Raw genomic sequence first — 140,490 nt, 5'->3', positions numbered from 1 at the left:
GGTTCATGCTTATAATCCCAGAACATGGGAGGTAGATGCAGGATAATTGGCAATTCAAGGCTAGCCTAGAACTAAGTTTGAGGCTAGCCTGGGCTACATGAGACTTTAGCTTTTTTTTTTTTTTCTTGCTCCATCTGGCCCATGTGAAATCTTCAGACTTGTTATAATGGAGTAAATATAACCTCTGACCTTGAAGTTAGATTTCCCAGCTTCTAGAAATTATCAGCCAAATAAATTTAACTATAGGGTATTCTGCCTGTGGTACAAACAGACTAAGACAGCCCTTCATCTGCCAACTGCTTGCTGTATGCGCTCCATCCCCGAGCCCCTCTCACCATGCCTACCTCTCTCAGAGCCCCCACTCAGTTCCAAGGAGCCTCTCCCTTCCGACCTCCACTATGATCTGCTGAGTAACTGAAGGGTCAGACCAGAGTGTGCCTACATCTGTCCTGGGCTCTGTCTTCCCAGTCTGCCCCTAGCCAGTGCTCCAGCTTCCTCTTTGAAGAAGCCAGTCCTTCCCTGTCTCCCCCACCCCTGAAGAGGCCCTCCAGATTCCTAGCTACACCATAGCTTCTCCTACTCCAAGCCTGGGTCTGTTGGCACACAGATTCACTGCTGTCTTCCCTCTTATCTCCTTTCTCCAGGGGAACCTGAGGGAGTCACGGGAGAGGAAGGATCTGGCAGTGTACCCAGTCTGAGGGCCCCCTTCTCTTCCCTCTCCACTTGTTTTTCTTTTTCCCATTAGGGGGAAGTCCCTGCTGTTACCTGCTCTGAAATGAGTGCTAGGCTCTCCCTCAGGCAGTATAAGCTGATGACAGGCAACGTATGATGAATTCTGGGGAATAGAAAAGAACCTGCTTCAGTGTCATGGCAGGGACTGGACCAGGAGCCGATTGTCCCACTCTGACAGCTCAGTCTCTGTTGCAGGAGCCAACCATTTCCCAGGAACACATCCTGCTTCAGAGTCACAGAGCCAGGAATGCCAGGAAAGGAAGGCCCGCACAAGGCTTGGCAACACATAGGGAAGGAAAAAAGAAGAACACAGTTGACTGCCATCTTCCCACGAGGAGCCCATGTTCTTGTGAAGCCAGCACTGGACACTTTCTCCCCAATAGTCTATAGCATCATTCCGATACCCTGTCTTGGTTTTGTACAAGACCTCTCACAATTATGACTGAGGTGGCCTATGGAACCTCTGGTTAAGCTTCCAAGAGAGGTAAACTGAGGCCTGGAGTGGGAAGATAGTGTCAGGTACAAAAAAAATGGAGGATAAGGATTATGGAAATGGTAGTGGGGTGTTTTTTTAGGTCAGCCTCTGGGCCAGATGACAAGTGAGGCCTGAATTTAGTGGCTAGCTAGCACAAGAGTCCTCAATTAGAGCACAGGGGCTCAAAGGCCTGGAATACAGAACTTGACATGCATGGTTGATAAGAGGCCAGGTTAGGGATGGATAGTCACCCCACCACCCTCATACCTGGGCTGCCCAATACTCACACTCTGGTCTTGCCCTCACAGCCCCACAACTTGGACAAATAAGTGATGTCTGTGTAGAAGGAGACTGGCTTTGTCTTCCGGGAGTAGACTTTGGATCTGGATAAGAGAAGCCAGTGTGAGTTGAGTACCTGCCTTTGGCTTTTGGGCTCTCCTGTGTCACAGATGTGGGGTATAGAGGCAGATAGCCTATTATGGAACCTTGTGAGTTCATGGGACCTTGTGAGTCTAGGAGGGACCTGAGCTCCTCAGACTGTCTGACCCTCTGAGGTCCCCATGACTGTGACTGTCGAGTGGGTACTTAGAACCAGTATTCCACCACTCTTGGTCTCTTCGTTTCTCCCACCTCCAGCCACAGATCTGTCCTGCCTCCTCTGTCAGGGAAACTGCTTTCCCAGGTGAGGTTCTCCAACCCTTCATCCCACCCTTGATCGCCTTCCCCTCTTCCTATACAGCCCTCAGCCCTGTCTGACATGGCAGCCAGGAAGAGTTCCTGACCATACCAAAATCGACCCGCTTGGGTCGGGACTCAAAAGCTGGTGTCAGGCTGCCGGTCATTACCCACTGAGGTCTCTCTTTCATGACTTTGTCTCTCCCTCCAATCCCCATTCTCTAGGCTCAGGATCTAGATACCAGGATCCCCAGTTGATGGTGGGACTAGAGTGGGGGGTGGCTTGTGCCTGTCTCTGGCAGCTCCCATGCCAACTCCAGGAAGCCGAGTCGAGGTTGAAGGGTGGGAACTGGGCTCCAAGCATCCAGACGCATTGGATCACCCCTTAGAGTGACCTCCAGAACCTCCAGAGTGCTAGCCTCTGATCGTCTCCACAGCCCAGGCCCTGGCATGCGTCCTCCCCATTATCCTGTGAAACATCTGCAGAGCATATCTTGACTTTTAGGACATCCCAGCAGAGAGAGCAGGGAAGAGTTTCGACATAAAGACTTTGCCTCCCTCCCTCTCAGGTCCAGCCATGCCCCCATTGGAATCCCTTATCCCAAAGTGAGGTGCAGACCCCTTACTTGGCCTTGTCGTTGAAGGAGATGAGGGAGATCCCTGGTGGGGCATTCAGGACCTTCTGAGAGCCAGAGTACAAGATGTCGATGCCTAGGGTGGAGATGGGAAAGGGGTGTCTGAGATCCCACAGAAGAATTCGACAAATAGGTATGTTTGTCCGGTCTGTACCATGCTCTGCGACTGGTGGACCAAGATTTCACTGGTATGTGGAAACCAGGAGGGGTACAGGAGAAACCTGGCTTCCGATAACAGCCCTGTTTTGTCATACTTATGACCTTAGCATGGCCTGTCTAATCTCTGTGAACAGTCAAACAGCATGGTATCTGCGGGGTGTCCCTGACGTCTGCAGCACTGGACTCACTGCATCTGATGCACAAGCCCAGCCCTTCCTGTACTGTCTGCTCCTACTGCAGCAGGAGAGCCTCCTAACCCCCCATACCTGCAGTAGCAGCTGCCGCCTGATGCACCCCGACGCCCTGTCTCACGGTCTGGCCGAACTCAGGCTGTTGTCCCAGTGATATGGTATGTGAGTGATGTGTCCCCAAGGGGTGATGCATTGAAAAGTTGGTCCTTAGTGTGGAATGGGAGGGTTGGGACCTCTGAGAGGCAGGGCCTATCGGGATGTTATTGGGTCACTGACTATCCGCAGGAATTGACCCTGCCTAGTTCTCAGAAAGGCTGTTAGGAAAGAGCGTGCCTTTCCCTCCCTGGTCTCTGACTCCTCACCCTGTGATTTCTTCCTCTTGCCTTACTCCCACTATGTTGCTAACCTCTATGAGGCGATGCAGCCAGGACCTGTGCCAGAGACCCTGCCATGCTGTTCAGACTTTCTGGCTAGCACACTACAAGCTACATAACCTCTTTTGCCAGAGCCTGTGGAGACAGGGCCATAAACCTAGTTATGGTCTGGTGGTGGGACTGCAAGAACTGAGTCTTCTGTAGCCTTGGAGTTTGCCAGTGTGTGTGAGACTGGAATATGGGGTGTCTAAGGCATGCTCTTACCTTGTTGGTCCATGTAGATAGGGACTCCGCCCAATGATGCCACCGAGTCCACCAGGAGTAGGCACTGATACCTAGAGGAATCATGAGTATGGGGGCAGCACAGTGGAGCAGAAGGGATCATGGGAGTTCAGATTTCAGCGTGAACTGAGCGTCTGGTGGGGAGCAGGGTGGGGGAAGGGTTTGAAAGTCTTTGAAAGGGCAGCCCAGAAGCAGGGAAGCAGGGAAGGGTCCCTTTCATTTCATGTGTGGGGTTCCCTCCCTGAAGCAGCTCCTTAAAGCCAGAAGCAGCTGCAGCGCTGGCCAGGTCCAGGGGCCTGGCTGGGTGGGTCATGACCCAGATGGCTCTGCTGCTGGACCTCTCAGAGAAAAACGAGGGTCAGCCTAGGCAACCAGGGTTCTGAGTGCCAAGAGCTAGCGTGGGTCCCTACAACCTGGCAGCGCAAAGGCCCGGGCTTCCCTCTTCCCTCTACCAATAGCTACACACTTGGCCACCTGCCACAGACACACAGCCTTCAGAGGCCAGAGTCCAGCTCAAGCAACATCGCGTATGTATGGTCATCCCCTTCTGCCCGGGTTTCCTCCTAGAACCATGTAAGCGCAGTGATAGACAAGGCTTGAGCCAATCCAATTAGGCTTCAAGCACGAACAGGACTCTATTCCGGAGCTCTTTCAGTGGGAGGGGGTGTCCTGCGCATATGGGCTCCACATCGCTGAGGATGCTGTCCCACCATGATAACCCTCTATAGCACTGGCAAGGTCCTCTGCCTGTGGTCAGCTTTACAGACAGTTCTGCTCTCTTACAGAGGGCCTCCCATGTCCTGGAACAGTTCTTGTAAACCCCTGTGTGGGGTTGGGGAAGAAGTAGAGGCAAGGGGACAGGGCACTCTGGATGAGGTGGGAGCAGGCTTTGATATGCACAGGCTGGGCAGCACCAGCCTTTGCCAGTCATGGGACGCCCCCTGGGTCAGTACCACTGTAGTGATATCAGGCTACAGGGTACTGGTCCTATCCCAGCTTCTGGGTCCCCATCAAATAAAATGATGATAATACACACATTCAGCCTGCAGCAAACTCACCCATACCACGTGACAGTGGCAGCTGGGACAGTGCCAGTTGTCACCAGCAGCCCTGCAGCTTCCTGACAACACTGTCCAGACAGGCCGTGTTCTTTGCTCTGCCCTGGTCCTGCCAGGCCAGGCCAGCCTTACCTGTGGCAGAGCTCCCCGAAACCATCCAGGGGCTGCAGCACACCAGTGGATGACTCCCCGTGGGTCAGGAACAGCAACACTGGTTTATGCTGAGCCAGGCCCTGAGAGAACAGAGGTGACAGCTCTGAGCAGGGCTGATGGAGACCTCCCCCTGGGTCAGCCTGCTCCTTACAGAGGGACATCAGTTTGTGGGGGCAGGGCCAGGATCATCCACATGTACCCAGCTCCCTCCATAATTGAGTTGGCCAACTTAGAGATAGGTAGGTGATATGCTCCACCCCTTTTCTGTCAAAGCACGCTGATGGAGGGAACTGAGGGGAAGGCACGGTAAGCAAAGTGGCCAGCATCCTCCCTGCCTTGAAGTCTATAGGTTGGGTCTGGCTTGACCCCATATTGAGGGGCTGGCACCCTAGAGATCATGCTTCGCTGGCCACACACAGCCTGAGGCCTCGCTGGCCCTGCCTGCAGGACTGCATCCCAGACTCCATTTTGTTTTCAGACAGAGGAAGACTTCTTAACTGATCCTGGGTCCAGGAGCCCCTCCCACGGCAGTCCTAGACACCAAGAAGTCAAACCACGGGCCTCAGAATCCCAGCCCAACCCCTCCAGTGATGACCCCGTGTCTCAGCACCTCCTCCACCTCCTGCAGTGTGTAATGTTCTCCAGGCTTCTTGATCATCTGGTGCACACGGGCTCCTGAGGACAGGGACAGAATGGGTCATGAGTTAGACATGGTGTGGGGGAGGGGAAGGACCGAAGGAGCTGAAGGGGATTGCAACCCCATAGGAAGAACAATATCAACTAACCAGACCACCCCATTCTGAACTCCCAGGGACTAAATCACCAGCCAAAGAGTACACATGGAGGGACCCATGGCTCCAGATACATATGTAGCAGAGGATGGCATTGTCGGGCATCAGTGGGAGGGGAGGCACTTGGTTCTGTGTAGGCTTGATGTCCCAGTGTAAGGGGATGCTAGATCCGTGAGGCAGGAGTGGGTGGTGGATAGGGGAGCACCCTCATAGAGGCAAAGGGGAGGGGTGATGGGATGGAGAGGTTGAGGAGGGACATTTGAAATGTAAATAAATAATATAGCCAATAAAATACGTAACATGCATGCACACACACACACATGCACAGACACGCGCGCGTGCACACACATACACGCTCACACACACACATACACACACACACACACACACACACAGTGTAGGGGACCCCACTCATGCTGGCTCCCACATGGCTATACCATAGGTGAAGTGGGGCATGCTCTGTGAGGCCTGCTTTTCCCACAGATACAGCACTGTCCAGGCCTCCAGGGCTTTGAGTCCAGAGCTTCGAGGGCAATGGGGGGTGGGGGGGTGTCCCTCCTCAGGCTGAGGAGGCTCTTGGTGGCCTTATCACACAAATAGTATCTATGCGAGGTGACTTTGAGCACCGCAGGCCATATGGGATCCTACCTAACCCTAGTGCCGTTCACAGATATCCCATGTCACCTGAAGGTTGGATAAAGGGGGAGAAGATGAGCAGGCCTTGACCTGTGGATCTAGGAACACCAGGACCCAAGTGCCTGCCCATCCTGACTCTTGTCTCCGAGTCCCATGCTACATGAACCTGCTCACAATCAGAGTCCTAGCAGGGGACAAACCTGAACCACCAAGTCTCAGTGAAGGGCAAAGAGTAGCTTTCCTAGATCTCAGGGCCTGGGTGACTGGTGTCCATCAACCGTGTGGCCATGAGCTTGTGAGCCTTGTGGGCCATTCGCAAATGCCAGAGTCTCCCAGAAGTCTAGGCGTGTGCCTACCCTCTTCCTTCTCAGACTATGGAGAAAGGACTGTTTCTAGGTCCACAATCTACAGATGGCCAGATTTGGGGAGAGAATGAACTTCTGAAATTCCAATCTTCCTGAAGACCCCAGAGAGCTGCTGGGGCTCAGATCAGGGTCTTCCCCGTAACACCTCTTCTATACATTCCAGAAATCATCTTGTCTAACTGGACAAAGCCAGTCTGCTAAGGCTGGGAGAATGCCTCGGTGCCTGCCTGGAGGAGGCAGCATCTGAGGGAGGCGGAGGAACAGGCAGGCCAGGACCTCATCTGGTGGAGATACCTTCAGGATTCCCCCGGGAGGCCTCTGGAGGAATAACCGAGGTCACAGACCACTCTCCCTTACCAATCCGCTCAGCGATCTCTGCAGCCCGTATCCCCCAGATGCCATTGGTTCCCACAAGAAAGGAGTCCCCAGGCTCCAGGAGGTTGAACAGGGCAGTCTCCATGGCACAATGTCCTGAGCCGCTGACAACCAGTGTGAGGGGGTTCCTGGTCTGGAACACATACTGGATGCCCTGCTTGATCTCATCCATGATCTAGACAGTGAGCACACAGGTCAGATCCTCTCCTCTGCCTGCTACCCAGTGATCACCACCCCTCCTGCCACCAAGGCCTACCTGAAACATCTCTTTTTGCATGTGGCCAATCATCCTCAGACTTCCAGCTGCTAGCACACGAGGAGCCAGGTTGGAGGGTCCCGGACCCAACAGGAGCCTCTTAGGAATTGACAGGGGCTTGCTCAGGGCCTCTGGGGGTGGCACCAGCAGCTGGTGCGAGCCCATGTTCCGTACCCAACTTGCTGCCCTGGAGCCCAGCGTCACACTGGCCTTGGCCAACATCCGGAACATTTCCCAGCTAGCTCTGGGCTGAACTCAGAGGCGAGGCCTGGTTGGTGAGTCCCTGTTGCTTGCTCCAGCCCTTTTATTGTCAATTTGACCCTGATCGATGTTTGTCCTTCTGTGAGGGTGGACAGGACAGTTGGAGGTGTGAACCTTCCACAGGGGGAGGGGAGCCTCTGGTGTCCTGTCAAAGAACAGCAGTATGAAGAGCATCACACCCCTCTTCCTGGCTCCCCTCCCAGCCCAGCTGGGGGTCTGAAAGTTTCAAGAGTCAGAGAGCAAGTGCCTGAGGGTTGTAGGACTGATGTACTGCAATCACCCACCTGAGCCCCGGGGTTCCATAGCAGGCAGGATGGGTGTGGCTGTGTTCCAACACAGCTTCATTTATTTGGTGCTGCCTGTACATACAAGGTGTAGGACTACCCTCTGCCTCGTGGGCTAGCCTCTCAGGGGCCTGAAGAGAACTGACCGTCTCTCCCTATCATCCCCAGTCACCAGTAGCTCCTCACATGGGTGGGATTCTCGAGCTCCTGCCCCATTCATGCTGGATATCTGGCTGGCTAGGAAGAAAAACAAAAAAGAGCACATGAAGTTGGGAATGGAAAAGTGGAGAGGGGATAATGAAGAAATTGAAAAGGAGAGGTGAGAGAGAAGTGGGTTTGAGCAAAGCACATTGCATGCATATATGAAATTCCCTGGTAATAAAAAAAAAAGTCATGCCTGAAGTCAGAAAAATCAGTACATAAATCCTCTAAAAAGATTTCAAAGACAAAATGTGACATTTTTTATATGTTGGTTAATTGCAGATATGCCTTTATACTGGTGGACAAGTCTGTCCATTCAATTTCAGCAGTTGGAGAGGAAGAGAAAAGAAAGCAGCTACTTGGAGAATATTTTAACACTCTAACTGCAATCTTTTGTTCCAGTAAAGGTATATCTTTATCAAGAATATGTATGTTGCGTGCACACACACACACCCATATACATGCATGCTTGTGTGTGTATGTGTTCACGCATATGTGCATGCATACTTGTGTGTGTGCATTTTATTTACATTAAAAAAAAAGAGTATGGGGTCCACTATGGCCCAGAGACTGCATTTGCTGTCCCTGGCTTGGCTGATGAACAGGGTCATTTCAGCAAATGGATATGTGTGTGTGGAGACTCCGCCACATCCTCCCTCTCACGCTCACGCTCACACACAGGTCACACTCACAGAACTCACATTCACACACACATCTTACAGAACTCATAAACTCTCACACTCTTACACATGTGCCAACTCACACACCCTGACTCTCACACTCAAGCTTTCACACAGCTCACACCAGCTCGTACACACACACACCAAGTCTAACTTATTCTTACACTCACAGGCTCATGGACTACAGACAATTTGGGCACAAGGATTTCTCATGTCACTCACTGTCAGAAGTCTCTGGAGTCAAGTTCACACTCATAACTATCTTTCTCTTGTGTGTGTGTGTGTGTGTGTGTGTGTGTGTGTGTGTGTGTGTGCGCGTGCGCACTGCGTCACCATTCAGGAAGAATGAATGAAACTCAGGCGTCTAAAGAGGAAAAGCCATCCTAAACTGGGGGCTCTGGGAAGTAAAGAGGCTACAGAACCACCTTCCCTGCTTTAGTGAGGCCCCGCCCCCATATCCCATCATGCAAGTGGGCAGAGTGTGGATGCTAACCTCTGAAGACTAGGTTTGCTGACAGCAGTGGTAATTTCTTCATGGTGCTCAGAAGTCAGGCTGTAGCCTCATAGGACCCGAGGCCCATCTGAAGGCACAACCCTGGACTTTGACAGCTGGGGACCGTGAGGTCACATGCACACAAACACAGCCAGCCAGAAAGCAGTGGTGCCCCAGGGACTCAATCCTAAGCTGGACAGAGCACAGGGTAGAAGGCTGACTGGTCGTCACTTGGGCTGTGGGATTCCAGGTTCACCCTGTGATAGGCCCTTGGGAAAGGCCCAAGCCTTTGCCCAAACTTTCAAGGCCCAGGTCATCTCCTTCCTTCATTCCAAGTGTATTTAAGCCATCACTGCCAAGTCCCACCTGCCTTCTGAGCAGTCCCTACTTCCCCAGGGGCAGCCCCCTCACTGGGCCCGCTTCTGAGTCTCCTCTTTGCTCCAGGACCCCTACCCAGCTCCACCGAGCCCTAATGCCAGGGATTTTCTGGACAATCATCTCTTGCTGGCTCTTTTGGGTTTTGGAAGGCTTTGTCTCTTTCATGTCCTTACGTCTCCCTTTTAGAATGCTTTCCCCTTTCTTGGCTCTGCTCCTGCTTGGAGTCCTGGGAACTGTCCATTACTGCCCATGCACGCATATCTACATGCTTTTGGAAGTCCTCCTTCAGGCCAAAAGCACCTCCCTCCGAGCACATGTGTATGTGTAACACGACACGTTTGCCATCTGTCCCTTCCCTGCAGGACCTCCTCACAAACACTGTGCAGCTCTGCGTGCCCAGGATGGCTCCTGGGAGGTGAAGAAAGTGAAGGGCCACTGTGAGAGGTATGGGTGCAGCCCATCTTGAGCCAGGGAGGTATGCACTTTGCTCAGGGCTGAAGCAGGCTCACCTGTGCGACAGAGCCAGGAGCCAGAGGAGCTGTTGCAACTCCAGGAGGGTGTTGCATAGGCCCTGCACTGATTGGGAGCTGGGGCAATGACAACAGCAAACATCAACTCAGGTAACGACCTTGGTTTCCATGGAGATGAAGATCACCTGGGTCTGGCAGCGCCAACCTCCACGTCAAGCTGGAAGAAGCATCCTGGAGTCGATGTGTCAAATGGGAACCAAAGTGTGTCACAGATGGGCCAAGGCCAGCCATGTGTTCAAGGGTGGGTATGTCAGATCCAGGACAACCTGGTGACTGAGGGGTCCCAGTAGGGTTCTAGCTCTCCAAACAGAGTCCCAAAGGGGGCTCAGCACTTAACACTCCATACCATGATCTGACACAGTAAAGGCAGCTGCTCTGGCCTGTGGGTCCAGAACTCATATGCTAAGGTAGTGTGTTCCCTGACCCTAGAGTGTGCCACATAAGCTCTCACGTCTTCTGCTTCTGTTGTAGGGCCCCTTACTTCTCCTACAGGCTGCCTATTTCTGCCTATGCCTCCAAGAGACACTGTTCTGTGACTTCCAGGCTGGAGTGGCCATTGAGACCAAAGAGTTCATCTCTCTGACAGACAGTATAAATATATATTTGCGATGAACAATATTTAGTTATCAACATACAAAAGAAACCAAAATCCATAATATTCTGTCTTTAGAGTCTTTATTAAGAGATGTATTAGTTTTTCTGATTTAAAGGGAGTGACTTCCACTATTTGAGGATTTTATACACTCGTGAAATGTGTTTTGATCAAACCCACCTCCTTCTCTTCCCTTCGATTTGTCTTTAGCTGGAGGGGAGAACTCCCAGTGTCCACCAGCCATCTGGCCACTGTGCAGCTCCTATGGGGATGGCGGACCGAGTCCAAGCCTCCCTCTTCAGGTCAGGATCTATGTGGCAGAAGTTGGTCTTTGCCAGGTGTCTGTCCCTCAATGCCACCAAGTGGCTCCTAACCAGACCCAATGGCTCCGGGTGCCTATTTTGGTGGGTGGTGACAAGTACCACAGGCCAACGTCCTGACCACCTGTCAAATGTGACAAAGTTTCCTCACCTGTGCCTAGGACTCAGGACACAAGGCACTCAGACATGAAATGCAGATACACATGCCAGTCTCGGGATGGGGGAGATACCAGTGGAAGGCCTAGAATCCAGCTAGAAAAAGGAAACACAGAGCTGGACTTCTCTGAACAGAGGTGTCACATCTTAGGGTATATGTCAGGGGCCCTCGGGTGTGAGACATGGGATGAGTAGGGAGGAGGAGAGGGAGGGGGAAATGATATAAAAACGCTATCATATGTAAAGTTCTGAAAAGATAAGTAAAACAATTTAAAGACGGCTTAAGCCTTTGAAAAAGACTTGAGGTCTATCCTAACCAGTCTCTCATTCTCTTACCCTCCTGTGCTGACTTATACAAGACACATCTGCATCTTCCAGATCCTCATCTGTGTCTCTAGGCAGGGGCGTAGATGCTCTGTCTCAAAGGGTAACTTGGGTCTTGTGGCCCAACAAGTTTGGGGTAGGAACCAAGTCTCCCTCCTGGGCCCCAGCACCCTGAAACAATGCTCACTCCTCATGCCACCCCTGTCAGCTTGATGGGCAAGGAGTAGGGGTCCTCCTTGGGAATTTGGGTACAACCCTAAAACTCAGAAAGCTCGGGATCTGGAATATCAGGGGTTTTCCAGGAGCCCATCAGTGTTCCTCTCCCTGCCCTGTTGGTCCAGGCATGTTTTCATGGGCGTGACATAACCTACCTGGGTCTCTAGAACAGGAATCCTCAACTCTATCCTCAAAACCCTCCCAAATCCCCCACCCCAGGGACTGCAGAAGGAGGCTCCTTGCGAGCTTGGAGAGACTGAGGCCTGGCCTCCTGGAGGTGGCGGTGATAACTCAGAAATCTGTTGAGGCAGCCACAGCCTAGGACAGTTACAGGCACGAAAGTGAATGAAGCAGGTAAGACACAGGCCTAGAGGCTCTGGAGATAGGCCTGCAGACACCTTGATCTCGGACAGCTTGGGCATTTGTCATCACAGTCATGGCAGGAGAGGGGACATTAGTCATCTCTAAAGCCTGGCTCACCTAAGGTTCTGTCACCAATACCTGTAGGCACCAAACTCCAAAGTGCACGGCTGCTCACGTCCTAAGTGTCCATACCAGCCTCCGCCCCACCCGGGCCCTCAGGCCTCAATGGCTGCTCTCTCTATGGCTTCACTACCTCATTTTGACTCCACTACTCCTCTGAGGGGCATCACCGTCTCTTTCCCAGCCTCGCACTGTTCTTTTCCTTGGTAAACCCCCAAAGACTTTCGAAACTTTGGAGTAGGGAACACACAGGGGAAGGGACAATTCCTTATTCAAACCCTCATTAAACCACAGACTCCTGAGTGCTCTGTCAATATCAAACCACGGCAAGAATTTACAATGCCTTATGGCTGCCTGCCAGTCAAGGGCAGGCTGAGTAAGCAGGCAGGTGCTCTGCCACGCCCAGGCTTGCCTCAGGAGCAGTTCCCTCCTCCCCCGGTTTCTACAGAAAGGTCTCGAAACTTTCTGAGGCTGTGGAGGCTTCTAATTCTGAGAACCAGGCCCTACAGTCTTCCTATGCCTCACCATTTGGAGCATTTAGAGACATTGTCCAACAGGCAGAGAATCAGGTCCACTGTCTTAACTTGCACTGGGATCTACATGGTGTGTGTGTGTGTGTGTGTGTGTGCGCGCGCGCGAGTGCGCGCGAGTGTGTGGTGGGGGATCAGGAAGTGGGTGCTGTCCACCAGTATCTGAAGGATTCTGGAAGATTGACAGATAAACTCAAAAGAAGATGCTGGGAACCCATTGCCATCTGGGTTCTCTGGCCTCTCCTGGGATCTCCTGACATTTCTTTGGGTCTTCTGGCCTTCCATACATTCTCCTGACCTTCCCTGGACTCTGCAAACTTCTCTAAGATCCTGTGGTCTCCTAGGAGATTTCTCTGACCCTCCCTTACTCTCACTGGCCTTTCCTGGGATCCCCTCAGATTCTGTTGAAACTTCCTTACCCCCTGTTCTCCCTTGGTCTTCCTCGGGACTCTCTGACTTTCCTTGGGTTCTCCTGGGATGCTTTTGACCCTCCCTGATTCTCCTGGTCTCTCCCAACCTTTCCTGGAATCTTCTGACTGCCCACAGGCTCTTCTGGGCTCTCTTGGGTTTCTCTTATGATTCCTTACCCCTCTTTTGAGTTCCACTAATCCTCCAAGGCTCCCTTGGTCTTAATGTCTCTTGCCTCTTCGACTTGAACTTTGTACCTTTCCTTGTAATAAGCCACAGCTGTGAGTGAATCGTTCTAGTAAATTAAAAAGGCGTGTGCATCCTGTTCTTACAGCCAAGAAAGCCCCTGAAAGATGCTATGATTCTGTGTCAGAAGACAATGGCCTCAACATAGCAGGCACCTGCCTGGCACCCAAGTCAGTGGTGGCCCTGAGAAGCCCAGAGTGCCCAGTGAAGCGGCACAAGATAGGAGATCTCAGAGGGATTCTCTGGGGTAGGGGATCCTGAGGTTCAGAAAGCTTGTACCGGAACACAACATCCACAAGACGTTATCAACCAGGATGATTACTGTGTGCGCCCATGGAAACAGCGACACCCAGTGGCTCAGCTTTTCCAGGCTTGTGGTGAAGCTGAGGGACAGACAGAGAGGGATCCAGGACAAGTTAAAGTCCCGTAGAAACATGGTCTGTCATCCATCAATGGTTTAATTCATAGGTTATGTCAGAACCTCTCAAGGACTGGGTCTACTAGTGAAGGCAATTCCTTAACCCTCAGGCGTTAGTGGGGTTGGGGTACTTTCAACCCATAACATGGGGGGGGGGTGCACAGAAAGGTCTAAAGAGGACCTGCATCGGGGTTGGGGATTTAGCTCAGTGGTAGAGCGCTTGCCTAGCAAGCGCAAGGCCCTGGGTTCGGTCCCCAGCTCCGGAAAAAAAAAAAAGAGGACCTGCATCTAAACAGGGCCTTGGCTATGACATATGGGCATAGACCCTGCAATCGGCTTGTGAGACTGCAACTTAGGAAGCTGGACACGGACCTTCTGCGTAAGGAATTCCGAGCCTAGCAGCAGTGGCCTCTGGCAGGCATAGTCTGTGAGCATACAGATGTGTGAGACTGTGACGTGGCTCCCACAGGACAGAGCAGGGAGTCTCACCTCACATTGACCCAGCTGGACCAGGGCTTGGCAAACAAAGCATCCAGAGCAGAGTAAGTGGGGCAGAGGGGCAGTTCCATGGACTTCACCGCTGGTGGGTGGAGCAGCCTCTGCAGAGGCACAGAGAAGGTTGACACATGGGCAGCAGGCCGTGCTGTAAGCCAGGAGTACACCCTGATACTGAGGATTGTCAAGAGCAATGGGCAGAGTGGAAAGAGTCTGCAAGGGCTTGTGCCTCCAGCAGAGTCACTCAGAGGAGTCCAGGTGGCTTTGGTGACTTCAAAGCCCTGGTGGTGGTCATGTCTGTGGGGTCCAGATGTTTCCTGCCCCTTGATGACAAGGCTATGCTGCAGGCCTATTTGTCCAGTCAACCCAACTCTCTCAGAGCCCTCTGACTCTGTGGTCCTCAGAGAATCCAGAAGGAACTTTCTACAATGAGAGTCATCCCCCAGGCCTACCTGGCTATTGGTCTAGTGCCCACAGAGCAGGCAGACCCTATGGGTGCGGCTCCTATGGCCCCAGATACACCCTTCCGGCTAACCCTGCAGCATGACTGAAGCCCAGCCCTTCACTGGCACTCTAGGTAGACTCCGGGCACCACATAGGGTGCCCACTCACCCTTCCTAATGCTGTGACCCTTTAATACAGTTCCTCATGTTGTGGTGACCCCCAACCATGAAATTATGTTATGGCTACTTCATAACTATGGTTTTGATACTGTTTTGAGTCACAGTGTAAATATATGACATATAGGGTATCTGATATGCAACCCCTGTTGACACGCAGGTTGAGAATCACTGATTAGACAATGTTTGGGTGTCTCCTTATTCCACAGTTGGGAAAAGGAGGGCTCTCTCCCCTATATCAGGACTTGGGTTGGCCCTGTGGGAAGTGGATCAAGTCTCTAAGAGAGACATTAGGTGGGACCTCCCTCAGACCAGCCCACCTGGCACACACACACACACACACACACACACACACACACACACACACCGTGCCTTCTGTCAGACCATTGTCAGCCTTTGATCTGAGACACCAATCATCCACTGTTACAAACACCACTTAGTTGGTCTACCATCTACCCTGTCAGCAGCCTCACAACCCCTTGCTGTCTTGCCATCTTTGTTTTTCTCCTCATGACACCTCTTCTAGGTTTTATTTAACTTTCTTTGCTGGGGAGTTTGTGATAAACCCTAAACATTATTTCAGGGTGCATCCCAAAACAAGGAAAGTTCTTACAGGCCCTTTCTGGGGTCATCATCAGTTTCATAAACCTGAACATAATTACTTTAGGTCATCAAAATGTCTATCCACAGACATATTTTTCTAACTATCTACAAAGTACCTTTTGAAACCTGGGCTGATAGAATCAGAATTCAAATAAGGGTGGGCTGTGTTACTAGGTTATCTCTTCAGCTGTGCAACATAGGGAAGCTTCTCTGTTCTAATGGGGGTTCAGGTCAGCAAGTGTCTTGAGAGCTCAGGGTGGGACTGGCCTTTGCATTTATAGATGTGCTAGGGGGTCAGAGCTCTGGTCAGCAGGCTCCCACTGTAATGCTTGCTTTCCCTTAAGTCAGCAGTTCTCAACTTGTGGGTTGAGACCCCTTTGGTGGGCATGGGGGGGGGAGTGTCTAACGACCTTTTCACAGGGTTAGGGTTATCACCTATGGCCGCCAGCAAACACAGATATTTACATTACAATTCATAACAATAGAAACATGGCAGTCATGAAGTAGCAGTGAAAATAACTTTATGGTTGGGGATCACCACAACATGAGGAACTGTATTAAAGGGTCAAAGCATTAGGAAGATTGAGAACCACTGCCTTAAGTCTTTGTTCTTTTCCTATTGCTGTTTGAAAATATTCTGACAAGAGTCATTTAAGGGCAAAGGGGCTTATTTCAGTTCTTAATTCAAGTACAGTCCATAGTTGTGGGAAAATCACAGTAGTTAGAACTTGAGGCATCGAGTCAGATGGTGCGGTCAGGAAGCAGAGACCAATGGATAGAGTCACACTGCTGCTCAGCTCCTCACTCTACTTACACTGCTAGGTCTATTCAGGAAATGGCTTGTCTTTCTACCCCAACCAATGCAGTCAAGATATATCTTGGGGGAGGGGCATATCTTGATTAGGTTGAGATGCTAAGATCTGCCCACTGAGGGTGGCATCATTCCCTGAGCTAATTCCTAGACTGAAAATAAAGAAGAAAGAGAACTGTACTCCTGAATTCTTCTCTCTTGGCTCTTTGACTGCGATTGTGCTATGACCAGCTGCATCAGGTTCCTGACTCTGTCTTTTTCTCTCATGATGGACTGTAACCTTAAACTGTAAGTTAAATGAACCCACTCTCAAAAGTAAGAAACGGGGATTGGGGATTTAGCTCAGTGGTAGTGCGCTTGCCTAGCAAGCGCAAGGCCCTGGGTTCGGTCCCCAGCTCCAAAAAAAAAAAAGAAAAAAAAAAGTAAGAAACATCTTTTCACCATGGACCTCTTGAAGAAACTGGATCAAAGTGCTATGACTGCCCCTCAATTTGGTCTTACCGTTCACAGTGGGTTCTATAATATTCCTCACCAAAGTTTGCTTGATGTCTCCTGGCTCCCCTCAGCTCAAATGCTTTGTTTGTTTGTTTGTTTGTTTGTTTGAACCATCTCCACATAGCCTGCTTCAGGAAGGCTGACTCTTCCTTTTGCATGTCATCTGCTTCATTGGTGACAAGTGGGGGGTCAGGGGGTGGGATTTCTTTTATCCCTACTTTGCAGTCACAACTAGCTCTTGTGAACTGTGAACAAGATTTCCTGAGGGTGGGGAGTCCTAAGACAAGTTGTCAGATGGTCCCAAGAGTGATGCCTTCCTGGGACAGGGGCCAAGAGTGCCAGTATAAACAGGAGAGAAGACGTGGGCCTGAGGGTTTGGCAGAACTTTTTTTTTTTTTTTTTTTTTTTAGTTCTTTTTTTTTTCGGAGCTGGGGACTGAACCCAGGGCCTTGCGCTTCCTAGGTAAGCACTCTACCACTGAGCTAAATCCCCAGCCCCCAGAACTTTTATAATATGTCTCTTTCTAAACTATGCTTCAGTTCCCCACCAGGGAGAGACACTGAGACATGAGGACTCTGCTTAGGTCAAAGCCTGAGATTTATAAAGTCCTCTGGCCCTGGGGAGGAAGCAGCCCCACTAGGAAGCAATTTACCACAGTGCTTGGGCAACAGCCAGCTCCAGGAAGGGGGCAAGTGTGTGGGAAAGGCTGAGATAATGCTGTTTGTACTCTATCATGCTGCCCTTGGCCCTTGCCTCCAGAGCCAGTCTCCTCTCCCAGAGCCCCTCTCACAACCAGACCCAAACCTCCTGTCTCAGAGATAAAAACCAGAGATGCATCATCATCAAGAGGTTGGGCTTCAAGGCCATAACCCATGCTCTGAGGTCTCAGGACCCAGCAAACCTTTATCTGAGAAGATATCCCTGCATGACTGATAGAAGAACCTCAGGCAAAACATGTTGCCTGCCACAGAGCAGAAACCCAGGAACATTAAGAGGAACCTTGGCTTGGTCCATTTAGAAAGGAATGACCATAAAACCACCATGGGAAGCAGAGTTTTGGCATACTCTAGAACAATCCATGAGTGTACTGTACCCAAGTAGGACCTACTCAACTACACCTCATAGCTTCCAGAGAGAGACCAGGAAACCCAGCACAGGACAGTGACCTTCCCATAGGTATTCTGTGAATGGGTTGGAGGTCAGATAGGGTAGTGGATAATGCTGGCCTGCAGAAGGGACCTCTCCACTAGAGACTTGAGGTTCTGTGTGTGCTATGCCATGGCTTTGACATTGAGTTGGGGTTTCTGATCTTCAAGAGATCAGTTTCCAGTTGAGGTACCCTCCCCCGGAGGACATTTGGACAGTGGGTGGGTGACTGGCCCAACAGGTATTACACAGTGGGATGTATTGCCTGCAGTCTTGATTCTCTTTCCTATCAGATCTCCATATACTCACTTTCACCTCTTTACCCTGGTGTGAAACTGGACAGGCTGCTTGGAGCCCCTCCTATGTACTGGGCTCACATCATGCTGGCCTGAGTCTCTTTCTGTCATCATTCTCACTACAGGCCATGCCTTGGTCTCCAGTGTGTCCCCGACAGACCCTCCCCTGCCTTTCTCCCCTTCACACCTTTGTGATTGCACCTGGGGAGGAGGTAGGAGGCAGAATTGGCCCTGGAAAGCAGGGATCAATGTAACTCGGAGAATGCTTTGTGAACCACAGTCCGCTGCTGCCATGGGCTGGCTGCCCTCAGACATCCTCCTGGGGGAACAAAACAAACAGGAATCGATCCCTCAACTCCTTCCCCCAAGGTCAACTTTTCTTCTGCCAAGAGCTAAGAAAAGACTTGTTCCCAGAGTCTTCTGCAGCTGGTTTGGTTTTTGCAATGTCATCTTCCAACCTGTGAGGTTGGATGGAATCCTTGTGCGGTGTGCACTGGTGGAAGCGGCACCCAGTCCCTCTGATGGAGCTCCAGGGGCTTCCTGGTTTACACATGGACAGACGACCAGGGCTGGAGAGACAGTTCTTCCCAAAGTCAAGAAATATCACCTGGAAATGGGTGGTCTGGGGCTCAGGTATGCCCTTCCTGGCTAGGAGAGGGTGTTCCAGTGTGGGGCTCTAAGGAAAGCCACGTCCTGGCTCTGGTTAGAGTGAGCAGGGACCATAGAAAAGGAGCTTAAATAAGGTGGGGTCAGCAGCTCAGGACCAGCACAACCTTCTACCCGGCAGGTGCTACAAACCAGTCTGACCCGGTGACTGCAAGAAAACCTTATGTGCAATTAGTTTCATGACAGCTGGGCCTGAGGCCCCTCTGACGGAGTCTACAGAGAGACACCAAGCCTGTGGGGCAGGGGCTGCACCCGGCTTGTCCCCCAGCAGCTTTCTTTTCCTGATATAAGGTGAAACAACATGTGTGTATGAGAGAGACCCATTTATTTGTAGTTAGATTTACTCTGTGACTTATTGAATCCCACTGTGGACGTATCTGATCTGCCTTCCACACGTTTATGTTTCAAAACACTTTAAAGGTTTCAAACTCATGAAGCCATTCCCACATTTAGGAAATGTTAAGAATTTCCTCCCCACCCCCACCTCCCATTTTACAGAAACAGCTGTGGGTTGCTGCAGTCACCAGCCAGTGCAGCACTGGCAAGAGGAAAGACAAACGGATCAATGGATAGAGCAAAGTTTCACAAACAGACGCAGCCTGACGGGCGGGCCCTACGAGAGAGTGACGCTGTAAGGGGGAGAGAGGCGTCTTCAGTGAGGGGATCAAGCTTCGTCATGCCGTGTCTGTGGGCCTGTCAGTGTCTGTGTGTCTGACACTGAAGGTGACAGATGAGTTGCCAGAAGATGACACTGAAGGACGTCTTTGCGTCCTCGGAGACCAACGATCTTTTTCAGACACACAAAAGCACTGGTACTAACCATAAAAGGAAAAAGCTGGGCTTCTACCAAAACCATCAGGAGGAGAGAAGAGCCCCAGGCTGGGCTGGCAAGAGGCTTGGCCAAGGTACCTGCCACCAAGCTCCAGGCCTGAGTTCCATCCTCAGGACCCTCATGGTGGAAGAACTGTCTTCTGCGAGTCGTCCTCTGACCTTCACGTGAGTGCTGTAGTGTGCACACACGCAGACACACAGACAGACGTACCAAATAAGTACATAAAATGTAACAAAAATTATTTAGAAACCTCAAGCTGGAAGAAATATTAATAGCCCAAATAATTGGTGAATGCATTCTTTCTAGAATTCCAGTCTTGCAATTCAGTCATTAAAAACAAAAACAACAAAAACAAAAACACAACCACCACCACCACCACCAAATGCCCAGGTGAGGTGGCATGTGTCCTAGTCCTAGCACTCTGAAGGTGGACATGCAAATTTCTGTGAGTTCCAGGTCAGCTATAGTTGCATAGTGAGACCCTGACTCAACAAAACAGAGAGTGGAGGAAGGAAAGAAGGGAAGGGAAGGGAGGGGGAGGGGAGGGGAGGGAATGGAAGAGAAGGGGAGGGAAGGGAAGGGAAGGGGAGGGAATGGAAGAGAAGGGGAGGGAAGGGAAGGGAAGGGAAGGGGAGAGGAAGGAAGGAAAGGGAAGAGAAGGGGAGGGGAGGGAAGGAAAGGGAAGAGAAGGGGAGGGAATGGAAGAGAAGGGGAGGGAAGGGAAGGGAAGGGGAGAGGAAGGAAGGAAAGAGAAGAGAAGGGGAGGGAAGGGAAGAGAAGGGGAGGGAAGGGAGGAAGGACAGGACAAGTGTTCAACCTTCTGTTTGTAATAGGCCAAATCTTGAACATGCCCTTCACAAAAAGAATATTCATGCACAAATGAAAAGATGTTCACGAACAGGTTCTCAGTATTGTTGGTCACAAAAAGTCTTGGTCTTATTAGGAAACACACCTTCTAGAATGGTTTAAGTAACACATACTGGCAAAACCAAATATCAGTGAGAATGTGGGGTGACTGGAACCCTCTAGTGAGGGTGAAACTGCCACAAACACTTGGACCACCCATTGCAGCTCCCTCAGGTCAACTGTGACTGCTACGTCTGTCTACTGCCTGGCATTGTTCACAGCCACCAAAGACTGGAAAAACCCTACAGATCCAATAGAGGAGTGGACCAGCCAGAACTGGCTACCCAGCACGGGGAAGCGGGAAACTGTAGGTACAGCAGCAGGTCTGGGTGAGTCTTAGATGCATGTAGAGAGAAAAATCCAGGCATGCACAGGACTGCCAACAGCATGATCCCATATGAGATTCCACAGCAGGAAGCAGATCACCTCTGGGCCTTGAAGACACTGACTGGGGCCAGGAAAGAGACCTCCTCTTGCTGGGTATTTCAGAGTTGATTAAACTGTACATATTTGAGCTTTCTATATAAAGCCAGAAATAGGCCATAGAATGAGCACTCAACCTCTCTAGGGATGATGTTGAAGGCCATTCAAATTTGAGCATTCAAGACTTTACATTGTTATAGATATGTAAGCAACAGGCTGCAGCATCTGCAGTGAACCATGAAGAAAATGGCTAGTTGATTGTCTCTTCCCCCTACCTTTGCATGGGGTGAACTTATCTGTGAACTGTGTCCGTCTTACTGCAAGCACGTTGTCCATCACCTCACCTGCCTTGCCTTCTGCTGAGGGGCTCGTCAGTGCTGGTTTATCTGGGGACATTCAGTAACACTGCAATGAGTGTCCTGTAGCACACCTCCTCTGTTCTTCCTCTGAAACAGGATCGCTGGGGCTTTGGAAAGCACTAGTGCTAGGACTAGGTCCTTGGTCTTTAGGTGTGTGGGATTCAACCTTGGCCAGAAGCTTGCCAACTGGGCATGGTCAGCTACATAGGGTTTCCATTCCTGCACAAACATCATGATCAAGAAACAAGTTGGGAAAGAGAGGGTTTATTCAGCTTACACTTCCACACTGCTGTTCATCACCAAGAAGTCGGGACTGGAACTCACACAGGAGCTCATCAGCAGGAGCTGATGCAGAGGCCATGGAGGGATGTTACTTACTGGCTTGTTTGCTTTCTCTGGCTTCCTCATTTTGCTTTCTTATAGAACCCATGACTACGAGCCCAGGGATGGCACCACTCACAATGGGCCCAGTAATTGAGAAAATGCCTTACAATTGGATCTCATGAAGGCATTTCCTCAAGGGAGGCTCCTTTCTCTGTGATAACTCCAGCTTGTGTCGAGTTGACACAACCAGTACAATAGGCCATGAGATTGCAGCCCACCACTTTAAAGTTTGCTTAAAATTCTTTTTATTCTTCTTATTATTAGTGTGTATATGTGTGTGTGAGCGCACACGTGCATTTGTGCACTCACGAATGCACATTACACACAGGACGTGTGGAGCTCAGAGGACAACTTGAAGGAGTTGGTTCTCTCCTCCCATTGAGTGTGTGCTGGGCATCAAACTCAGGTCATCAGGCTTGGTGACAAGCACAAAGGTAAGGGCTCACCAGCACAAAACTGGCTCACTTTCTGAGCCATCTTGCCAGCACCTAATTTTTCTTTTGGTTGAGCATCTTTGTGTGCATTTCCTGTTTACTGTGTTTACTGTTCGCTTCCCTGCCTGTCATTCTCCTCCTCACTGCTGCAGCTGCCGATGGTTTTTTCTGGTTCATCTGGTGTCTGGTTACTTACTAATGTCTCCTATTTATTCTCTTGCATTTCCTAAGTGGCAACAATATTCCTCTGAAAATAGTCATCGTGTTTCCTCCCTTCTGGCATTCGGAGCTGGCACCTTCCTGTCTTCACACAGAAAGCAGACACTACAGAAGCACTGAGTGTGGATGGGGGCAGTGGTTAGGATAGCTTAGCTTTGATTTACTCGAAGTCCACCATCAGTCATTTCAGTTCTGTCTGTCCATCCATCACTGCCATATATCTATTGCCTCATACTCATAACAGGCATCTCAGTATTAGAAACTGGCATGCAGTTGATATAGTATGATAATCTGATGTATTCAGGATGTAGCAGTCAAATCAGGGCAATTAGCACTTGTACCTCCTTAAATATTTATTTATGTGAATATATATACATATATATACAGTGTATACATATATACAGTGTATACATATATATATATATACAGTGTATATATACCCACAATATATATACAGAATATATTACATATATTACATATCTCTAGATATCAATATATACACATAACATCAATATATATTAATATCTATATCTATCTAATCTATATGTCTATATCAATATCTATATCTATACATATCTATATATCTATATCTATATCTATACTGGGACTCTGGTCTTCTGGCTCTTTATAAACTATACAACAAATCCTTGTTACCTCTAGCCCCACACTGTGCTGCAGAGCAGAGCAGTAGACCTTACCCTCCCGTCTGTGTTTTGACATCACTCCCAGCCTCTCCTCTCCCCCTCCTCTGGACCTTCACAGCCTCGAGTGGCCACTGCGCTGTGATTTCTATCAAACCTATTTGTTAAGCTTCCACCTGTGAGTGCGAACATGGAGCATTTGATTTTCAGAGACTGACTTGTTGACCAAATACAGCTTCATTTTCAAGCAGTCAGTGCTCTTAACCGCTGAGCCATCTCTCCAGCCCCCCATTTTCTCTTTTAAGTCATACATAGTTAAGGATGACTTTAAACTCCTGACCACCATGCCTGCTTTATGCAGTTCTAGGGTTTGAGCTCAGGACTTGGTGTAGGCCAGACAGACACTCTACCAATGGAGCTTCATGAGTTTCACCTCTGACGCCCCTCCCTTCCCCTTCCCTCCTTCTCTCCCATCCTCTCTTCCTGCCTCCACTGTGTCAAGCTTGGTTGCTATTACCTAGATTGAAATGTGTTCGCCATTCCCAGCCCTCCCTAACTTCTCTGACTGCTTCTGTGTGCTTCCCCTTGCTGCAGGGGCTCTGTCCCTCTAGAATGTGAAGAAGAGCCTCACTTCTATCTATTTCTGAAGGCCTTTCTTGGTTCCTTAAACCCAGTACATTTTTCAACTTCCAAGATGTTGGACTTTGTTTCCCCCTGGCTGTGCTTTTGTTATTACCATGATCTCAGAAAACAGTTACCTACATGGTTTCTTTGTTGACATTTTTGGGGGAGCAGGATTTTAACAGGATTAGTTAAAATGATGTCAGTGCTCTTTGGTTCTAGAGCCGGCCTGTGTCAGAGAATGGCAGCGGGGTGGGGGTGGGGCATGGGGGGGGACTCAGTCACGAGGAGGATAATGCAGAGGTCAGCAGGACTGAGGGGCTCAGTGAGAACGGAAGCCCAGTCACAAGTGCCAGCCCGAAGGGTGAGGAACAAACCCACTGCTGCAGAAGGGGGCTTAGTGTGAGCATTTCCTCTAGGCTCCGCCCCACAGTTACCTAGCAACAGCCAGGTAGAGTCTGGCTTGCTATAAAAGGACTATTTGGTCTCTCTCCTTCTCTCTGACCTCCTCTCTCCCTCTGCCCTTTCTTTCTCTGTCTCTACTCCCTTCTCATCCCCTTATCATGCTCCCAAATAAACTTCATTTTATACTAGACCTGGCGTATGGTTGGTACCTCAAGGGTGGGATACTTCAGCATGGGTCCCCTAGAGGACCCGCTTCCACCACATCATGCCCCCACATTACACAATGTGGGGTCCAAAGCTCTCAGCAAGAGCTGCAGCTATCTGAGGAGGAGACACTGTCTGGCAGAGGTGGGTGGATGGAAGATGTGGAAGGGAGCTGGGCCACCACACTCTGGCACCTCTGGAACACCCTATTCCCTCCGCAGAGTACCCAGCACACCCCAGCCCCTCCACAGAGTACCCAGCCCCTCTACAGAGTACCTAGCATACCCTAGCCCTGCCCCAGAGTACCTAGCATACCCTAGCCCTGCCCCAGAGTACCCAGCATACCCTAGCCCTGTCCCAGAGTACCTAGCATACCCTAGCCCTGTCCCAGAGTACCCAGCATACCCTAGCCCTGCCCCAGAGTACCCAGCATACCCTAGCCCTGCCCCAGAGTACCCAGCATACCCTAACCCCCCCAGTACCCAACATCCCCTGCCCCAGAGTACCCAGCATACCCTAGCCCTGCTCCAGAGTACCCAGCACACCCCAGCCATGCCCCAGAGTACCCAGCATACCCTAGCCCCGCCCCAGAGTACCCAGCATACCCTAGCCCCGCCCCAGAGTACCCAGCATACCCTGGCACCTCACAGTAGCACCTCTCTAGCTTCAGTCTCTGAGCCTATGTATCTGCCTTCAGCAAGACTGGAGTTTCCTGTGTAGGTGCCAACCCATGGTATTGCACTGAATTCCTCACAGACACTTGTTAGTCCTCATTCCCTCCCTGTGTACAGGGAGACTACAGAATCTGTGCTACGTCATTGGGTATGTCCAACAGCTCACCCTTGGCCAGCCGTGGTGGTTTAAGTAGATATGGCTCCAGACTTGTGTGTTTGAATGCTTGGTCCATAGGAAGTCACACAATTAGGAAGTGTGGCCTTGTTGGAGAAGATGTAGCCTTGTTGGAGGAAATGTGTAACTTTAGGGGTGGACTTTGAGGTCTCCTGTGTTCAAGCTATGCCCAGTGTGGCACATGGTCTCCCTCTGCTGCCTGCAGATCCACATGTAGAACCCTCAGCCCCTTCTCCAGCCACGTCTGGCTGCACTCTGCCATGTTTCCTACCATGATGATCATGGACTAAACCTCTGAAACTGTAAGCCAGCCCCGATTAAATGCTTTTCTTTGTAAGAGTTGTCTCACTGTTTGTTCTTCTCTTCTCTGCTCTTGCCCTCCTCCCTGTCCCTTCTCTCCTCATCTGCCCCCTTCCCTCCACGTGCCCATGGTTGGCCTTTCTTCCCTTCTTCCACACTTCTCTCATTAAACCTCTCCACTTGGAAAAAAACAAGAGTTGTCTCATCACAGCAATAAAACCTAAACTAAGACACCACCTCAGGGTAGTCAGCGAGGCTTCCACCTAACAAACTTCACTTAAGTCCTACACAGAGGGACAGACTTCCTATACCCAAACCCTCAGCCCAGAGCAAACTTGTGTTGTAATAATTTAGACATCAATCCTTCCTAAGAATCAGAGCTGGTCACTTTATATAAGATTATAGCTATAAGATAAAATTGTTCAAACAAAAAAAAGAGTCCCCTTTAAAAGATTAGTTTAGGGGTTGGGGATTTAGCTCAGTGGTAGAGCGCTTGCCTCGCAAGCACAAGGCCCTGGGTTCAGTCCCCAGCTCCGAAAAAAAGAAAAGAAGAAAAAAAAAAGATTAGTTTAAATATGCCGAGTACAAAATAGCTCAAAGAGTACAAAACATTGTAAATACATGGGGAACACGGCTTAGGAAAAGCTGAAGAAAAAGTATGGTAGGTTACAGGAAAGGCCTGTCTTATTGGTCCAGCAGCCAGACAGGTCCTGGAGCAGAACAAGGAAGCTGAGGCCATCAGGGAGCTAGCTAGTTCTTGGCAAACCCAGACCAGTCACAGAGGCAGCATTAATGCCTTTCAGTCACCCTAGGGAACTATCCAAGCAAAGTTGGGGTGACTTGGTCCTGTAAGACCTAGAAAGAGATGAAGCTTTGCCTGGGTTCAGGGTGGGGATGGGGGTGGGGTGAGGAAGTCCCTCCTCTTGTCTTCCTATCTTGGTGTGTTTTCCTATCTAAACCACGAAGCTTTGCATCCCTAAAGGCTTCCATCTATGAGGCTGCATCCCGACCCCACAGTGAGCAAATGCGAATCTTCAGAGGCCCCCAGACTCGCGGCCACTTCAGAAACCTGCTGGACCCAGTAGTCCTCCCTCAGCAGCCAGGCAAGCCGAAGCTGGAGATCTCTCGCGCCCCACAGTCTGCCTCACAGTTGCCAAGGCGACACGCTCTAGTGAAGGGCGGGGCAGGGAGTCTAGCAACTACCAAAGAGGTTACCACGGTAACCGGGCCTCCTGTGGGGCGTGGCTCGAGGGGCTTGGCTCAAGGCAGAGCCAAGTGTTATCAGCTTGAATTATCAGCATCCTCTCAAACTCCGGATCGATCTGGCTATAAACCTTCAAGGTTCACCCTTCAATGAAAGGATTCCAAGGCTGGGCTCTGCTTCTTTTGTCCTTGATCTCTAGATTTGATTCTTTGCATCTATAAGACAGGACAACTTCAAATATTGTTTCAGAGTCTTTCAGGGATCTTTTTTAGCCTTTCCCTTCTCCCCAGGGTGTAGGACAGCCTCCTGACCCGCCCCGTGCCTTGCAGGATGCTCCGCAGGTCTTTCCGGGGGGGGGGGGGTCCTGGTGAGATGGTTATTTTGCTGCCTTCCCATTTCAATCTCTACCAAATCCCGTCTACCCTAGACCTTCTCAATAGCTGTCTGGATGCCTCAGCTCTCTTCCCCTGGGCTCAGCTTGGTCAGATCCGCTATATGCCTCTGAAAGGTTGGTTGTCCCTTTTGTCTGAGAACTTGAGTTCTTCTGATGTGTTGACTTGTTTTTCTATGACTTTTTATGTGGTTGGACCTTACATTTTTTTCTTTGAGATCATAACACCATTACAGTATTTCTCCTTCCCTTTATTCCCTCCAAAACCTCCTGTATACCCCGTTTTGCTCTCTTTCAAATGTATGGCCTCTTATTTCATTAACTGTTTCACACACCACACACACACACACACACACACACACACACACACACACTCCTAAATGCATAAAGACAACCTGTTCAGTCTGTATGTTCCGTGTATGTATGTATGTATGTATGTATGTATATATGTATGTATGTTTACAGAACTGACCATTTGGTATTGGGTAAACAATTGCTGTATTCTTTCCTGGGGAAGATTACTGCTCCAGTTTGTGGCAATCTTTAGTTGCCCGCAGTAGTTCCTTATGTAGGGTAATGGCTCTTGGCGGAGAACATACAACCACCACTTTCCAAAAAAAAAGAAGCATACTCAATAACTACATTCTAAATGTTTGTCCTTACACCCAGCTCTCGTGAAGGAAGCTTCTCTTACAGCAGATGGAGACCATTACAGAAACCCACAACCAATCAAAATGCAGAGCTGTGGATCCCGGCATCTACAATGTCTGCACTTAAGGCTCAGGGATCGTTACAGAAGGGGAAAGCTTGTAAAAGCCAGAGGATCAGGAAGTTTTCTGTGAGTTTGCTGTCTCCTCCGGATTTCAGATGCTGCAACCAGAGTCTCACCAGCATGACTGTCCAAACAGCCGAACTAGGACAACAGAGATGGTTAAGTGGACAGGGAGAGTCCTCAAAGTCTCATCTACACAAAGAACCACAGACAGCGAAGGGATCCTGAGAGTGGCTGAACCTTTCCCGATACGGTCATAGGCCTGAGACAACAGGAACGTCACATGATTTAACCTGCTGTTTGCTTGGTATGACCTGGCATGACACTTGAGATGTCTAGATCTCTAGTAAGGTGTTTCAAACATTTTCTGTTCTTATTGGAAGACTTTTTAGCAGAACAGCTTCAGAACGTTACTGAAAAACTTAAAATGAAAGAAAGTGAAAATTTTCCTTTTCATCAGGAATTCTAGACTTTACCAGTGAGAGAGCGTTATAACTGAACAAAAATTAAAAGTTCAAACTTATTTAAAAGTGAAACAGAGAGGTAAGGCCACCCCCCCACTCCCAGCAGGCTCAAAACAAGAAGCAAGGTTGCCTATTCACACCTGTCTCTAAATTATTTATCGAAACATCCCAGGGTACCGGTTAGCTTTTGTCAACTTAATACAAACTACAGACATCTGGGGAGAGGAAGCCTCAACTGAGAAATTGCCTCCATCAGATTGGCTGATAGGCACATCTGTGAGACATTTGCTTGATTAATGACTGACATGGGAAGGCCCAGCTCCCTGTTCGTCCCCCTCACCCCTGGGCAGGTGGTTCCAGGTTGTGAGAAAAGCTGAGCTGAGCAAGCCTGGGGGAGCAAGACATTAAACAACAGCCCCCATAGCCTCTGCTTCAGTTCCTACATGCAGGTTTCTGCCTCCAGTTCCTGCCTTGATTTCTCTTCATGGTGCATTGCAACCGTAAACTGAAAACCCCCTTTTCTCTCCTTGTTGCTTTGGGTCATGTTTATCACAGCAACAGGGAGAAAACTAGAACATCTCACATCTTCCTCTATCGTCATACACTTGCAATTTAAAGAAAGAAAGATGTGGATAAGAGCCATCTGGCTGCGATATCTGTCATCTCATTGTCCATGGTGCTTAATTCATGGCTAGGCGGCTGTCTTAGTAAGGGTTTTGCTGCTATGAAACACCTTGACTAAAATGCAAGTTGAAGCGGAAAGGGTTTACTTGGCTTGTTCATCATCAAAGGAAGTCAGGACAGGAACTCAAAACAGGGCAGGATCCTGGAGGCAGGAGCTGATGCAGAGGCCATGGAGGGTGCTGCTTACTGACTTGCTCCTCATGGCCTGCTCAACCTGCTTTCTTATTGAACTCGGGACCACCAGCCCCAGGGATGGCACCACCTACAATGGACTGGGCCCTTCCTCACTGATCACTACTTGAGAAAAATGCCTTACAGCTGGATCTCATGGAGGCGTTTCCTCAACTGAGGCTCCTTCCTCTCTGATGACTTTAGCTTGTGTCAAGTTGACACACAAAACCAGCCAGGACAGGGCCCTCCTTCATACTCTTTGTCCCTCTAGAAGCATTGTATTCAGCTGAGTAGGGTCTTCTTTAGACTGGAATGTATTTTAAGCTGTGATCTGCCAGAACTCCCAATAATTTCAGGAGAATGAATGTGTTATTTTGGCTTCCTGTTTGTCAATCAGGAAAGGCATTTGAACAAGTGGCTTCTTGAAGTATGTACCCGGGTCTCAGTGGAAGAAGAAACTGAACACAGACAAAGAGCAAGGCAGGTTACATATCTCGAGGCACACCCCAGTAGCCCACTTTCTTCAGAAAGGCCCTCTTCCCAAACATTCCACGACCCCCAAAACCAGTGCCACCCATCTGGAACAAAACTTCAAACATAAAGCCTGCAGGAACAGTTCATGCTAGATGGTATCAAGCAGGAATCTCATTCTCGAGGGCTCTGTTCTTCTGACCTAACTTTCTCCTAAGACACTTTTATTTTTTAAGATTTATTTACCTATTGTATATAAGTACACTGTCGATGTCTTCAGACACACCAGAAGAGGGCATTAGATCCCATTACAGATGCTTGTGAGTCACCATGTGGTTGCTGGGAATTGAACTCAGGACCTCTGGAAGAGCAGTCAGTGCTCTTAACCACTGAGTCATCTATCTCTCCAGCCCAAGACACCACTTCTTAATGCTATCTCGCTGAGGGGTAAGTCAGTCTGGATGCTGTAACAGAATAGCTAAAGCATGTATAAGCTTGGGGTGGGGGAGCATCCGGTAGGTGTGATCGGATATGAACTTATCTCTAGCCTTGCTACCCCCAAGGATTAGTGGATGGGTTTGAACGTTTCCAGCTTCCGGCCATGGTTTAAGCTTTCCGTGACAAACCTGAAATTGCCCAACAGCACACCAAATTTTGCTCCTTGGATCAAAACATACCCCATGTTTTTGAAGGTTTGAGAGGAGAAGCCCAGTCTGGGAACCAAAGATTTGGTCTAGGAGAAAAATACAGAACAAAAGATGGTCCTATACTCAATGAACTTTAGGACCTGTAGAAACTTTGTGGGGACAGAAATGGCTCTAAATATTTATCTTCTAAGCCACATTTTCTTCTATTTTCTAGTTGATGCTTGAGTCGAAGCGTGAGTGCACATCATCATGGCAAGGGGAACTGTTCTGCTGCCTTACCAGTCTAAGTCTTGTTTATTTGGATTTTCCTGTGTGCCCAGCCCCAGGCTCAGCAGTCACTGGTGGTGCTGGTACATTCTGCCTCACACTGCTGCCTGAGGGCCATTTTGTTCTCCCAGTAGCAGAGGAGGTCTAGACCAGGAGCTAAAACCCTGCAGAGGTCACACAATTGATGGAGGGTTGGGTTGACACCTGCCCTGGTTGTCCCAAGGCTGAAATTGTCCAGTGAGACCCTACAAGGCATCTCCTTCCTCTGTAGTAGAAGAGAAAGCCATCTTTCCCCCAAAGGGTTATTTATTTATTTATGTTTGTACTGAGGACTAAAGTTAGGTCCTTACACAAGACAAACACTTGAGTGCTTAGCTATGTCCCCTTGTCTTGACCCCTTCCATCCAAAGAATTTAGCCACAATGTAGCATGTAATGTAGTACTGGTTTCTTCCCTGTCATGGTGTGATTACTATGTTATTATTACCAGAAAGCATGTGGGGGTTCACTAAGGCCTCCCCACCAGTCATTATTCATAGGCTTTCATAGGCGTCTTCCTTTCGTAGCTGTAGATCACTTTAGTCAACACCAGGAGATTCTGGACTATTTTTATGTTTGAAAGAATGTGAAATTCTCCTGGCCAAGCCTGTGGGGGTGCTGCTCCCCCATGATGCTCACTTGGGTTCTGTTGATTTATTCGCATAACCACTCAGTTCATACATATTTTCAAGTTATTTGTGTAGAGTGCTTCTCTAACTCTAAAGCTGTTATTTTCTCTCTTGTTCCAATTTTATGTTTCTGTGTTCTTTCATGTTTTCTTCGAGTACACCAGTCCACAGTGTTTCTTCCCTGTCTTCTCCTCCTCTGTGGAGTGTATATGTGCATATATGGTAAAGTCTCACTCTGTAGGCCAAATTGACCTGGAAATACTGCAATTCTCTGGCCTCACGAGGCTTCGGAATAATTTCCAGCCTGGGTTCACGTTAGAATGCTTTACATCTCATAAATAATATAGATGTAAAAAAAAGCTTCAAAAAGTATGGAGCTGGGTAAGACGGCACACAGCAGACCAGAGGCTCAAGATCATTCTCAGCTGCGTCCCATACAAAGGAAGGACTGACTCCAGGTGGCGTTTTGGGCAGGAAGCCTTTAGAAGGTAGAGCCCTGTGGGAAGCTCTTAAGGCATCAGGGATAAAGACTTTACTCCAGCAATGATTTGCAGCCCTCACCAGAGGGCCAAGGCTCAGGAGTCAACCCTCTGCAGTGTCAGAAACCTCCAGACTCATCTGCTAACACTGTTTTAGATAGTTTAGATAGTAACATCATCATCATCATCGTCGTCGTCGTCGTCGTCATCATCATCGTCATCATCATCAACAACAACAACAACGACGACGACAATGACAATGACGACTTGTTGGGGCTGGAGAGATGGCTATGTGGTTAAGAACACTTGTTGCTCTTGCAGAGGACCTGAGTCTAATTCCCCGCATCCACATTGGGTGGCTCACAACAGCCCATAACTCCAGCTCCAGGGGATCTGATGCCTTCCTCTGCCCTCCTTACCTTCACAAGGGTGTACGTACACTTAAGCATACATATATTTAAAATATAACTGGTATACAGGATAAATAAAAATGAGTGTTACGTTCAATAGCCATAAGAATAAAAGAGAGCATAATTCAGCGAAGAAGACTCAGTATACTCAGTGAGAAATAAGGATAACATTATTGAATCAATGGACATTTTATATATGACAATATAGCTGATTATCATAAGTGGATTAAGTCAGATTTAAAAGTAGAAGCAAAGGAGACTTAAACATTGCAAAAATTGACTGGGCTGTGGTGGCGCACACCTTTAATCCCAACACTCAAAAGGCCAAGGCAGGTGGATCTCTCTGAGTTCAAGGCCAGCCTGGTCTACAGAGTGAGTTCCAGGGCAGTAAAGGCTTCACAGAGAAACCCTGTCTCACAAAATCATAGAAACAAATAAACAAATAAATTAATAAAATACAGTAAAATAATAATCCAAATTCCAAGAATGGGTTAACAAAAAAAATACAGTTTAGCATAAAAAGCTAACAGGGGGGCTGGAGAGATGGCTCAGCGGTTAAGAGCACCTGACTGCTCTTCCAGAGGTCATGAGTTCAATTCCCAGCAACCACATGGTGGCTCACAACCATCTGTAAAGAGATCTGATGCCCTCTTCTGGTGTATCTGAGGACAGCTACAGTGTACTTATATATAATAAAATAAAAAATAAATCTTTAAAAAAAAAAAAAAAAGCTAACAGGGACAGGAGAAACAGCTCAGCTGTTAAGAGCCCTGGCTGCGGTACAGAGGGCCAGCATTCAGTTCTCAGCACGCATGTGGAAGCTTACGGTTCTCTGCAACTCCAGTTCCAGGGAATCTAATGCCCCTTTCTTGTCTCTTCAGGCTCCTGCATGCATGTGGTATGCATACATTCTGGCCAGGACCTTGACCGAACATACTTGGTTGTCTCACTGTAATAAAGTTTAATCAGAAAGTGGTAACAAAAGATTACATATAAACACAACTGGAAGGTAAAATTGTTAAAGAGAGGTCACTAGGGACACAAAGAAACATTTAGATCATAATGATAACGAAAACATAGGAGTACATGTGTTAGACATGTCCACAGTAGGACTGTAGAAGGAGTCCTGCTTTAAATAGAAACTGTATCTACTTTAAATAGATACTGGAATTTTAGGATTGACAGGCCTTGAAAGGGCTACAAACAGAATTCAAAGATGAAGGAAATACAGAGGGCAACAGAAATAAGTAAAATAAAGGGTAAACCAAGAAGATTCACAAAACTAATGTTGGACTTTTGACAATATTTTAAAAGTATACTGAAAAGAAGAAATGGGAGCTGGCCAGAAGGCTCGGTAGGTAAGTGTTAGCTTCAAAGACATGAGGGACTGGAGTTCAGATTCCCCCCCTAACCTGGCTCTGTATAAATGCTGGGTAGGTGTGGTGGCTTGCCTGTAATTCCAATCTGAGAGAGAGAGAGAGAGAGAGAGAGAGAGAGAGAGAGAGAGAAGAGACAGAGAGAGAATCCCTGAATAGAGCTGAAAAAATAGATATGCCAAGTTAGCAACCTCTGGGTGGGCAGCTGAGGAAGATACTCAGTATCAACATCTGGCTGTTACATGCATGTGCACACATACAGTGCATCTGCACACACGTGTGGTCTCACTCATGAATGCATCACACACTCCATAAAGTGGAAGGAATACACACACACACACACACACACACACACACACACACACACACACACAGAGAATTAAAAAAAAAAAGAACAGACACAATAGGCCTAAGAACAGTGTGGTGGTCGTCTTCCACTGGCAACCTGACTGGAGTTTAAACTACCAGGAGGACTTTGTCTATGAGGTGTTTTCAGAAATACACATCCTAAACATGGGCAGCGCTGTCTCACGGGCTGTGGTCCTGAACTGAATAAAAAAGGAAGTGATCTGAGGCCAGCATTCATCACTCACTCTCTACTTCCCTACTGTGGACACGACGTGACTGGCTGCCTCTGGCTCTTGCTAACTCGCCCTCCCAGAAACACGCCTTCCCGCTGCGATGAACAGTATACCTTTTCAAGCCGTGCACTACAATAAACCCTTTCCTTCTGTTAGTCGCTTTTGTCACAGCGAGGACCAAAGTAGTGAGCATCCCTCCATATACAAGCAATTCAAATATTCAAACGAGACGAATGCCTAGAAAATGCTTTGCCGGGATTAAGAAGCGCAGCGAAAAATGGAGTCATAAACACCATGACCTTCTGTTCCTGCCATCCTTGAAGGCATCCTTATTCGGGTGATATTGGGGAAGAGAAAGGGGTGAAGCTTCCCCCCACCCGGGCTTTGGAAGGGGGGGATGGGAAAGGGGGGTAGTCTCAGTCAGAAGATGGAGGGTCTGTTTACAGGGCTCTTGCTGCACAGTTGCGAACTGAGGTTGGGCACCGCCTCCCTCAGGCTGCTGTGGATTAAGTGAACAATCATTTAAAGGGCCCAGCAACTGCCAGGGGCAAAGGATGCTGCTGGCAGGGGCTTTTTTGAAGAGGAAGCTGGAAACCCTAGTTTTATGGTAACATGACGTCATCACTCCCACCACCGCAGTGCGGGGAGTCCTGGTGGGTGAGCTGACCATAGACTTTATCCGATTTATTCAGCCCTGGGCAGTGGTCAGCCCTGTAGTTCACCGAGCTGCGAGCCAACCCTTACTGAAAAAAGAAAACTCAAGGAGACTTGGTGAAGGCTGGGGTTTGCCATTGAAGATCCTGGGAGGCGTCCAGGGTTGAGGTCCAGGGAATTTAGGCTGGAGTGACAGTGTGTGATGACGGCCTATGACCCAAGGTACAGGGATGGGGACAAGGAGGAGGTCTCCACCTGACGGAAGGATGTGGGAGGGAAAGAGGTGCAGGTTAGCCTGTGGCGTCATTCCGTCAGCAGAGCTGTCTGCAATGCTCTGACTTTCCCGTGGTGATCTGGCCCAAAAGCCAGAAGACATTTTTAAGACCCACCTGTTAACACTTGGAGTCCAGATCCCTAACCCGCCCCTAATCCCTCTTCAGTAAAAGATGTGCCTCAACCCCACCCCAGATTTTTTTGTCCCCCTACGATAAGCAATTGTTGATGTCTCTCGTCCGTACAGATGGATGTTTTATAGTTTTTATGATTTCAATTGAAAGCAAACAGCTTTCGGGGTCTGCAGGCAGATTCAGCTGGGCGCCACCGGGTCCCTTTCCTTTGGGAATGAAAGGCACTGCTGAGCGATGGGGTGCTGCACCCGATTACGGGCGTCCGTCTCCCACCTCTCACTGGTGATGTCACAGCCCAGCCCCAGCCCCCTCCCGCTCCAACCTCGTCTCTTCTGCAGCCGCTACGCCCGTCCCTCTCCCTGTGCGACAAACCAGCTGGCGGCAGAGGCTCGGACGCAGCGCGCAGCCAACCAGCGCGTCGGGAGGGGTTTGGGGCGGGCCGGGCCGGGGGCGCGGAGCTCGTCACGCGGTGCCACCGTCACAGCACCAAGAGCAGCCAGCAAGAAGCATCAGTTCCAGGCTCGGGGACCCTCTCCGGTACCAGTGCCCATGCACGGCCATCACCAGTGACGCCCGAGAGGTAAGGCTACGGCCCACTCGGCCTGTCGCCATTCCGGTCCACCATCCCGCACCTGTCCCTGGCATCCGGAACCCGCACTAAATGTGCATCGGATGGGAGATTCCGGGCCAGCGCCAATGCCCTTGTCGCAGCCCGAAGCGCGGGCTTGGAGCTGCGGCTTCCCTTCCCCCGACCGTCCTCCGCCTCTTAGAAGAACAAAGGGGCGAATTCAGGGGTGTCCGTGCTCCCTGCGAAGCTTTTCAAGGGTCCCAGAAAAGACTTCTTTGCTGAGACGCGACACTTGGCCCATGTGGGTGGAGGTTGCCAGTTCGAGGAACAAGCAGATCTGGGCACAGCCTCCTTTTCCCCTTATCCCTCCACTGCAGAGATGCTACCCAGAGGGATGCGACGGAGCCGCGGGGGAGGGGAGGCAGGGATGAGGAGTAGGGACCAGGACGAGGCTAAGGGGTGTCGAGACGGGGCGCGGCTGCTGATCCAGGCCCTAGGGGACAGTGCGCGGGGCAGCCGCTCTGGTCCCCGGTGGGGGAGGGCAGATGCTGGAGCGGACTGCAAAACAGGCGGGCGGGGCGGGGGATGCGGCGCCACGGCCAGGCCACCGGCTTAATGCGCACTTGGTGACTGCCCATCACTCCTAGTGCTCTGAACGCTCCTCCCTCCTGAGACCCCATTTCCCTTCCAGAAAGACACAGTGCGGGAGGAACCACCCGCAGACACGCCTGGCGGCTACAAAGCCAGTGCCCCAGTAACAGGTGTGGTCGTGGGCTCGAGGGAGGGGGCTGAGGGACCGGTCGTCAGGGCTGACAGAGGTCTCCGGGCGTCTGGCGTCAGTTGACTAAAGGAACATTGCTGGTGAAGACCCTCGCATTCATTCATGAAGCCATTCCTCTCCCCAACTGCTTCCCTGGGGAAGGCCACCGCCCTCTGTTCCCGAAGGGACAGGGACCACATTAGGGCGAAGGGAGAGGGTGGGTCTGCGGTGCAGTTAGGTGCAGGCTGTTGGGGGCCACAGGAGCGGGAGGGGGAGGGGACAGAGGGATTGCCAAGTCATGGGGCCTGCTGGGCGCCGGCGCGACGTCGCCCGGGCGCGGACCCGATGCGCGCCCACGTCCCCAGGAATGGGGATTTTTTCCCCCAGAGACCAGAGGACCCGTACCCCAGTCGCTAGCCTTCCTAAGAAGGGACCGCATTGCTGGGATTAAAGGCCTGCTAGGGCAAGAGGATTGGATCAAGCGGTTGCTGGTGGAGGAGGTGCGGAGAGTCGCTGCTGCCCGCAGGGCTAGTGCTAGTCCAATCCTGGGGAGCCGCAGACATAGCGCAAGCTCCCTCGGAAGACGCGGTCACTCCGAGCTGGCCGAAGGAGGCTGTCAGGGCAAGGTGCCCAGCCCCTCTGTCTAAGGAAGCAGCGCCGGCTGCAGGGAAGCTGTGGGGTTCAGGGGGGCTGGGGCCGCACCTGCGGCGGCCATTTTGCAGGTGTGGCTGGTCACCTGCCCCAGTCAGGCTAAAGGGAAGGGGTGGGCAGGGCAGGCGCGGAGCTGACAGCGGGTCGTGGTGCAGCAGGGTGAGGTGGGCTGCAGGGTCCAAGGCGGGCCTCAGATTTCAGCCTCTGCGCGAGCCTGGTCCTCAGGAGGTTCCTTGCTTTTGGTGGGTGGGGTCACTATCCAGGTCTTTTAAGGCAGAGGGCGGCAGGAATCTCAGGGTCCTCTGGGTGTAAAACCTGAGGAGAGCCCTGTTCCTTAGGCAGGAACCTCTACTAGAGGCTTCCTCTTGTAGTGAGGGTGAGTCTGAAGGACAGATCGTCCTTCTTGCAAGGTTTGTGGGCCACTGATCAGAGAGGCTGTCTTCAGAGATCCCAGGGTGAGAGTAGGAGCTGGCAATATGCCTGTGGGGTCCGTCCCCACTCTCCTGAACCCCGCCTGCTGTTCTAATGCCCTACTCAGAGGGAGCATGGAGCCTGCAGACTGCACCAGCCTCAGACAGGTGGAGACCTGTGCTCTGCACAAAGCTAGAGCTGGATTCAGTCCCAGGCCAGTAAGGGGGTGGGGGAGGTGGTCTCAGGATCCAGCCTGTTCTGTCTGTTCTGTTGATTGTGTGCTCTGCAAATGCAGCAGGGCAGTCCTCCTGTGGGCTTTTGTGCAGGGTTTGGGGGGAGGGGCAGCAAAGACAGGGTAGCCGATGAGGCTGACTAGCCCTAGGAGAAACCCAGAGGGTTTCATGGAGGATCATCCCACACAAAAACTGCCTTTGGGCACAGTCCATCTCTCTAAGAACTGGGAGGGGCTCAGTGATCACCTGTGGACCTTGATGAACCCAGACCACACTGAGTTGGCAGATTGACGAAGCTGTGGTTTGCAGCATATGGAGGCCTATATGTTCCCTAGAGCATGGGCAAACCCAGGGTTCTTAGACTTCCCACTGCCCACACTGGACAGTACAGACTCCCCAGCCACACCTGATGTAGCTGGCCTGCCTGCCGCTTCACTCCTGAGCCCAAACCAGGGCCACAGGCCTGTACTTGGCCTCACTGACTACTACTCTCCCCGGCTCATGGTGACTCAGGGAAGGGCTGGCTGAGCCAGTCCTGTAGGTGAGGGTACTGCAGGGATGGAGGAACCGGTCAAGGTCATCAGCAAAGGCCGTCCTGATTCCTTGGCCTCCTGACTCCTCTCAGTGCCTACCCCAGTCCCTTCAGCTGGTACTCAGTTCCTGAGTTTCCCCTCAAGCAAAGCCTATACACCCTGCATTCAATCTTATCCCAGGAGTAGGGTGGGCAGGCCATAGCATTTAGATGGTCTGGAGGTCCCCCCATATGCTGTCCTTCTGCTCAGATTTCAGGACTCACATCCACCTATCTAGATATCGTTAGTCCTACCCAATGCCAGGGACTCGCAGCCAGTGATGACAGCCCTGGTTCTAGAAACAGGTAGGCACTTAGGACCAGTGACATTAAGTAGCTGTGTATCCCCCTGTTCCGACTGCCAGTGTCCTTTAGAAGCTGGTTCCCACTGAGCTCATCTAACCTCTCAACATCGTGGATTGAGATGGTGATAAGTTACCCATCTAAGGGTGGCTGGCTGGCAGGCAGAGACAGAATCAGGGGTTCTGGTACCCATCTAGGACTTCCTGGGTACCACTAACCTTGTGCTGGGACAGACCATAGGTCAGCTCAAAGGGAGGGGGCTCAGGAGCAGTCAGGGTCATTGAGACTCTAAGGGCTTTATCTGCTCCACTTTTACCTTGCGGGGCTGGCCATACACACCAAAGACAAACACCGTAGCATGTTCACATATGTACACATTTGCACATGTTACACTCATGCACACAAACACATGTGTAGACACACATACACTCAGCATCCTTGGGTCACTGGGTTCTTTTTTTGTTTGTTTGTTTGTTTGTTTGTTTTGCCTGTCTGAATCTTTTTCTGAATAGCTCTCTTCTTCCAGCCTTAGACCTCTCTGAACGGTGTCTTGGGTGTTGCCTCCTTCAGAAAGCTTGCTGTAAGTCACCAGCCCTCCCCCGCCATCTCTCCTCTCCCTTGTAGGCTTAGGGCTGGGAAGAAAGCAGGGGAAATATATATGCTATAAGTTGAACTATGCTATTGAGTGCGCTCCATTATCTGATGGTCTCGGATGCCAGTGAGGAAACAGTAGCATGCCCATTACTCAGATGCAAACACTGAGGCTCCGGGGAAGTCATGCTCAACATTTCCAGGCTGCAACCCATTGCTGCTCTTTTAGTGCCTTCTGTCCACTTTCAACCCCTCTCATCTGTCCTCCCTTATCCTCTTACATCCCCACTCCTCACTCCTTTCAGGGGGGTGGGCCACATAGTGTCACCTCCAACCATCCAATAAGATTCGGTGAGTACCATCTTCGATAGCAAAAGCTCGGAATTAGCAGCCGGCTACACTGACATCTGGAGTAGTCTTGGGTCTGTGTATTTTTGAGGCTGGCTTGTCAGGGCTTCCTTCCCTTTGGGTGGAGCTCCCTGACTATCCCTATGGTCCCCTCCCCTTGAGGGGATGGAGATGCTCAGAAATGACCTAGTGGGGTGCCAGGATTCCCTATATCCACTCACCTTCAAGTGAGCCTCAATTCCTATCCTACCTGTCACCAAGTCAAAGTAAGACACTAAGACAGGGCCAGTGGGCATCAGCTTCCGAGGCTATTACCCTAGGTAGGGAAAACGTGGCAGCTTTGTGTGATTGGCTCTCACTCTCTGCTCACTTCTCAGTCCAGGGCCACTGGCTGCAGGGCCCCAGCATGGGGCAGGGCCATAGCAACTACAGCAGGTGATTCCAGGGCATGGAGGAGCGAAGAGGAACATTGGCCTGCAGTCTTGTTTGCCTGTGAATTACCTCCATACTTCAGCATGACTTTTTTTTAAGGTGTATTTATTTTAGTTTAATTTTATGTGTACATCTGTGCATGCTTGGTACCTGAGAAGGCCAGAAGTCGGTGTCCCTGAACTGAGTTACAGATGACTGTGAGCCACTGTGTGGGTGCTAGGAATCGAACCCAGGTCCTTTTGGAAGAGTAGCCAGTGCTTGCAACCACTGAGCCAGCCCCTGGCAGGACTTTCGTGGTCAGGGGTTTCTCTTTTTCTACACCCCAAGATATCCTTTTCTTTAATTGTGTGGGTTTCTTTTGTCTCTGGGTTTCCACAGCTCTGCTGAGACCCCTCTTTCCTGACACTCCAGGCCTGAGAGCCACCTCCCTGTCTGGCTGATTACTATTAGCCACGGTGCACCACCTTCTGTCAGTTGGGCGGTTGAGTCTCTGATTCTTGGCCCCATTGGCTGTCTGTCAATGGCTTCTATCTTGCTTTGCTGGGGTACGTCCTTGGGAGACTGTAAATGACTGACACATGAATCCGTGAGTGTGAGGGGCTCTGCTCCATCCTCACCCTGGCGGTGACTCATTTCCTCAAAACTCTGGAGGATGCGGCTTCATAGGCCTGGGCATCCAGGTGCTTATGAGAGTCTTCCTCTGTAACTTTCCTCTCTCCAGAATCTTCATTTTCCACGGCGTTCTACCCGTGCACTTAGATAGGTCTCAGTGAGGTTGTGGTCAACGATGCTTCTGGGCCATTCTAATGGAAGATCAGTGAGCCTCAAAGAGAACCTCTTCTTCCCACCTTTTCTTCCTCAGATCCCCGTGTCACTGCCTCCCCGCCCCCTCCGCATTTGCCTCCTGGTCTTTTCTGTTTCACGGGTAACTTTTCGACGATGTCGATTTCCAGTTTTTGGATTGAAATTCTGCGTGTCACCTTTTCTACATTCTGCCTCTAACACACTGCCTTTGTTAACTCCAACCGCTTCCATCTCTAGCGTCCTGCTCCCATGGTGGAAGATGGCTCTTTCTACAGCGCGTTGAGTGTGTAAGCACAGGCTTCGTTTGCTGTTTAGTGTGTCTGTGGCTTCCCTTTCCTATGGGCGCCATTTTCTGCTGCTTTGCTTAAGCATTGCAGTTTATACATTTGCTCTACTCAGAGAGGCTGGGGTCCTCCATGGTACACACACCTCTTGGGACCTAGTGCCTGAGGAGTGCTTGTGAGTCCTTTGCTTCTTCTGAGTGGAAGCAGGGATCCTTCACAGACTCAGTCCCAGCCGATGGGGTGGCTGCTTCCAATTTACCTACTCAGCCCCAAAGTTTTGGTTCCAGACTCTGCCCTGAAGGTCATGTGTGCTCTTTAATACTTGTGGAGGAAAAGCATACAGCGCCTGCAGATGACCCCAGTGACACTATTTATTCTAAGGGGGGCGTGGGATAGTTTCAGGTTGAGCTATGCGCCTCTCACCTTCCTGCAGATTCTTTGCGTGCCTAAGCGTGAACCCCAGGAAGAGCACCACAGGAGTACCACCCCCACCCCCAGCCTTTGCTTCATTGTATCACTTCGGGCATCCCTGGTCTTTATTCTTGATGCTATGATGACTTTACTGCGCTTTCTCCCATTTTATGAGGTCTCAGTGTGACCCGCAGGCCTGATTGTTGATTGGTTGAGGGTTCCCTCCTCACTCTTTGGGGGTTTGGGGCATGGCCTGGCCTGCCTTTGACTCTGTGCATCCTTTGAGGTATGAGTAAAACCCTATTTCAGATTTTTTTCCCCTCTCATATTCTTTGAAATGATTCAGTGTTCAGGAAGAGGAACCTGTTGATGCCATGTTCTTCAATGTCTCTGGCGTGTGAGTGAGTGAGCATGCATGCTTGTGTGTGTGTGTGTGTGTGTGTGTGTGTGTGTGTGCGTGTGTGTGTACATATCAGCCCACTGGCTTACCTTAACTGTAGGTAGATCTCTAGGTAAAGACTGCTAGGTTGCTAGGGAGGCCCTCATGTGTTCTCTGCAGACTTATCCTTCCCTGGTGGCCAAGAGCACCTGCTACTATGCTCACCCAACTTGTCTGCCTTCTGCATCAACTTGATTCAAGTTCTGTAGCTATCATGCAATACCTGAGACCATAGAACCACTAAAACACAGGGGCTCATCTGGCCCACAGTCAAAGAGCATGGAGCCTGCCTTCACTCAGCTATGGTGAAGGACTTATTCTGCATCTAAAAGCTGAAACTATCCTGCTCAAGGCAGAATAAGTGTGCCAGAGAGCTTGACTTTATATTAAAGCTGTTGCTGTGATGATCTGTCAACCCACGAATCCACGAATGATCCATTTCCTCATCCTAAAGATGCATTAACACATGACTCTGGGGATTAGGTTTGAGCCATGGCTGTGATCTTGCCATTGCATCATGGTTGTCTCCTGCCCACTGTCCACAGGGATTTGACATTTCCTTGCTCTCCCTATGCACAGCCCTGTCCCATGTTGATACAGAAGACTGAAATATACAGATGCACCTTGGTCCATGCTACTCTCAGACATTGATAGTGATGTCTCTGATGCCCCAATGTGGGCTATGTGCCCTGGCTCAGGAGCCCTCAAGGCTCTGACTCTGCCATTCCCAAGCTCCACATTAGCCTTCCCCACCACTGTGCACATTGCCTTTGAGAGAGGTCACCCTTTCCTCACCGTCTGGAGTATAGTGTGATGATATCACCCTAGCTACCCTTTAAAACAATTAAATATATAGATATTTACTATTTTGTGTGTATGTGTATATATGTGTGTACACACACACATGTGCAGGTGTTTTTGCCCATGTTTGCACATGCAGAGGTACACAGAGGCCAAAGGAGTGTGTGGGTGTTCTGCTCTACTCTCCCCCATCTTTCTCTTTTGAGTTAAGTCTCTTACTGACTCTAGCTCACCATTTTTTTCAGTCAGGCTGGTGTGGACGGGATTCTATCCCTCCCTGCATCACCCTGTCTGTCTGTCTGTCTGTCCATCTATCTATCTATTGGTCTGTCTGTCTACCCACCTACCTACCTGCCATCTATCTATCATCTCTATCCATCTATCATCTATCAAACATCTATCTATCTATCTATCTATCTATCTATCTATCTATCTATCTTCTATCTTCCTATTTATCAACTGTCTATCATCTATATATCTATTATCTGTTTATATCTATCTATTTAATCTATCACCCATCTATCCATCATCTACCATCTCTATCTGTCATCTATCTATCTATCTATCCATCTATCTATCTATCTATCAATCTATCATCTATTTATCATCTGTTCATCCCTCCCTCCCTCCCTCCTTCCCTCCCTCCCTCCCTCCCTCCCTCCATCCATCCATCCATCCAATTGAGATTACAGGCAGTTCAGAATTATCTTGAACTTGCTTTGAGTGGAAGATGACTTTAAACCCCTCATCCTTTTGTCTCCCTTTCAAGTGCTGGGATTACAGGGGTTGGTTCACCACAACCAGCTTCCCTCTCGGTCCCACTTCTGCACTCTAGCTCCTGATTTGCATGGAGCACATTCCAAGACTCAATGTGTATGCTTGAAACCACATGGGCTACGGCCCCATAGAGACCTGTTTTTCCTATACATGTGCATCTGATAAAGTTTAGTTTATGGAATAAGCACATTGAAGGTTAACATTAGTTCATAATACAGTGAAGCTATTATAATAGTAAACCTTAACAAATTTAAAGCGTAGAAAGTGCTTAGCTTTGAAAATTTCCTTTTAATATTCTTTGGTCATGGTTGACTCCAGGTAGCTGAGTCCAAATGTGTTAGCTGCTCTTACAACAAACACCCAAGAGAATTGACTTACAAAGGGAGAAGGTTTAGGAAGGTTCAGGGTTTAGGTCTGAGGTTGAATGGCCACATTGCTTTGGGCCTGTGTGGAGACATCACAGCAGTTCACTATAAGCTAGGCCAGTTTTGACCTCATGTTTAGGAGAGAAGAAGAGAGGGGCTACAGTCTATTCCAGTCAAGAACTCCCTCAGTGACTGGAAGACCACCCATCACGTCCTCTCCTAAAGGTCATGTCACCTCCCAGTGTAAGCCGGAGTCACGTGGTCCAGATGCAAACCGAAGGCCTGGGACAGTGAATTGATGGTCTGTTTCCCTTCAGACTTGTTACTGCTGTCCCTGTATCTTACTCTCCCACACACATTTTTAGAAGCAAGTTTCCAAGTTTAAGAAAAGAAATTAAGAGATCATTTGAGAATTTGCTGAAGTTCTGTTAATTTACATACAAATCAACATTCTTGAGATTTTTGTTCTTCACTAAAGGTCATAACCCAGGAGGTGGCTCAGCTAGTGCCAGGCAAACAGGGCTTGAATTCAGTCCCCAGCACCAATCTTGTAATCTAAGTGCTGGGGAGATAGGGACAGGAAGGCTCCTGGGGTGTGCAAGCCAGCCAGCCTTGCCGAATGGGCGAGCTACGGGTTCAGTGAGATCTTTGCTCTCCGCATGCACCTGCAGGCAACACACACACACACACACACACACACACACACACGCACACGCACACGCACACGCACACACACACACTACAGGTGCACAAAATCGGAAAGGAAAAGGTCATAGTTCTTCATTTAGATCTTCTGGCATGTTTTTGGCCAAGTTTTAAATTTTTCTTCATGAAAATTTCATAGGGTCTTTAGTGGCGATCTTTAGGTACTTTGTAGCTTGGTTTCTACTTTAAATGGTGTTGTAAACTGTTTCTAACTCTCTGGCCTGGTGTGTATCGACACATAGATTTCCAACAATGCTACTGAAGCTTTGCATTTACTCATGATTTGTGGGAAATCTTGGTGTCTATGCAAATGAGCAAGTAGGCTCCCCCCCCCCTCTCTCTCTCTCCCTCCCTCTCTCTCTCTCTGGGCTTTGTTTATTGTTTTTCCTGTCTTGCTGTGTGGCTGGAACCTTTGTAACAGTTAAGCAAAAATGTAAGAGTTTTATAGAGGAACATTATTTTCAAGTCACCGACAAGTGGGTTTCAGTGGATGGCTTCTGGGATTTAATTTTCTTCAAATGTTGCTGAGAGAGTTTATCATACACGGGTGTAGAAGACTACTGACTTATTCATTTATTTTTTTAAATACCTGGAGATGGTATCATACATTTCACCAAGTTTTTTGGGTGTGGATGAATCACAATGACAGGTGCCATTGTTAGAATTTATGTCAATATTTCAGGAGGTCCAGGCTTTCTTGCTAATTACATTTTTAATTAGTTTACTTATCTATTGTATGTGTTTGTGCACTTGAGAGCCGTGGCCTTGTCTGTGGAGTCCAGAAGACAATTTTTGTTAGTTCTTCCTTTCACCATATGGGTGCCTGTCATTGAACTCAGATGGCTGGCTTAGTGCCTCAACCCACTGAGCTATCTTACCACTCCAGTGCTAACTCACTGGGACTGAATCTATGCTTGTCAATGAAATTGACCTATGATATCTATTTTTCTAATTTTCCTTGCTTAATTTGTCACTAAAGTTATGTTATTCTCAGGGAATAAATTGGAAATATGTTTTTTCTCTCTGTATCCCTCCCTTTTTGCCCTCTTTCTTGCAGTCTATATAAAATTTGAATTATTGGGGCTGGCTCGGTGGTTAAGAGCAGTGGCTATGCTTCCAGAGGTCCAGAGTTCAATTCCCAGAAACCACATGGTGGCTCACAACCATCTGTATTGGGATCTGATGCTCTCTTCTGGCCTGCAGGTATACATGCAGATAGAGCACTCATATACATTAAATAAGTAAATCTTTTGAAAAATTTTTGAATTATTATTTTTAAATGTATGGTACAACACACTTAAAAGTTTTACTAGTTTTTTTTGGAAAATGTATTTATTTTATATAATATTTATATACAATATTTATATAATATTTATATATGTAATATTTATATACTTATTATTATTTATATTATTTAATTTAGTTATTTTCTTAAGGTAGAGGTTTGCTCTGTTGCCCAGATTGGCATCAATTTCCTGGGGTCCATCGGTCTTTCTGCCTTTCTGGTTTATTTCCTTGCTGGAAATGCTGACACACACACCGTGGTGCTGGGCTTGTGGGTAAATTTTTAAGTAACTGGTTCACTTTTATCTAATAACATAGAAGAATTTGAGTCTCTGCTGACTGGCTTTTTCCTAGCTACAGCTTTTCCTTCTTGGCACATCTAATATGTATTGGCTCTAGGTGTGTGTGTTTTTTTCTACATGGTTCTGAGTTAGACGCTTTCCCTCTAGAGCATGTTGGATGCTGCTCTGGCAAGCTGCAGCTCTCTAGAGGGAGAGCTCTGTCCACCAGAGCCCATCCAACTTTTCTAGAGTAGATATCTAGAGTAGACTTCCTGCAGGGAGGTGGAGTCACCCCAAGACCACAGGATTTTTTGGGGGTCTCCACAGAATGCCTGGGGTGGAGAGGGCTTTGTATCTTGGCTGACTGCATCATGCATGCCTCCCTACTTGGTGCAAGCTTTGGGGATTGTTTAGCCTTCAACCGCTCTGCCCTTTTGTCTCTGGGTCACATGACCACAGATTGCCCCTGCAAGGTTCAGGGGTATCACGGGCAAATATGGAGTTGTGAGCAGTCTCTTCCTTTCCAGAATTATCCAACTTCTTCACTCACCCAACTCTGAGAGCTAAGTCTGGCCCCTGAGACTCCATCCTGGTTGGAAGTAGAAGCCTCATTACGGTGGCTGATAGTGTTTTGTCATCGTTTACTAAAAGTTTCTGTAGCTTCACCATGACTTCTTTGGTGGACACATTATCTAAAAGTTTATTTTTGAAATTTCTTAATATGTGGGTTAGGGATTTTGTTCTTAACGTTTAGTTTGTTTTCAAGGGAAGCGATCCATTTGATACAGTCTAAGTTATTGGGAGTTACTTTGTGGCCTGCTAAGTTTTAAATTTCTAAAAGTTCACATTTTGCCCTATTGTTTTCAACTACTGCTTTCTTCAGTAAACATTATGGCAACTGTGTCTGGGCATTTAAAAATCTAGGGTCATTCAGGGATCCTGCCTGCTTCTACTGCCTGCCCCTCTCCCTTGACTCTAGTAAAATTAATTGCTCAGTAATCCATGATTTAGATGTCTAACCATCTGCGCTGGGGAGATGAGAGACGAGGAGCATGGGTGGTGGTACGTTGCAGGAAGACCTGTGACTGTTCTCACAGGGGCTTCAGACTTGATGCTGAGATCAGCTCAGATGCCATGGATCTCAATTTGAAACTGCGACTCATGGAGGACCAGCTTAGACACTCTTGCTTTTCCATTCTTTGTGTCCTTGTGTCTCAATGTCATTGATACAATCTGCTGTGTGTGTCCCTTTAATAGTGTGCTGATCTCTCCAGCCTTGCAGTCCCTGAGACTGGAGCTTTGAAGGCTTGGCTATCCTGTGGTAATGTCATGAGTGGTTCCAGTTCTCTGGTGCTTGGCATCCACAAGGGCGCTGGCCTTCCTGCTGACGAGGCACCCTTATTTCAGGAGTGCTGTTTATGCACTTTTCATTCAGTTCTCTTCCCTGAGTAATTTTCTCACTTGTTTCTGATGTGTTATTTGTCCTGGATTTCCAGATGCTCCGTAATGTGGGCCAGAGGTGGCTGTCACCTCTACTGTTCTCTCTACTGAGAAATGTCATTTTAGTGAGAAAACTTACTCTTATCTACACACACACACACACACACACACACACACACACACACACACACACACACATTTGACAACCAAAAATGAGTCTTTTGTTCTTATGTGCTTGGAGAATGTGGCTCAGGCTTCAAACCTCCTACACCAGCTTCCTAAGTATTGGGATTACAGATGTGTGTGTGTGTGTGTGTGTGTGTGTGTGTGTGTGTGTGTGTGTGTGTGTGTTGACATCCAGTTTTGTTTTTCCAGGCAGGGTTTCTCTGTGTAGCCCTGGCCATCCTGGAGTTCATTATGTAGACCAGGCTGCCCTTGAATTCATAGAGACCCACCTACTTTTGTCTCCCCAGACTAAAACTAATTATTTTTAAGTTTAATATGCATACAGAATAATCAAACAATGCACCAAGTTTATTTAGAAAAGTCACCAGTTTTTACTTCCTGTGTCAATTATTTCACCTGTGTAGGTTTTTTTTTTAGACATCTTTCTTTAGCAAAATAATGGGATTACCCTGTCAATTCTCGCTGTTTCAAGCACTGTGTGAAGAGACAGTTAAAGCATTTGCCCTTTGTGTTTTGCTTATTTCAATGTCTTGGTTTTAGCATTCACTCATTCATGCTCTCTATCCTGAAATTCCACTGGAAAAGCAAGTGAACTAGACCTAAAGATGAGAGCTGGGCTTTCTGTGAGGATGACAGATAGGAGAGAACACAGAGATACTGAACAACCAAATCAGTACACATCAAAAAGAAGAACACCATCATCAAGAAAAAAATAAATAAATCCTTTAAAAAAAGAAAGAAAGGAAAGATCCTTGATGAACATAGAAGTCGAAATCGTCAGCAAAATACCCAGAAGGCCAAATCATGGTAGAAATCTTCCCCAATGTTACACTGTAAAATGATGGAGATGGAGAGACTCCTTGGTGATCGAGAACCCTGGTTGCTCAATGCAAAGGTTCAGTTCCCAGCACCACATCCGTAACTCCAAGATAATATGACATTCTTTGCAGAGATGCAAAGATAGTTCATTATCTGTCCCCAAAGCCAGTCACCATCAACAAAATGAAGGACAAAATGTCGTCTCAATAGATAAAGCACGGCAGGTGATAAAATTCAACATTCTTTATGAACAAACAAATCAGATACATACTGAACATTACACGATAAGGCCCTTTAGCAATAAGCTTTCGAGGAACATTACATTCAATGGGGAAAAGCTGGAGGCTTCATCTAAGCCCTGAACAAGGCAAAGGTGCCATTTTTACCATATTTTTAGATATTCTTTTTTAGATTTATTTATTTTATGTGGTTGAACGTCTTGCCTGTTTGCGTGTATGCATGTCTCATGCTCGCAGAGGTCAAAGGAGGGCAATGGTTGACTCAACAACTTTCCAGACGTTCCAACACTTTGGAGTTTAGGGTCTCAGTACATGAATCTGAGAGGGACATTCAGACTAAGCCTTCCACCCCACCTGACCTCTGACCTCTTTAGTTTTTGGATTTCCATCACATACTTTCTACCGACTTCCATGTTTTTGCTTGTTTTATTCATTGACGGTTCTGTCTAGTGTCTTCACCTCTTCGTTTCACTCATTGGATTTTTTTTTTTTTTCAGTTTGAGAATTTCCTTGGGATTCTTTATAGTTTCCAAACTGGGTCTGGGGACACGGATTTGAAGTTAGAGCAGTTGTTGCTCTTGCGAAGGATCCAGGTTTCCTTCACAGCGCCCACATGGTGACTCATAACCAGCTCCAGGTTGAGGGGATCTGATGCCCTCTTCTGGCGTCATGGCACCAGGCAAAACTCTCATGTACATAGATAAATAGTTTTTCAACTTCAAACAGAAATCTAATCTTCCGGTGAAATTCTTCCCTCTACCGACATCCTGTCTCCTTTACTGTGTGTTTTAAACACATGGTCATGATTATCTTTAAGTCTATGTGAATAATTCCTAGGCCTGTATAGTGGTAGAGTATGCAGTTTTTTTTCCCGTTTGAAATTTTGGTTTTCCTCTTCATGTCCCTTTATGCCCTGCAACTTTTTGTTTGAGTGACATTTCCCAGATTCTTTTTAAAAATATTGATTGTTTTTACATTTTATGCATATAAGTATTTTGCCTGCATATCTGTATATGTGTGTATCATAGACATGCCTTGAGCCCTTGGAGGATCCCAGAAGGCATTGGATCCTTTGGAACTGGAATTACAAATGACTTCGAGATGCCATGTGGGTGTTGGGAACTGAATCCAGGTCCTCTGTGAGAGCAGCAAGCTTTTTAAACTGCTGTGCCATCTCACCAGCCACAAGCCTTGTGACTTTTGATATAAGAGCTTACATTACTGATGGAGATGCCATTCACGCCCTGATATTGCTGTGCCCCACTGCAGATGGCTCACCTCTTCTAGAAGCTTCAGTCTCCGGTCAGTTGAGGCCAGGTGGTCGCAGGTCTCATCGATGGGGCCTAGTCTGCTGGGCTGTGCTGATCATCCCTGGGCCTCCAAGACTGACTTCCATGGCCCCTGTAGTCTGTAGCACTTGCCTAACACTGTGGAAGTCTTTGACTCTCCGATGCTCTTGGGTTGAGCTCTTAAATTCTATACCATGGGTTTGGAACTTGCCAGATATCTTCCGGGCAGAGCTGTCTGTGTGTCCACCTTGGCATTCCATGTCCTCTGAGATCTTGGCTTCCTGTTTGTTTCTCAACCACAGCACCGCAGGTTTCTCTGTCACTCAGCAACAGCTCTCCGCCTGGAAAGACTCCAGTCTTTCAGCCTCTCACCCCTGCGTCCAGAATGCAAATGGGCTGGGAGCCAGCTCTGTTCAGTGTTTTCTGTCCCTGAGGCCCCTGTAGCCCCTGCCCTAGAATCTTGGGCCTGTTCCCCACATTGCCTCAGTAACTTGCTGCAGATTTGAGCATTTTATCTGCACCGCATGCCCACCTGCCCCGGGACAGGAATGCCAGCTTCCTGAAGCAGCATTTTGTTCCAGTGGAACAGCCGTGTGCGTTTATGCTTCCAAAAGAAAGTTCCAGCTTATGGTTAAATGAGGCACGGCCAGTTGTCCATACCAACCTTAATTTGGTTTTCATTGCATGTGTGTGACGAGTGCTTTGTCAGCATGTATGTCTGTGTACCACATGTGTGCAGTGCCCATGAAGGTCAGTAAAGGTACTGATCTTGTAAAAAGTGAGAGAGAGACAGACAGAGAGAGAGAGAGAGAGAGAGAGAGAGAGAGAGACAGAGAGAGAGACAGAGACAGAGGGAGAGGGGGAAGGAGAGGGGGAGAGAGAGAGAGAGAGAGAGAGAGAGAGAGAGAGAGAATATCAGCCTATGGACCTGCTCTTTCTCCACACACACACACCCCCATTTGGGTGTCAGCTTTGATTGTCAGGTTGGCACAGCCTAGACCAGTGGCTCTCAACCTTCCTGATTGCTGCCACCCTTTAATACAGTTCTTCATGTTGTGGTGACCCCAACCATAAAATTATTTTTGTTGCTACTTCCTAACGAACATTTTGCTACTGTTAATGAATTGTAATGTAAATACCTGTGTTTTCTAATGGCCTTTAGTGACTCCTGCGGAAAGGTCATTAGATTCCCAATGGGGTCCCGACCCCCGGATTGAGAACCTGGAGTCATCTGAGAGGAAAACCAGGATTGGGGAATTGCCTAAATCCCTCCATGCCACAGGATGCCTGTGGGAATGTCTGGGGGGAACTGTCTCTCGATTATTATTTGATGCAGGAGGGACCAGTCAACCGTGAGCGGCACCAGCCCTAGGCAGGCAGTCATGGACTTTATAAGAAAGCTAGCTGGGTATGGACCTGTAAGTGAGCAACAAACGGCATTTTCCATGGTTTCTGCTTCTGGCTCCCGCCCCGACTTCACTCAGTGATGGATCATGACCTGAAAGTATCAGACAATAGATCCTTTCCTCTCCAGCGCTGCTTTTAGTCTGTTTCATCACAGCCACAGAAATAAAACTAGAGCAGACGCCATGGCCCGTCTTGAAATGAGCACAGCTTCATAGCATATGTGACGGCTGGGGGCGGGGTGTGGCCAGTTCTTTGTCCTCGGGTTTTCTAAAAGTCTTGCCAGATTTCACTGAAAATCCTGTTGGAATATCTGGGTCACAGGAATTGAGCATCTGTGCAACTAAATTTGAGGAGAATGAAAGGCATTAATACGTCATCTGTTCTCATAAACATTTTCTTCCTCTCTAATGATTTCCTATTTGTGGGCCTGGGGTTATTCGATCACAGGAGGCCTCCTTGAAGAGCACGAGGTGTGCTCTGGTGTACAGGAGGCCTAGGGGCTTCACAGGCTTGCCTGTGCCCACCTTCCTCCCTAGGTAGGATGCCAACACAGGGAAACACGGTCCATCTGCCCTTCTTGGGTGCCCATGCATAGACTTGCCGAAGGTGGCATCAAAGAGTGGCTGGCCCTGTGCCTGGGGCTGCAGGGGCTGGCATGAAGGAGTGAGCTGAAGTCCTGTTCCCACCAATTTTCATTCTATGTGGATTTGTCCACTCAGTGGTAGGGAGATCTGTCCCTCTCCTGCAGCCCCTGAAGGAGCTGCTTACTGGGGGAGCGGTCCATCGAGCCCCAGTTCAAGCCCCAGTTCCAGGTTACGTACAGGGTCATTGGCTTCAACCATTTCTACATCAGACTCACCTCCAGCCCAGGGTGAATCATATAGCCAGAGAAAGGCAGGAGCAGGTCCAGACTGAGACTCGTCCATTTTTAACCCTTGCCTGAGGAACACTGCAGGTTAAAGATCCCCACTCCCTTCTCCTTTTAATTCAGTTTAAATTTTTCTATGCAATGTATTTGGGTCATATTCTTTCTCCTTCCCCAGCTTCTCCCAGCTCTCTCCCTATTTATACCAACTTGTACTCTTTCTCTTAAAAACAAACACAGGGTGGAGAGCATGCCTGGGGGGAGGCACTCGCTCAGAGGAGAAGGGGAGGGGGAAGGGGGATGTAAAGTGAGTAAGTAAAAAGATACAATTAAATTAAAACAAACAAACAAGAAACACATACAGACACACACACACACACACACACACACACACACACACACACTTACACACACACACACTCAACGCCCCACTCCCAAAGGAAAAAAATAACAAAAACCAATAACATAGTCTGTTTTGTGTTGTCAACTATTCCTAAGTGTGCAGCTTGCCCTGTAGTGTGGTTGATATACCCAGTGTTACTCATGTTCAAAATCTGCTCAAGTTTAACCAAGACCAAAACAAAACAAAACAAAAACAAAAACAAACAAACAAAAAACAAAAACAAAAACAAAAAAAGCCAGCACCGAGAAGGCGAAGAGGGCACAGAGTCCCATTCATAACCAAGAAGCCATTTTCAAGTGACAGCTGCTAGGAGAGGGAAGACAGTGTTCTTCACTGGAGGGTTCTTCACTTTCTTGTCCTGGCGCTGCTGGGCCCCTTATGCTTGGCTTAGCTCTGTGCTGTTAAAATCACTTGTAGCTGCCTGCTTCCAGTTCTGTGTCCTGTTGGTTGGTCACCACACCGTCACTGGAGGAGGTTGAAGAGAGTGGAGAAGGGTACAGCCAGCACCCTGGTCTGGCCTCTTTGAGTATTGCTCCTAATCTGTGTTTCCCTTTCTCTGCAACAGGTGACTCTGCCCTCTCTGGGGCAACTGCAGCTGCTGACTGACCCCCAACTCCACAGAAATGGCTGGGGCCTCTGTGAAGGTGGCGGTGCGCGTCCGCCCCTTCAACTCCCGGGAAATGAGCCGCGACTCCAAGTGCATCATTCAGATGTCTGGAAGCACCACCAGTAAGTACTGGCCATGATGGCTACACCGTCAACTGCTGGTCACACAGGACCATGCCTACTAGTCAGACCCAAGAGCCAACCTAGACTAGATCTGAAAGTCCTGAGCCTTCATCCAGGTGGTGTATGGGAGTCCCAGGGCTCACCATAACATGACCACAGAGGAGGGATTGTGGAAACAGAAATTTGTTCTCGGGTTCTGGAAGCCAGACATTCAAGATCAAGGTGTGGGCAGGGTGCTTCCCCTCCGTTCAGGGCACCATGCTTTCTGCCTCTCCCAAGTGTCTGGAGGTTGTTGTCTGGCTGAGCTCCTGGCCACATTGCTCTCACTTCTGCCCACATTGTCACGAGTGGCCTCCCCGCTCTCTGTGTCCCTGTGTTCACGATTAGAGATGGAGTCTCAGACTATCTCTTAAACTGGATAAATATTCACACTGTAGCCCAGGCTGTCCTTGAACTATCACCTCAATTTTATGTAGCCCAGGCTGTCCTTAAACTATCACCTCAATTTTAAATATTGTAATTCCAGGTTGGCCTGAGACTCAGGCACATGCCACCGTACCTGGATGCAGCTTTGTGTCCTCGGGTGGCCTCTTTACAGGGACTTAAGGCATAACTTAGTTCAGTCTGCCTCCACTTTAATCATGGTCTTTACCATCTTGCTTTCAAGCCTACAGTCTTGGCTACTTGGGAGGCTGAGGCGGGAGTATCACCTGAGACTAGCTTAAGCCCAGTTTGGGTATCATAGTGATGGCAGTTTCCAAAGAAAGACCACACCTTGATGTTTTAGAAATATGAATTAGGGGGTGGGGTGGAAGTCAACACTATTTAACTTTGAGTATGGTCATAGCTGTTGGGTTCCAGCTGCCCACTTTGTTCTTTGCTATGTTTCTCATTTGGTCATGTCAGACTCTGACAAGTGGGAGGTGTGGTCTAATCTTGGGAAGAATGAAGCAGTAAACCAGGGGATAGCCCTTACATAATGCTGGGGACATAGATAGACCTGCCCCCAAAGGTCCTATAAACATCAGGATTTTATTTGAGGGTAGGACAGTCTCTGAAGCGTTTGTCTGATCATTGTTTTATGGGGAAGATTTCCTAATGAGATGTGATTGACAGGCGGAGAGGTGGGCCCATCACAGTGGGAGGCTCTCTGGGTTTTCCAGATCTGACAACCACACCCAGATTCAGCAGGGCCATCTGCTGAGGCAGTCCCTCCACTCCTCCACTAGGGGAGCTGTTAGCCTTGCTTCTGACTCCCTAGGTTGGCTGCGCTCTCTTGGGTCCTCTGCCAGTGGCCCAGTGTTTGAGTAAACTTTGCTGATGACAGTCTACCTTAAAAAGCAAGCAGGCCATTGGCTATTGATTGTGCTTCCCTTGCTCAATGCATTTTGTTTCCTTTTTACCATTCCTTCTATTGGAAGACCTTAAATGCTACTGTAACTTGCTTGAGAACTATAGGACCATGGCAAACAAAAGCAATTAAAAATTAGGAGAATCTGAATATTTGGCTGAGGATATCTATATCTATATCTATCTATCTATCTATCTATCTATCTATCTATCTATCTATCTATCTATCTATCTATCTATATATCAATTTATGGAAAAAAGCACAAACAACCTTGGAAGCCCTTTGCACACCATGATGAACTTCCTGGACCCAAAGGTACCAGGGCAAATAACTGGCACCATCTACCTTTTCGAAGTGTTTTAGTTACTGGATCAGTGGAAAATAATACTAATAAAACAAGCTATCTCTGACATCTAAAAAAAAAAAGCTTAAGTTTTAGGATAAGAACTTGTCATCACCTCTGTTCAGGGTTGTCTGGGCTTGGTGGTCATGTGAGCCTGGGTCTCGTGTGGGTTCTGTCCACTGTCTTCCACAAGCTTCTGCTAGTACAGACTGTACCCAATGGTTGGCACCAACAGCTACCTATGTGGTCCCTTCTCAGGGTGTCAGATGATGACAGAACTCATGTGGTGTTTAGCACCTGTGCAAACACCTGCTCTATCATTTCCTAGCTCGCAGGTGGCTGCTGGAGTTGTGGGCCTCACATGCATCCCTGTCTGCTTCCTTGGGTGGCCACTGGGCCCACTGAAGGAGGAGGAGGACTTTGGGATCGATATGAATGCCCAGGAACCTTTAGCTATTCTGTAATTGTCATCTGGGTAAATAACGCTCTTTGTCTGAACGTTCCGGAGCTAGCAGTCACATCATCGGTACATCCGTCTGCCGCTGACACAGCCAGCCTGGGCCAGTCAGTGGAGTTCGTGGGGTTTATTTACGCTCCGTATCCTCACTATACAATGGGGCAGGCTACGCCTTGGGCTTTGCTCTCCTTAAGTTATACTTTATACTCAGAGGACATGGAGACGGTGTGGGCTCTGGGTCAGCTGTGTCCCTGTGCAGGGCCTCAGGGCAGGCTGATGACAGGTCCCTGGGCTTCTTTAAAGAATCATCTCAGGATGTGCCCTGAACTGAATTCCAGGAGAGCTAAGGGTAAAAAAGCCAGGGAGGGAGAGACTCCACTGTGCTCTTGGCTTACTTGGGACTGACCTTGATGGGTCATCTCTTTAGGCCTCAGTTTCCTGATCTATGCAAAGGAGTACTTGATGTTGGGTAATCCTCAGAGTCCCAATCCAGGTCACTTCTGAACCCTCTAGCCACACAGAGAAACCTCTGGGCTCAGGAGGCAACTGGCTCAGCACACACTTCCCTCTCTGCTGTTCTCCTGGTTGCAGGGGAACATTCTGATTCTGAGAAAAGTGCCCAATTAATTTCTTTCCCTCTCCACTCTGCACACTGCCCCACCCCCCACTTTTGTCCTCCCTACCGGGTGGCCATCCCTGTGCAGGCCCCACAGGCCTTGCATTGTGCAGCTTCTCTTGAAAGAACCTGGATCCCAGGGGCCCAGCCCTGGTAAGGGGTTGAAGGGATGGAGCCGTTAATGAGCTGGTCTAGGGTACTGGCTTCTGGTTCCCCAGGAGAGCCTGCTGCTTTCTGGCCTAATGCGCTCTGCTTCTATGAGAAATGGACTGTTGGGGGAGGGGTCGTTGGCACAAAACAGGCCTCTGAAGGTTGGGCTGGGGGCTGTGGTTGGACAGCCTGGTTATCCAGGCCTTCTGGGCTGAGTGAACTGTGGGAAAAATCTTCCTTCTCAAGAGTATTTGTAGTGACTGAAGGTATTTCCATTAATACAGACTGCAGGATCGGGGAGACAGGTTGTGGGGAGCAGGAGCAAATAGGGCCTAAGTCCAGAGTTCTGTGCCAGGTGGGCCCCACAGTGGACGCTTCCTTTCTAGCTTGAAACGAAGACCTTTCCTCCCAATTAATTGCCTGCTGCCCCATCTCCACTGAGCTTGCACCCCTCCTATGTCCTAGGAGGGCCTCAGTTCAGGGAGCTTAGGGTCCATATGGGGTATTGTGATGACCCCAATACCAAGACCCCATCAGAGTCAGGAAGGATGGGGAGGTTGGAGCATAGAAGTCAGAACTCAGGCCTGTTCAAGAGTGAGGATGGGGCCAGGGCAGGGAATTTGGGATTACATAGAGGCCCTGACCCGCAGTCCACGGGGTAAGCGAATTGACCAGATAGAGGGTGGGACAATGTTGTCCTAGCTTCCTCCTCAGGGTCTCAGAGGTCCAGCTCAGGCTGTACTGAGGAAGGCACTAAGATTGTTTCCATGCCACCGGCCTCATCTGTGCTTGGGTTCTGGCTATGTTGAAGCCACTCTTCCTGTATCACAGAAAGACATGAAAGTAGGTCAGCTAACTCTCCTGTCTTCTCAAGGCAGTCATGGTATAAATGGCCAGTCACTATGTTCTCTCACTGGCCTTCCAAAGGCCCTAGGCTTGGAAGAACTCTAGTCTAGGGTCTAGTTCTGAGGAGAGATGGCTTCCAGTGATGTTTGGACCAGATGCTTGCTGAGAGCCTTGGCAGCCATTGAGCTTGTTACAGTGGCAGAGGATTGCATGACCAGAGGGGTGTTCGGCTTCCCAGAGCTGCCATGACAAATTGTGGAAGGGCAGTTTAACTTCAGGAATGTACAACACAGCCAGTCCGCAGGCTGAAGTCCAAGTATAAGTCTGGGATGAGACCTCCTGAGGCTGGGAGGGAGGATCTTTCCTCCAGGTCCCCTCTGAGCTCCCAGAGTACTGATGGCTTTGGTGTTTTAGAGGTCTCAACTGGATTTCCACCTTCATTGTTACAGGATGCAATGTCCTTCCTGCATGTGTGTGTCTCCAAATTATCCCCTTTTGTAAGGCTATGAGTCATACTAGAGCAGGGTCCACTCTGATGACATCCCTTGAATAAACTCCTTTTGCAATGACTCCCATCTCCTAGAAAAGTCACCTTGACACACCAGGGAGTTCGCTTTGAAGTCAGTACAGGTTTGGGAGAACACTTCAGTCATCACTCAGAAAAGTCATCTTGTCCCTCCCCATACGTCAGGAAGTCATCTTGGATGCAGGCTGGTGGGGTGTACCAGGGTATTCTAAGGGTTATATTGTGATTCTCACTAAGAAAAATTGGTCCCAAGTTGACAAGTCCTAGGGGTGGGGGTGGAGAGTTTTGCTTTCCATACATGATGGTGACTCTAATTGGGCTATGTCCTTTATGGATGTGAGACCGCAGAGCAGGGTGTACATCTGGCCTGGTGTCCTCAAGTCTGCATCAACACAGGCATTATGTTTGTGACAGTCTGGGGAACACAACCTCAGGGAGTGGGAACCAAGTCCCTTCCCATGGCCGTGGAGGACACACAGGTGCTGTGGGACTAAGATGCTGCTCTAGCCATCGAGGTCCCTAGAATTGGGCTGGGGACTCTGTGAGGAGGGAGGAGGAAGCAGACACTATGATACCTCAAGAGGAACAAGTCAGGGGCAGGCCCTGGGTTGTAACAACAAGGCTAGAAGATACACACTGTCTTACAGCAGGAGAGGAAAAGATTGCGATATGCTTGTCAATGAGCACCCCATCTGTAGGATAGTGCACATGCCCCCCATAAATGTACAGATGAACTGTGTAGGCATAAGATTGCCTATAAGAGGGGCTGGAGAGATGGCTCAGCAGTTAAGAGCACCTGACTACTCTTCCAGAGGTCCTGAGTTCAATTCCCAGCAACCACATGGTGGCTCACAACCATCTGTAAAGAGATCCGATGCCCTCTTCTGGTGTATCTGAAGACAGCTACAGTGTACTTATATATAATAAATAAATAAATCTTTAAAAAAAAGATTGCCTATAAGAGATAGGACTTGGAATGGCACAGGGTGCCTTAGACTTTAACTACTTTGGAGGTACATGTGTGCCAGGCAGGGCAGGTAGACCAGTAGGCTGTAGAACCCCAAACTAGGGAGGCTGGAGCCTGTACATGACTGTCACCAGAAAACAGATATGGCCTGGTGGTGCCCTTTGGCATCTGTGAGTCTATCCCAAAAAGAGGGGCAAAGACTCCTGTGTGCCTGCAAGTGGATATCTGGTCCCATTTAGTTTGTGGGCCTGACTTGCCTGGGGCCCTCTGACGATCAGGGTGCAGTCTTGGATGGTTGGGATTTCATTGCATAGAATTAACCAGCATTATTATCTGTGTCCCTTGCAGCCATTGTCAACCCCAAACAGCCCAAGGAGACACCCAAGAGCTTCAGCTTCGATTACTCCTACTGGTCACATACCTCGGTGAGCTGCGTCTGGGGAGAGGCAGGATGGCATTGTGAAAGCTAGCCCTGCCCAGGTCTCAAGACCTCCCTAAGCTTCACGTTCCCCTATAAGTGGGATGAAGGCTCTACCCTATTCACCTGGAGGATCACTCTGAGTTGACCATCAACCTATTAAGACCAGATCCTTTTGCTCACAGCCCCAGCATCACAGCTGTGTCTTCTCCCCTTTCCAAACTCAGACATCCCAAAGCTGAGCCCTGTCTGTAAGCTCCAGCATCCCCAAAAACTGAGAGATGTGGACTCTGGGCACCTCCCTCCCCAGCCCCCACATCCAGTCCACATCAAGCCCTGTCCATGTTCCACCTCTTCCTGGATCCTTCTGGAAACATGCAGTCCATTCCATCAATCTCCCTGGCCTTTGTCTCTCTGAATGTGGTCCCAGAATTCCCCAGCACTGCTCCCCGTCCAGTCCTTCCTCACAGTTATACCCTTTGGCTTGACCATGCTGCCTGGGGAATCCTCTGTCCTGATGCCATAGGCCATCCCATTTAGTTATTGCCAAACCCACCACTGTTACATGAACTGGCTGGGTTGAGCTCTTACCTCTGGATTTTCACACATACCGCTTACTCTGCTGTGATCTCTTTGTCCTGCCCCCCTCCACTACCCAGCCACCCCCTGTCTCTCATTTGTGACTCAGAGGACCCCTCAGGAATCTACCCCCAGTCAGGATTAGTATGTACTGAAGCACAGCTTTTCACCTCAAGCCTTGTCCCAATTTGGTCTCTGAGGACTTAGGCACAGTTTCAGAGCCCACACTCTCCTAAGCTACATCTCTTCTCTCTGCAGCCCGAGGACATCAACTATGCCTCTCAGAAGCAGGTCTACAGGGACATTGGGGAGGAGATGCTACAGCATGCCTTTGAGGGCTACAACGTGTGCATCTTTGCCTATGGACAGACAGGGGCTGGCAAGTCCTACACCATGATGGGCAAACAAGAGAAGGACCAGCAAGGCATCATCCCACAGGCATGGTTGGGGCCTAGAAAGGAGAGTGGGAGGTGGCCTGAGAGGAGGAAGGAGTGGGCTAGGAGGGAGTTAGAATGGCCTGGCATGGGCTGCAGAAGGTGGTCAGCTTTTGAAGGTACCCATTGGGGGCATACACAACAAGATAGGGCACTGGCTGGAGAGATGTTCTCTATGGGGGTTGTGAGGACAGGGGCAGATGGCTGGTGGCCTAAGGTGTGACTACATTCTTAAGATACAGATGGCTTCTTAGAAGCCACTAAAAGTCTGATCTTTCCCAGCCCTTGTCTCCTCCCGGATAGAAGATCTCAGAGTCTGGGCCAGCAGTTGTCCTGGTCAGAGAAGGAAGAATGCTGGGTCAGCCAAGGATCGGTGACCCCGCCCTCTATGCAGATGAGGACAGGGTTGCAAACAGATAATCTAAGCAAGGGTAGATATTAACCAGGAAACACTAGAGTAAGAAGACTGGTTGCTTGGGTTCAGGCCTTTACGTTGGAATGTGATTTTGGAGGGACCAAGGGAGTCTTGCCACGCAGCACCCTGCCTGGGTACAAGGGACCCACAGCACCATGAGGGACAGGGCTCTGGGTCACCAGCCCCCAGTTAACGTGTTTTCCTCCATCTTTGAAGCTCTGTGAAGACCTCTTCTCTCGAATCAATGACACGACCAACGACAACATGTCCTATTCTGTGGAGGTAGGACTCCCTGCCTGCTGTCTGTTTCCTAGTGTAGATCTGGGGAGTTCTAGGTGTGGCTGGCAATGCTCTTCTGACCTGAAATGAGCATCTATTCCTGTCACTCATCCCCAGGATGACTGTCCACATGCCCACGTGGGACTTGGTAACTCAGAGCTTAGGGGTGATGGGAAGTTGACCCCTGGAAGGTGTTAATGGCATAGCCTCTTATTCCACCCAGTACAGGGACAGACACCACAGAGCCACAAAGCCTAGGCTATGCTGTGGCTGAGGTAGCCTCAGGGTAACCACAGGGGCTTATGCTATGTGGCTGACTAGCATATATGTCTCAAGATGGCTCTGAGTGGGAGAGGACTGGGCAAATGGAAGAAGGTTGACCCTGGCTGAGTGTCCTTTGTGTGCCCTGCCCATCACACTGTCTTGCCTTGGGGTCCCCAAGGATGTAGCTTGATCCTGTAGGTCAGTTACATGGAAGGAAGACTGAACAGCTAGAGGTAGGCTGACGCCACACTCACACAGAGGCCACAGGCTGGATCCCCTGTGTGCCCTACCCAGAAATCATCCGTCTACTCTGCCACAGGCCCTGCCATAGGGCTCTGACAGTGCAGCCCGGCCTCCCTTTGGGGGTCCTGACTGACGGCACAGCTCAGCCTCACTCGGGGTCTTGATGGTGTTGCTCTGCAGGTCAGCTACATGGAGATTTACTGTGAGCGAGTCCGCGACCTCCTGAACCCCAAGAACAAAGGCAACCTGCGTGTGAGGGAGCACCCTCTGCTGGGGCCTTATGTGGAGGACCTCTCCAAGCTGGCTGTGACCTCCTACAATGACATCCAGGACCTCATGGACTCAGGGAACAAGGCCAGGTATGAGGATGACTTGTCCTCCTTGACCACACTCTTACCTCTGGCCTGGTCCTTGGAGCACTACTGGCTTCACCTCATGATAAATCAGTGTGGTGGCTTCCAAGAAGATAAAAGATCTTATGCTCCCAGGACTCATCAGCCTGAGAGAGGCCTTGGCTCCCTCCTGCATGAGGGCTGCTTCTGGGCTGAGCATATGGGCTGTGTGGCTCTGTCACCTCTAACCACAGGGCTCTGGCAACACCAATATCCCTGAGGTGGTCTTTGTGCTCAAGGTCAGGCCTAGGTCTAGAAACTGTGAGGGTCATCATGGTGGCCATAAGCAATCTACCCACCCCCTTTAGCCTGAGACACTGGTCACTATGATGATCCTACCGATGCACATTAGTTGTCCTGGGTTGCTCAGGTGACTGCCTTCAGCTCCTGAGGTAGTGTGTATCTGTGTGTGTGTGTGTGTGTGTGTGTGTGTGTGCACGCTTGAGCACAGGTGTGCAAGTGTGTATCCTGAACTACCTCTAACAGCTCCTCAGGGTTGTTCATAATAAAGTCCCTCAGTGCATGTAAGGCCTTTGCATACCAGAGGTGAGTTCCAAGCTGTTGCTGTGAACTCCATCTTGGGAGATTCTGTGAGGTTCTTGGAAAGCTGGGGCAGTGTTGGGACCAACCCCCACCTGTGTCAGGCAGTCTCGGCTCTTTACCATAAAGAGCCACATGGTTGGCCCTTGTAACCTTCTGTGGTCTTTGGCTACTGAGGACATGGGACACTCTTTGGGCTCCCCAGAGGCTGGAGGGACACTGAGGTGGTTGATGGATACTTTCCCTTCTGAAAGGCGTTGCCACACCAACACCTGTGAGGACTTCTGTCCAGTTGGGTGATACTGATCCCCAGTAGCAGGAAGCATCTGAGACACTGTACCCCCAACATAAATGACAGCATCTGAGGGTCGAGCACCTCTACAATTGACTAACAGGTAGAAGCCAGGCTTGAGTTCTGCCAGGCAGTGACCTAGGTGAGCACACTGTACCTCTGGTGACGCTCATGCCTGACCTCTGGGTAAGGGACAGATAACCTCAAGCAGCTTCCTGCTCCCAGGACTGTGGCGGCCACAAACATGAATGAGACCAGCAGCCGTTCTCACGCCGTCTTCAACATCATCTTCACCCAGAAGCGCCATGATGCGGAGACCAACATCACCACAGAGAAAGTGAGCATGTGGCGTGGTCTGGGGGCGTGGGTTCCACCTAGCGTGGTAACCGTAGTTGGGCTAAGAGTGGAAGGTGTCAGTGGTGTTTATGAGCTCCCCCTGATATAGGCTAGCAGGACAGAGTCTCTCCGTCTCCCTGGAGAGATGGGGACCATACTGGGAACAGGACATGTGGCGGGCAGCGTCTTCTTCAGCACAGAGTGCCTACGCTGAGGGAGCACAGCTCTGGCATTCCACACTCCAGCCCCTCCTGCGAGCAACACTTTCGCATGCTCAGTGGATCAGAACATTGTCTGGGTGCTGTTTTCTGGGGCCTTTATCTTAATTATTCGATCCGTGGGCTTCTGGATGGATATTAGGGCCGTTCTGAGCCTCTCGTCGGTCTCTATGTCCCTTTGCCTGAAGGCACCCCTGTGCAAACATTCTCTCCGTCCTGGGGAAAGAGCTCTGTAGAGGAGCCAAGGAGGGTCCACACCAGTCCCTGACAGTGTTGGGGACACCTGCGCCTGGTGTGATGCTCCCAACTCTGTCCCCATGAAATAGTAAGAGCCTCAGGAAGGCAGAGAAGTCGGGGGCTCCTTGAGAGGACAAGGTTTCACTGCCAGGTTTCTCTGAGATGGTGCCTTTGTGTCCAATATCTGGTGAGGAGAGGCTGTGCCTTCCTGGGGTTGTGTGACTGACTAGCTAAGGCCTTTTGTGGGTCTGGGTTTAAACTCAAGCACAGATGACCAGAGGCATCTTTGAAAATGGATGGCAATACCTAATTGAGTCCTACCTCCTATGTTGCCCTATGGAGCCTGACCCAAGGAGGCAGGGCCACGGGCGGTGTGTGCATCTTCTGGGGAGGTGCCTAACTGGGATAGAACATCAAAAAAGCAGTGAGTAGAGATGAAGAAGGAAAGATGGGAGGATGCCAAGGAAGGGTGTGGTGGCCATAGCTCCTCAAGTAGCTCATGAGACTGTCCCCAGAGGGGCAAGATGGCCCTGCCGCAGCCTCACCTCAGGGGCTTGCAGCAGGAGATTGTATTCAATGCACCTGTCATTCCAGGTGAGCAAAATCAGCCTGGTGGACCTGGCGGGCAGTGAACGAGCCGACTCCACGGGAGCCAAGGGCACACGACTCAAGGTAAGGCCAGGCTATCACGGCCAGAAAGAGCGGTGAGTCCCAGTGTCCCAGAGGCCCAGTGTCTAAGCATGCGCTGCTCCAGGGACTGCTGGACAGGAGGTCTGTTTGGGGTCAGAGCAAGGTTGGGCTGCCTGCCACCAAAGACAAGCCTAAACAGGGATGGTGGGGTGGGTACATGGGCCGGAATCTTTGGTGTTCAGTAGACAGCATAGATCTTCACACTCCAGATCTCGTAAATGAGGGCAGACGCCAGCCAGAGAGTAAGCTCGTAGTGTCCTTCACACAGTACGTTCTGCTTCCCATCTCAGAGAGAATAGGCAATAGGGTGGCAGTGGGCTGAACTGGCTAGCCTGGGTCCTGAGGGCAGAGCCACTCTGGGAATAGCCTTGCATGTCAGGAAGGAGCACTTTGTTTGTTTGCTTGTTTGTTTTGTTTTGTTTATTGCTTTTTTTGAGTACACCCTGCCTTTGACTTGTGTCACACTCTGTTGTTTGGGAAGGGCCTCTGTGATGTGCTGTGTAGGGACGTGTAGGAGGTTAACTGGGATGCTCGTAGAAGCTGAGCAGGAACCCTGGACCTCTGACCAGCTGCTTGTCCCAGAATCCTCTGGGCCTAGTGACCTCAGAGATGAGCTGCAGGGCCAGGAGCCTCAGCCCCGCGCCACACAGATCAGTCCCCAGGAGATCACGCTAGATCAAGAGGCTCCAGGTGCCACCTACCGTCCTGACCACCTTTCTCTACACACAGGAGGGAGCCAACATCAACAAGTCTTTGACCACCCTGGGAAAGGTCATCTCTGCTCTCGCTGAAATGGTGAGCTGGCTCCAGGCTTCTGGAGCTAAACCGGTGGGATGGACTAGAGAGATGTAATCTTCGCCTGCCCCCAGGGAGAAGCTGGGCATCTTTCACACACGTTTGAGGCTCTATCTTTAAGAGAAGTAACTGGGGTTCAAGGGAAAGCCCAGATGGGGATGGCGCGAGTGCCACAAAGCCTAAAAAGAAGACAGCAATCCTTGTTAGGACGGCTGGGTAGCCTTGTGCATGGGTAGCGCAGTGGTTAGCTCTGACTGCTGCTGGTCTGGTACAGGCTGCCCTCTAGAGGGAGCCCACAGTCTTTGGAGGTGAGAGCTGGGTTTGACGTGCCCGACTGTGTCCACTTGGTGTAACACACAGGGAAGGATTCCAGAGACTTCATCCTATTCTGGAATTCGTAAGAGGACACAAAGATTGCTGGGAGACAACAGCCCGAGGGGGTCACACTCTTTGATTTGCCTGTCATGACCAGCTTAGGGTGACCAGCTGTGTCTGGGCAGTGAATGACAGATGCCTGACGTGAGCTCAGGCTTCTGACTACAATTAGTGCCTCTGGAGCCAGCCTGTCCTCTCTGCCCACTCTACCCTCGCACCCTAGCCTTGCTCCAGGCTCTTAGCCTTGTTCTTTTCTTTCTTTTTCAGGACTCTGGACCCAATAAGGTAAGCTGATGTATTTAGCTTCAAGGGAGAGGGGTTGGAAGTGGGGTGCCCTTGACCCCGCTCCCCACTATGCTAGTCTCAACAGTTAAGTCCACAGCTCATTCATTCACTGAATGAAGAAACCGTGAACGTGTGCACTTCAGAGCTGGGACCTGGGCTAGCAGCCAGGTCTTGGGACCAACAACACAAATCTGGTTCCATGATCGGAGAGGCACAACAAATAGAAACCTGAAAATGTAATTACAAATTAGGGTGGATTCGTGACACAGGGAAAATGGCCTTCGGTGGTGACCCCAAAGTGAAATTCTTTAATCTGGATGGATAGAAAGCTTTATAGAGAAACGTGGCCTTGGGCGGAAGACCTGATGACTGAGCCAGCGGGGCAAGCGGGTTTGGCATGGAGTTGGAAGGGTCGGTGTGTGTACAGAACTGTGGGAGACACTGAGGGACAATGGGAGAGGTGAGCTGTGTCGAATCATATGAACAAGCTCATGAGAAGGTAGGAGCTGTGTTAGGGAAACACAAGGAGCTATGTCGGGGAAACACGAGGAACTGTGTGGGCGACTGCAAACTACTACAGGGCAGACTACAAGGAAGCGTGAGGAAGTGAGAGCAAATGAGACTTCGTCTGGGTGGAGAGATACAGAAAGTGGTGAGGAACTGTCTGGAGATTTGCTTGAGGAACTGTGAGGAACCTCGGGGGAATGCCCCGAGACACTTGGCGATGGACTCTGGCAGGGACTGATGAATCATGTGGATTTTGAGAAACTGTCTATGGGGGGTGTGAAGTATTATTATTATGAGCAGAGGAGATGAAATTGGGAAATTGTGGGGAGCTACATGGCAGTTATGTGAGGAGTTGTCAGGAGTGTGGATTTTGTGAAACTGAGAAGTCTATGAGCGGTTTTTGAAACAGAGTAAGGGTTTTAAAGAAATGGAAAAGAAACATGTCTGTGTGTTGATTCCTTTCTCGTTGCTGTGACAAAATCCCCAACAATAACTTCAAAAAAAGGAAGGGGGCAGGGGAAAGGGCTCAGAGCATGGAGGTGCTCACCACCAAGCATGACTACTGGAGTTTGATCCCTGGAACTTATGTGCTGAGAGGGGGCCAACTCCCATGAGTTGTTTTCTGACCACCAAAAGTGTGTGTGTGTGTGTGTGTGTGTGTGTGTGTGTGTGTGTGTGTGTAACTTAAGAACATTGTAAAGACTGAAAAATGGAGAGCCCTGCCAGGGGTTCTGTGAGGGAACTTTCTGAGGGACAGAAGCTTTTTAGGGGAAAAGTTGTGTGGCTGGTAGACTGTGAGAACTGTGTGGGGAACCTGGGTGGAGTGGTGCAGTACTCTGGCGACCTGTGCTGTCAGGAGCTACTTGAGGAACGGTGTGTTTAGCCACGAGGGACTGAGTGGGCAGCAGGGAGACAGTAGAGGACCTCGTGGAAACAGTGACTAGCTATGTGAGGGACCATGATGGACACTTCTAGGAACGGAGTGAGTTCTTAAGTTTCTGGTTGAGGAACAGAACTACAGAGGAGCAGCTGTAGATGGCGAGACATGACAGCGGTCTGAGGACGGGTGTGAGGTCTTTGGTCCACATTTTGGCAGATTATGATTTAATAGGAGGTAGCGCTAAGTGAGACCTCGCTCCGGCATGAAAGGAGATTGGGGGGAGGTGACCTGTCACGACAGTCGGCAGAGTAGGAAACCGGTGTGGCAGCGATCCAGGCTTGAGATGGTAGAGAGAGCAAGCAGAGAGTGGTTCTGGAAGGAGGCAGAGATGACTGGACAGGGTGGCCAGGGAACAGAATGAGAAACGCGAGCCATGGGGAGCTGCTGGGCTCCTTGGCTGAAGTGGCTAAGGAGTGAAGTGTGCACTCTGTGGAAACAAGAAGTACGACATATGACAAAGAGTTCAACCTCAGGAACTAGAAATTTAAAAACCAAACTGAATTTTTTTTTCTCATATTGAGTTTCCAAAGGCAAAACAGAAAGTGCCCCTCCTACCTGTTGCTCACAGAGACGTCAGTGCAGCAGTTCTGAAACCCACGTTGGCAGCGTGGCTTAAGAACGTTCAAATTTTCCACCCGTGTGAGGTAGTGGCGCTCGTCCTAGGGGTCATCCTAAAGAACAGCGATGAGCTGTGTCTGCACCCCAGGAAATGTAACAGCCCCTGAGATGGCATCTGTGTGCTTCCCTTAGAGTGGAGGCTCCAGAGGACAGGGGCTGTGTCTGCTGGCCACATCAGGTGCTCAACAAACAATTCTTAGACAAACGCACCATAAACTATGAGAAAGTGGACAGTAACCTTGTATCCATAATTTACAAACTTATTAACTCACTCACGGAGTGTCTGTAAGAAGGCGGGCTCAGGAGTGTGCAAGATGTCCAAGATGGGAGGAGGCGCAGGGGGAGCAAGTTACTACAGGAGGGGCTCAGAGTTGACTTCTGAAGGACAGGAGGGAGTTCTGAGTGACGGGAAAAGACTGGGTGGACATTGGGAGAATGTCATTAGTGGCAAAGCTTTTTCACCCTCTCGAAGGGGTTGCTGTCCTGGCAGAGCAGGGGAAGACCCAATGGTTGGCGATGTCAGAATTCCTGGGCTTGAGTCCAGTCGAGTGGCCTAGACATAGCAGGAGGGGTGGCGGGAGGAGAAGCCGGAAAGATTGCTAGAACAGCCTTGAGTCCAGCCCAGACAAGAGTTGCCTGGAGGTGGCACCCCAGGGTTCGGGTGAAGTGTGGGGAGGCACTAAGAACATGGTACTTGACACCTTTCCATGTCAGTAGACTCAGGGTTGAACTTGTGTGTCCCCACAGAACAAGAAAAAGAAGAAGACAGACTTCATCCCTTACCGAGACTCGGTATTGACATGGCTTCTCCGGGAAAACCTGGGTGAGCATGAACTAATTCTCTGGTCAACCAGGTTCTGACTTCCACTCTAGGCTATGCCCATCTCCTTGTGGGGACAGAAACATTGCTCAGTCACAACGAGGCCTCTTGCCCTTTCTGGGCAAGTCCTAAGTAACCCCACAAGGGCCAGCTGGTTCGTAGTATAGCCTGTTCACAGTACAGCGGCAAAAGTGGGTGAACCAAAGCAAGTCTCGGGGCCTAGGATGGCCTTAGGAGCCATAGAACACAGGTCCTGGTGTCCACCTACCTGAGTGAACTTGTTTATGACAAGTTTTGTTTAACAGGGGTGTAGTGTAGCCCCTGATTCTGAGAGCCCTGCTCACCTGCAGGGACTTCAGGAGCTGACATTAGTCCTCTTGCTGCCTGAGTTCTGAGTTGGGAGAGATCCTGGAGAGATGAAGACAGTTGAATGTATAGCATGGGGCCCATCCTTACCACAATAACCTTCAGGTCCTCCGTGCATACATTCTGGCCGGAGAAGCTGACACCCTGAGTTAAACTAAATTTTAAGTGGGACTCTTCGGTGTGTCACAGCTGTCTACACTGAGATCCAGCTCAGGCCAGCGTCACATGTTATGGAAGCCCTGACTATATGGGAGCATGTAGGGGCAGATGGTCCCTAGTGAGAGGACAGGAGGGTTGTCACGGTTGTCTATTCCTTCACCTGAGATGAGACCTAAGCAGGAGGCCTTCACAGGTTCACAGCCAGCTTTGGTCCTGGAGGAAGGTCTCAGGGAGAACCCCTGATAGAGCCATTCTCGGGGTCTGTGCCCAAGCCCTTCTCCCTCACTGTCTCTGCAGGAGACTCACTGGAGAGCCACATCTCAGGGATGTGGTCCAAAGGACACAGTTCTCTGGGGTCAAGCAGGGAAGAGCATAGGCATGCTTAGAGCACGGACACGTGGTAGTCCTGTAGACCGAACTCTGTCAGGACTGCTGAGCCAACTGTCCCCAACCGGATTCCGGATCCAACACCCAAACCAGGAGCAGTCTGAGAGCCACTGTTTCTTCCTCTGGTTATTATGTATCCTAAGCTAGGAATCTGATGTTAAATATCAAGTCCAGTATCCTAAGTAGAAATGATAAAAATAGGTGGGAAGATATTGGCCAAAAATCTTGGAGTAAATACCAAAAACAAATAAAAAAAACTCTCCCTGGCTTATCTTTGCTGTAGAGGAAATGGTTGGGAGCTGGCTAGTGAGAAATTCAGTTTCCTCCATGGGCTTCATCCTCTCTACCTGTAACTGCCTTAAGAGGACCTTGTGTACAAACTGGTTGTTATATCCCCATAGGCGGCAACTCAAGGACAGCCATGGTGGCAGCCCTGAGCCCTGCGGACATCAACTATGATGAGACCCTCAGCACACTGAGGTACGTTCTGCGGGGCGTCCTGGGGGTAAGAACATGTCCTTCCATGCTTCAAACTAAAAGCACCAGCAAAAGGGTGTTCTTTCAGGCAGCATTCGCCGAGGACACAGAGGCCAGCAGTAATTGTCCCAGAGCGCCAGGTTCAATCTTGTGGGCTGTCTTTCCAGTCTGGAAAAGCCATACTTCTGGCTGTGGGAGTGAAGACTCCATTAGCAAATGAGGTCTGAATAGCTCTCCCAAGATTCCTGACTAAGGGCTGGGCACCCTGGATGCAGAAGGCAGCTTGATTGATTGAGTTGGGGAGGTTTGGCCTCTCTGGAGTATGCACTTTCTGTAGGAAGTGGAGCCTGTGTCACGGCTCATTTACATGTGCTTCTGGGATAGAAGTAGTCTGTGACACACATGTGTGGCCATTCTAACATACACATGCATTTTGCATCCCTCTTCTAGATTTGGTCTCTCCACCCTGGACTATCAGATTCGGGTCCCAGGGTCTCGGGGTGGGGTAGGAGCCTTTGGTTCCTGTACCTTAATTTTCTTGCGCTGAGGTAGACAAGGCAGGCTGGGCTATCCCACCTGTAGGTCTTCCCCTGGTCCATGGTTCCAGACGCTATCCCCTAGGGCAGTGGGGTGAGTTCTTATTCTGCTAGCCTAGGTCAAAGATGTTCTTTCCAGCTGCTCAACAGAGCTCTGAACACCCCTGGGCCTGCTCTGCAGACCTGTCCCTTAATCCCTCCGTCTCTTTTGCTGCCCAGATATGCAGACCGGGCCAAACAGATCCGCTGCAACGCCATTATCAATGAGGACCCTAACAACAAGCTGATTCGAGAACTGAAGGATGAGGTGACCAGGCTGCGAGATCTGCTGTACGCCCAAGGTCTTGGCGATATCACTGACAGTGAGTGTCCGTGCCAGCCTGCCCCGAGTAGGGCAGGGGCCTCAGACTTAGGGATCTTTGGGGCCTCATGCCCTCTCTCCTGGGGCCGCCTCCTACTCGTGCCCTGCTGGTTATAGCCACAGTTGTCAGGAAGTGTCGAAGTTGCCCTGAGCCACATCCCTCCTCCGGCTCTGGGCAGAATGCCTTGGGGTGGGAGGCCTGGGTGGGCAAGGACAGGGCTAGGTTTTCTGGCCTTGACCTGGATGGATTGCATGGTTTGGGTTTGGAGCTGGTCCAAGCAGGCCACGGAGTGTTTCCTGGAAGCTCATGGGCGAGTTGCAGTTTCTGGGATTTCTGAGGGTTCTATGTCAGTACACTGAAGACTCCTTTATCCTAAGCTATTCACTCTGTGAGGTGGGTACATGGACCCTTGGGAGACAAACGGCTCTGTTTCTCTGTCTCTTCCTCCCCTGCCTGCCTTCCCCATAGCCAACACTGTGCCTGGAGGACCCAAATGTGTGTATTCCCCACTGCTGCTCAGTACCTTGCTTTTGTCCCAGCCATGGGGGCCACAGGGCAGCACGGGTGGGGAGGGAGAACCCCACTACTTCTTCTACCTCTGCTACGTCAGGGCTGTAAAGCCAGTCCTCCCCCATCGGAGTACCTGCTGGTACATGGAGATTGCCTCTGCCTCCCAACCACATTCCTGGTTCATCCCTGTCTGTGTGGGAAACTGAGGCAGAGCACAGGCAGAAGTGGCTAGGGCTGGACTCCTGAGCGCTCATGGGCCTAGAAAGGTCTTATCTGAGAGCCTGAGAACTTGGAGGTCCAGTAAGTCATGCTATCCTGGCTTCTGGCCTAGACTTACCTCTGCCCGCTCCAGCTATCCCCACATCTGGGTCCCTGGAAGTTTCTCGAGGCTGAACGTAGCAATGGTTGTGCCAAGTCCTGCCCCACAGTGTCTCTTCATCTGAGGCCCAGATCCTTGGGGTTTGCCTCCCCAGTGCCCTGTGCTGTCCTGTGTTGGCTGCCGCTTTGCTGTGTGTCTGCTTCTACTGGGAAGGGCCTGGCACCTCTACAAGTGTCACAGCCCAAACCCCCACCTTTAGGGGTGATGGAGTTCTGGGGTGGTGGAAGAGTAGGGGGTCCCTCAGGAGTGCTTTCCGTGCACCTTCTCCAGGTAGTTTTTGGGACCCTTCTGGGTCCACTGGGAATACAGCTGGGTCTGCAGCAGAAGTGCAACCCATCCACAGACAGTGAAAAGGAACATTGGACTGGAGGGAGGAGGGGTGCCTGAGTGAGCTTAGGTGAGCTCCTGGCCTCTGGTACAGGAGTGCTGTGAGGTGGCTAGCAAGGCGTGGGCCTTGGATTCAGGTACAGGAGCTGTGAAACAGCCCGAGTCAGAGGGAACGTGGAGTGAAATGCAGTACAGAGGGTGTGGGTGCTACTGAGGGACAAAGAGGGGGCCTGTAGGTCAGGCAGGCGAGTGGCAGGGATGAGGGTAGCAGAAGACCTCGCATGCGCTTGCCCTGGGCAGCTGGGCCAGGCTGCTGTGCCTTGCCTGTGTTTCCCAGTTCTTGCCTTCCCTGTCCCTGCCTCTTGCTTTTCCCCCAACTGCTTCTTCCTCTCTCCTCCTTTCTCTCTCGCCTTCCCTTCAAGCCTTAGACATGTCCGATCTTGAGAACTGTAGCCGTAACTGTGGTGGGGCTGAGCTAAGCCAAGCCCCTAACGATCTCTCCACAGTGACCAATGCCCTGGTGGGCATGAGCCCCTCGTCTTCGCTCTCAGCCCTGTCCAGCCGTGCGGCCTCTGTGTCCAGTCTCCACGAGCGCATCTTGTTTGCTCCAGGCAGCGAGGAGGCTATTGAAAGGCTGAAGGTGAGGGCCAACTCGTCCAGGGCACTCGTGGGTGGGCGATGGGCACCAGGTTTTGGGACAAGGTACTTAGAGAAGTGAGGGAGGACTCTTGCTCGTGAGTTCTGGGACTCCCCCTCCTTGTGTCCAGCCTCACTTCCCAGGAACAGAGTAATAGAATCACGGAAGTCTTTGGCATGTGGCCATCCTGGTACACTGTGCCCGCCCACCCACAGCAGCCAGATTAGCTAGTGCATTCAGGTATCGGGCTGTTATGAGGGTCAGAGGATGAACAAGGCTTCTGGACAGTAAACTGTGCCTTCAACAGTCCTTGAACCTCTCTGGGTAGCCTTGACCCTGAGTGCTAGGGGAGGGCACAGGGTTTGCACTTGAAACTGGGTGAGCTGGCACTGATACAGGGAGCAGTGGGTTGTGCAGTGGCTGGGATAGGGGTGTCTTACTTCACCTCTGGGGTGCCACTGGGGGTCTCAGCACCTCTACCTGGCATTCTGCTGAGCTGTCTTCACTAAGAGCAGGGAGGTGGGTGCTCACACTGAGCCACTTCTAGGCTGGATGTCTTTCCTCTCCTGTGTGTCCCATGGTCCCCAGCACTGGGCTTGGCTAGCTCTGTGTTTTCAGACTCATACTCTCTCTGAGTGTTTCTCCTGAACAGAAAGCCCAGACCCCTGGGGGAGGGGAGGTAGGAGGAGGGGATGGCACCGAGAGACCAAGGAGGCAAGGGACAGAGGCTAATGTGAGGAGTAATATAGGGTGACCAAGAAGCAAGGAGCATAAAGCTTCCAAGGTGGGGGACAGGTGACCTACTTGAGACTTGGGGGCCCACCTGAAGGATTGGGCCCTCTAGGACATAAGTGGGAAGGAACCCAGGGACAGTGCCATTGAGACGTGCTGCCATACCCTGGGAAGATCTGTTCTGTTTGGGACCTGCTTTCCAGTGCCTTCCGGGGGAGTTTGCTCTCTCTTCCCTCCGGATTTGTTTTGCTCTCTGTGTTCTGGGGCATGTTTGCAGGAAGAACCATGTCTGCTGTAGTTCACCTTGAGCTCCTAGAATCTCACGTGCTGGGGTGGGAGGTGTCTGGAGTTTGAACCCTAGCACTCTGCAGTCACTTTTCCTGGCTCCCCTATATCCTGTGACAGCGTCCCCACACGTGCATGCACGCCCTGGGATCTCAACTGTGCTTTGCCTCACTCCCCAGGAAACAGAGAAGATCATTGCTGAGCTCAATGAGACGTGGGAGGAGAAGCTACGGCGGACAGAAGCCATCCGGATGGAGAGGTGAGAAGCCCAGGGTGGGGGCAGAGCCCGAGAGTCCTGGCCTCCAGCCCTGGAAACCCAAACCCTGGGGGAGGTTGCATTCCAGCCATAGGACAAATCTGTGCTGTCTAACCCAGGCAGCTAACCTGTGGCCTTGGCCACTGGAGATTAAGCCCTGATCTCTGGGTCAGCACAGACCCACCAGTGGACACTGCCCGGGCACTGCTGATAGTTCCTGGTTGGTTGGTGGGTCAGGCAGGGTGAGGCTTGTCCTGGAAGCCTCTGAGTTTGTGCTGACTGCAACTCTGTCTTCCAGGGAAGCCCTGCTGGCCGAGATGGGTGTGGCCATGAGGGAAGATGGTGGCACCTTGGGAGTGTTTTCTCCCAAAAAGGTAGGAGCTGGGGCCATGGTACTATGCCAGTGTGTACAATGTGGCACTGACCTCTGGTGGGTGTCAAAGCAGGAGGCGATTTCCTGGGGGAAGGAGCAGCAGGATGGGGTTCTGGCCCAGGCATGGGTCAGCCTTACTCAGACTTTCCATTGTGTAGTGGGTCATCCTGGTGGCTGGGTAACATCCCGTGTGTCTCTGAACTGTCTGAGGTTTGGACTGAGTCCCTCAAGATTAGAACAGGACTTGGGACTAAGTCCCAGGCTGGAGAAGTGAGTTTTTGCGGACCTACCTCCTTTCTGAGTTTGTGTTGCTCCTGGAAACTTCTGGCCTTCCTTCTCAGAGCAGCTCCAGTGGCTGCAAGGTAGAGAAGCGAAAGTCCACAAAGATAACACTGGTCCCCAGCCAAGGCCAGTTTCTAGGCCTCCTTTCTGTTAAAGAAAGGCTGCCTTGGGGGAAGCAGAGTTAGAGGTCTGGGCATCTGAGAGATAGGGCCAAACACCTGTTTGGACAGCCTCCCTAAAATCTGCTGTCCTGCCTCTGAGGTGAGGCTACTTTGGAACAATGCATCAAATGATAGTTTGAGGTGGCAGGTTGGTGGATGGAGAGAGGTAGGTGTCCCTGTGAACTCTACCCAGGCCTTGCGAGGCACCATAGCTTGGTTCACCGAGCACACACAGAATGGTTCACTTAACTTGCTCAAATGTGAAGTACATTATGTCAAAGAACCCCTTGTTTTAGCATTATCCTTGACTTCCAAGTACCAAGTTGTTCCTGGATAGACTAGTTGAGGGCGGTCACTGCTGATGGCCAGGACTCTATACCCCTGTTCAAGGGTGCACTTGGATTGATGGTTTAGTGTGGCAGTGGCTCACCCCAGGGTGCCCTGAGGGAAACATGAAGCCATCCCATCCTGGCACCTTTTCCCCATTATAAGATCCTCAATTGGGACATGGGTATAAGACGGCTCCTAAGAAGCTGTGGGAGAGGGGCCTGAGGCAAGCATGATTTGGGACAGGAGGCAGAAGGCAGTTGTCAATGGGTATGGGAGATGGGAGGCCAGCACCATGACCTGGAGTTGGGAAGCTAACATACAGGCCCTGGGTAGCTCAGCGGTTGGTAACTCCACCAGCTGGCTCTTCCCAGGCTCCAGGAAGACTCTTCCTTGGCCAGGGTCTTCCTGCTTGGCGATAGTTTCATTGGAGAGCCTTCAGTTCCCAGGTTGTCCCCTGGAATAAGCTTTCTGCAGCCTAGAGAGAGAGTGCAGGGCCAGCCTTGGAACCAGCCTGTGCCCTACATATCCAGGACCCATGTAAGGGTTACCTTAGATTCTATCTAAACTTTACCTGGGGCCTCTCAAGAACTGAGAACTATGTCTCCCAGATCTCCCTGCAGCCAGGCTCCCCTCAAAATACTCATGCGCTGGGCCCACCAAACCAACTATTATTGTAAGGATGGGCTGAACCTGGGCCCAGAACTTTCTTTGCCCTTCATTTTTTTCCTGACAAGGAACTGCCAATCTGAGCTTGGGGCTTTGGGGTTTTGGATGCCCTCCTAAAGGTCCCCTGGGGACACTTGTCCTCCATGTCTCTTTTCTTCTCTGCCAGGATGGGGAAGCCACTATGTCCCCAACAAGCCCAGGTCTAGGAGAGTAGAGGACAGGTAAGACTGTGAGGATTCTGCTCCTCTCTGGGAGAGTAACCCTTCTGTTTCTCTCCAGACACCTCATCTTGTCAACCTGAACGAGGATCCTTTGATGTCTGAATGCCTCCTTTACTACATCAAAGATGGCGTCACCAGGTAGGGACTAGATGGGTTGCCAGCTGGAGGGAAGGGTCAGCAGCTGAGGGGGTGGAATCACAAGACGAATGCACTAATAGTCCTCCTGTCCAGCCAGCCTGGGTCTAATGGGTGTGGGAGTGTGGGCTCCCCATAAGAGCTGAGCTGGGTATCAGCCCTGTGTGGCCTACAGTGCTTTTCCTAAAGTGCTTTTGGGGGCCACCTGGATTTGCCTAGAGCTATGCTGTACTGGTGACCTCTTGACCGCCCTTGCTGGCTTCCCCTGTATTCCCATAGTATGCATCCTGGTATGTACAATAAAAAAGACCCCTGGGCACCCCCGGGTGGCTGCATGTAGGAGTAAGCCAGCACAGCAGTGGGTGTGCAGGGGCTCTGCTGCCCTGCTTGCCCTGCTGCCTCATGGTTCTTCAACAGAGTGGGCAGAGAAGACGCAGAGAGGCGGCAAGACATTGTCCTGAGTGGGCACTTCATCAAGGAGGAACACTGCATCTTCCGGAGCGACTCCCGAGGAGGCGGAGAAGGTAGCGTTGATGTGCCACCCCCACCACCCATCCTACTCCCACCCCCATCCCGTTGACCAGGTTTTGGTGAGGCCTAGTGGGTCAGCTCTGGTTTGGGGGAGGGGGAGGTACTAGCCATCCACCCAGCTTCCCAGCCCTAAGTGAATCCTGAATCACGGTTTCTGGACAGGGACTGTGTGACTCTTGAGGACAGCTGCGTGGCACCCTCTATGAGTAAGGTGTTTGAGAAAGGCCTGGTTATTCCTGGGGCCAAGTTGCTATTGCTTTGGGGAGCCAGCTTGAAGGCTGGAAGTCCGGGACATGGCGGGTTGCTGGGACCAGGAGAACGTTAAGTATGTATGGGAGCAGGTAGTGATGTATATGGGCAGAGGGACAGTGAGTCCCATGGATTGAGCCCACTCTAGGGTTGAAGTGGTTTTTAAAGGATGCTCTTCTGTTGGCTGGGGAGCAGCTGTCTATTTTCCCTGCCTGCCCACCACTGCCCTGCAGAAGATGGTGCTGCCTCAGTGCTGGGCCTGCTGTGTTGATGTAAAGATGCTGTTGACACCTCTGAGTACAGGGCTAGTGCCCAAGGCAGAAGGCACCTGGCCATCCTCGGGCCTGTAGATCCAGTACTGAATTCCTGAATTCCAACTTGGCCACCTTGGGATGGTGGCCCTAAAATGGTGCTTGGGACAATTGTTGCTCCTAGATTTTCCTGTCCATAAATCCCCTTTTCTCTCCTGTGCAAGATGAGTCAAAGAAGTGTAGGACCTCTTGGGGACCTGTTAGTCACTATTTCTTATTCTCCCCACTTATGGACCTGAATAAGAACCTGAGAAGACAAGTCCAGCATTGCTCCTCAGCCTTGGACTGTGTCCCCTTCTTGATATTTTCTCTACTAAGTGGATGGGACCCTCAGGCTCCTCTAAGGGTCATGGTCAGACTCTATGACCAGGAATGAGGAGCTTGACTCATGCCTACCAGGGACCAGGAGAACTGAGCCACTGAAGTAATGACCTCTCACACTGCCTCTCTTCTCTATCTTGTAGCTGTGGTGACCCTGGAGCCCTGTGAAGGAGCAGATACCTATGTGAACGGCAAGAAAGTCACTGAGCCCAGCATCCTACGGTCAGGTACGGATAAGAGCTCCAGGGGACTGCAGGGTAGATAAGGTCTTTGTGCTCATTCTCTCTTGGGCACAATTTGCTCCCAGAAAAAGGCAGCTCTACTATGGGCACCAGTTCAGCCCCCCGAAACTCTCTAGTTCCCAAATTGGGCACTTGAGTCCTAGAGTGCCTAGACCTGACACTATAAAAGCAGAGGATACTCACAGAATACTTGGTTAATGGTGTGTGGGAAGTCAGGGTGGGAGGTCCTGAGTGGCCACTTTGGTGACTAGGCTCAGGAGAGAGGACAGGGAGACATTAACACCCTCCCAGACCAGTTCCCTGAGATTAAGCACTGTAAGAAGGGCATCTCAAGGAACTGACTTACAGGAGATTCTGTCACCATCTGTTGCTGTGACAAAGTTCTTGACAGAACAGCTTAGGGAAGGAAGGATTTCTTTTGGCTCAGTTTCAGAGGCTCATCCCATGCCTTCTGCTTTGGGTCTATGGTGAGGCGGGCCATCATTGTGGGAAAGTATGGCAGGACAGAGGCACTCACCTCTTGGTAACCAAGAAGCAGAGGAGAGAACAAGAAGATTCTGGGAAAAAGATACTCCCTCTACTTCCTCCAACAAACCCTACCCCCAGTCACTCATCAATTATGAACTCATCAATAGATTAATCTATCAATGAAGTTAGTACTATCATGATCTGATCACCTCTCTATAGTGCCACTGACCGGACCCTTGCCTTCCACCTACGAACCTTTGAAGGAGATGCCATATTGAACCCATGGCTTTCTCCTCCTAGTCTCCCAGCCTGCGTGTGCCTCACAATGCAAAGTGTATTCCATCTGTCTCCAAGGGTCTTCACACATTTAAAGTTCTACCTTTGCTTAGAAGCCCACATTTAAAGTGTCCTCTTAGGCTTGGGACAATTTTTTCTGGTGAGCCCTGGTAAAACCAAAATGGAAATGACATATTTTTGGTATATGATGAGGCAGGGCATACATTCCCATACCAAAGGAGAGAAATAGAAAAAAACATCAAGGAGGAATGGGGCTGGGGCAAGATAAAAACCCAGAAGGGCAAATGGTAAGTGGCTCCATGTTTAGAAGCCAGGGCATATGGTAAAATATATGATGCTTTGGAAGGCCTCTCCAGCTGTGGCCCACAAGGCTTAGTTTATTTCCTGAGATGGCTTTGCTGGTGGTCCATGGCTTTCCTCAAAAGACAATCTGTGTCTTTGGCATCTCTAGAATCTTGGAGTCTTCACAGCAACAGTCTTTACTCTCATTACACTTACTCTCTTTATACTGTCTGCTCAAGGGCTGCCTCAGGAGGATTGAACACGCACAAGTGCACGCGTGCGCGCACACACACGTGCGCGCACACACACGTGCACACATACACATATTGAGCGTGTGTGTGTGTGTGTGTGTGTGTGTGTGTGTGTGTGTGTGTGTGTGTGTAGCCCCTCAGAACTTCCTTTGAAATCTGTTTGGAAACCTCTGTGACTATATAATCCTAAGGGTCCAACCAACATCACTTGGACAATGCCAAAACCTACTGCCAGCTTGTGAGATAACTAGACCTGCTTGATCAAGGCTACTGTGGCCACTGAATGTCTGGATGCCTGGATACGGGGAAGAACTTACTAGACAGGCTTGTGTACACACTTCCCTTGGCTCTAACATTATATATGCTGCTTTTACAGGTTTTTCAAATTTTTCTGCTCTGGTCCTTGGTCCACATTTACTATAAACCTGGCTAAAAGCAGCCATTCAGGCCCGTGCCACTGCTGCCTGGATGCTCTGACGCCTTGAAATTTCTTCCACTAAGCTAAAATTAGTCCAACACTTTGAGATTCAGCCTCGCACACAGGCTTAGTACATGGATAAAATGTATCCATGTTCCTTGCCAGAAGGCAGTGGGAATAGCCTCCAGCCCTAAGTCCCGATAAAAGGCTTGCTCTCGTTTGAAACCTCAGGGAGCAGTCTTTGCATCTGCTTTCCTATCAGTGTCCTAATCCTTCCCGGGCTTCTGTAGCCCTTGTCTCTAAACTTTACAAAGTACAAAGCCACATACTCAAATGGCCCATTACAAGGAGAAAGGTGATTTGGAGCCAAGGTTTGGGGTGCTGGGTGCTCTTCCCCAGGTAGATGGCACAGGGATACCCAGGCAGAGGAAGTGCCTCTCTCCCCACTCCCTTTGTCTCTCATCCCTGGAATCCAGCACCTGGAATCCATACGTTGGTTTGCCTCCAATCTCCCAGGAAACCGCATCATCATGGGAAAAAGCCACGTGTTCCGGTTTAACCACCCCGAGCAGGCTCGTCAGGAGCGTGAGCGGACACCTTGTGCAGAGACACCCGCTGAGCCAGTGGACTGGGCCTTTGCCCAGAGGGAGCTGCTGGAGAAGCAGGGCATTGACATGAAGCAGGAGATGGAGCAGAGGTGAGGCCCGGGCCGGCTGCTCGCCTGCCGCCTCTGATGGCCTTGGGTTCACCTGGTGTTCTTTTTTATAGGCTCCAGGAGCTGGAGGACCAGTACCGGAGGGAGCGGGAGGAGGCCACATACCTGCTGGAGCAGCAGAGGCTGGTGAGGATGCCCACCCAGAATCACAGCGCCCTACCTGCTCTAGCACACTGGGAGAGTGGGCCTGTGCCCTCTCTGGCCACGCTTTCTACTGGACCGGCCCCTCTCTTGCACTCTGGCGGGCTGGGGTGAGGCTATCTCAGTCTCCATGGTGGAGCCACAAGTCCTGCCTGTCTTTTCAGGACTATGAGAGTAAGCTGGAGGCCCTACAGAAACAGATGGACTCCAGGTACTACCCAGAGGTGAACGAGGAGGAGGAAGAACCAGAGGATGAAGGTAAGGGACTCTTGAGATGGTATGGCTCCCGCCAACAGGGCCTGAGAGAGTAGGTCTCTGGTGACTCACCGGAGGCCGACTGGTCTAAACCTTTGCCCTGGGAGATAAACCTCATTCATCCTGGGTGCTACCGTACAGGCAGGATTTGGGAGGTTGTACTGAAACAAGTGACCACACATCTCACACATATAGGCCACATGTTTGCTAATGGGGCTGGGCCAGAACCATGGGTGCTGACTAGGGCTTGCCCTCTTCACTGTGTGCTCTGTGGGGCCCATCAAAGACCGCACAGTGGTGCACAGAGAGGCTTTGATTTTCAACATACATGGGAAGCTCATTTGGGAAGCCTACTTAATCTTTGGGTGACTTGGAGCCTTGCCACACTGCTTGTTTGACTGGGTTTTCTCCTGGGGTCTACTTTCTCCACTCCAAGAGGAATAGTGTGAAATCAGGAATGCAAGCGTTGGGGCCCCAGCCCAGCAGGGGAGGAGCTGTTCAGAGGCTCTATCTAGGAAGAGAGGGCCGGAACCCAGTAAGTTATTCTAGTTAGTCTGCCCTTCAACATCTTCGTCGGGTTATGGTGACTATGGAGGGACTACTTGTCCTTTAACTGGCCACTCCAGTTTTAGTGTGGACCAAGTGCAGGGTCCACTCAGCTAGTCCTGTGGCATCTTGACCTTTCAGAGGTTATGGTAGGCTATATTGTGGCTTTCTCTGATGACCCACATGGCTTCTCCCACAGTCCAATGGACGGAGCGGGAGTGTGAGTTGGCACTGTGGGCCTTCCGGAAATGGAAGTGGTACCAGTTCACTTCTCTTCGGGACCTGCTGTGGGGCAATGCCATCTTCCTGAAGGAGGCCAATGCCATCAGTGTGGAGCTAAAGAAGAAGGTGGGACCCATCAGAGGCGGGTTCCCCATGAGTGATGGTCTAGTTGCTTACAGTCACAACACAGTCCCAGCACTCGGTTGACCCTAGGGTATACAGGGGCCCTTGCCTGGGCTGGGTACCCAGTATGAGTGGTTGAGGGAGGCACTGGGACTGGCTGAAATAGATAATCCTGTTGGCTTTGCTTGGGAGTCAAGAAGCAGGTGGTAGGGGTGGGGATGGGGGGTGGTGGTGGCAGCCATTTTTCAACAGTCGGTTGGATGCTTTGGTGAACTCTGGAATATAGAGTTGAGCTCTCAGGGGGATGGAGCAAAGCCCCCTGGAAACCTAGCTTCCACTCAGCACAGGGTGGATGAATGGTCATCTTCTGCCCCTGACAGGTCCAGTTCCAGTTCGTCCTCCTCACAGATACCCTCTACTCCCCACTGCCGCCAGACCTACTCCCCCCAGAAGCTGCCAAAGACCGAGAGACACGACCCTTCCCCAGGACCATCGTGGCCGTGGAGGTCCAGGACCAGAAGAATGGGGCCACCCACTACTGGACGCTAGAGAAACTCAGGTGCAGAGGATGGGCAGTGAGGCGGATGGTGGATAGGGCTGGTCTCTGGGGAGAGAAACAGGCTGGGCTCTGCTTCACAGCAGTGCAACTGTGTCTCCTGGCCTAATGGTTTTGTTCTGGTTCTAAAGGAGCAGTTAGGTAGCAGAGGGGCTTGAAGGTGGCTCAGTGTCCAGCCAAGTCTGAGCCAAGGGCCTCAGAGGACAAGGGGTCCCTGGCTTCTCCACTCTGCATGCCTGAGGGAAGTCGTTTCAGTCCCTAGAAGGCTGAGGACATTGACAAGTGAAAGAGCTCCTATAAGTGAACTTGTCCAATGCTTGTGTGTTGTAAGAGGACTTCTGCCTCCATGGACACTTCCTCTATTTCATGCCTAGTTCCATGTACAATGGCGACCGGGTGATGACGTAGACATCTGCATGAGAAGGGTAGAATGTACTCACAGCCCTGGAAATAGGGGGCACACCATGCCTGGACACCAGGTCAGGCCAGGAGTGGGAAAAGCAGAATGTTCTTTGGACATCTGAGGAAAATATGGAGTAACTGGTCTCTATGGGCCAGCTTCCTGGAATGAGGCCAGCTCTGGGCAAGGGGCCCTCCTAGTCTCTTGCTGTCCTGGGTGACTTAAGGCAGACAGAACATTGGTCAAGTGTGTAAGACTTTAGAAAAGGAAAAGTGGGTGTGGACTTAGGGTCTGTTGGTTTGTATGTAGAAGGCAGGCTCACTGATGAGTTGTTAGATCTCCCTAGGGATGAGCTAGACTGGCGGTTCTCAATCCACAGGTCTTGACTCCCTCTGGGGGTCGAACGACCTTTTTACAGGGGTCTCCTAAGGCCATGGGAAAACACAAAATATTTACACTGCAATTCATAATAGCAAAACCACAGTTATGAGGTAGCAGTGAAAATGATTTTATGGTTGAGGGATCACCACAACATGAGCTATTAAAGGGACACAGCATTAGGAGGTTGAGAACCTCTGAGCTAGAGAGAGAGGATTCTTCTCGGTCAGCCAGGTCTTCCGAGGATGGGAAATATGGACAGGAAAGCATGATTAGCAGCCATAGCCTCTTCTCGTTCTATCTGCGTGTGCCTGAAAGCTAGGCCAAATGTATGATTATCAGAAGTGGGCGTTTATCCCTTTAGAAGCCAAACTGAGGCCTCTAGAGTTTACAAGCTCATGTTCTTCCTCCTCCTGTTTGCCCTACCTGGGGAAAAAGAATTTAAAAGTACTGTCTTCTCCATTCCCTTCCTGCCTCACCAGAGCTCACTACAAGAGCTTTCGGGGCTGTAGTGTGAATCCTATTTCTGAGTTACCTGCTTCTCTGTCAGCTCTCAGCTGCCCTAAGGCACCACGAATCAGTCACTTCTCTGCTGTCGTGTTCTGTGTGCCTGCTTAGCTCGCCTTGCTGTCACCGGGGAGGGTTTGGGAGGCATTGGTGGTGAACTTTTTCTCATTTGTAAGTTTCCTATGGATGCTGAATTCTAAGGACCACAGAGGGGTTTCTAGCTGGCAGAACTCTGGGCCACTGACCCGGACAGGACACTGGAGTCTGATGTTCTAGGAGTAATGGGGTGCTAGGCTATTTCTGGCCATTGGTCTGATCATATACGATCTTTGAACCCCAACAGGCAACGCCTGGACCTGATGCGGGAAATGTATGACCGGGCTGCAGAGGTCCCCTCCAGCGTCGTTGAGGACTGTGACAATGTGGTGACTGGTGGAGACCCCTTCTATGACCGCTTCCCCTGGTTCCGGCTGGTGGGCAGGTGGGCACCTCCTCCCTTTCCTTGTAGAGGAAGTGAGATGGTAATGGGGTCAGAGCCCAGACCCTGAACTGGCCTCGCCTACAGGAAAGAAGCCATATTCTACTCCCTTAGTCATTCCTCCTCACATACCTGTAGGCCCAGCTTTTTTAGGGAACCTGGAGTGCCATCTTGGTAGTACCGCCTATACCTACTGTGCTATGTCCGTTCGTGTGTGTGTCTCTGTGTGTGTGTGTGTGTGTGTGTGTGTGTGTGTGTGTGTGTGTGTGTGTGTGTGCATGTGTTGCCCAAGCAACCAGGGTTCTAGAACCAGGTATTCCGGGTCACTGATGTTTTGAGGGGTGGGAACACAGAGGTAAGATTAGAGATTACTGCCTCTCCCCTTGTTTTCCAATCTGGTGTCTGCGCCCAGCCTCTGACCCCATGTTGTTCAAGGAGGTCCTTCAAGAGTTTTGGCTACGGCCAACTTGGACCCTTGTTCTCACTCACACCTATTGGTGGTGCTTTCCAGAACCTTCTACCGATCCCATGGGTCTTGTTGTCCTTAGTTTGGGGTGTTGTGTTTTGTTTTCTCTTCCCAGCCCAGACAGGGTGCGTTTTCGTTTCTTGTCTCTTAAAGCAGCGTTTCTTGATGGTTGGTGTTTTAGTTTTAAACAGAAGTGCTCCTTGTCCCTCCCAACCCTGTCCCACCTTCCCCCCCCCGGAGTAGCTGGTGTTAACTTCTCTCTGTCTTGTCGCACTAACCTCAGTTCAGTCATCTCTGGCTGCAACAGCTACCCTCTTCTCAACACATGCATGAGCGAGCGCATGGCTGCTCTCACCCCCTCCCCCACCTTCTCAAGCCCCGACTCCGACACCACCGAGCCTGCCGAGGAGCAGAGCGTGGGGGAGGAGGAGGAGGAGGAGGAGGAGGAGGAGGAGGAGGAGGAGGAGGAGGACCTGGAGGACGACGTCTTTCCGGAGCACACGCTGTGCGACGGCCAGGACCCGTTTTACGACCGGCCCCCCCTGTTCAGTTTAGTAGGAAGGTTGGTGAGGTTGAGGCGCGCATGCTGGGGAGGAACCAGCTCTTTCCCTCAGGAGCACTGCTGTGGGTATCAGGGCAGACACCCGACCCTCTGGGCCAGGCAGGCAGGCAGGCCAGGGCTAGCTTCTGAGGGGGATGAGGGAGTCAGGCTCCCTCTTGTGTCTTCATGGCGGGACATGGGCACATTGGAGAGATAGATGCCCTGGCTCAGTGGGGAAGAGTCTGGCTCCAGTGGCAGAGAGGATAGGAACACACATTACCGCCAAGAACTCCTGGTGCTCACCCTAGGTGGCTGGGATAGTTCCTGGAGTGGCCATAGGAAGTGGCCAAGACTGGCGCCATAGACTCCTTGTGCGGGGATTAGGGGGTATTTGAGAGGGGAAGAAAGGAGTCTGCAGGCAGGCTGTCCCAAACCCTTGTCTGGGGACTCAGCTTTGCTCAGCTGAGGTGGCTTCTGAGCATTCCACTGTAGTCCAAAGAGAAGATACCCTGAGAAGTTGCAGGGCTGTGACCCCCCCATGGGCAGGGGAGGAGGGGCCTCTACCTGCCTTAATGTTGTGGAGCCCGGCTGATGAGAGTAGCCCCAAGCCCGTGACCTCCCAGGCTAGCATGGTGAGATGGGCATGTCACCTTTACAGAGAAGCCCTGGCCACTTGGTTTCTGGGATAGGTGAGAGAGGCTGGGGACCGCAAGGACGTAGGTCTAGCTGTTAGCTCTATCACTAAGGCAAATGGCTTCAGAAATGCTAGGGCTTGTAGCCTACCTGCATGGAACAGGTACAGTTTTAATAGCATCTTCTCCTGGAGCATAAGATCGCTTGTAGCGCAACGGGAGTTTTAGAACTCTCGATCTCGGAGCACAGGTATCGAAAGCTGAAGTCTGAGGACGGTCCCTTGTAGACTATGGGCTTTCTGTGGAGTTCCTTCCTTCCTTGAGTGGGAGTGATGGCCTGAGACCTCCTCCCCCTTTCAGAAGGTAGCAGGGATCTGCTCTGAGTAGTTTTTCTGTCATCAGCTAGCATTAGGTATGATGAACTAGCCAACCGGACAAATGAGTAGAATCCCCTTCCCAGATGCCCTGGGTCTGGACTTCCACCCTGCTGGGCCTAGGCAACAGACGCAGACTCCGGGCCAGCTCTGGACAGGCTTCTCTCACCAAGCCTTGGGCTATAGCACCAGACCTCCCATGCCCGCTGGGCCCTGGGAGTGGCTCTGGGTGTCAGGTAGGCAAAGGGTCAGTCAGGAGACACAGGAAACAATGACATGAGGAGAAATGGGGTCTGGTCTCTGCAGTCTCATGAAAAGAGCTGGGTCCTTCCAATGTTGTTTCCCCTCTTGTGGATTTGAGATTTCACAAAATGACCAAACTTGGCAAAAGTCACCCATGAGAGGCCTGGCCCCCTGTATCACAGGGTGGTCTGTGCAAGGCTTCATTTGGCAACACCCTCACCTTTTGGTTTGGCAAGAATTGGCTTTTCCGCGCAGCAGCTATGCAGGCCTAGCCCTGAGGAAGGCTCCACCTTGGCTTTCGTTTAATCCTCTGGTAGCTGCTGGCTCTCTTTCCAAAGCTTAAGCAAAATTGGGGTGCCCACTCTTGTCCCCTCTGGAAAGGTTTCCCCAGTTCCCAGCATGTGCCTCTGTACCTCACCAATCTGTGGTTAGCGCTGCCTCCTCCCTCCTGCCTCTCGCCACACGTGCCGCTCTGCCCGTCCTGCCCTCCTCTGCTCTCCTGGGCATTTAGCCTGCTTTAAGGTGCTCTGGGTCCTGGGCAGGCCCTCTTGTGGGCATAGCCAGGGACCCTCCTCACATGTAGGGTCTCTGATGGTCAGGTGTCAGGTGGCCTGGGGTTGTGGATGAGTTAGCAGATTAAGTGGGCCCAGAGGCCCTCCTTGCACACTCAACACATATGGGGGCAGGGGGCGCACTGCAGAGGATAACCAGAGTTAAGGGTCTAGGGGAGGAGCTAGGGAGGGCACCGGATAAGTAAATGTTGGCCCAACTAGAGGCTATGCTCAACAGCTCGGTGCAGCCCTCTGAGCCTCTTAGGTCTGCGCTGCGGCTCCCTGCCGGTATGGCCGTGGGCAGAGTTCTTCCGATCTTGAGAGCAGCTGGGTGTGTGACTGGGAAGGTTGGCAAGGGCTTCGTTCTGACCCTGCAGTGACTGACACTAGTTTCTAGTTGTTTCTGGTACCTGGAGAACAGATAGGATGAGGACTGGAGTACATTGTCCCTGCTCTGAGCTGTGTGTGCCTGGGTGCCTTCATCTCCCAGGTGGGCTGGCTGGTTGAGTCCTACACAGAGCAGGGCACAGAAATCTTCCAGATTCAGCCACTTTTTTGTGGCCCCTTCCAAGCCAGCACTGCCCCTAGGAGGCAGTCCAGGCCCAGAGAGCTCATCTAGCTGAATGACTTCACTACAGTGCCAAGTGGGCTTGTCATTTAAGAGGGGGAAGGGGAGGTTGAATATAGCATTGCTTTTGCGTTTGCCAACATCTGACCGCACAGCTGAAGCCAGACCCACAGTTCCCATTTGAGCTGTCCGAAGATCACGAGGTGAGGAAGCATCTAGAGGCTTTACTCACAAATGATACTTCTTTGGTACATAACCCCAGCTTCCAACAAGAGATCAGGGTGGGTTGGATGTGGGCCATGGCATCCTAGATTCCCCCCTCCCCGCAATGGAAGGAAGTTCTTAAAGGTGCAATACAAGATTTCTTCTGTGATTAGTTGCACTGACAAGCAATGATCTGCAGGGCTGAGAGTGAGCGACCTAGAGGGTCCTGTCCTAGCTCTGGCCCTTGCTGCCAGTCCTGGCTCCTGCCTGACGTTTTTATCCCTCAGTTTCTTCTCTTGTGAAATGGGCCCGAGTGCCTACTCTAATGGGCCATGGTATAGACTCTAGACTCTACATCCATAAAAGAGGAGGACACAGCTAGCTAAATGGAGGGGCATCATTATTAGGACATAAGTGGTAAGCTACCTTCCAGGTGCTGGGAAGCAGCAGCTGTCCTAGAACGTGTATTTCCTCTTTGAGCCCTACTTCTCAGGAGTCACCCCACTTTACAAGAGGCCCCAAAGAGAGCCTGGATAGCCATCTGCTGCAGTCCTCTCTCTCTACCTCCCTGGGTACTGCTCTAGAACTCCTAGTTCCAGACAGTGGGGGAGGTCAAGCAGTGAGTGTGTGAGATCTATGAGCTTCCTTACGGGTGCTCATGGAGCTAGGGTTTCCTCTGTCATTCCGGCAGATCCCGTGTGAACAGCCTGGACCCTGGACTCTGTTGGTTTAGAGCTGTCTCTGTGGCATTGCCTCTTGAGCCCTCTGGTGAGGCAGCCTAGGGTATTGGGGCCTTCAGATGGCAGAGGTAGGTTTCAGTCTAGCTCAGGAGTCCTGAACACCCAGCACAAGGCCTTCATCTGACTGCCATTGTGGCTATCCACACACACTCCTCAGTTTGGTCTCCACATCCTTTCTGCAGCAATTCCCTGACTGGTACACGGAGTAAAAGGGTTTGGGCCAGCATTCTTTCTGAGAGGGTTCTGTGCTAGGGTAAGTGAGTCCCATGGAGGGATGCCAAGGAGGCTACCCTAGGCCCATGTGAGGCCTGATTTAGATGATTTTTTTGCTAGAGCGATTTGCTGAGGCTCTACCATATACAAAGAAGCTCAGGAACCAGGAAGTCTACAGATAGATGCTTAAAAGTCAGAAGACAGAGCCGAGAGGAGAATGAAAACAGGCTGTTGTCATGACAGTAGACAGATGCTCCAGGGAGCCATTGGCCCATGTGGCCAGATGGAGGCTGAACTTCAGGGCAGTAAGGTGGAGCTGGCCAGCCTGAACCTCTTGGGGCTTGGATGATTCTGTAAGCAGCTTGGGCATCATTGAGGGTGTGGGGAGTTCTATGTGACAGTATAGTCAATCTTCTTGGGACAGTAAGAGGCAGGGCAGCAGTGAGAGCCCCAGCAAGATTCGGGTGGTGTTGACTAGAAAGGAGGTCTAGGGCAGTACCAAGGCTTCTGGGTGACGGGCACACAGTCCATGTTGCATCTGCCCTGAGGAGGGTGACACTTAGAGCAAGGTTGTGCCTGACTTCCAGGTGAACTGTAGAGGGAGGTCTAAGGTTGAGAAGCTTGATGATGCCCCATGGGAAGCAGACATCAGAGTTCTAAGGGTTGAAGCTTATTAGCATGTCCCTGTTTGGCCCAGGTCCTCAGCCCTTGAAGCAGGCTGAAACCCTCTCTTCGGCTCTTCTCTTCTCAGACAGCCACGTCCTGGCTGAGCTGGGCTGTGCCCTCTACTTACTGAGGCCACTCCCTCCTCTCTGTGTCTCCACCTCCTGTCTCCTCTGAGCACTGGAAACCTTCCCCCTGCCCCGCCCCTTGCCTGTTCCCAGCCCACCTCGCTGCCCCGCCCCCTGCCTGTTCCCAGCCCACCTCGCTGCGCTGGTTCGCCCTGGCTGTCTCGCCAGCTTTGCTCTGCTTTGCAGCTTCATGTTGTGTGTGAGCCAGCCTTGGTGTCACTGGTATCAAAGCACACTCTGAGGGTCGCCTGTGACTGTGGCTCTGCTCCTGCAGGGCCTTCGTATACCTGAGCAACTTGCTGTACCCTGTGCCCCTGGTGCACCGCGTGGCCATCGTCAGCGAAAAGGGAGAGGTGAAAGGCTTCCTCCGTGTGGCGGTGCAGGCCATCTCAGGTGTGTGTGTGGGATCGGGTAGTGTGTGGGGCTGGGGAATGTCTGCCCTTACAGGCAGAGGGGGGAGGAATAATATTATGTAGGAGTTAATATGAAGCTGGTCTTCCCTGGGACCCCCAGCCTCCCTATGACCAGCGTGAAACTTTTTCCACCTTCCCAGGCAAGTAGACAGGTGGAGCTTGAAGGGAAAGTCCCCTGTGTTGAGCCCTTGGCTCTGGCTTCCTAGAGTCTTGGATCAGATAGGGATGCCTATCTGAATCAGTCCAAGATGCCTGAGCCTGATCTGCCTTGAGACAGAGTCTCCACTGTTCAGGGGGACCCAGAGATTGCCTCGTGCCTCCCAGCAGTGTGGACTGTCTGCCAGCCTAGCCTACCATTCACTTTCCACATAGCCGAGGGAGCCTGCAGACTGCTAGTCCCTGTCAGAGTAGCTCTCTCAGCAGCTGCCTCAGTTTCTTTTCTATTTCCCCCGCTTAGGTGCTAGTCTTAGGCACAGGCCTAAGCCGGAAGCTACAGCTCATTTGTGGGTCTGAAAACAGAGACTGTTGTAAAAGGCAGACACTTTTCTTGTTATCCCTTCCCTCCATCGCGGCCAGGTGGTACCAGGACTAGCCGTTGCAGGGACCCGTGGGTCTCAGTTTGCTCACCTATAGGCCTATAATGTACTTCGTGCACGGTGAGAACGTTTGTAAGACCACAGCGAACAGTGTGAGGGTCATGGCTCAAAAGGTATCTGCAAGTCAGTGGTAGTGTCTGTTCTAACAGCAGCTCAAAGACACTGTTCTCTGTCCTAGACTATGGTCTCCCTTCCTAGGATCCTCACTGCCCTTGGCTTCCCAGGCACCCTGGGAAAGGGTGAGGTAAAGCAACAGAGTGCGGCTAAGTGGGGAGCTACAGGTTAGCTGTGGTTAGGCTGGGGTGCACAGTATGGGTGCCTGGAGGATCTGGAGAAAGCCAACACCCCAGTGTGTTATCTACTCCCAGGTTCTCACTTACTCTAGAGTGTCCTATCCCCGCCAGGTTACCATGTCCTAACTAGACCTCTGGTTCTTATACCCTCAGAGGCTCATAGCCCCAAGTTCTCATACCTCAAATACTACTGATATGCGTGTACCCTCAGGTTCTTACATGCCACGGGTTTTCTTTCTCTTTTTCTTTTTCAAAGATTTATTTTTTTATATTTGAATATACTCGCTGTCTTCAGACACACCAGAAGAGGGCATCAGATCCCATTACAGATGATTGGGAGCCACCGTGTGCCTCTTTCTCCTCTACTCTGAAATGTCTAATCACTTCCCTGGTATTTTGGCCATATTAGGTGGCGTTGGTTCTACTAATTAAGTTAATAATTGGCTGTATTGCTCCTCTGCCTGTGATTTCTAAAAGTTCTTCCCACCCCCACCCCTACCCCGGCTCCCACCTGTCACCAGCCATGACGTGCTCACCACTGCTTAGATGAGTGGACTCTGCCACTGCTCCTCTGGCCCTGATTCAGAGGTCCCACCTGGCAAGGTGCGGGGAGCAGGTGGATTGCGAGCTTGTGAGAGCCTGGACTTCAGTGCCACCCTAGCCACGTTGCTAGAAAGAGAATGTTACTGCGACACCCACACTTAGGGGAACAGGAGCATCCAGAACAATTTCCTTTCTGAGGCCTTCTTCCCGTATCCTGTCAGGCCCTCCTCCTCTCCCACCTAGCAGCTCTCACCACACTGGGTAGAGGTCTCCATGTTGTCCCTGTGTTTCTAGAGTCCAAGGGGCTTGCCTACAGCCCTCATGGAGGACAGTCACTATCCTGTTCTGTTCTCAGTGAGAAGGGCCCTGAGGGGATCCTTAGGAGGGCTGGTGAGTGACCCTATCTCCAAGGGCTAAACTCACTGCAACTCAGTGAGTCCCCCAAGAATCAGATGAGGTCTTACAGTTGGGAAGGCGCATAGGGCTCAGAGCTCAGGCCTTTCGTCAGCCACAGCCCTGTCTTCCCCCAAGTCATATTTTCAGCAGACGGGGCTGCAATGAAATTTGATCTGTGTTGTTCCCCAGATCTTTTATGAAGACCACTGGGTTTTACCACATTTGGGATTGCCACTAATATTTCCCTATCCGGCAGTGGAAGAAAGGAATTTAGGAAACACACAACCTTGCCACCCTCCCTGCCCTGTGGCTCGTCCACTGAACCCATTTGTGCTGAACCTGTCTATAGACACTGTTAGCAGAACTATCCCCAGTGCTAGAGGTGGCACAGTAGGGCCCATGGCCTCTGAGGAGGGTGGCAGAGGTGTATCAGGACCCTCCTGTTCTCTTCTGAGCACCAAGATCAGGTAGGTCAGTGTCAGACTATGTAGGGGTTGTGGCTCTAATTAGTGGTCCTTGGTAAGAACCTACCTGTGTGTCGTGTGGTCAGTGTGTCCTGGTGACTACGGAGTTGCAGGTATTAAAAATCTGATCACGGGGGTTGGGGATTTAGCTCAGTGGTAGAGCGCTTGCCTAGGAAGCGCAAGGCCCTGGGTTCGGTCCCCAGCTCCGGAAAAAAAAAAAAAAAAAAAAAAGAACCAAAAATCTGATCACGTATTACTATATCCTCTCCAAGGTCCTGGGGCCACTTGTCCCCACTCTGTCCCCTAAGGAAAACAGGTTGACCAACCACCTGCTTGTTCCTCTTGCAGCTGATGAGGAGGCTCCGGATTATGGATCAGGTGTCCGTCAGTCAGGAACGGCTAAAATCTCCTTCGATGACCAGCACTTTGAAAAGGTACTACAAAGGCTTCCCTGGTACACTGGGGAACCCCTTCCACTGATCCCTAGGCTCTGAGGGTCAGCCTTAGCAGGGCTCCATGGGTCTTTCCCCCTCTCCCTGAGCACCGTGTCTGTCCCATCCCTTGCTGTCCAAAACACACAATGTCACTTCCCCAGTTTGTCAGGACCCACTTGGTCCATCTGTCTTCCTGAGTCTCACACAGCAAGGCATAGAGTTGGTAAGTAGAGCCAACTTTTAGAATAGGCAACCCCCGACTCCCCCCTCTCTTGGGTTAGACGTTCTTGGGGTCCCCACAACATTCTAGATTTTCTACCATCCTTCTTTCTGCCTTCCCCAACACCTATGGGAATGGGGATGACCTCATTGAAGCCACCCACCTCTGGTCCTCACAGACAGAACTATCTCAGGAGACAGTAGAGAGGTTGAGCCCATATAGTGCCCCTCCCCAGAGTGCTTACTTGGCTCTCTGGCTCAAGATTTCAGTGTAAGGGTATCCAAGAGTCTGCCTGTGACCTCCCCCAGGAAGTGCCCTGGTGACCTGGGGAGGGGGGGGCAGAACGAAGGCCAGGAGTGATTCCCTGGAGACCTTCACTATGTCTCTGCACAGAGGCAGGTGGAGTGTTCTCTCAGGCAGTTCACACCTCAACTCACCTAAACCAGAGTGTCAGAGTGGGTCACTCACGGCCGTGGGGATGGAGGCCTAGAGAGGCGGGTGCTTCACCTAGGGGCCAGTGGCAAGTCTGGCTCAGGATGCCAGAGACCCAGGCCCCAGTGCACAGATCCCTATAGCCTGTAACAGTGTGCCCTAAGCGTAGCCAGCTAGCTCTCCAGCTGTCTCTGTCTTCACAGTTCCAGTCTGAGTCCTGCCCTGTGGTGGGGATGTCCCGCTCAGGGACCTCCCAGGAGGAGCTGCGCATTGTAGAAGGCCAGGGTCAGGGGGCTGATGCTGGGCCTTCAGCCGATGAAGTGAACAACAACACTTGCTCAGGTGGGTGCAGCTCTGTTGTGCGGATCATGCATGTGTGAGACCAGAGCTTGAAGAGCACGAAACCTTGAGACCCCATCGCTCTGCTCTGGCTCCCAACAGCTGTGCCTCCTGAAGGCCTCCTAGATAGCCCAGAGAAGGCTGCCCTGGATGGACCCCTAGACACAGCCCTGGACCACCTCCGTCTGGGCAGTACCTTCACCTTCCGGGTTACAGTCCTGCAGGCGTCCAGTATCTCGGCCGAATATGCTGACATCTTCTGCCAGTTCAAGTGAGCCTGTTGTCTATGCCCTGGGCTGCTGGGAAGTAGGACCTGTTCTGAGGGGTGTGCGGCCCACATAGGCTATGCTAGGGATTACTCAGTCTCATGTAATGCCCGGTGAGGCCGTGGGACCTTGCTGCAAGTCCTCTCACCAACTTCTTTCTTTTCAGCTTTATCCACCGCCACGATGAGGCCTTCTCCACTGAACCCCTGAAGAACACTGGCAGGGGACCCCCTCTTGGCTTCTACCATGTTCAGAATGTAAGTGCTGGCCCTTATCCCCCAACACCCAAAGGCCTGAATGCTAAGGCTAACCCAAAGGCTAAGCAGGGTTCTCCCTTTCCATCTACTCTTTCTCCTCTGAACGGTCTGTCCTGGAGGCCACCTGGCATCAGGTTGTAGAACCTTCAATGCCACGCTGGGAAATTGACATTACAGCTAGGTATCAGAGTGTCAGTAATGGGTTTAAAATTAGAGCCTTGGGTCAGCACAGAGCTCCCGAAAGCTGCTTACAATGATCCTTGGGCAGACATGAAGACAGAGTATCCAGGGAAGTCGTAGCTGGGATTTGTGCTAAGGGCTGGGCCTGGAGTGTGGAGTTGTTATGGACACTGAGCACTTACAGATATGACCCATGCTTCCCCCCTTTTCCATTTAGATTGCAGTAGAGGTGACCAAGTCCTTCATCGAATACATCAAGAGCCAGCCCATTGTGTTCGAGGTCTTCGGGCACTACCAACAGCATCCATTCCCACCTCTTTGCAAGGATGTTCTCAGGTCTGCTGCCTAGGTCACCCAAGTGCCCTTGTCTCCAGGCAACAGAGCCCATGTACCTCTGATTCCTCCTCCTTAGCTGACCAAGATGGGCAGACCATGGCCCATGCCTGCCTCTCCCCTTTGGAACTGGGTTCTTTAAGGACCATGTTGTCTGAACTTTAGCCATTAGCCATGCGTGGGAAGCATCCAGAGGATAGCCAGGTTTTGCTTCCCACTGGCCACTTTTGGGAAGGGAACATCTGCCTGACTCCCTCCTCTGAGGGTGGAGGCTGGAGGAGAAAGAGGGTTGGGGAGTCTCAAGAGCCTGGGTTGTGAGGTTCAGGTATCTGTAAGCCACCTGGCTGGATCCAGAAGTTGGGGCAGGAAAGGTAGCCGTCCCGAGGTCTGGAGATGTGTTGACAAGCCTTTGCTCCTCTCCACCTCTCCCTCTTGGCTGAGCAGGCCTCACAGCTCAGGGATATGCAGAGTACGGGAACAGAACAGAGAGACAGCAGAGATGATTCGGGTCGCTGAGTCCCTGGAGCCTTGTAGAAGCTCTAGGATGATTCAGGGGTTCTAAGGATTTCTCCTCTCCCATCTAAGTATGTGCCGAGACCTGGGCTCTTCCTGGGTCTGTGGAATATGTGGATGGGTACATGTGGATATTGAGGACAGATGGATATTGGGGATACGTGGATATTGGGGATACATGAATATAGGGGACACATGGATAGGCTTCTTATCATCCTTCCTTGCCCTGGGCTGCCCACTCTAGCTGGGACTCACAGACACCAGCCTAGGTCTGCTCACTCTGGCTTTCTTCCACAGCCCCCTGAGGCCCTCACGTCGCCACTTCCCCAGGGTCATGCCGCTATCCAAGCCAGGTAGGTGAGGGTCTCCTGAGTGCAGTGGGAGCCGCGAAGGCCCAACGATGGTTGCAAGTGTGGTTGGACCTGCTGTGAATGTAATGGTCCTCCAGGCTGCGGATGCCATAGGAAGCGTCCTCTGGCCTGCTTCGTGTCTGTGGAGGGTATAGCTTTTAGCTCTGTGCTCTTTTGGTCATCCTAGTCCACAAGGGAGATATTTAGAGCCAGTGTCTGGTGACATGAAGAGTACTCAGAGGGGATTTTGTGGAAGAAAGGCTCAGAGCAGGGACTCTGGGCAGACATGGTTGGGCCCAGGAATACTCGGAGGCAGACACTGTCAGGAGGTAGACATATTAGAGGGCCAGCAGAGCTGAGTTTAGGGCATGCTAGGCAAGGTGTGGGTGCTGGCAAAACATACCTGGACTGATACATTTTGCTATAGTCAAAGGTAGCACAGGTAACAGGCCAGGCAGAGAGATCCTGCCTACATGATAGGGCTTCTGAGCAAGTGTCTGCTGACTTTGTGGTGTTTAGAGTCAAGCCACCACGGTCATACGCAGGTGTGTAAGGCCACATGCTCATAATTGGGTGTAGAGAGCATTAGTGGCCACACATCCGATGCCACACATTTCTCATGTCTGACTGCCTGGAGCTAGGGGTGACCTGGCCATGGGTATGCCAATGGACACCTCTTTGGGAAAGTTGTTGCCCATGGAGCCTTTAATGTTCTCTCCCCGATCCCCCATTACAGCATCGCTTTCTTGTCTTTCTAGTGCCTGCCACTAAGCTCAGTACAATGACACGGCCTTCCCCAGGTCCCTGCCATTGCAAGTATGACCTGCTGGTCTACTTCGAGATCTGCGAGCTGGAAGCCAATGGCGAGTGAGTGGGTACCCACTGTGCCCATGTTGGGCGCCAGCTTCAGGCCCAAGAGTATTCAAGAAGAGAGGGCACTGGAAACAGTATTTTGATAGCAGCTGAGAATCACAGTGGCTCACTTGGAAAATGAGGGTCAGGGGTCTCTGAGCTGATTATCTGGGGAGGCCTGGGATCAGGTTCTCCATGAATGTCCCAAGCTCGAAGCACAGTACAGGAGCCCTGGCATTACCTAGGTCGCTGGGTGTAGATGTCTGACTTGCAGGGATGGGGGAGGCATGAGACCGTGAGAGCTGTTGTAAAGAGCCAGCCCAGAAGGACCTGACTCTGTGAACCGAGCTCCTTGCTCTTCTGAAGGGGTAGTCAGTGCTCTCTTTTTCAGCTCTGCTGACTATGGGATCGGGTCCTGTGCTATGGGTGGGATCGAGAAGGGATTCTGCATCTCACCACCACCGTCTTTTCCAGTTACATCCCTGCTGTGGTAGACCACCGTGGCGGCATGCCGTGCATGGGGACCTTCCTTCTCCATCAGGTGGGGAGCCTAACCTGCCCACCTTAAAACTTGTTCCCCCTTCCCAGAAGTCTCATCCCCAGTGCCAACTGACTGTCCCCTCTCCTGGCATTTGGCAGGGCATCCAGAGACGGATAACCGTGACCCTGTTGCATGAGACAGGAAGCCACATCCGCTGGAAGGAAGTGCGAGAGCTGGTTGTGGGTGAGTGGGGCAGGCAGAGGTTGCCTTGGGAGTGGGACTGGTTTGGACAAGTGTCTGGGTTCTAGCCACCGCACTGCCCTGTGATGAGTGGCTCTGATGAGGTCACAAAGTCTTTTTGTGTCTTAGCCTGTCACCCAAAAGGGAGAGACTTGGATCTGTTATAGACTCAAGTTTCTTCCTAATCTGTGTGGCCTTTCCAGGGTTACCAAACCACAACTAAATGGCTTAAAGCAACAGACAAGGGCTGGGTGTCATAGTTGTGGAAATCAGGGTGCCAGCAGCAAGCACGATGCCTGGGACACCACAGGGTCCTTCTCTGCTTTGCCTGGCCTTGGGAGGTGGCCCTAGTCCTGAGTGTCATTAGCTTATAGAGAACTATTCTAATCCTCTGCGTGACAGGGTGGGCTCCCTGCATTTTGGTAGTACCAGGCATGGGAAGTCGGGCTACTGCACTCACTCTAGGATGACTTCAGCTTGGCTAATGATACTCTAGCACCCAGTATTCCCATTCAAGTACTAATCAGGCCCAACCCCGCTTAGCTTCCGAGATCAGGCGAGGTCGGGCACATTCAGGGTGGTATGGCCATAGACTGTCTCCTCAGGAGGCTGTGCTATGGGGTCAGGTTTCTAACACACCTTGTTAGGGAGGGCAAGAATGTCATCTTTCTCTGTGACCTCTTCTTTTGAATTCTGCTTTACCAAGATGTCCTCCAGACTTTCGTTTGGGGACACAGTAGATATCCATTCCAGTATGTAGTCTCTCTACCCTTGAGCTGAGGCATATCTCTCTAGAAGCTTCTCCCAGTCCTGGTTTTATTGACCAGGCAGGTGGAAGCTCAAGAGAGATGTCATCCTGTGTCCCCTTTCTGCAGGGTTGTGGATAGTTGGTCTGGGTACCAGAGTAGACACGTGTGTTTTGCAAGTTTTGTGTCAGGGATCAGAAAAAGCATGAAACTGATGCTCAAAGGATCCTATGGGAGGAATCCAAACAGGGATTCAATTCCAAGACTAAGGTCAGGCTTCTGAACCAAGCTTTACCAGGAAGGGACAGCTCTGCCAATGTTGCCCTCCAATGGTGTCTTAGTCAGGGTCTCTATTCCTGCACAAACATCATGACAAGAAGCAAGGTGGGGAGGAAAGGGTTTATTCAGCTTACACTTCCACATTGCTATTCATCACCAAAGGAAGTCAGGACTGGAACTCAAGGAGGTCAGGAAGCAGGAGCTGCTACAGAGGCCATGGAGGGATGTTACTTACTGGCTTGCTTCCCCTGGCTTGCTCAGCTTGCTCTCTTGTAGAACCTAAGATTACCAGCCCAGCAATGGTACCACCCACAATGGGCTGGGCCCTCCCTTCTTGATCACTAATTGAGAAAATGCCTTACAACTGGGTCTCATGGAGGCCTTTCCTCAAGGGAGGCTCCTTTCTCTGTGATAACTCCAGCTTGTGTCAAGTTAACACAAAACCAGCGAGTACAAGTGGCATCCCACCCACCATGTCCTCCTACTCAGATAGGCATCCCAGCCTATCTTAAGTTTCATCTTTTTCCTCCTGCTTTTATAAATATTCAGACACCAAAAGCTGCTGATTTGGGGTGGCAACTGGGGATTTAAATGAAGTAGGGAGATAACTACTCTGATCCGGTCCCATTCAGGTTAGAGATGAGCCCCAAGCCTAGCCTCCCTCCCTGGAAGGCAAGGGTCTCTAAGGCCCTGTGATGTGGGCATTATGGGGAGGGGCCAGCAAAATGGAAGAAATACAAGTGACCCTTTGCAGGATGCAGATGACCCTACCCCATTCCCTAACTCCCTCTTGTGTCCTGCCTAAGTATGCCTCTCAAATCCTCTGGCAGAGAGCTTTGTGGAGGTCAGTACCTCAGGGTGAGCATCTGTTCTGGGGATGCTCTCCTTGCCCTAAACTTCTTCCTGCGATGAGAATCCCAGACACTGGCATCAAGAAAGGGCTGGCTGAAGGACCTTAGACTGCCTTCTCCCAGAATCCTTTGCTGCAGAGCCACAGGGAAGTAGCTAGATTGCAGGGAGGAAAGCACAAAATGGGGTAGGGCCATCCCCCTCATCTTTCTTAGGTCTCTGGGTGCCATAGATTGCCTGAGCTTGCTAAACTAGACAGCTGAGTTCCACCAGAAAGTGTAAATATAAAAGCCAGGCTGGGAGGAGACAGAAGGGGAAGGCAATGGCCATGTTACAGGGGCCACCAGGACTGGCCCCCTCAGCCTCCCTGCCCACTTTGGTTGGTGCCTTTTACTTCATGACCTGTAGTCATTAGGGAATTCTCTTGCCATCTTGGCTTCTGTCCCAGGGGCCTCAGCATACCCCAACTACTAGGCTTCCTAGGCACTGACACCCAGCCACTGCCCTTCCCATAGGTCGCATCCGAAATACTCCAGAAACTGACGAAGCTCTGATTGACCCCAACATCTTGTCCCTCAACATCCTGTCATCAGGATACGTCCATCCAGCCCAGGATGACCGGTGAGTACCACAAGAAAGGTGGGAGAACCACAACAAGTCCCACACAGGTCAACCACCAACCTACTACCATGGCCTCCACTCACCCAGCTGCTTGTGCCACGGCCAGCTCCGAGCCTACCAGCCCTCTTTGTGACATTTAAGGGAACAGTGTAGCGAGTGATGGCCCATGGGCTCCAAGTCTCTCTGCTCACTTGATTGCATGTCCCCCATTCCTGGATGACACACCCATGCCATCCCATCACCTAACGGGGCCAGCACGGGCTTAGAGCGTGAGTTAAGTCCTGTCCCTGAGCGTTTGTGGGAGTAGATGGTTGGTGGTATGGGATGGGAGACTAAGGCCATGGTTCTGAGGGCCACACTGGTATGGACAGGTCGGAAGTCTCTGGCAGGGGTCCCAGGAATGGGTGGTGGTAAAGGTCATCCAGAACCTGAAGAGTTTGCAGTCGAACCGCTTGGGTAGAGGAGTGACCGTGGGTCACCAATTGTCACATGCTTCTCGTCATTTCCCAAGCTCCAGATTGTCCCAGCTCCCATCCTTATCTGAACAGGAGACGGGTAATGGAGCCTAAGATGTTCTTGGCAGGACTGTGAGGTTTGCCAGGGTGCATGGGTGTGATAGGTCTCACAAAGGCTGCCAAGGGTCAGGCACTGCACGAGTCATCCTGCCAGGCAGGATGCCCAACTGGACAAAACCGCCCGGGACATAGTCCTCCAAGAATTTGTGGTGATGTTTAGCAGGGCCTGAGCCCCAGCCTGGCTCTTCCCCAGTAACTCAGTCTGGTGCAGTGCCAAGGAGCCAAAAGCTGACCCAGGAGTTATTTGTGGAGAAACATTTTTTGAGGGTGTGGCACCCTTGGAGGGTCGAGGGAGGATCGCCCCTGTGATGAGGCCTTGTATGGTCCCAGCATCCTGGGCATGGTCTGTGTTCTTCCAGCTCCTGGGACCAGAGCTCCACTTCTTCGAAAACAGCTGGGGAGGAACCAGAAGAAGTCTTTCTCTCCCATAGACATAGCGGGAGCCAGCCAAGGGCAGAGCAGGGCTGTCAGCAGTCAGGACAGTAGACAGGACAGGACAGAGACCCGAGCACACACGTGGCTCTGGTCCTCAGTCTGCGTTTCTGGAGGTGTTTTCTTAAGAACATGGCACTCTGAGGGAGAGGTTGGAGTTCCCAGCAAGAACTAGGAGGGAGGGGTTGGGGATTTAGCTCAGTGGTAGAGCGCTTGCCTAGGAAGCGCAAGGCCCTGGGTTCGGTTCCCAGCTCCGGAAAAAAAGAACCAAAAAAAAAAAAAAAAAAAAAAAAAGAACTAGGAGGGAGCCAGACTATGACACGAACCGAACCGGGATCTAGAGCTCTTTCATCGCCTCTTACTCTGCAAATACACCCTGCTGAGACAGAGAGGCCTACTACTCTTAATATGGGTGCTACCCATGAGTGTGGATCACTGTGCCTGGACCTGGGAGTTGAGGACCACAGAGGCAAGGGTGGGGGCTTAGACAGCCTGTCTGCCACAGAGTGCTAAAGAGATGCTTTGGGGTCTGGGTGTGACTTAACCCTTGACCTCTGACCATCCACTCTGGAGGGAAAGGATGAGTGGTGGGATCATCCATGGGTAGGTGGGAGCCTCTGGGCTTTCCTACCTAGTTGTCTGCTTGGACTGAAGACCTCGCTGCTGGGGTCTTCCTGTCGTCTCCCCACCAGCCCAGATGTTGAGGTGTCCTTGACCCTGGCTAGGCGGAGATGATTGGGAGGTCAAGACTGATTGTACCTAAGTTGACAGAACTTGGGTTCAGCCCCGGCACTGAACTGACTAGCTTCTGTCCTGGTTCCCTATCCAACCCCACATCTAGGCCAGAAGCCCTGGGTGCTGGGAGGATGGGAGATAAAACAAGGGAGCACAGATGTGGCCCCTCGCTTGGCTCCCGCCCTTGCTGTTCCTGCTGGTGCAACCCCAGCCCTCCTTACCTCAGAAAAGTCTCAGGCACGCTTCCTTAGCCCATGGCCTCCTTCCCAGGGCCCACTGGGGCCAGCTTCTTGTTTCCTGGACATGGCTGATATCCTAGGAGCCTTTGTGGGCCAGGCTGCCCAGAGACCAGCCACTCCACAGAGGACGAGGCTTGGGCCTGGCCTAGCTCTGCCCAGGGCCTCAGGCTACCATGCGCTTTGGCACACCTGGGCCTCCTCCTGCTCCACGGTCCCTGCTTCGCAGCCTCCCTGACCCTGAATGGGTCTGCCAGCCACAGGCGGCCCCCTGCTGCCGCTTGCTGCTGCTCCCCCCTGCTGTCCCACTGCCCACCCGCAGCCCCTCACTAACGTGTGGTTGTTTGTGTTTTGCAGGCAGTTTCTTGATTCGGACATACCTAGGTACCATTTCTGTCCCTCGGTTTGATTTCAGCCTCTACCTTCCCCCCTTCCCCGGTCACCTACACCACCCCGAACTTTTAATTTCCAGCTTTTTTTCAACTCATAACTTGCTCACCTTTCCTTCCTGTTTCTCCCTCTTTTAATTTCATTTCCTTGGAATATCGTTCTGGTTTTGTTTTCATGTCCTTCCCCTAGCCCCATCTTCCTGGCTGAGTCTGTCCTGCCCCCTCTAGCCTTCTCTCCCGATTTCGGCTGCTTTTGTAGTTTTTCTGCCTCTGTAGACACTGGCTGGCCTCCCGCTCCTCTCACCCCAGCCTTGCCTTCTATGCTAACCTGGGCACCAGTGGGTGCCGGTATCTCCCGCATGCAGGCTGGACAACCCGGCTGCTGGGCTGCACCAGCTCACAAGGGCCAGCCACTCCCTGCAAGGGGCCGTAGCAGGCAGCGCTGGGAGCACGGGGAAGGGGCAGACAGGACCCACTGCCAGGAGACTTGAGCTCCCATGAGCTCCACAGCTGCCCAGGAGCCCTTTCCAGTCCAAGGCAGGAAAAGGGGCATCAATCTAGCTTCGCTACCCCTGCCATGGCCTCAGCCTTGCTTTTTTGGAAGTGGCAGGAGGTAACTCCATGAAATTAGCAGGCTTTTGAACAAGGCTTGTGTCCACTTCAGACTTGCTCTCAGTGCTGAGTCCTGGTAGGGGAGATTGCTGTAGCTTCCTTTCACCTGGCTCGATCAAGTCCCTGCACACAATGACCTATGATGGGGCTCAGTGACTACTGGAGAAGGACACCCTCCAAGTCTTGAGTCCATATGGGGTCCAGGAAGAACATAGGGGCTGCTCTGAATGGGCAGCCAAGGCGTCACCTCTGGACAGTTGCAGGATGGTGGCCAGAGCTTCATGGTGGTCATCTGTCCCATGGGTCAGCTTTCTTAAAGTCATGAATGCTTACATCTTTAAGCTACACCACCTAAAAGGAGCTCTAAAGAGAGTGGGCACAGCCAGGACATCAGGCTATGTCCTTGTCTGGCCACAGTTGTAACAGTCAGTGCAGATAACATTCATTTGTTATCTTGTCCAAATACCTGGGAGTGGAGGCCCCAGGAGGAGACCCTCTGGGTGGAGCTGTGGCTCTCCAAAGCATATTCTCTGGGTCATGGGTGTGGGGCACATCTGAGTTAATGACTAGACCTTTTCTACATGCTATTATGGGGCAAGAGCTGAATGGACCCTCCCTGGGGGACCTGGGGCTAAATGAGGCAGAAACTTCATCATGAGACAACTGAAGTGGCAGCCACACTCAAGCAGGGGACATAGCGCTACCAAGCCTGTACATTTCTGATTCTTTCTCCCTACCAAGATCAGCTGAGTGAGCTCACTGGAAGAGGTGGCCTGTGGGCTGGCTCTGGAGGCAAGTAACCTATGCTCAAACCCATATAGAGCTGGGTTCACACCTGCTGGTGGCTTCTGTTCTGTTTGAGATGCCTTCTTGACAGGACCAGAGAGCCCCAGCTATAAACATCTAGTGCCCCCAAGGAAACTTCTGGATAAGCCAGAAGATACTGGCACAGAGCAAAGGAGAAAACCTGGTTTCCTTCTCTTTGGGGTTTCTTCCTCAGCCCACAGGTCTCCTGCTTATGTACCTGGGCTTGACCTTCCTGTAACTGTCCCTCCTGTTCTAAAAATAAATTTGATAGTAACAGGCCTGGGGCTTGGCCTCTTGGAAAGGAAAGAAGGAAGTAAGCAAAGGAGTGAGTCAGTCCTTAGACTGTTTTACAGGACAGAGGTCTACTGTGGTGGCCAATGCTACCATCGTGGTCACGAAGGGGAGGAACCTTATCCTATGTGATTCTGGGACCACACAGCTGAGCCAGAGGCAGCCTGACTGAGCCATTTGCTATCTAAAGATGGACAACTGCCAACACCTTCTGGAAATTAGTTGGCCCCTGAGGATAGGGAGTAGTGGTAGCTGCAGGCTGTGACGAATCAGCCCCAACACTGAGTTATTGTCACGGACAGTGTCATTTGTGTAAAAATGCATAGCTCCTGAGCAGATTCGTGGTTTTTATCCTAAACAGCCGAGGAACCACACCAAGACACCGAGGGTCACACATGGAGCCTCCATGAGAGTTGTGGAATGTTAGCGAGGTGTTTGTTACTTACCCACATTTTATAAGACATTCGATCTGACATTCCACCCATCCTGTGCTCTTTCCAGTGGCCTCACATTTTGCCTCCCTTACTTATGGGGTTCACCTGAATGGGTTTAAGGGGCAACAAGTCCTTCTGGAACGTCCTTAGGCAGTAGAAGAGCTGCTGGATCTTGGATCTCTTGCCCGCCAGGTTTCAGAACTCCTTTTCCCAGTGCTTTGAGGGTGTTCTAGCTTCCTGGAGAGGGCCAGGTGAAGGGTCTCATGGAAAGATATTTCTCCCGTCTTTCTCCTCTGATATATTGTGAGCTGATAGCCTTTGCTCTTTCGGGAATCCCTTAATCCTGTTAGCTGCATCTGGCTTGACATTAAGAATTGTGGGTCCAGAGACCCAAACCCTAGTGGATACTCATTCACTGCATTCCCACTGCCATTGCTGACTGAGCAGGCTCTGTCCTTGCCTTGAGGCCCAGGGGAGTGGGTAGCAAAGAGCTTTGGGTGAGGACCCAACTCCTGCACCTTCTTGTTGAGGGGTGGGCCCAGTGGAGATAGAGCACCGGGGTGGAGGAGTTCAACCAGGCTGGGACTAGAAAGGGGTCCTAAGAATACAAGAGAAGAGCCAGGGGTAAAGGGCTTGGCTACTCTCTTGGTCAGATTAAACAACTGAAGGTAGGTCTGGCCAGAGTCCTCCTTCTCCAAGGATAGTGACTTTCAGGACTGGGCCTGTAGATGTGGCCTTCTTCCAGGGACAGAAGGCATCCCCAGCTCTGGCCACCTCTGCTGGCTATGGTTCCAGCACCTACCACATGGATCTTGGGTAAATTTACACTCTGCTGTCCTGGGTTCCTGTGCATCCCCATGGTCTGTGAACTAGGCCGCAGGTGTCTGCGACTATGTAACCCCTTCTACAGAACCACCAGCTTCTCAGCCCACATCCTTGGCTGGCTTCATGCTCAACAGCACTTCCCTGTCCGGGGTGCCCTCCTCACCTGCTTGTCTTGGATCTTCCCTTTCCCTGTCTTGATCCGTTGAATATGTCTCCGGGTTAAACTTCAGGCTCTCACTTCATAATGCCCCAAAGGGTGGAACCCTCGAAGGAGCCACGGGTGACCTTGAAGAGAGAAGAGAGTAGGCCAGGATGATCAGGACCCAGTTAGAGAGGTGTCGAGCCACCATTAACCTCCAGGGAGGGTTTGGAGTGCAGCTTGCTAAGGTGCCTGGTCCAGCCCCCCCCCCCCCAGAGTGTTGTTTGGGTGATGGCAGCTCAGTTGTGCTGGGAGAGGGTCCAGCTAAATGTGGTCACTTCTGTGCCCTGGACGATCAGATCTGGAGCTATGGGTGGGGTCTGTGCTCTACTGTGTATTGTGTCATACCCAGACCTTTAACACAGGATCTCCAAGGTCAGACCCAAGGTCATTGGAACACTTCTCCTGCTCTCAGTTTGCCAACAGTCAAGCCCCATGAGGGAAGGAACTGCCCTATTCTACTCTGGGGACAAGTGACAGAGTCAGTGTGTGACATAGCTCCCTTGGAGGACCTCAGTCTCCCCCTCTAGAAACATACTTCCCAGAGCACGCCTGGGTTTCTGGCTGCAGTCTTAGGCCTTGAGTTTTATATTTAGATCCTCAGGAAGTCCACTTACAGCGATACCTACTTTGTTCGCCCTCTGTGGCTGGGATACCTTTAAGATTTAAGGGTCAGAGACATAGGGCAGTTTAAATACACTTTGATAACCGTCAGATCAGCAGCAGGCAGAGAGCTTTGCCAAAGAGTGAAAACATTTATTTACAAACGTGCATGGGAATACACGTTGTCATAGTAACCCATGGGCCTGTTTGGAGAGCATGAAACAAGAGGAAATGTGTTAAGGATTTTTTTTTTTATATCACATCAGGTGTTTTGAAACAGTCATCTTTAGCCACAGTGATCAATATCAAGAGACATCAGTTGAATAGATACTCGCAGAATTACCTGTGTGAGCTTATCTTTTTTTTTTAACTGTCTTGTGACAGTTACTTGCAGGCAATTGTGGGGAGCAGCCTCCCTCCATGGCTTTATCCTTTGTCGTAGGTGACAAGAGGGGATCTATTTCGTCTGACAGTGTACGCTTCCCTTCATAATATCACAGACAGTAGGACCTGGTGCTCCGTGGAGCTTGGTGTTCAGCGCCCTCTGGAGGCTGGGCAAGAAGTGTAGCTGTCTTTGGACGTATCAGCAGCTAGGCCTGGAGCTGGGCTCCTATTGTTGATCCAGCTCTTCTGGTCAGACTGGGAAAACGCATGTTCCTAATTTACAAACGTGTGGCAGCCCGGGGTCACTTGTCTAGGTCCCTGCAGCCTGGCTGTGACGGTGATGGAGGCAGATGGAGGAAGTGCTCCACGGCACCCACTGTCCTCCCTGTGGACGACACTTACATAGTGAATCTGCAGTGCTCCCCACGTGGGTTGTCCTCCACCTGAGCACTGTGCTTGCTGTACCACAGGTCTGAATCCGGCTGTCCTGCTTGTAGGCAGCTGTGTCCCATGGGGAGAGAAGAGAACTACCCATTAGATCTCCTGATGTCCCTCCAGGTCAACTGAGCCAGTTGGAGGCGGGATGTTGGTGCCTGGAGGCTGTTCTATCCTTGGGCTCTGGCTATGGGAGCCTTGCTGGCTACTCTTCTGAGGACCCTATGTTACCTCATACTCATACCTGCCTCATACTCTGCGTGGTGTAGACTAGCCACTTCACACCCTTTCCTTTAGAAGGGGGTCCGAGGAAGGCCATGTTATGGGGACACCAAGGTAGTGTGCCCAGCAGACGGGGGTTCGGGTGGCACCAGAGGAGCAGTAGCGAGAGCAGTTTGTGATGGGGCTTGGAGGGACTTTCCCTGTGCTAGGGCTGCTTCCTAAGCTGTATTTAAGGACGACGGACAGAAGAATGATAGCCAAGGCCGTTTGGGGTCCTCTGAAATCTCTGCTCACAGGGAGACACCAGAGTTTCTAACTCAGTAGTCTGGGGTGATTGATGCTCAAGAATCCACATATTAACACGTTCCTGAGTGGTATAGGGTTTTGGCTGTTTGGATTGCCTTGTGACCAGCCGCTATGGTCCACTAAGGGTTGGGAGACTTGCATCTGGAGAACGCCTCTTGCTGTACAAAGGCCTCGTGTCACAAGAAGCAGGAGGTGCATGGGTATGCTCTGTCTCCTCTTCTGAAGCCATTAAATCAGTCAACCCTGCTTAGTTCTACTGGAGGCTGCATCTCTAGATACTCTTTTACATCCTGTGGATGCCTCACGATGGGGTTTAAATTTTGACCCAGGGGTGCTGGGGTACCCATCTCCAAACTGGCTAAATGTCAGACTTTCAGGAGTGAGAGGCTGTGTGGAGGGGGTACAGGCTTCCCCTGAGTACCTGGTGCTCAGTGATCCAAAGTGGATCCTGTGCCATGTGGGGTGAGCTTCCACTGTGGCCTCCAAGGGCCTCCCTATTGTCCTTGACCTGGGCTCTCCTACATAGGCCACCTTAGCTTCTCTGAATTCTGCTTTTCTTTCTTTTGATTGATGGTAATTCATCACGGGTCCCACATAACAACATGCATGTTTGGTGGGTCCCACAAAGGCAGCAGTTCCTCTGTTCCCCCCCCCCCGAGCCCCCAGCTCACACACTCATGGGCAGGGTGACTTCCCTCAGCAGAGGCTTAAGGGACACAAGGAAGCTCCAGACCTTCCATTCATTTGGGGCATCACAGTCTGTGTCCCATGAGCATGTAAATCATGGCTGGTATCGAGTAGAGGCTAGTCACATGACCCACGTATGCAGCCTACCGCAAGGGACAGCAGATGACCTCCAAGGCCAGTAACCAACCATCATTTGGAAGTGACTTGCAGTGTGCTGTGTTGATCCTGGATCCTGCTTTGGTTGGCCCCCTAGCCACTGGAAGACAGTACAATGTTTGGAAAGATTCAGTCCTGCCAGAGAAAATGCTGCAGACGGAGTCATGCCCACCTCAAATAGGCACTGCTCGCTCGTTCAAGCCCTCAAAGATATGTCGGCATGCTGGGCTTTGCAGAGGCCTCCAAGCACTCAAGGGCCAATTTTGTTTGCTCTCACTTGGGCCTGAACTAAGGCCACCTTAAGGCCAGCTGGTAGAAACCACTGAATTTCCAATAGCACCCCCCAAGATGAGCTCTGAGACCACACTGGTCTGGCCAGACTTATTCCTCTGGGTGTTCTACTCAGGGCAGAGAGGCAAGGATAGGTCTGGGGCTCAGTCCCTGTGGGGGAGACTAAGCTGGGAAGGCCATACTTTTTCCAAGGGCATGGGGGGTGTCTGTCTACACAAACACGCACGCGTGCACCGTTCAGGAACTTGAGGTCACTTCAGAGACTTCGAAGGCAAAGGATGGTAGACATAAGCACAAAGTCCAAGCAAGACGTGACAGGGCTGGTCTATGACATCATTGCAAGGTGACACTGGCTCCAAGATGTCCCATGCCAACCCCATGCGCTCCTCAGTCACATGTTAGCTCCTTGGTTCCGAAGGTCACCTTGTTGAAGTGGGGACAGTTACTGCCCTGTGTACTACAAGGGGACCGGGCAGAGATACATAGCTGACCCTTGTAATCACAGCTGGAAGCAGCCTCGTGAGGATATGGGGTATCTGTCGGGCCGGGCTGGGGCTCCAGGGCTTCCCTCAGCAGCTGTGCTGGCCATGGAAGGCCTGTTCTGACGTCTCGCTCTCTTCTGTGTGTGTGCGTGTGTCCTGGCTGCGCCCTTAGCGTTTCCTTCGGAAATGACACTAGGTACAGGCACCATTACCTCCTGCCCTCGCTTGCTCCATCCCGTCTATCCGTCCCTTCCCCTTCTCCTCCAGTGCTGCCTGCTCTTTACCCTGTTCTGGTTCCCCGCTGTCTCCACTTGACTTAGACCTCTCCTTAGTGATATGTGTCTGACAGTGGCCCTGTCCAGCCTGCTTTGTACCATGTCCCTGACCCATTGACCCCACACCCTATTCCCTGGACAGTGTCATACAGGAAGAAAGGCAGCACCAGCCAATCTCTCACATGGCCAGGCACCTCGGGGAGCCTACTGGTGCTCTAAAGGCCTGGCCATGAGGTAGCGGGAGAGTGCTGCCACCTGGCCTGTGAACTGTGTGTCTGTGAGGATGCTTGGAGGGAATGGGACTGGGGAGTGGCTATGCTACGAACTGGGGCAAATTCCCTCCCGGGGAACCCTGGGTATTTAAAGTAAATGAAACATACTGTCACACAACAGCCATCTTCCAGCGCAGGGGCCTACTGGGATTGTGGTACGGGAGTCCCCCATGGTAGATGCAAAGTCCAGGGCTCCTGGTAGCTACCCTGAACTCTTCTGGGAAAATCTGGGCCCTGCTGACACCCCAGCTGTTGATAGGGACAGAGGAAAGATCCTGAGGTTGCTGTCCCCCGTGGAACCGCTCTCCAGAGCCCACGAGATGCTGCGGCTGTTTCCACTCCAAGCATCCTCCCCCAGGGCCTTTCCCTGGTAGCTTTAGTCTTAATGGAAGGGGTGGGCTGAGGAGGGCTTGGCCAACTCGGGGAGATCCCTGGCGATGCCTCCTTGCTCAGACTTTGAGACTAGGGCACCTCCCTCCCTTCCTCTGCCTTCCTCCCAGTCCACACTGGAGCAGAGGAAGCTGGAGCTGCCAGGCAATGGCCCCATAGTGGCCCCTACTTGGTCTCTGGTCTGAGTGAGGAGGGGTCTGCCCTTCTTGGTGCCACCCAAGTTTCCCAACCCTTGGCTCCAGTAGTCTCCCTGAAGTTCTCCCCTCTGTCTGCATGTTCCTGTTCCCACTGAGAGCATTCCCACACGTTGCCTTTTACCTTGTCTGCTTTCTTCTAGGACCTTCTACCAGTTTGAGGCAGCCTGGGACAGTTCCATGCATAACTCCCTCCTGCTGAATCGAGTCACCCCTTACCGGGAGAAAATCTACATGACACTCTCTGCCTACATTGAGGCAAGATACCGACATCCTCCACACCTCGTATAGCTTGAGGGGCTTGCAAAGCGACATTGAGGTCCATGGAGATCCACTGAGGCCCTTCTCAGAGAAAGCTTGAAGCCCTTGAATAGACCCATATGCTTTTAGTGCAATGCTTGAGACTAGCGCGCACCTATATCTGTAGGGTATGGATTTCAGCTTTGAGACTAGAGGATGGCTGCACCATCACCAATATCCCGGAAAAGGCAAAAATAGAAGCCATTCACTGCCCTGCCTACCCTCAGAACTGCACTCACCAGGCCATGGCCAGATGTGGGCTGTGGCCCTTCTCTGAGGCACAGGGATAGACTGGAATGTGCCTCTGTCTGGACACAGTAGCAAAGGAGAGGTCTGGAGAAGGTGGGAGCCAGGCCGCCTAAAGGGCACCACTTCTCCACAGAGCCAAATCACACTCTAGATAACAAACGGGGGCTGCCTCAGGAGCAGCCTGGGAAATGCTAGCAGGGCCCTGACCCCATACTCAGGGCATATCGGCTGCAAAATGCCTACTGTGCGCAGCTGAAGGTTAGCAAGCATCCCCAAAAAGGAATTCATATTCAAGTGTGAGCATAACCAAGTGCTGCCTTGCTCTGCCAGAAGACTTCGGGCTGTACCCTCGGTTTATGGTTCCATAGCCCGGGGGTGGGGGGTACGTCTAGTGCCCTGCAGATCCTTACTAATCTCTGTCTTCAGCAGTGGGGTGAGAGGAGCAGAACCCTGGCTCCCTCCCCTGGAAATCTACTCAGGGTCAGAAGCAGGCAATAGCAGCCTCCAGGGAGTAGCTCTCATCTCATATCCCACTGAAGATAGGGATGGATGGCCATTGAGCCAGGTTGAGCTAAGGCCCGGGCACTCTGGACCACTCTATGCCCATGACCTCTGTCGTGTCCTGCAGATGGAGAACTGCACCCAGCCAGCTGTCATCACTAAGGACTTCTGCATGGTTTTCTACTCCCGTGACGCCAAGCTGCCCGCCTCACGCTCCATTCGCAACCTGTTTGGCAGTGGGAGCCTGAGGGCCACAGAAGGGTGAGCTCACTAGAGGGGGCAGAGGAAGGGGATCTGTACATTAAAGATGGGGATTTGCCAAGGGAGTAGGAGAGGACTACCTCCTCATACCCTGAACATATGGAGAACTATGGTGGACTCAAATGCAGCCTTGGATGTCCCCCCCCCCCCAGCAGAATGTCACTCTTTTGTATAGAAACCCTTAACTCCATAGCACAGACTGATAGAGTGAGGGCTAACCTACCATCCAGGTCCCTGCCTCAGTTGCCCCTGCTGGTCAGTGGAGAGAATGGGAACACTCGTCATGTCAAGCAAGCATGAGGGGACCCTCTATTCTCCATGGGAAGTGGAAAGGCCTACAGACACCAACCTCCCTATGGGTGCCCTGTCCCCTACCCCACCCCAGGAATCCCTGCCCTTAGGATTGCTTGGAGCACATAGGAGAAGCAGGATGAGTGTATGCGGGTAGGGTGGGTAGTGGAGGACTATGGACAGAGCTTTAAGTGAGATGTGGCTTTGCCAGTGCCTGGACCCCATCCTCCTCCATTGTCATTTCCTGTACCTTCAGTGGTAGGGACTGGGCTAGAGCCACGGGAGCTGTGAGGCCCTCTGCAACTCAGGGCAGGTCACTAATCTACCACATGCAGCCATTGTCTAGGCCACACTGGGCATAACCAAAAGGAAGGACGCAGTGGCCAGTGAGGTCTGTTTCTATGAGAGGGTTGTGTTGTGACCTTGGTGGAACTGGCGTCACAGGAATAGGACAGCCTCTCTGTGAGATGTGAGGACTGCTGGGGACTGATAGTGTCTGCTGCTGAGGAACTGGCAAATGTGTTCATGCCTTTGGGTGCCCCAACTCCCCAAGGACCTCCAGCTTCCAGATGGGCCATTTAGTTCACAAGGCTGAGGTCTGGCATAGGGACTGCAACTCAGGATATGACACGTCACATTCTGAAACAGGCTTCCTGCCTCAGGCCAGTGGTGAGATCTGTGCCCAGACTGAGCCAGCCAGCGGTGAGCCGTTGTCCGTAGTCTGTGTCCTCATAGCTGTGCCTAGTAATGGTGTGTCCCCTTCCTCTGTCCCTCAGCAACCGTGTGACTGGTGTGTATGAGCTCAGCCTTTGCCATGTGGCCGATGCAGGCAGCCCAGGTAAGAGACTTTCCTGATTCCTCTCTGCTGGGGCAGAAGTCGGGGCCCTGGGATGCCTGGCTTCCTTAGCCTCTGCTCCCCTTGACTTCTGCTAAGTTAGGAGCCTTACCTGCAAAGTACAAGTAGTCTCCCTCCAGTCTCCAAGGCGTCCTCAGATGGGAGGGCAGAGAGGAGTCAAGTTTGCTGGCTGCTGCGACCGCCTATGCCATAGTCCCATGGGAGAGGGACTGTTAGCTTCTTATGTGTAAGGTCCATGTGGTCCTGTGGCCCCAGGGTGGACCAAGGTCCTGGGGAGCCAACCTGTGCCTCCAGCATTGACATCTTTTGTCAGTGCTAGCTAGTGTGTCAATCCCCATACAGGCATGCAGCGCCGCCGCAGGCGGGTGCTGGACACATCAGTAGCCTACGTCCGTGGTGAGGAGAACCTGGCTGGCTGGAGGCCCCGGAGTGACAGCCTGATCCTAGACCACCAGTGGGAGCTGGAGAAACTGAGCCTCTTACAGGAGGTGAGTGTGGGGGCCAAAAGGCCCAGGGCAGCAGGACTAGACCAGTGCGACCATCCAACCGTGACCCAGAATGAAGCCTAAATGGGTCCAGCCAGGGAAGCCACCCCCTGGAGCTGGCACAGCTTGTCTAGCCACAGGGCGTATGTGGGGAGCAGGATAACAGAGGCATAGACCCCTGCTGCTCGCTAAAGGACCCGTGAGTGTAATGGGGATGCCGGCTATAAGGGAGAACACACGGGTTGCCTGGGACTTCTGAGTCCTGCCAGCAGTGTGTCCCTCAGGTCACCAGCCATAACCAGGCACGGCAGACCTTCTCATACTTTACCAGAGGACCTTGCTTTCTGTGCCTGGTAGCCAGCCCTGGCTGGTACCCTCACTCACCTTGGTTGTCCCGGTAGGTGGAAAAGACCAGGCACTACCTGCTCCTACGGGAGAAGCTGGAGACCACACAGCGGCCTGTGCCTGAGGTGCTGTCGCCAGCTTCCAGTGAGGACTCTGAGTCCCGTAGCTCTTCAGGTGCCTCTTCGCCATTGTCAGCCGAGGGTCAGCCGTCACCTCTGGAGGTTCCCAATGAGAGGCAGAGGGAGCTGGCCGTCAAGGTAGGTTGGGCGGGTGGGCTGATGTGACCAAGCTTCGTCTTCACAGGCCCTGGTCATTTTGGGGTGACCCAGGGGCCCAGCCTGGTCTGTGGCCAGCTCCAGTCAGAGTTGCTAGAATCTGGAGTGGGGAGGAGTAGGGACCAGTTAGTCCCCTGCCTGCCACCTCACCCCACTTTACTCTCCTTCAGAAGCCTCAGCTTGAGGCCTTTTGTAGGCTCCTCCCCAGGTCATCCTTTGATTCCCTGAACTCCTGGGGAGCTGGCTCACTGTCTCTATTCAAAGCTAGCCCCTCTTGTTGCTATCCAGGCCACCAGGGGAGGCCTCGTGTCTTCAGGTGATGCTAATTCATAGCCTTCCTAGGAGCGCAGGGTAGGAGTTCTCTAGTTTGCGTACAGGTTCTGTCCCCTCAACCTGCCGTTTTTTCATCATCTCCCATCTGAGCATGTCTGGGGCAGGGTGGATGGAGGCCCCATGCTGCCACCGGTGCGGGGATGACCATGTGTTCTCTGTCCACAGTGCTTACGACTCCTCATGCACACGTTCAACAGGGAGTACACCCACAGCCACGTCTGTATCAGCGCCAGCGAGAGCAAGGTAGGTGAGACCTCTGGTTGCCAATGGCCAAGGGCAAGGCCTGGTGAGATAACCCTCAGAGGTGAATAGCTGGTTTCCCTAGGGTTGGAATCTGAGGAGGCTGGGGTGTGAATGAGAGCTTGACCCAGCCTAGTGCAGACCACATGGTGGTACCCAGGCTCTATCTCCTGCTCTCCTCCCATACCTTTAACACTATATATTTTCCTGGAACCCCCATCCTGCAGGACTCTACCCCCACTACCCCCAGCGTCTCATGCCTCACCCCCTATAGCCTCTGAAGGGGAATTCACCTGGGTCAGGGCATTCTGAACCCTGGTAGGAACAGTCATGGCTAGGTGGGAGTGTGTGTGAGAGAAACCCCATCCTCCTGGAAGCCCAGAGACCCACCTGAGAAAGACTTTCTGTCTCCTCCAGCTCTCAGAGATGTCTGTCACCCTGATGCGGGACCCATCCATGTCTCCTCTGGGTGCGGCTACGCTCACTCCCTCCTCCACTTGCCCCTCTCTGATTGAAGGACGCTATGGTGCCACTGATGTGAGGTGAGCGAGATCCGTACTACTGGGGAAGCTTCTAGCACCTTAAAGCCAATTGGCAATAGCTTCTGGGACTCAGGAATGGAGAAATAGGGTTAAGGGGACTATGGGCCCTGCACAAAAAGGTAGGGCATGGCAGAGGAATGTGTTGGCCTTCTTGAAGTCCCTCTGTCCATCTAGCTCAAGCAGGGGCACCGAGCCCCCTCTTTCTCAGCTAGCACAATAAAAGACGTATTAGTGAATAACCCGCCAGAAAGGGTAGCAGGGCTCCTAAAATACTCAGTGAGCCGCCACTGGTGATTTAGGAGAGGAAGGGAAGGTGTGTGAGCTTTTACACAGGACAGAGGCTGGAGAGCATCCTGGAGGAGGGAGTGATGTCTCCCCAGCAACGGAAATCCTGCCCCGGCTGCACGCTGTACCACAAGCCACTGTGGAGACTTCTCATTCACTCCAGCAGCCCTGGAGCGAGGTAGACTCTGTGAGACCCAGGAACTCCTCCTATGGACATAGCCAGACAGTCCCTGGACTTCCCCCCAGCAGCTGTTAGGAGGGCATTACCAGGGGACACCAGTCTCTTGAAGAACCCTGGCAGAAGGCAGAGTCACTTTCTATTTCTAGGACCCCCCAACCTTGCTCCCGGCCCGCCAGCCCAGAGCCCGAGCTCCTTCCAGAACTTGACTCCAAGAAGACTCCCTCCCCTGTTCGGGCAACAGAGACAGAGAAGGAGCCCCAGAGACTGCTGGTCCCTGATATCCAAGAGATCCGAGTCAGGTATGCAAGGTCCCTACAAGTTGTCATGCCCGAGGCACTGATTCAATAGTCCTCTGCAAGCAAACGGTGCCTTAGGCATGTGGGAGCCAGCTCCTTGCAGCTGTGAAGGGAAGATTCTCCAGGCCATGTGGAAGGAGGCTACAGTACCCACCGGGTTTTACCTGAATCAGAAGTATTCTAGCAATAGGCAACCAGCCCTGGCCTGTGTACAGGGTTTGGTGTCTGGGGGCCCCCTCACCCATGTATGAGGCAGGCAGGCTCCTGTGACCCTCTCGCACAGAACCGGTAACAACTGGAGAGTAGAGGGCAAGTGAGTGAGGCAGAGATGGGGACCCAGTGGACACTGGACTCTCAGACTTTTTAACTTTTTTCCTCCCAAATCTCCCCACTGAAAATTGGAGGCTTGTCCCAGATGTGAGATGGTGGTTCTGTCAGCCACCCCTCCATTCCTGGTCTTCCTTCTTGAGGTTCTAACACAGAGTTGTAGAGTGTGAGTCTCCCTTTGTTGGTTCCCCTACCCCAACTGACTGCCCAGGGTTCCTGAGCCAACAGATGTGCCTTTGCCTCACAGCCCAATCGTCTCCAAGAAGGGATACTTGCACTTCCTGGAGCCACACACAGCTGGCTGGGCCAAGCGCTTCGTGGTGGTGAGGCGTCCCTATGCTTACATGTACAACAGTGACAAGGACACAGTGGAGAGATTTGTGCTCAACCTCTCCACAGCCCAGGTGGAGTACAGCGAGGACCAGCAGGCCATGCTCAAGGTGCGGTCAGGGCCCATCTCAGAAGTACTGAGTCCTCCAGGGGAGGTGCTCCCTGTTCTCTGTTAGGCTATAGCCCCTGCCTCAGCAGGGCATCTAGGAACGGCTCTTGGTAATGGCAAGAATTGCCGTTCATCCGTGCCATTGCCAACACCCATCCTAGGGTTCCCAAAGGCCCTGGGAGGTTGGCAGAACCTTATAGCTCCTACAAGCTTTCTTGCCCAAGGCACTGCCTCATAGTTCTCTGCAAGCAAACAGTGCCTTAGACATATGGGAGCCAGCTCCTTGCAGCTGGTTGAAGGGAAGATTCTCCAGGCCATGTGGAAGGAGCCTACAGTACCCACTGGATTTTATTCCCTGTGTAGAGAGAGAGAGCGCTATATGACCCTAGTTGCTATGCACACCCATCACAGACGGCAGAGATGAAAAGGGCACTTCATTCAGGGTCACAGGCAAGAGTGTAGCCCACGGAAGTCAGACTCGTTTCCAGGGGTTACAGAGCAGCACAAACATAGGACATAGGAAACAAGTCTCCTGACCTTGGAGGCTTCCAGTCATCCTTGTGTGGTCAGGAAGGGGGTTGTGTTTTACAGAGACGCTTGCCTCCCACCCCACCTCACCCTGGGGTGCCGTGCTATGGCAGGTTAGACTTCTCTCCCACCTACCCACTCTTGCAACTTTCCAAAAGCGTTCTTTCTTAGTGGTGGCAGTGGCCATGTGGCCAAAACACCTTGTCACCAGCAGCTTCCCTCTACAGACACCCAACACGTTCGCTGTGTGCACGGAGCACCGAGGCATCCTGCTGCAGGCCAATAGTGACAAGGACATGCACGACTGGCTATATGCCTTCAACCCACTCCTGGCTGGGACCATTCGGTATGGACTGGGCGGGGAGGTGGACACAACCACCGGGAGACCTAGCAGATAGATGCCTACTCCTCCAGGGCACTGGAGCACATAGGGCTCCATGTTCTTGGGGCCGGGACATTCTTCGGCATGTGTACCTGCTTGCGTTTGTTACTGCTCATGTAATAAGTCAGCTGAATGCAGGCTCTAATATATAAACCTAGGCTCCTGTGAATGAGTCTTACCCCTTCCACATCATAGACTTGATGAAGGACCATGGGGGGGGTAGATAAGGTGCCCCCCAAGGGCCATGGGAGGGAGGTTAAGGTGTCCCTCAAAGGCACTGATGTATTCAATATTGAGTCACTACAAGTCTAAGGGGATCAAGGAAGACACGGGACTATAGTATGGTCTGGAGGTCTGCTGAGCTGCCTCTGGCTGCTGGAAGACTTGGGGGTCAACTCTTAGCTCTGACTACAGCTTCTCCCCTCCCCGCTCCACCCTTGCAGGTCCAAGCTCTCCCGAAGGAGATCTGCGCAGATGCGGGTCTGAGCAGAAAGCCTTCCGGACTTCCAGTGGCCCAGACCACTCCCCCGTCCTTACCATCTGTTCTGTCATCTGCCATTCAGCCCTTCCCCCACCAGGGGACACCTGTGCTGGGCCCAGCAACCCCACCTCTGGCGGGAGGCCTATACCACATGACGAATTGTGCTCCCCCCCGGAGGTTGTGCGTGTTGTGGTTTCTTCCAAAATTGCTCTGGTGGGAAGTTCGGAATGCCAGGAAGGTCAGAGGGCACGAGACCCAGGGTATTGCCGCTGTTCTAATATTTTTCTAAGCATAGACGGACTTATAATTAATATACATTAGTTAGTGGCGTTGAAACAGTCCTCTGAGACATTAACTATAAGACTGTGTTCTGTTTGTAAGTATTTATTTCTAATGCCTCCAGGTAGGGCTGTAAGGTTCATGTGGGGCTACCTTCCCCTCCCCCACCCCCACCCCCACCTCCACCCCCACCTCCACCCCCACCCCCAGCCTGGCCCTGTTGGTTGCCACCTGTATCTCCAGTCTACTAGGGGCAGAGGGAGGGAGGGATGTGAACAAGCCATGGCTCCTCACGGCCTGGCATAGGGAAGCTCTCTGTCCTGGCCTGTTTGTCTGAAATGAACCTAGTACAGTATGTGTGTGAGGGGTTCTGCAAATCCCGAGACTTAGACAGTTCAGAAAGCATTGTGAGCTACTTCTGAGGGAACGGTTCCCAAAATGGAGCAATAAGGGTGGTGTGGGCAGCTTCACCTCAGAATAAGGAGGATCAGGTGAGGTGTATGGTCAACCCTCGCAAGGCAGACTGGCTCCAACTGAGCTGTGTCCAGGCTATTGGGTAGGCGGCCATGTTTACACACGGCTGTGGGTGACAGAGACCATGGGAGTTCAGAATGGGGTCTCTGACTGTAGCCTCGATGTCGATGAGCAGAGGAATGAATATGTAGCTCTGGAAAGGTTCTGTGATCAGTGATCTGCCCCAGTTGTGGCATTCCTGTAAATCTCAGCAAGAGAACTCAGTGAATGATGTATGAGGATGACCTGCGATGGTCTTGGTAAAGGGACTCTTCTGCACCTTCTGCGCTTGGGGAATTTTCATGCCATGTCCATTTGGAAAGCCAGAAACCAAACCTGAAGTCCCCAGGGCCTATCAGGAGCAGTTACACTCAGCATCCAGCTATTCCAAGGTTCTCCCTCCACCTTGGTCAGCCCCTCCCCGCCCCTCTAGATCAACTGATGGGTCTAAGTTCCCCATCATCTCAAGCTGTCTCCACATGGCACTGACATGACCTGGATACTCTTGAGACCAATGCTCACAGCATCTCTACAGTCTGGATGGTCGTAGAAGGTTCTGGCTTCAAAGGTCCCTTGGCACAGTTATCAAGGGTCCTGTCCTTCATCCAAGTATCAAGATTCAGGGTAGTGGCAGGGCTCGAAGTAGTGTGTGCACCTGCCATCCAGTGTGAGCCCAGCGGAAACTGAGAATTCACCCATCACTGGGGTCAGGTGCCATATGGGTGGCCACCCTCATGCCTGGCCACCGTCATCCCCCAGGGCTTGAGGTAAGAGTCAATAGCATCAAGTGTCAGGAGACCCTATCTATGAAGTGTAGAATAAGACTTATTTCCAAGAATACAAATCAAGGTTAAGCCCGAACTAGAAACCAGGTGACCTGAGCTGTCTATGGTGGACCTTGGAGGCAGAAGGCTGAGACCACAAAGTGGAGAGAAGACGGCTGTGTTCAGAAACTCACTCTGGTGCTCATGGCCTATTCAAAGGAGGGAAGGAGCGAGTTGCTTCAATGTCTTGGTTCCCAAGGGCCACGGAGCCACACAGCCCCCAGCAGGCAGAGAGGCAGTCGGGCCTGCCGCGCTCGCTCAGGTCAGCCAACCTGAAGCTGAGGCCTTGGAAGAGTCCGGCTCCACCCAGCAGGTGGGTGTCTGAGGCCAGCCAACCTACAGAGCACCTGTGCCTGGGTCGGGTTGTAGAAAGGTCGGGAGGTGTAGTGCCCACCCTGCCCCATTCGGGGGTATCTTGGCCCAGTGTTGTCCTGGCATTGTCTAGGGAACCAAGGTGGGCTCTCGGCTTTTGTGGGTGGTCCTGAGTCAGAAACTAGTAACCAGAACTGATGGACCAAGAGATCCGTCTACAGCTCAGGAAACCTGATTTCTTCATGCCCTCCTTGCCCCAAATTACCTGTATATCATGTCAGCTGAAGGTCATTTGTCCAACATCCGTGACGGGGAGGGATGACACGGGGACTAGGGATAGGCCAAGCCTTCCTAGCTGGGGTCTGTGTTTCCTGCTTGGAACAGAGGGTGAGATGGATCCGGAAAACCACCTCCACAGACAGTTTGGTGTTGATACTTGATGTTGCCCAGGCTGGGACCTCAACTTAGTTTGGAATAATAATCATCTTTCCTGGAGAGGGAGGGGCTGTTTCTGCCTCATACCAACACCTTATTCAACACACAACACACACACACACACACACACAGCTGTTGTAAATGGCTTCCTCTATCCTGGTCCCTGGAGACCCCTAACTATCTTCAGATTACTGAATGTGGCTGATGTTACAGATGTGAACAAGACCAAGATGTTGGTCCCCTGCTCCACCCAGCATGTGGACCTCAAAAGACATTCCTTTACCCCTGGGACTGGAGCAGTGCAGTCCCCCAGGATGGACAGATATGGCTGACCTGAGTCTCTCCTTGAGCCTGGACCTCCTGTAGTTTGTCTATACCGAGGGGCCCCTGCAACTCAAGAGGCTGTTTCCCTGACCTGTACATATGTGGTTGCTGTGGGCGCCCCCTGGCCCTTGTGTCATAACCACCTGACATAATGACTAGTATCCTGCTGTTTACACCTGAGTGTTAGCTGTAGGCTCCTGTACTGTTTGTGTGCACTTAGGGCTCTGTCCAATTAAGAAATAAATGTGGCTCTCATGCAACACACATCCATTCACCTATGTCTCTTGTCTGTTGGCTGCAGCCGGAAAATGCTCACAGGGGCCTGTACCCAAACAGAGATGGTACTGGCTCCCCAGAGGGGAGGGGGGAAGGGGTGGCTTCTTAGGGGACCAAGAGGCAGACAGTGGGGAGGTGTTGAAAGATGCAAGGTAGTGCCAGCTCTGAGGCCACCTGCTTCTCTCAGTACCGATCGAACCTATTCCAGGTAGCCCTACCTGTGTGCACCATCATTGTATGCTACTCACTCCATCCCCCAGCAGCCTTTTGGGGTATGGTCCCTCGGAATCTCTGGCCCACAGGGTTTGTGCAGGTTTCAGGGTCTCAGAACTTCCTAAGGTGCTAATGAGTCTCTCCCGGGGCTCTGGGGGTTCATGGGTATCTAATGAGTCTTGAGGGTTTCAAGAAAATGGATACACAATTCAAAGAATAGCAACAAGTCAAGAGCCCAGGGGTCATCGCTTTCCCTCACATTCGTAGGTGATTGGCTAATGCAGAGCTGCAGTTTCTGGGCAGAAATAAAACGTGAGCATATGGTTGGTTGAACTTTGTTTCCAAGAAATGCTGATCCTGTAGGAATTTGGATTTCTGCCAAGTGGCCTCTTTATATTTTTTTAAGTGGAGTTTTGTCTTATTTAACCCTTTGAGAGAGAGGACAGTCCATTTGGCTTCTATTTTGTCGTGGAGGATGGGATCCTGATGTGCTGCAAGTGATAGTTGGTTACTTCCGAAGGACACAGCCTGGGACCCTAGGAGAGCAGATGTGTCCTGGCGTCTCCTGTGGTGCCACTTCTGGCTGTTGGTGGTACTGCAGTAAGTGGCAGGTGGGACTGAGTAGGTCTCTTGCTGCTGTGGGTGTTTTGGGTCTCAGACCTGGTAGGTTTGAGGCGTCTGGGCTTTGGAGACCAAGAAGAATCAGAAGGCTGGGGCTATCCTTGCATCCACTTCTGAACTGTGGATAGGTTGCCGTGCTGTTTTCTAACTTTGAGTTCATTTGGCTTGGCCAGCCTGCGAGTGACCCAAAGTGATGAGGATCTTGCTGGATCCCTCTCCGGTGCTCCAAAACTGTCATCCAAATCCCCAGAGATGCAACATGGCCCTGGGACACTCAGGATCTGGAAAGCTGTGACTTGGTTACTCCACACTGAGCGGGGCTAGCTTTGAGGTCACCTGGCCTCAAGATTAAGGCGTGTTTCCATAGACTAGGGCTCGCCAGGGTCTGGAGTCGTCTCAGGGCAAGGGCACGTTCACAGAAAACCACAAAAACAAATAAACGAACGAACAGAAAATCAAAACACCAAACAGTAGGGAGGCTGTGTCCCTCCTCCTGGTCCCTCAGATGTTGAAAGTCCCATCTCAGCACCCAGAAGGGAGAAGCCCTGTGGACGGCTCTCACTGGGGTGGAGGACCACACAGGCTGAGCACTGGGCCACCCAGCTCAGCCGTTTCCCAAGCTCAGACATCACCATCCTGATCCCACGCTTCTGCGGGAGGCTGTGGGGTTGGACAGTCCTCAAAGACAGCCAGGTGTATTGCCCATGGCCACATGGCTCCCTCCAGATTCCCTCAGGCTGCTTCTCTGCCCGGCACCCCTTATCTATCCCCTTTCCCCACACAGAACAAATCAGTGTTTCTCTTGCCTATTCCAAACAGATTTTCAGAAGAGGGGAGAGAGGAAGTGAAATTGCTCTGGCCAACATGTGTGAGGGTGTTTTTTTGTGGGTTTTGCTAGAAATAGATTTTCCACAAAAAAAAAAAAAGATGCATTTTATTTTGTCGACAAATCAGTCTATAGCATTTTAGAGACTTCTCAATGTGTCACTTCAAAGAAGTACCATAGTGAAAACGGTCAGTTTTCAACAGTATTAGAAACAACAGCGGGTTAAACATCCATGCACTCTACTGTGTGTGGATACCACCCCGTGTGTGTGTGTGTGTGTGTGTACATGTGTACAAGCATGTGCATACAATACTCACATTCACACAGCTTCCAGAATGGCTCCAAGCTATCCTGTCACCATGACAGCCCAGATGCACTTGACCTTACATCCTCCCTGCACATCAGTGTTGTCTCCTCGCTCTGCACATCTGGCCCAGGTCCTGCTGCATCGTGGAATAGGTATGTGACCCTGACACTTCGATCACAGCAGGATTCTTGTCCTAGCCATCTGTGCAGGCCCTGAGGACCCCAGGCTGCCGGCCTCCCAGGGTCCAGTGTGGCTGTGAGGAGCTGTCTTGCTTCCCAGATGCCTGCTCTGCTTCTGATGCAGCAACTATGACACAGCCCCCAGCCCTGACGCATCTACAAAGTCCTGCAGGATGCAGGCAGCGCCCGCATCCCCATCCAGTGTAGGCAAACTACCCCATGTCACCACTTCTGTGCTCCTCAAGCCAAAGGCCATACAGAGCTGGCTCCCCAGTCCCTTCCAGCAATCATCATCCATTCCCAGGTTAGTCATGCCAACCCAGGGGGAAAGGCTAGGGGTTTTAGACAGGCAGTTCTGCCGGGATGTGTAGGCAGAGAGGCCTTTAGAGAAGGTGAAGGGACAGGCATGAAGGCCCTGGAAGGATCTTCCTTCTCCTCAATGTGACCTCACCTGTATCCAGGAAACCCAGACAGTCCCCTTGCTCTGTCCTCTCATCCTATCCCACCACAGAGGGACACCTGGGATAAGGTTTGGCCTAGCTTTAGAGGATAAGTAGTCATTGTCCTAAGGAAAGGAAACTTCACAGATAGCAGTGTACTGTGCCGTGTGCCCAGCTCACACCTCTGAAACAGTCAATGATGTCTCCACCGCTGGTATCCTTGAAAAGCCTTAGGCCTTTCTTGACTGGGGGCTCCCAGGCATGTACCGGGTATCTAGGCCCAGGTTGTCGAACCCTGGGTTTTTGCCAGTCTCTGTGGCCTTGCCCTTTATTATCACTCTGTAAACATGAGTTAGGAAAGAACGTGCAGTAGGGGGAAAGGACTTAACCACACTTGCCGTTCCGGAAGCTTCCTTCAGGCAAGGGAGACAGGCGGGTGGGCCTTAACAATGGTTTATTGGCAAATGATTTTGTGGAGGGTAGACCAGAAGACTCGGGAGGTGACTGAAGCTTCAGTGAGCAAGGCAGCTCATCCAGATCCCCAGTGGCTGCTGCCCTGGTACCCATAGGCCACAGCCCTTTGCCACTACTCCCCTTTGAGCATCTTGGTATCCACAGAACCTGGGGACAGCTTCACCCTAGGGGTTCGGTATTTGCTTTTCTGCCGGTAGAACAGATTTCTCTCGAAAAAGCGTGGGAGGTGGCCCTGATGGAGTAGGACAGCCAGGATCATCCCTGCAAGAGATGGGGTCAGGTCAGAGAGCATCCTGAACAGCCCAGGCCCTCCCTGTAGGCTCCTACTTGCGTTCTTTCTGGCCACACCCCTTCCCTGGTCCTATCCCTTAGCGCTCAGCTGCCAAGAGCCCAGGGAGCACCCATGGGAGGTTAGTATATTTCTAGATTATGCTCTGGGGACCCAGGACTCAGGATGCCTCACGGAAATGTCCCATGCCATTTTCCAGTTCTATACTGCAGTCTCTCTTTTAGGTTGTCTCAGGGTGTGGCATTGTGGGCAGGCCTGCTTTCAGCGACTGGAGGTTGGGGCTGTGTGGTGGACAATGAGAGGAGGGAAACTCAATTTAAAAGATATCTTTGTAAAATCTGGCTGTAGAGCATTTTCTTAATTACTGACTGATGGGGGAGGGCCCAGCCCATTGTAAGTGGTGTCATCCCTGGGCTGGTGGTCCTGGATTCTATAAGAAAGCAGGCTGAGCCAGCCACAAAGAGCAAGCCAGTAAGCAGCATCCCTCTGCCCCGGCTCCTGCCTCCAGGTTCCTGCCCTGTATGAGTTCCTACCCTGACTTCTTTGATATGGAAGTGTGAGCCAAATGGTGTTTCGTCATAGGAATGAAAATCCTGAGTAAGACAGGAAGAAGAGCAGGGTTAGGCCTGGGTAGGGAAGGACCCCGGCGAGGGGAGCTGGCTCAATCTCTTTTTTTCTCTCTGATATTCTAAGTCCTCAGCTGGTCTCCAGGTCCTCAGAGGGATAAGGTAGCCAGGGAAGGAGAGATCTGATTTTACTGTTTATGGTTTAAGCACCTGCTGTAGTGTTTTGGTCCCACCCATGTGATCTGTTTCAGTTCCCAGAAGCCACTTTGCTCCACAGAGAGGCTCCTGTGGCCATGACCTGACTTGTCCCCACTCCACTGCTGACCTTAGTCACCCCCTGAAGCAGATGTGGTATTCTGGGTCCAGAGACAGAGAGGGCCCCTGCTCAGGGGCTTCCAAGCAGCAAGGAGCACCAGCACACAGTAGCTTGCAGCTTTTCCCCAGCAGAGGGCGCTGCCTCACAACAGCCTCGTTCTTAATAGTAAGTCATTCTCCTCTCTCTCTCTCTCTCTCTCTCTCTCTCTCTCTCTCTCTCTCTCTCTCTCTCTCTCTCCCTCCCTCCCTCCCTCCCTCCCTCTCTCTCTCTCTCTCTCTCTCTCTCTCTCTCTCTCTCTCTCTCTCTCTCTCTCTCCCTTCCTCCCTCTCTCTCTCTCTCTCTCTCTCTCTCTCTCTCTCTCTCTCTCTCTCTCTCCCTCCCTCCCTCCCTCCCTCCCCCCGCCTGGTGATTTGATCTCAGTTCCTCACACATGAGTAACAAAAGCATTTTACAACACAGAGCCACCTCTCCAGCTCCTCAACGCTGATTTCTAACTAAACTCCACAAACTTGTTTTTTTGTTGGCGACCTCCAGATGAAGATAGTTCCTGGAGCCAGGCATGGTGGTGCATGCCTATCATTCTGTCACACCAGGCAGGAGGGTCACAAGTGCAGGCTGACCAGGTCAGAAGTAAACCCTACATCATGAAGGGTAAGCATGGGGGTGACCTACTCAAATGTTATGCTAAAAATTGAAATATTGGGGTTGAAGAGGTGGCTCAGCCTGTAAGGTGGTTGTCTCATAAGTACAAGACCTGAGTTTGATCTCTAGCGCCTATGTATAAAAAGCCAGGTAGAGTGATTCCAGCACTCAGGAGACAGAGGCAGGCAGACCTCTGTGAGTTCAAGGCCAACCTGATCTACATAAAGAGTTCTAGGACAGCCTGGGCTATAAGGAGAGACCTGGCTCCAAGCTACCTCGTCCAAAATCAATGCACAATGGCACATATTTGGAGTCCCAGTGCTTGGGAGGAAGAGGCAAGAGGTTCTTTGGGGCTTGCTGGCCAAACAACCTTGCCTAATCAGAGAGCTCTCTCTCCAACAACAACAACAACAACAACAGCGATGAATGGTGCCTGATGAATGACTCCCAGGGTTGACCTCCGGCTTCCACAGGCATGTGCACCCACATACATCCTCACGTATGTGAACACATGGACACACATGCACATACACTTGCAAAAAAAAAACAAAAAACAAAACAACTGAAGCTGTAAAATCACAGAGGAGCCCTGCAGGACAAGGGAACAAGGGGACAAACAAGAAGCAGTCTGCAGAAGAGTGGCCCATGGGGCAGAGAGAGAGAGGCTCCTCTTTCCTCTCGCATTCCGAGAACCGGGGTTGCAGATTGCGAGAACACCTCAGTCATCACCCCAAGCTTGTGTCAGTGGCTTCCATCTCTGTTCCCCTCGAGCTGCTGCTCCGTTCTGGTCCGGCCAAGTGTAGCCCAGGAAGGAGTGGAAACCTTCCAAGGTTCCAGTGGACCTCAGTCATCTGGGGTCATGGTCAGTGTGGGGAAGCCTAGTGCCTAGACCCTGTGCCAGAGAGGTGTGTCCTTTGCCTAGGTCGAAACTGCCAAAACCCCAGAATTGGCCAGGTCCTGGAGCTAGACCTTTCTCTGACTCACTCCGGCCTGGGGACTTTACTGCTATTTCTCTTTCAAACCTTGGGTGACCGGAAGGGGTCCCCTCTGTACTTCAAGGAGTCACAGGGCAGACCTCCTAGGAGCAGCAGACCCTGAGCACCCAGGTCTACAGCCCTGAAGGGTATGGGATCCTCCAAGCATGGCCTATGTGTCCCAGAGGCTCCATGGTACCAGCACACAGCAGGATGGCTTTAACTGGGTATGTGAAGATGCACTGGGAGGGGAGCCCCAGATACAAGGGAACCTACTGCAGCCTTCTCCCTATGCAGAGTCCTCAGAGGGTCCAACTCTCCATACCCCACTCTCCACCTAACACTCCCCCCTCCTCTGTGGCAGTCCAAGTGGAGACACGCCCATCTTGGTCACTTCCTCCAACTGCCCACACTGCAGAAATTAAGAGAACAGATCTGAAACCCTGGTTCACCCACCCCACCCCCACTAAGACCCCAGGGAGCTAGGAAAGACGACCCCATTGTGAGTCTGCAGCCAGTGATCTCCTGGGTGTCTGTGTCTGTGTTTGTCCTGTGCCCATGAACACTACCCAGGCTGGCCTTGTTCCCACTGCTTACCTGCCACAGGACCCAGGCAGTACACGTGGGCATACTCCAGCAAGGTGTTCCCAGAACAGTGGAAGGTGACAGAGGCAGCCAGGGCAGGATTGAAGAAGGCAGACGTGTAGGGCCCAGCTGTGGAGAGAAGCATGGGATTCTCTCAGACTAGCTCTGCCTGAGGCTGCCAGACGGAACCAGCCCCCAAGACCACAGCACTAGATGCGGGACTGGGATCTTGGCACGGGGACTTTGGGACGGCTGTTCTTCCTGTTGTATGTGAATGGTCCCAGAGAAACAAGGCTGGTTCCATCAAGGCCAGAGGTCACAGATTGCACTAAAACCAGTGACAGTGACAGAGATGTCACTTGCAGGCCTTGGGAGAACTGTAGAAGAGTCAGCAGCTAAGTGGCCATGGAAGAGAAGCGGAGGTGAGGGGAGCAGCTGAGGCAGCCACTGTCTTTCAGGCCATGCCAGGAAGCTGGGCAAAAGCACTGGGCAGGCAGATGGGAGCCTGGGCCTCAGGGACCTAGACCTAGGTGCCCGGCCCAGGCAGCTCTGCTGTGGGAGTTGGGGGAACCCTGGTTGGTAGGGTAGGACACAGCTGCTCCTGTTCATTCTGCTGGAAATCACCACCCTCCTGTGTTCTCTGTACAGCTGGCCTCAGTTTATCCCATCACAGCCAGGTGCTGGAGGTCCTTCCCACGGTCTTCCTAGTACCAGTCACCAAGTCCTGGGCTCAGTCGGCTCAGCATTGACTTGTGCTGTTTCTGCTTTCTGGGCTCTTGGCTTCTTGGAACAAAAGGGAAACCTTTGCTCTTGCATAACGCAGCATCTGCAGTGGCCATGGCTCTGAGGAGCAGCTAGCCGATAGCCTCACAGTGCTCCCTGATCTGGGATCATCATATCTAGGGGTGCCTCCCTTGAGGTGGATCCCTGGGCTGATGAGACCTGGGAAACAAAATCAGAGCTGGGCCCAGAGCAGCCCCTAGAAGAACACAAGGGACCAAAAGGGCCCAGTCAAGATGCCAGCCTGTCCAGGGTGGAAATCACAGGCATGAGAGGCTGGTGCTGTTTTGCAATGGAGTGAGGAAAGTGCAAGGACCAGAGATGAAAGAACTTCAAGGCTTGCTGCTCTTTCTGGGGTGTTGGAGGAGTACACGAGGCCAGAGTACAGCCAGGACCCAGTTTTGAAACTTGTAGCTGCTCCAACTGCTTCAGCTGTAGCGAACCTGACAGCTGGGAATCGGGGATGGGTATACGGTACAGGTACCCCCTACACACAACCCCAGGTCTAGCCTTCCAGCCCCTATTGTTCTGGGAGGGGCCCAATCTCCGAGGGCTTGTGGGCCCCTTGGTCAGCGGGGTTAGGGTCCTGCTCGGTCTAGCAGAGAGGGGAGAGAGTTTACCTGTGTAGGCCATGGCCGTGACCAGCAGGGCCAGGGCAGGTGCCCTGTAGACAAGAAGGCTGCGCTGCAGGTGGAGGAGGCTCAGGTGGAAGAGGAAGGTGCAGGCGCCCTCCACCAGCGTGCCCTGCAGCACGGATGTCCGCAGGGTGGAGCTGCAGTGTACAGCCATGAGGCTCTGCAGCAAGTGTAGTTCGCTGAGCTCCCAGGTCCAGCAGCGCTGGGTCAGGGCACAGGCGGCCTGCGCGCCCAGCACCTGGGCCAACAGTTTCAGCAGAGTACTGGGCAGCGACGCCTCCACCATGAGGAACTCCTGCAAGGCCACAGTGGGGTTGGCAGAGGCCCCGTCAAAGGTGACCCCATGCACTAGGAAAAGCAGGAACACCAGGGTCAGCAACAGGTCGGGCCCGAAACCCCCAGCCCAGGGGCCGAGCTCCACCAGCACTCGCATCTCTAGGCAACAGGCTGCCAGCTGGGCTGCGCCCACTGCCTCCCGTGCAAAACTGGCATAGGTACCTGCTGGGAGCAGGGCTTTAGATGCCCTCCTAGCCACCTCACAGATGGCGCAGGTAGCAAAAAAGAAAGAGAGGGACACATTCAGACTGGCCATCAGTCTGGGTTCTACAAGGAGCAAGGTGACAGACGTGTGGGAGACTGGCTGGCCCCACAGCCCAAGGACAGAGGAGCTGTAAGAGATTGCACTTGGCGACTGGGAACACCACACCTGTGCCCCTTACAACTGACGCCATTGGTCACAATGCCAAGTGCTGCAAGGAACACCCACAGAGGACCTGCCCGGCTTGGTGTCCTCCCTGGGAGGGCGTCCGCCCTGCTCTGGCTTCCCTCTCTCACCAGCCAGGGGCACTGCAGAAAAACCGTTTTCTTCAAAGCCACCATGGGGTCTGTGACTTATACCCAGGCTCCTGGCACCAGGACAACACCACCAACATCTGCATTGTACCCCAACCTGGCCCCTCATCTCCCTGCAACTGGGCAATGTCCCCTCTGGGGGGGGCAGGGCTTCGATCTGAGAGCACACTGGGTCCCTTACTCCTGGAAATAGCCAACAAATATTTGCCATACTGGGATCTGCTAAATAGATCAGGTCTGTTCCTCCCCGCAACCCCTAGAGAACCAGTGCTCTAGCAGGAGCTCTGGGCTGCAGGACACTAAGCCTACAGATGAGATGTGGACCACTTCACTGTATCTTTTGTTCTTCTGCCTGGCTGTGTACATCAAACAAAATGCATTTTAAATGAAAGGCTTTGAGGTAGTGTTTGTAGGTTGATGTCAAGGTGATATGTGATTGGACAGTAGAGAGTGGGGCGGGGACAAAGCTTTTGTAAGGAGAGAGAGAGAGAGGAGAAAGGAGGGGGATCAAATGGAGTCTGTGGAGGAGGGTAGTTCAGATTTAGGTGAACCAGATCGATTTTTATCTTGTCTAGGTGGGTGGTTTATATCTTTATCAATTGGCAGTGAATGTATTGTGTGGATGAATTGTGGATTGAGAATTTAACATGTAAATCTAATTACAAGTTTCTGGAACTTTGATTTACCGGGCTAAAGAGGACAGTGTGTGAAAGAAATGTATGGCTGAGAGGCAGTTGGGGCATGAGGATCTGGTTCTGGAGTGAGAACACACAGGGCCCACAGAATGAGATGAGTGTGTATGTGTGTGTGTGGGGGGGTGGTAACTACCCCTTAGGGAACTGTTTGTAGAGGGCAGTTAAAAGGGAGACAGCTGGAAGAGTGTGGTTTGTGGACCACGTGGCAGAGTAGCAGCCAGAGCCAGTGGATCCGTCTCGTGGGAACTGATAGCAAACATTTGTCTTAGTTAGGGTTTTATTGCTGTGAAGAGACACCATGATCAGTGTAAGTTTGTAAAGGACAACCTTTAATTGGGGCTGGCTTGCAGGTTCAGAGGTTCAGTCCATTATCATCAAGGTGGGAACATGTGGCATCCAGGAGGAGCTGAGAGTTCGGCATCTTCATCCAAAGGAAGCTAGAAACAGATTGGCATCCTCAGGCAACTAGGAGGAGGGTCTCTAAGCCCACACCCACAGTGATACACCTACTCCAACAAGGCCACACCTTCTAATAGTGCCACTCCCTGGGCCAAGCATATGCAAATCATGACTACGTTCCTTTCTAACTTTTACCACCAACAAGTGTTTAGCAAAATGATTAGCTGAGAGAAGCATTACTGTTTCCTTCAGACCCCAGAATGTGTCAGGCCAGGATGAGGACCTGCGACACCTGCTCAGGGAGAATGCCCCGCACAGCACCCTGCCCCTTCACTGGATACAGACACATAGGCAGGTACGTTCCTGAGGTCATATGGTAGGTGGTGGCTCTCAAGACTAGAGGAATGAGAGGAGTGGGGACACTATGGGGACTGTGGCCCACCGTCTGTGTCACCAGCGTCTCCTTCAAAGCGGGAAATATTGGTGACAGGTCTGTTGATGTCACCCCTTGGGGAAAACACCCTAGAGCAGGTCTCCCTCCTCTCGCTTCCTGCTTCTGCCTCCCTCTGGGAGAGAACTGGTAGGCAAGAACTCTTTGAAGTGCATTCCACTCCCCTCCATACTCTGAGTCCACACTGAGCTTCTAATCCTCCTCTATCTCCCAAAGTTCTGGCATCACCCTCAGACAACTCACACACACACACACACACACACACACACACACACACACACACACCCCTCGTTCGTCTGCTGCCATGCTTGGCCAAGGTACCCCTAGCTTCCCATTCTCCTTGGTGATGGTCAGATGACTCCAAGACTCCTCAGCTCACATCCTCCTCCGAGAGCAGAGACCTGTCCACACCACAGGTCGTCCACACTGTCTGACCACAGATGAAGGTCACCTCCTCTTCCAGAGAGCCCATCCTTCAAGAAGCCCGTGGCTGGGTTCTAGAGTCACAGCACTACGACTGTCTACTACAGCTGTCACTCATTCTGATAAATAATTCTAGCCTGAGGTTCTGTACTTAGGCATCCTGCGTAATTTAGACATGACTTCGTAGAAGTTAAATTTTACTATGTTCTATATGGAGGTAATTATATCATTTTGTGGTCGCCGATAAGTGTCATGAAGTAACAGAAAGCCCAAGGAGAACCTTTGCTTCGACTGCTAAATGAGTTTTGATGTTTCTCTGGCTTTTTTTGCTCTGGCCTAAGCAGTAGCACAGGCTCTTGCTGGAGCCCTGGATGGGATGAGCTTAGGCCAGTACCTGATGAGTGTGCATTATTAAATATTTTTTTGAGAGTGGGTCTCATATATTCCAGGCTGGCCTTGAACTCATGACATAGCTGAGGATGACGCTGAGCTTCTAATCCTCCTCTATCTCCCAAATGTTGGAATTACAGGTGTGCACCATCAGGCCTGGCCTAAATATGGATCCTATTGGCAAATGATTTCCAATTTATTTCTAGAATGTGTGAATGGTTTGCGGGGTCTCCACTGACCCTCCTATCCCCAACATTCTCATGAACTAACTATAATAATGCTCCTCTCACCCGGCTTCATAGTTGTCATGGAGGGACATAGGGTGATTGTACATGGGCACTCTGATGTGGGAGGGAGCCTTAGACCTGAAACAGCAACTCCAGATGCAGATTGTGTGGAGAAGAGTCCTAAATGGACTGTGAGCTCTCCTCCTCTTGAAACCAGTAAGACGTAGCAGACATAAATGCCTGGTTCACTCCTGAGACAAGACTTGTATGTGCACACACAGATGTTTGTGGTAAAAGTTTGGGGATGATTACATGATAATGTTCTCGGATACTGGCATGTTGGTGACTGTAGGAGGTATGGTCATGGGCTTTGCTTTCTCGGTCTTTATCCATGAATCCATGTTGGAGTACCTAGGTCCTTGAATGGCACCTGGTCTTCCACACATGTCTTACTTCTTTCTCCAGCCTCTCAGTTGAGCCAGGGCTTACCAAGGCACACATCAGGGGGTTCCTGTGGGTAGGATGGGGCCACTGGGATGTTCCCAAGCTGGATTTGTCAGCCATCCCTGCACCCAAGATTTTCCAGGACTCTGATTGTCCTTGTTTGCTCTGTGTCCCTTGGCTCAGACATCTGACATTCCTGCTTTAGGTGCCCATCTCTCCCTCACCTGCATCCCTGGCCCATTCTATCCCTTCCACTCTCACCTATATCAATGGTTGGCCACACCCAGTGGCAGTTACAACTGTCCACAGTGGACCGTTTAGAATTCTGCTTCCTCCTAGGCAGGCCTGGGGCAGTGGCCCAGTAATGAGAACATGCAGAAACCCTGCTGGATGGCCACGCCACTCTGAGAGATGTCTACCCTCTCCACACTGCTGTTGGGTAAGGTGATCGTGAGACTGAACTCAGTCGTGCATGAGCTCAAATATGGTCAGAATTCGACACCAACGGGGGCAAGGTCCACATCAACGGGAAGAACGATTCCTCCATCCTGGATGAGTACTCAGGGATAACAGCCTCTGAGTGAGGGGTTGTGCTGCCCTCGCCTGTAATATGAAACAGGTTTCCTCAGATAGAGTTGGTGCCTCAAACTGTTCATTTAGTCACTGAGGTGGACTGACTGGAGCTACCATCAATTGAGGAGAATATCCTAAGCTGTGAAGACAGGCCTGGCATTTCCTCCAAGTCTCTGTCCACAGGTTTGAGTGCTGTGTGGAAGATACTAGCCCTATAGAAAAATATTACAGCCTGCACCCAAACATAGGAACTACTGATGCTCTTCCAAAGACTACAGGCAGGTCTCCATTGCCCCATATTGTCTGAGAAAACACACCCCTTTGAACATGCAGTTCATAGATACTCACCCTAGTAGGCCTCAAGGGTTTTGTTCCCTGAACCTGACATTTGATGCCCTCTCCACCAAGCTCCAAAGAAGCAGAGGAGCCCACCCAGGGCTCACCAGCCTGCCTTGGAGTCAGTTCCTGCTTGTAGGTTACTTGCAACCCGGACTTCCCAAGCTCTCTCTGCCTCACAGGCTAAATTCCTGCCCGGGATTGTTCATCTCTAATGTCAAGAGAATGGTTTTGGTGCATTGTGTTCTGGAGGCGCTGGCGAAGTCTCACCTTTCACAGCCCCTATAGGCTGATGCTCCAGTATAGGTAAACTGGGGTTTGAATGCACGTAGAGCACCGTGGCAGAAGAAAAATCCCCTGGAGCGGCAGAGCCGGTCCTGATGTTGCTAACAGCATCCCCTTTCCGGTCAAAAGCACATCATCTTGATCCCCTCTTCTAACTCCATCCACACTGTCTCATTTCTTTATATTCGGTGCACAACCCAGAGCACCAAGGGCTTAACTGGCCACAGCCTCAGCATCTAGCCTGTAGTCCTGATCCCAACCTGAACAGTGTCCTCCATGGTTACCCATCCCTGCTTCTCTGCAGACATTGCTGCCCTGCTGTCTTCTCAGAAAACATAACCGAGGTTGGAGACCTTCTCACTGAAGCTTTCTACACTGCATACGTGGACACTCATATCTGAACTCCTCTCTTCCTTTAAGGGCACTCGACAAGACAAGAACTTGCAAGCGTCTAGCCAGCAGCCCTTCCTGGGAGTGGATAGCTGCTCTCTGAGGCTCCAGTTCACAGAACCCCCGGGGCCATCCAACCCTACCTATCTTGTGTGAAAACCCCCCCTCCCCCGTTTTGCCTTTACACTGTAAGATGAGTCCTCCAAGGCCTCCCCACTCCCCCAGGGCCTCCTCTTTCCTTAGTACCACCACTGCCCCAGGACGGACTCATAGGATCACTGTGTGACAGAGCCCCCTCCCCCTACACACCCCTCAGAAAGTGAGTCCTGTCCACAGTCCACGGCTGGTGCATAGATTCCCCTTCCCCATCTCGTATTTTCACACAACCTCTCTATTGAAGACACTTTGAACTTGCCCTCTATGGGCAAAGCAGGTGCCGCTGAGTCTAGCTGTGCCCTAAAGCCAAGCTCTCTGGGATAAGAAACCAGTGATGGCCATGCTGGACCAAGGTAAGGAACCTCGGCACCTACTCTCCTGTGCTACCCTCAGTCCAGAGGGAAGCAAAACGTGTGTAGGGTTATTTGTACCCACAAGCTTAGCCCCCTGTACGTAGCCCTTTTAGAGGCCAATCACTCTTATTCCTGCTGAGCTGTTGTAATGGCAGGGCTTGCCAGTACTGAACGTGTCCTATAGCCAAGACCTCCTGCAGCACCAAAACACTGGAGCTAAAGTAGAGCAGACCATGAGTGGCTAAAAGGAATCAGCCTGATGTCTCTTGTGGACCTGTGGAGTGGGGCCAGGCATTCTCCCGGCTTCCTTTGCAAGTTGCTGGCTGTCGAATCTCAAAGGCATCCCTTGATTTTGTGACTGACGGTTGTTCTCACTCGGCAAGTCCAAGGCTGACTGGTTACCAAGGAGACAAAATGTTTACTATCTGGCCCTCTATAGAAAAGGTTGGCCACCGCTCATGAGGATCCCTGGCTTTGCTACCAGAACAAAAACCGCCCGCCTGCAGACCTCCAGGCCGGTGATCCCACACTAACCTAAGAGGGTGAAGGATGTGCATCCTGTCCTCAGAAAGAGCAGAGTCCCCGCTCGTGGGCAGCCGACATGACAGACAGATGCTCCCCATGGACCTTCAACTGCCCCTGGCAGAAGGGGGCACTAAGGTGGTGCCTAGTCTTCACTCCTTCGCTGGCACTTTTTAAAAATACATGGCCCAGCTCCTCTCCTGGGCTTCTCGCTCGCTGCTGGCTGCCTCAGTATCTCAGCCCACACTGGCCCAAAGCAGAAAAGAAAACTGCACTTAACAAACAGCACCCGCCTTCAACCCACAGGAAGGACTGCACCATGCCGTTCACTGACGGCACAAAGCTACCTTTACTCCAGCTGTTCAACAAAGACCCCAGAGCACTGATCATCCGGCGGCCCTGCTCTGATAGTCCAGAGCAGACCAAAGCCTCCTCAGGTCTTAATTGCCTTACACCGCTCAAATCTTATCACAGCTAGGATGCAACTCAGTGACAGAGTCTTCCCCCAGATCCTACGTCAGCCCCAAGCCTGCAGGTAGCCAGGATCCCTCCACCCTGCTCGGACATCTCCGTAGGCAAGTAGCAAACCAGGTGTTGCAGCTGCCAAGACCACCTGAGTGGTCTGGCTGGCAGGCACTGACTCTGGTGACGGGGCCAGGATGCTATAGGCAGCTAGTGGAATCTGACCAGCGCTCACTGGGATTTCCAGATTCTTGCTTCCTGTGAAAGAAAATTGGACAGGGACCATTGACTAGTAATGGAAGCACAGGTGGTTTATTAAGGAAGAAAGCATTCCAGGGGAAGAAGTGGGCCAGAGTTTGAAGAAAGGTCAGAAGCTCAATGGCGCCAGTGCCTAGGGGTCACTTGTACAGTAGAGCTCATTGTATGTCTGCTATGAGTTGACCTGGGAGGGATTGGGTCCAAGACTTTTCTGCCAATTGGTTTCTTTCATATGCTAATGCTGACTACCCCCACCCCTACTCTCCTGACACAATCACTGCTGTCACTAAGGGCTGGCGATGACCTTTTCCGGGTTCCAGGTCACGAGGCTCATGCCAGTAGTTCTGCATGCATATCAGCAGCAGACTAGATCGAGCTTTCTCCTGACTGCAGGTGCAGCTTCCCTGCCTTTTTTTTCTTTTCTTTTTAGTGATGTGATGAGCATTTGGGTGATTTTAGTCCCCTATTTGGACTGACAATGTCACAAAGACAAAGGAACCGGGGACCTGCAGTTCCATGGGCACTTAAGTGGGCAGTGTTTGACACTATTTCTCAGAGGTGGTGCCCGGGCTTGAACCCACCAAGCCCGATCCCTGGGTTGGTCCGGAACCCTGGAAAGCAAATGCCTTCTCTACCCCCATCACCTAGGCCTATCCAAAGACCTACCACCATGTTCAATCGGAGAGATGGTGGGACCTGCAATCCTCTCTGATCCACAGCAGTCCCTTGCAGAGGGGGGCACGCCTCAGGACCAGTGCCAGGAGGTGACTGGGCCCCATCCCCCAGCAATGGCCCTGGCCTGACCACTCTCAGTTCTCATCCTGGTGTGGCCACCACAGTGAGTCCAGGTAATAAGGTCAAGTCCTAAAATTTTCTTGGCTCCTACCCAAGGGAACAGATTAGATAGGTGTAAGGCAGGAAGTTTGTCCTCTCTCTCTGGATATGAGCAGCTGGGCAGAGGTTGGGGGTGGGGTGGGTCAGGAGCCTCCTGATCAGGCACAATGGATTGGCCCCTAGCGGCCCAGGCATGGCGGGGGAGCCAGAAGTAAGAACTGCTCAGGCTGGTCACTTTCTGCTCACAGAACTACTGAACCCAAACCAGAGGCTGCCCCCAGGGACCCTTGCTCAGTGGGTGTAGTGCTTAGCACCATCTGAGGCCACTGGGTGAGCAGCATTCTCGAGAGGTAGCCTCATCCATGAACAGTATTCATATTCCTATGGGGCTTCCGTCCCCCCAGGGCCGGGATGGGCTGCAGAGGCACAGCCTCCCCGGCCCCACCCCAGGTGCCCCTGTGCAGCTGAGGGTAGAACAGGCTCTTAGAGACTTTCGCTAAATAGCACGGGATTCCTCACTTGGGCCCAGAAAGCAGCAAGGCCCAGGATGAGACCTTGGCATCTCTGTCTTAAATCTCCCACCTTCAAGATTGAAAGCTCAGTCATATTCATTGCCCTAAAACCCGATTCCAAGATCAGCAAAGCCTCCCTGGACAGGCCGCTTCCCTAGAGGAGAGCAACGATGTAGGAGGATGAGGCCGTACCTTGGCCAGGACCACCTCGTCACACACAGCTCTCCCCCACCCTAATCCTCTGTTTTAACCTAAAGCTCATGTCAGTATTGCAAAGATCACTTGGGAGGTCGTTGTACCTGTTCCTCTTTCGACCGTGGCCACACCAATTAAATATGCTACTTTATACCACTGCCTGTTTGTTTCATTCGTACTAGTGATGATAGTGGGCAGCAGGTCTGGTGTGCACCTCTGGAGAGGTTCTAGGCTCTTGTATCCCAGAACAAGGACTTGGACAGAGTTATAGGGATACTAAGAAACTGTATTGTAAGAAGAATGCATCTCCAAGGGAGGAAGTGAATTGTAGCAGGGACAAAGTTTAGAAGCCCAGCATTTGGCTCAGAAAGGATTGGGGTGTTTGTGTCAACTACTTAGTGTGGATTCTAGGAATGTCTTGGAGTCTTACTGCTGTGAACAGACACCATGACCAAGGCAAGTCTTATAAAGGACATTTAATTGGGGCTGGCTTACAGGTTCAGAGGTTCAGTCCATCATCAAGGCAGGAGCATGGCAGCATCCAGGCAGGCATGGTGCAGGAGGAGCTGAGAGTTCTACATCTTCATCTGGAGGCTGCTAGGAGAAGACTGACTTCTAGGCCGCTAGGATGAGGGTCTTAAAGCCCACAGTCATAGTGACACACTTATTCCAACAGGGCTACACCTTTTAATAGTGCCACTCCCTGGGCGGAGCACATACAAACCAGCACAAGGGGGTTCATTGTGTGGCCCCATCTTTGTAGCTTATTTGTACAATGTGGGCTTTATATGTCCTGTTACCTGTAGTTCATGATGAGTTACAGGTCACTTTCACTCTCTCCAGAGCAGAAGCATCGGAGCCCTTCACAGATGGTTGTGAGCCACCACGTGGTTGCTGGGAATCGAACTCAGGACCTCTGGAAGAGCAGTTCTCTTAACCACTGGGCCATCTCCAGCCCCTACAGGTCACTTTCGGTTGTTCTAGAATGCCTTTGCGCCTGTTCCAGGAGCTTCAGCCGGTTCTAGTGGGCCTTGGTGGTGAGCAGAGCTGTCCCGGCCATCTTGTCTTCACCCACAGGTATTTCTCGAGTACCTTCTACCCTTTTCTTGTAAGGCCTTTCAGATCTCACACTGCATGCAACTCTCCCACCTGCACTCCTTCCTGAGAGCTGTGGTCCCAGAAATTGTGGGTGTGGGGGTGCTGGAAGACAACAGTGCAGGTTTTAAAGTCTAATAAGTATTTTAATAAGTTTGATGGGCCACAAACCCTGCCTAAGAAGGACCACAAAACTCTCTTATAGCCAGTGACTGGGGAGATTTAGACCGTGCGTAGCAGGGATTTGCTGAAATCCCCATGTCACTGAGTTTTCTCCGAGACTCCTGTATCCTTGAAGACTCAAATTTTATATGGAGGTTAAAAACACAAGATCTAAACGAGATTGATTTGATAGTGCCCACCAGTGACCCCGAATTGGATGGGGCTTGTGTTTCACACTGCTTTGGCAGCATTGACCCTGACCCGTTAACCCCTCACCCACATTGCTAAGGCTCACACACACCCTAGATATGCACCCACTAAGGGTCAAACAGTGTCCCCTAGCTTTTGAGAACACCCAGTGTTAAGGCCTATTTTTAGACCGATATAGGGTAAGTCCCCCAACAGGAACACCTCCTGGATTCTGAATTAGGACAATTAGCTGTGATGTCAAAGCTGAGCCCTCAGGAGCAAAATAATCAGCTGAGAATCAGTCCTTCCCTCGAGCAGCAGGGGCTTCTAGGAACCATCCTTTTGGGAGCAGAATTGAGAATATGATAACCCCTTGACCATTTCCGCACACCTCTGACTCAAGGTCTATTTAAAACTCGTGGGAGGACTCTAAATTCGAACACAGGGCCATTAGACTTCTCAGTTTGCTTTTTCCAACATGGCCACGTTGATTGAACCTCTTCTCTCTACCCCTTCCCATCACCATTACACACCAGGCTACCAACCAGGATGTTTTGCCTAACACTCCATTTACTCTGTGAACTCAAAGGGAAAAAAATTCAATCTATGTGACCACTTATTTGTAAGCCTCTTGCATATTGTGTAAACAATATCCAAACCCAACACACGTAGACAACACGTAATCACACACAAACCACACATACAGATTTAAACCCCGAACATTTTGTAGTTTTGGATTCATTGTTTTCCAGTTTTTAAGTTAGTCTGTTGGTATGATTATGTCCTCCACAGCACTGAGCAATCTTTAATCCCAAACCTGCCCTTTCAAGGGCTTTTAATAGAAACAGAGGAGGGCCCAGACCTTAATGACAGGCAACGCTGAAAGCCTTCCTAGTGCTGTTTAAGAGGCAATCTGACAGGAGGGCCATTCAGTAAAGTAACAACAGGTTCTTCCTACCCGGGGCCCATGCTTCCTCAGCCACGGTCTTTTGACCAGGATTACAGTGCCAGACATAAAAATGTCCTCCTGCAGAGCAGGCCTCAAATCCAATCAGAAGGCAGCTGTCACCTAATAATAGTCCTGCTACTTTTGTACCGACTGGCACGTCAGAAGAATTACAAACAAAACAAACAAATAGGTCGGGAGGGGTTTGTTTCGGTTTCTTTCCTGGACATTTTGCTCCAGGGTGTGTCTTATTACTTGGGAGAGTAAACCCACACCCTTGGGGATGGGACTGTCCGCAGTAAGTGAACAGGAAGGATGGGACACAATGTGTGGCCGTGCTCTTTGAGCTGTGAGTGGGTTCGAATTTGGAAAGATAAAAACATGGCAGCTTGTTACCTTAGGACACAAACTGAGGCAAAGCACCAGGCTCTTTAGGAGATAGGAACTAAAGTTTTAAGGCACCACAAGCCATTGGACCAGTCTCCCAGACTGTCAGAATCTAAAAGGGATCGTTTTTCCTTTTTAAAATCTCTACATTCCCTCTGACTCAGCAGGGTCAAATAATCAAAGAGTAGAGATCTCTTTCCTTCTGGAACTGCTTCCCGACTGGGAAGGGGTGCTAGGGGACATGGCTGGGTGCCCCTGTCACAGAATCCTACAATCATAAGACTAAAAGGATTGAGCTATATATTTGAGAAGGAGGCGGATGGTTATCACAGGAGGTTGAAGGTCATCTTGTGATGTCATTTGGAGGTCAGGAGGCCCTCAGTAGTGAGACACAGTGTCAATGTAGATGGTAACGATCGATTCCCCGAGATAATCCTATATAGAGCTCAATGGCCTGTAACCCAAAGCTATCAAACATACATGCCAGAAGGTTCAACAAGCAGAAGCCGGTGTCTCAGTAACTTCCGTGTTGCTATTATAAAATACCTTCACAGCATCAACTTAGGGGAAGTAGGGCTAATTTCAGCCAACACCTCAGGGTCATCTCCATCTCTGTGGGGGAAGTCAGCAACAGGCACTTGCCATCAAGAAGCAGAGAATCACCACTGTACAGCAGTCTCCCCGAAACGGCAACACCAGGAAGTAAACGTTACATGTCTGGGAAAGCTGAAACAGTTCACCAGGGCCCTCCCTAGGGTCACGGAAGCAGTTGAACAGCTACTGAGGTGACTGACCAGCCATGCGGCTAAGAGGAGAGTCTCAGCCCTGCCTGCAGACTGTGTAAAGATCTCTAGGAATGCAGCCTTCCTGAGTCAGGCTAGGGACTCATAGCTTCTCTATGATGCAGTTTCCTTGGACTTGGCTGGTCCACAGATCAGTAAGACATTGCATTCTGAGACTACTTCCAGGAGAACCTTGAAGGGAAGACAGGTCCTGCCTGGGCTAGGCCTATCCAAAAAGCCCTAAGCTGAGACAGACCAATAGACTACTACCCAGGATGGATGGCAGGATGGATGGCAGGATGGATGGAAAGGTCCCACCATCTGAAAGCAAGTAGGAACTGGACAGGCAAGAACACGAAGCTAGCCTAAAGCCATGAATTAGGAGGCATCAGAGGACGCCTTAGTTTGCTTTTTCTTTTTCTTGCAGTGATGAACACGTGACCAAAAGCAACTTGGAAAGGGCTTCCTTGCCTTACAGGTT

General features: G+C 51.3%; 4 protein-coding genes across 20 annotated transcripts in view; 1 reads left to right on the top strand and 3 right to left on the bottom strand.

Moving 5' to 3' along the window:
* Nucleotides 1–7,496, bottom strand: part of Agxt (alanine--glyoxylate aminotransferase) — a 9,954-nt gene extending 2,458 nt beyond the window's left edge. For 2 of the 3 annotated variants that reach the window (NM_030656.2, NM_001276706.1), the window contains exons 1-8: nucleotides 7,158–7,496; nucleotides 6,884–7,076; nucleotides 5,345–5,409; nucleotides 4,714–4,814; nucleotides 3,506–3,576; nucleotides 2,509–2,593; nucleotides 1,495–1,590; nucleotides 766–835 (exon numbers count right to left, since the gene is read on the bottom strand). In NM_030656.2, the coding sequence (NP_085914.2) occupies nucleotides 766–835; nucleotides 1,495–1,590; nucleotides 2,509–2,593; nucleotides 3,506–3,576; nucleotides 4,714–4,814; nucleotides 5,345–5,409; nucleotides 6,884–7,076; nucleotides 7,158–7,388 (912 nt within the window). In that variant the 5' untranslated portion in view covers nucleotides 7,389–7,496. Of the gene's footprint in view, nucleotides 1–765; nucleotides 855–1,494; nucleotides 1,591–2,508; nucleotides 2,594–2,942; nucleotides 3,032–3,505; nucleotides 3,577–4,713; nucleotides 4,815–5,344; nucleotides 5,410–6,883; nucleotides 7,077–7,157 lie in introns of those variants that run through there. The other variant, NM_001270659.1, reaches the window with a different exon arrangement.
* A 27,901-nt stretch (nucleotides 7,497–35,397) lies between these two features.
* Kif1a (kinesin family member 1A) lies at nucleotides 35,398–119,842 on the top strand. 14 transcript variants are annotated; one of them, XM_039084752.2, is made up of 50 exons: nucleotides 35,398–35,611; nucleotides 53,264–53,427; nucleotides 59,032–59,108; nucleotides 59,939–60,118; nucleotides 60,746–60,811; nucleotides 61,496–61,674; nucleotides 62,765–62,876; nucleotides 63,925–64,002; nucleotides 64,750–64,815; nucleotides 65,458–65,475; nucleotides 68,288–68,363; nucleotides 69,674–69,752; nucleotides 70,505–70,647; nucleotides 71,116–71,142; nucleotides 72,370–72,503; nucleotides 73,697–73,776; nucleotides 74,072–74,147; nucleotides 75,865–75,944; nucleotides 76,359–76,465; nucleotides 77,497–77,580; nucleotides 79,828–80,008; nucleotides 80,080–80,152; nucleotides 80,332–80,425; nucleotides 81,168–81,316; nucleotides 81,694–81,872; nucleotides 83,498–83,635; nucleotides 84,406–84,660; nucleotides 89,230–89,348; nucleotides 92,009–92,094; nucleotides 92,950–93,088; nucleotides 93,188–93,356; nucleotides 93,518–93,608; nucleotides 94,006–94,124; nucleotides 94,932–94,987; nucleotides 95,743–95,851; nucleotides 96,311–96,377; nucleotides 96,476–96,560; nucleotides 98,947–99,052; nucleotides 101,388–101,414; nucleotides 109,428–109,542; nucleotides 110,462–110,595; nucleotides 111,663–111,724; nucleotides 112,085–112,230; nucleotides 112,629–112,829; nucleotides 113,346–113,423; nucleotides 113,838–113,962; nucleotides 114,575–114,727; nucleotides 115,299–115,491; nucleotides 116,246–116,364; nucleotides 116,844–119,834. In XM_039084752.2, exons 2-50 carry the CDS (start codon nucleotides 53,322–53,324, stop codon nucleotides 116,884–116,886), a joined length of 5,379 nt encoding a protein of 1,792 aa, XP_038940680.1. In that variant the 5' UTR covers nucleotides 35,398–35,611; nucleotides 53,264–53,321; the 3' UTR covers nucleotides 116,887–119,834. The 14 variants fall into 14 exon arrangements, with proteins under 14 accessions (XP_038940680.1, XP_038940679.1, XP_038940678.1 ...); XM_039084751.2 differs by lacking the exon at nucleotides 101,388–101,414 and adding an exon at nucleotides 108,326–108,349 and having other exon boundaries at nucleotides 84,382–84,660; XM_039084750.2 differs by having other exon boundaries at nucleotides 84,382–84,660.
* Nucleotides 119,843–122,863: 3,021 nt separating this feature from the next.
* Aqp12a (aquaporin 12A) lies at nucleotides 122,864–128,350 on the bottom strand. The gene is made up of 3 exons (NM_001109009.1): nucleotides 127,677–128,350; nucleotides 126,289–126,405; nucleotides 122,864–123,165 (listed from the first exon to the last, which is right to left on the bottom strand). Exons 1-3 carry the CDS (start codon nucleotides 128,281–128,283, stop codon nucleotides 123,017–123,019), a joined length of 873 nt encoding a protein of 290 aa, NP_001102479.1. The 5' UTR covers nucleotides 128,284–128,350; the 3' UTR covers nucleotides 122,864–123,016.
* A 6,608-nt stretch (nucleotides 128,351–134,958) lies between these two features.
* Gpr35 (G protein-coupled receptor 35) overlaps nucleotides 134,959–140,490 on the bottom strand; it is a 20,751-nt gene continuing 15,219 nt past the window's right edge. For both annotated transcript variants that reach the window (XM_006245540.5, XM_039084003.2), the window contains exon 2: nucleotides 134,959–140,490. This exon is cut by the window's right edge and continues 6,178 nt beyond it. The gene's annotated coding sequence lies outside the window, so the exon portion shown is untranslated.

The sequence above is a fragment of the Rattus norvegicus genome, chromosome 9, assembly GCF_036323735.1.
Source record: "Rattus norvegicus strain BN/NHsdMcwi chromosome 9, GRCr8, whole genome shotgun sequence".
Taxonomy (NCBI): Eukaryota; Metazoa; Chordata; class Mammalia; order Rodentia; family Muridae; genus Rattus; species Rattus norvegicus.
This window is presented reverse-complemented; position numbering and strand designations above follow the sequence as displayed.

Bases quoted from the DNA above. Each gene is read 5' to 3' on its own strand.
- Kif1a (XM_039084750.2), top strand. From the start codon at position 53,322: ATGGCTGGGGCCTCTGTGAAGGTGGCGGTGCGCGTCCGCCCCTTCAAC. The intron at 64,003-64,749 runs GTAAGGCCAGGC...CTCTACACACAG, and splicing joins CCAAGGGCACACGACTCAAG to GAGGGAGCCAACATCAACAA. The intron at 72,504-73,696 runs GTGAGGGCCAAC...CTCACTCCCCAG, and splicing joins AGGCTATTGAAAGGCTGAAG to GAAACAGAGAAGATCATTGC.
- Aqp12a (NM_001109009.1), bottom strand. From the start codon at position 128,283: ATGGCCAGTCTGAATGTGTCCCTCTCTTTCTTTTTTGCTACCTGCGCC. The intron at 126,406-127,676 runs GTAAACTCTCTC...TTCTCTCCACAG, and splicing joins CACGGCCATGGCCTACACAG to CTGGGCCCTACACGTCTGCC. The intron at 123,166-126,288 runs GTAAGCAGTGGG...CATCTCTTGCAG, and splicing joins CTGCCTGGGTCCTGTGGCAG to GGATGATCCTGGCTGTCCTA.